At 41.6% G+C, this 111,319-nt stretch overlaps 2 protein-coding genes across 17 annotated transcripts; both read right to left on the bottom strand.

Annotated features, from left to right (window-relative positions):
• Positions 1-12,793: 12,793 nt before the first annotated feature.
• FGFBP2 (fibroblast growth factor binding protein 2) lies at positions 12,794-13,414 on the bottom strand. The gene has a single exon (XM_009934330.2). The coding sequence runs from the start codon at positions 13,412-13,414 to the stop codon at positions 12,794-12,796; it is 621 nt and encodes a 206-aa protein (XP_009932632.2).
• Positions 13,415-16,764: 3,350 nt separating this feature from the next.
• On the bottom strand, positions 16,765-82,081 carry PROM1 (prominin 1). 16 transcript variants are annotated; one of them, XM_075420584.1, is made up of 28 exons: positions 81,996-82,081; positions 73,777-74,190; positions 56,763-56,821; positions 53,664-53,690; positions 51,943-52,148; positions 45,317-45,437; positions 42,511-42,574; positions 40,139-40,228; positions 38,601-38,818; positions 38,114-38,188; positions 36,857-36,920; positions 34,848-35,007; positions 32,631-32,783; positions 31,684-31,807; positions 31,158-31,261; positions 30,661-30,745; positions 29,194-29,340; positions 28,812-28,883; positions 26,109-26,201; positions 25,340-25,357; positions 24,921-24,974; positions 23,544-23,624; positions 23,397-23,465; positions 22,811-22,864; positions 21,118-21,233; positions 19,964-20,032; positions 17,691-17,731; positions 16,765-17,473 (listed from the first exon to the last, which is right to left on the bottom strand). In XM_075420584.1, the coding sequence occupies exons 2-27, from the start codon at positions 73,994-73,996 to the stop codon at positions 17,713-17,715; spliced, it is 2,562 nt and encodes an 853-aa protein (XP_075276699.1). In that variant the 5' UTR covers positions 73,997-74,190; positions 81,996-82,081; the 3' UTR covers positions 16,765-17,473; positions 17,691-17,712. The 16 variants fall into 16 exon arrangements, 15 of the variants coding, with proteins under 15 accessions (XP_075276699.1, XP_075276691.1, XP_075276695.1 ...); XM_075420576.1 differs by having other exon boundaries at positions 22,772-22,864; XM_075420580.1 differs by lacking the exon at positions 81,996-82,081 and adding an exon at positions 81,902-81,990 and having other exon boundaries at positions 22,772-22,864.
• Positions 82,082-111,319: the final 29,238 nt, after the last annotated feature.

Raw genomic sequence — 111,319 nt, forward strand, 5'->3', positions numbered from 1 at the left:
TATTCCATACCATATGGCGCTACACGCAGCAGTAAAACTGGGGTAGACCTTCTAGAGTAGCCGTTGCTTGGAGACCAGCTGGGCATCAGCCTGCTTGTGACAGGTGTAGAATGAATGCCTTTGCATCACTTTGTGGTTCTTCTTGCCTCTTCTCTTCACTTATTATGCTGTCTTTACCTTGACCCACACTTTTTTCTCTCTTTTGCTCTTCCGATTCTCTCCTGCAGCCCACTGGGGAGGGGAGTGAGTGGCTGGTGGGTGCTTCATTGATGTCTGGGATCAGCCCACCACAGAGGCTTCAATCCTTCAAATAACTAATAGGATTTTTTTTTTTTTTTTCAGTGGATTCCAGCTGGAAGCAAACCACAGAGAATTCAGTCCATGTGCAGAGCTTCCCCTTTGCTAAAAATACTCATGGCCAAACTGCACTGATACCGCCTTGGCTCTGTGCCTCTAAACCACCAAGTTATCACAGCAAAGACAACAAGAAGCTGCAGCCACAGTTGCAACACCTCCTTTGCTGATTCAGATCACTACATTTGAAAAAACTATTTCAGCTACGTGGAAAAAGTGATCTTGGGCTAAGACAAGCTATGCCGCCACAAGTAATGTCACCACAGCCTGACCTATGCATGGACAGGATTAGCCATAAAGTTTAATCCTCTATAATCTTTGGGTTATCCTTGAAACATAGTATAAGAATCCTTTAAATGCACTTGGGCTGTAAGACTCCAGAGCTCAGATCTGGAAGGGGCTCTGAAAAATCCTGCTGAGAGCTCAGCAAGTCAGAAGAATGAATGTAAAGGTCTGAGTTTCACAGCTGCTGGGTGGGCTGGTAGCTCTCAGCATTTTCACATCTGACCTCTGAAGGCACAGAGAAAGGACCAAGGGAATGGACAAATCTTACTTGCAATTTTCATTTTACTGAGACCAACATGTTTGGGTACATAAAGCCATTAGCAAAGAAAAAGGTTTCTTGACCCAGCTTTCCAAGTTCTAGAGCAACTCATTATGGTTAGTAAAAGCTGAAAGCACACACATCCCTCAGCATTTAGGATAGATTTGGGGTTGGCTCAGTTGACCAAGAGAAGATGTGACGTCTCTGACTATACGGTTCTTTCAAAACTTAGTGGTTTTGCTTGGATAATTTCTAACTCTACAGCTCCTCCGTGTGGAGATCATTAACAAACGAGAAATTAATAATCCTAAACACTAAGTATTAATACTTTTTTATGGGCTTGCAGAGGACTAGCAGTATTCTAAATATTTAGGACATATTTCAGATGTATTCAACCTTTCTCAGCCAGAAACCCATTTTCTAAAACGAGTGAAAAGCTGTGCAGTAATTCCACACATCAGAACGCCACTGCTAATGCTGCAGCGTTACAATTCCAATTCTAGTTTAAATTACCCTTTTTCCTGTGTTATAACATGAATTACACGGGGGGGGGGAGGGGAGGACCACCTGATACTCCGCAGGAGTTTTGGAGAGTAGGCGCTGGCACTCACCATCCCCTCGCACCCCTCCGGGAGGAACAAAGGCGATAGGAAGAGAGACTGTATCTCCCCTGCCCGTTCTCTCGGCTGAACTGGAAACAGCCAGTGTTCCCAAAGGTTGTTCAGACAGCTTTCAGTCGTCACAGGGTATCTGATGTGTGCCTGTAACTTACAAAAATTCATCTTTTAACATTTTGATAGAAGGTTTGAGGTTGAATAGCAAATGGAAGAAAATATGGAAAAAACAGAGACTTTGGGTGCTGCTAGATTTGGCCTGCAAACCACCCTTTTAATGAGTGTCCAATAGTCTGAACTCACATCCACTACAGGTTAGTACAGGAGTGCATTTCACATATGGGAAACAGTCTTTCCTGATGCTTTTAGAAATTGTTTCCTAACACCAGGCCTCAGAATAGGTAGGGACACTGGTGGGATTCTTTTTGTTAGCTCTGGTCAGGTTTTACGCTCAGATTCTAAAATACATGGTGCTAACCAGTTCCCTCTGAGAAGAGTATTCCATAGGTTTTTGAAATATAGTTGAGCTCAGCAAAGAAACCTTAGTCCTTCCTCATTTCAGCGCCACTACAAATCCAAAGCTGCTCCAAACTAGGACAAGCTGCTGGCTGAAGTGTCGTCTGCAGCACTAAAGGGCTCCATGGGTGCCCCACTGCTATGGTAGGGAGTGAGACGGACTGCACCAGACAGGCTTCTCTCACTCCAGCACTAGGCTGAGATCAAGAAGAAAAATAATAACATTTGGACAGTTTCTGCACTGAAAGTATAAAAAGAGATTTTTGAAGATGAACAAAATTAATGAAATGACCTCATGAAGTCATTTCAAAAAAGTAATTTATTTTAAGGATGAAGTAAAATAGAATGACTACAAAGGGCAAAAACTACCTTTTTCATTGCTGTCTTCTTGCCATGTAGACAGTTTTAAACTTCTGTTTTGGAATGATCAGTGAAATCCTGGCATTCTCAAGGGCCTTTGCCTGTTAATCCATCAATATGTACTCTCTTCCTGCAGATATCCCAGACCAATGGCTTATTGTTTGTACAAAGCTTTTTTTAACATATAAACACAGACTAGGTTTGAAATACTATTTCTGTTCCTCTCCTTATCAGGAGAATCAATATATTTAAGGTAATGAACAGAAAGAACCAAAGAGTAATGTTTTTAATTAAGTACAAACATAACTAGAGAAACACTGTTGCATTCAGATGGGAGATTTACATTAAACTGTGTTCTGGCACACACAGCCAGGTCTGTATTCACCAGCCACACTATGTATATTAATCTGCGCTTTGCAGCATGACAGATTTATGGTTGGAAGAACTAATGAGGTGCGGAGAAACAGATACGCATGCAGATAAAATTCTAAGCAGCAAGATGTGAGAAAACAATGGAGTTCGCAGTGCAGAATTTCATCACTGTATCTATATGCATAACCTACTGATTAGAGCCACAGTAAAACCATGTAACAGGCTGGCTCTGTTGAAGAGGCTACACTGCATGTACAAGGTCCAAAGCTGGGGCATGTGAGGGATAGACTTTGTTCCCATGTGTGTACTCCTCCAGCAGAATTACAAGACACTGTGTTCAATTTTTGTTTCTGCCTAAATACACATCTAGTACTGTTTAACATACTAGCTTCTGTCAGAGGCCCCCTTACATGTCTCTCTTTCCTAACCTTTTAAAGGTGGATAACAATACTTGTCTATGGCAGAGAGATGCAGGAAAGCTACCTTTCTATTTCTTTTTTCCGTAAACATCCTGAAATGTACAAATAAAAGGCAATGTGGAAATAAAATGTGTTACAACTTTAAACATTTTCTACATCTGAGAAACTAACTTCTAGCTGAGTTCAGTATTCTGTTGTATTTATTTTTAATTTCTAGGTCTACAGGCTGACAAGTGACGCACCTACACAAAGCTGTTGTAGAAAGCACACTAGCAATTAAATTGTTACCCATCTCTTTAAATAGCAACAATTATTTTTGTTTTGAATAACTTTTAGATAACACAGGACAAAACACAGACACAATGATGATATGGAAATTAATTACATGAGGATTTCCTTTTCAGATGGATTTCTTCCTCTCTCTCAGATATCTACAGCGTGCCTTTCTTCTCACAGATGCTGAAGGCAGTCAGTTTTCTAGACTGCTTTCTAGTCCTTGACAGTATGTTTTCTTTGCTCACGTAAATTACGCTGTAGCTACAAAGCAGTCATATACTGCTCTTTGCTATTTGAGTTCAACCGATATGCAGATGTTTAAAAAGGGCCGTAATATACCCAGAAGAATAATCTATCTAATAGTAAGGATTTAAGGTAATATTTAGTTTTGGATCCTGGGCTCTCTCCAGGTCAGAGACACTTATGACACAATCCTCCACAAAAAAATGATTAATACTGAGGAAGACGAAAAAAAAAGTTTTCTCGTTCCATCAAATCACTGTCATTGATCTGGTGTACTTCAAATGAAGCACGACACTGCCAAAGGACAGTGCTGCTGCTGAGGTGAGATGTGTAGTGTTCCATAAAAAGCTTTATAGTTCCCTAAGCTGAAGAAAACAGTGCTTCTGATTTCTTTTGGTTGTTGACTTACCGTAAGACGAGAAGACGTCCAGACGTCATGCCATCAGTATGAAGCAAAACCAAAGGCTATTGAATTGATTCCAACTATGTGAAAGATTTCGGGCCTGAGAAAGTAGGGGAAGCAGATGGCCACAAATGATGTTCCCTGTTGGGGCTACTCAATAGCTCTTACCTCTTCTTGTCTGGCATCTTGTGAAAAATACCTCCTCTCATCCTGGCATAGCTTGCCTTCATGGCAGACACAGTGTGGATTTCTATGGACAAGTTTTAACAGCAGGTCTTGGAACATCTTTCTGGTGAGAGACAGTGGATGGGATGGGTCATGGGGGACAGCAGTGTTTCAGGCAGGCCTTGGGGAAAGATGGAAAGACAGAAAGAAATCGAGCAAAGGAGGCAGGAGACCTGCATGATTAAACAAGCAGCTTCTAGCGGAGATCAGGCAGAAGAGAAAGGTCCATGGAATGTGGAAAGAGGGACAGGCCACTTGGGAAGACTACAGAAACGTAGTGAGAGCATGCAGGGATGCGACGAGGAAGGCCAAGGCTCACCTGGAATTGAAGCTGGCAAGGGATGTCAAAAACAACAAGAAGGGCTTCTTCAACTACATCAGCAGCAAAAGGAAGGCTAGGGACAATGTGGGGCCGCTGCTGAATGAGGCGGGTGTCCTGGTGACGGAGGATGCGGAGAAGGCAGAGCTACTGAATGCCTTCTTTGCTTCAGTCTTCAGTGCCAAGACTGGCCCTCAGGAATCCCAGGCCCCGGAGGTAAGAGAAAAAGTCCACAGAGAGGATGACTTTCCCTTGGTCGAGGAGGACTGTGTGAGGGATCGCTTAAGTGATCTGGATGTCCACAAATCCATGGGCCCCGATGGAATGCACCCACGAGTGCTGAGGGAGCTGGCGGATGTCATTGCTGAGCCACTCTCCATCATCTTTGAGAGGTCCTGGAGGACAGGAGAGGTGCCCGAGGACTGGAGAAAGGCCAATGTCACTCCAATCTTCAAAAAGGGCAAGAAGGAGGACCCAGGGAACTGCAGGCCGGTCAGCCTCACCTCCATCCCAGGAAAGGTGATGGAGCAGCTTATCCTGGAGGCCATCATCAAGCAAGTGGAAGAAAAGAAGGTTATCAGGAGTAGTCAGCATGCATTCACCAAGGGGAAATCATGCCTGACCAATCTGATAGCTTTCTACGATGACATGACTGACTGGGTAGACGAAGGGAGAGCCGTGGATGTTGTCTACCTTGACTTCAGCAAGGCTTTCGACACAGTCTCCCATGATATCCTCCTAGGGAAGCTCAGGAAGTGTGGGCTGGATGAGTGGTCGGTGAAGTGGATAGAGAACTGGCTGAATGGCAGAACTCAGAGGGCTGTCATCAGCAGCGCTGAGTCTAGTTGGAGGCTGGTAACAAGTGGTGTCCCCCAGGGGTCAGTACTGGGCCCAGTCTTGTTTAACTTCTTCATCAACAACCTGGATGAAGAGTTAGAATGTACCCTCAGCAAGTTTGCTGATGACACCAAACTGGGAGGTGTGGTGGATACACCAGAAGGCTGTGCTGCCATTCAGCGTGACCTGGATAGGCTGGAAAGCTGGGCAGAGAGGAACCTGATGAGGTTCAACAAAGGCAAATGCAGGGTCCTGCACCTGGGGAGGAACAACCTCATGCACCAGTACAGGCTTGGGGTGGACCTGCTGGAGAGCAGCTCTGCAGAGAGGGACCTGGGTGTCCTGGTGGACGACAGGTTAACCATGAGCCAGCAGTGTGCCCTGGCTGCCAAGAAAGCCAATGGGATCCTGGGGTGCATCAAGAAGAGTGTGGCCAGCAGGACGAGGGAGGTTCTCCTTCCCCTCTACACTGCCCTAGTGAGGCCTCATCTGGAGTACTCTGTCCAGTTCTGGGCTCCCCAGTTCAAGAATGATGAGGAGCTACTGGAGAGAGTCCAGCGGAGGGCTACAAGGATGATGAGGGGACTGGAGCCATCTCCCCTACGAGGAGAGGTTGAGGGAACTGGGCTTGTTCAGCCTGAAGAAGAGAAGGCTGCGAGGGGACCTAATAAATGCTTATAAATATCTGAAGGGTGGGTGTCAGGAGGATGGGGCCAAGCTCTTTTCAGTGGTGCCCAGTGACAGGACAAGGGGCAATGGGCACAAACTGAGGCACAGGAAGTTCCGTCTGAACATGAGGAAGAACTTCTTCCCTCTGAGGGTGACAGAGCCCTGGAACAGGCTGCCCAGAGAGGTTGTGGAGTCTCCTTCTCTGGAGATACTCAAGACCCGCCTGGACAAGGTCCTGTGCAGCTTGCTGTAGGTGACCCTGCTTCGGCAGGCGGTTGGACTAGATGACCCACAGAGGTCCCTTCCAACCCCTACTATTCTGTGATTTTGTGATCTTGTCCTGACAAACCACATCTCCACAGCCTGCTCCGGCGTCCACCCTTAGGGCAAACCCACCACCGCACTGCCCAAGTTAACCAACACAACTTGAAAGACACCGATGCCTCTCCCGCTCTCTCAATGCCTCTCTGGCCCCAGAGCCACAGCCCAAGGCCAGCACCGCAGCATGGCCCCACAGTGCAGCAGCACACAGTCCCCAGGCCAGCTCCCTCAGGAGGTGACCCTCAGGGAGTCCATGCAGCTTTTTCCCTGCGCAAAAAACCAGGTGCTGCTCAAATGCTTGAGCTTCAGGTTAATTTGTGCCATCTGAGGCACCAAAGAGCCGTGACAGTCTCAGGTAACACTTTCTGCACACAGACAAGGAAACCCCACTCCACGCTCCCCTCCTGTCACCTTCCCACGCTGACCAGGCCTTCTTCGCTATTGTGAGGGCGTCAGGGAACCTTCCCCAGCCGCAAAGACAAATTCAGGGATTCCCACATTAAATTTCCGGAGGGCAGAAGCCAGGGGGTCATCTCAGTTCCTTGGGGACAGCACCCATGTGGCCTGTGCCTGCCCCAATGGGTGGGAGAGCGTGGACAACGGTGGGCAGCACTGCCGCCCCTGCAGAGGGAAGAGCGAGGCCCCTCTGCCAGAGCTCAGAGCCTGAATTCTGCTCACCATTTCTTTCAGCGGGAAGTTTCTAGCCCTGTTCGTTTCTTAGGCAGTTTCTGAATTTTCTTATAGCCGCGCCTGTGGGGAGGGACCCCTCAGACACCACACGATGCTGGTAATATAAATAAAGGGGCAACCAATTTCATCATTTGCACACGAATTTTTGCAGGCGGCAGCAGCAGGACAGCGTAACGCCGTTTCTCTCATCTGCAGCCAGCAGACCTAAAAGGACGCCGGTGTTTCCCCTCTTGACTGTGACCGTTGTAAGGCCGGAGGCAGCACGAGCGCAGCACGGGATGGATGCCGACGGCCAGCAGCCGCTTACGCAAACTGGTTTATAACCTGCTGAGGAGAGGCAAGCGGGGAGGGGAACACAAATTTCTGCTCCAAAGCAGACAGCGGCTTTGCTTTTTTCTTGCTTTGCACATATTATAATATAGCTACTCTGGAAATTCAGCACCCGGCCTCCTGCCTAATGTTTATGCAGTTAACTTTGCATACAAGATGTGAAAGTAAAATAAAGGGAGTCTCAGTATGGCTGACACGACATGTCCATAACACTCAACACTGATGTCTTGTCATCATACTGACTGCATCTCTTCTACTTTGTTTTCTTATTGCTCCTTTTGTATACGTATCACGTACTTTTTGTCATTGTAAAATGACCTGTGAAGCCTGATGAGAGCAAGTCTCTTGTTTGTAAGTGGAAAAGGGGAGAGAGCCCGAAGAAATCTCCCGCACTGCATCTGACTCCTTTTCAGAGAAGAAAGCAAGAGACTGGGAAAAGTAACAGCAAGAGAAACAAAAAAGAAATTCACGACCATGGATGTCCTAAAGAAGCAGGAATGGTAACAGGCAACTTTGGGAAATTTCAATTTTTCCTTTGTCTTCTTACTTTTGTGGAAGATCTCCACGCCTAAAATCCATGCCATATCAACTACGACACCTACTGAAAAATCAAGAATGCAAATCAGAAGACTACAAACCATGCAAAGATAACCAGACAACATACCTAAACAATTCCCTCAGAAAACACCAGAGTGCACTACTGCATAGTTGAGATGATTTACAGCGAGACTAAGCAACGTTATTACTGAGATGGGGATTTGGTCTACTTCTACACAAATAACCTACACACTGCAAATGGCGGTTTTCTTCGTTTTGGATATGTGATTTTAAGGCAAACAGACCTGATGATGAACTCCTAAGCTTTCTTCTGTGTTTCCATTGTAAACCATAGAATCATTCAGGCCAGAAGCCACCTTGGGAGGGTTGTAGTCCAACCTCCTGCTCAAAGCAGGGTCATAGTGAATGCAGACTACGTTGTTTAGAGTCTGTCCTGTTGGTCTTGAAAAGCTCCACAGATGGAGATTTAGAGCCACTCTGAGCAACCTGCTCCTGTGCTTGTCCTCCTTTGAGTGAGTGTTTTTCCTTACACCAAGTCAGAACTTCACCCGTATCAATTTGTGACTGTGATCTCTCTTTCTCCTACCACACAGGTCATCAAAGACCTTACCTCCCCATCCTCTATAGCCTACTTATACGTAGTGGGGGCAGCTATTAGGTCCCCCCTAAAGCCTTCTCCAGGCTGAAGAAGACCCACTCCCTCAGCCTTTCCTCACAGGAGTGTGCTCCAGTCCCAACCATCTTGGTGGCTCTCCATTAGACTTGTTCCCGTCTTTCTCGGATCTTAATGACGTGTGTTAATACAGATCCTTTTATACACAGGTTCTCCAAATGCATCATTTTGCTTTTCTTGGAGGCTTACCTTGTCAAAGCAGCAAATACTCACGATGCTTCTGTGGGAACCTAAACGTGAGGATCTTGAGGCAGGTAGACTACCTCCCACTGCACTGAGTGAGCAGCAGAAGCAGCGGACCTAGATGTCAGGGCTCTCCTGGGCTGCAGGAATCCAGACAAATATTTTTTGCCTGCTGCTCCTCTGTCAAGAAAATAAAGACAAATTCCATCTCCACTTCAGCAGATTTCCTGAGGTGCTTACGCACATGGGGACTAACAGGTTAACCTAAAATGAGTGAAACACCAGGTTCATTCATGAGGTACTTGAAGATTGCATTAAACTCACCACAAACGCTTCTCAATTCATCCTTTCATTAATGAATAGCACTTTTATACCAAGAAGGTAACTGAAATGTCACGACTGTGCGTTTCTAGTGCTGAACACAGTCACATGGTAATGTAGCTGATACAATCCCAGCGCTGTTACGCTAAGGTGGGGCATCTCAGTTATCACACGGTTTTTAACTATAAAGACCTTGCTTTCAAAACGGTTAACTGACTTGCTGAGGGTGCATAGTGTTACTTAATGAAAGGCAATCCAAGCCGTGCATCACCTTGGTACCAAAATCTTCACCTTTTTGCAAAATTCAGCGCTTAACTATGTATTTTGGATCCTGGGCATCTTTACTAAAAACACTGTTTGAAAGAGGGGCCTTCGGTGTAAGACTATTTGATTTCTAGTTTCCACTTCAATGGTGAAGCTTCAGATGGTCATTCCGGACAACGCGGTGCCAAGCACGGAGCCCTGCGCAGCAGAGCTCTGCTCCACTGCCAAGAGAGACGAGTTCCCAAGGAAACAACGCACTAGCAAGCACGCGTGACATTTGCCCGCTGCTAAGCAGAATCAGCGACAGCCACGTGTTTTGGACTGTATCATTCAAGAGTTCTGCAAAGTGTCAGACAACTTTGCTGCCTTCTGCGCTCAGTACAGATAGGTAGAAGAGGGCACAAAGGGGAAAATTATCTTTTGGTGAACTGATGAAATCTTCTCTTTTCTCCTGCTGTCAGTATGGCAGGTGACCGATTCTCCCAGACTTCTCTCAATGGAAGATACTGTCTCATTTCTGAGGTCATTACTGTTGTAGTGGACACTACTGCAAAATATTCACTCTGCAGTGTGGATTTTGCATCATACAAAAGAGGAGTTTTAAAATATTTTAAAAACACAGCTCAAGAAAACCCTCAATCTCCCCTTAACATTTCCAAATAGTTCCTGAATATCACTTTGATGCATTTTGCATGTTTGCAAATCAAGCAATTATATTGATTTCTATGACAGAAACAAGCAAACAGGTCTACTACTACATTATTTACTCACAGCACAAGAGCCTGTCAAGGGTAATTGAAGTTACAAATGAAGATTAAGAACATTAGATTCATGGCTGACAAAAATACAGACTTGCTTGAGCTTGCATTCCATCAGCATTCAAGCTATATTTCTGCCTTGTACATACAACCTTCTCCACTGATCCCATGTTCATTACTCGCTGCTCCTTTCCATGTATTTCAAGAGGTTTGGGGACAGAGAATTATTTCAAGTTTTTTGGGTACAAGGCACAAAGTTTAGTGATTGGACAGTCACGATCTGGAATTATGAAGCAAGAACTACAAACCTGTGAGTAAAGCTGGAGAAGTACTCAAGTGTAACAACACCTTGCAGAAACTGTTTTAACAGGAAATATAGCGCACTACTAATTTCTGTGGTACAAAGTTATTCCAGTTACATCCCTGCTGCAAAGCTCTCTTGGGAACAAAATTGTTAAAAAAAATCTGAATATACATGTGTTGTAATCCCTGCCAACAGGCTGTTAGGTCTCGCCTTGTGTTTTGACGAGATTTATGCAAGCGCCCAAGTGCACAGATATGAGGTACCTTTCAGATGTACTGAACCCAAACATTAATATTACCACTAACAGATCCTGATAACACTGATCTCCGCAGATGCATCACAGATGAACACTTCCAATCTGCTATGTTTAGAAATGTATTCTTACATTACTCTTATTTCTCCAATCTTTTTTCCCTGCTGGATGAAACTTATCGTTATATTATAAACGTAATAACATTGACAATATTAATGTTAATCAAAATACGCTCACAGTGAGAAAGTAATGACTCAGACCTGTAACTTCTCTTACACATTCTACCAACAATCTCTTAAGAAACAAGTATTAAATACGTGACTTTACACAAGTAGCACCATAGGCGACCCTGCTTCGGCAGGGGGGGTTGGACTAGAAGACCCACAGAGGTCCCTTCCAACCCCTACTATTCTGTGATTCTGTGATACTGTGATTTAAAATTTTAAGACAGCACACTGGGTAAGTTTTCAAAATCTTTTTTATTGTTTGCACTAACTGTAGCATCATTTACAGCTTTCATCTCTAACAAACTAAAGGGAATCAGCACACACAAAACGCAGCCAAGGTCAGCACTCAGCGTGGAGCCTTGGTCCCACCAACGCAGTACACCTCGGGCTGTAGCAGACCGAGCAAGTCACTGCATCCTCATGCTTCCAGTACAGCCACCCCAGCTTCATGCATTTCTCAGGGCTTTTAAGAAGTTTCATTTTAGGAGCGCAAAGGGAAAACAGCTACAAGATTTACAGAGATGAGCCATTTTTAAACCAAAATTCTTACGTCTAAATTATTAAACTACAACAAGGACACTTCTTCAGCTGTAAAAATTTTGCTCTGCAAAAGAAAGAAAAACAGTTAGTCACTTTGCTGTATTCAGCACAGGTAAGATCATTAGCAGCCTAAACACTCGCAGGCTCATGCTGCATATATTCCTATTTCTGTCAAAAGTTTCCCAGGATTAGTCACCAGCTCCTGGCTTTCTCCCTGAGCCAAAATGGAAGCCAGTGTAAAACCAATCACTTCTGTGAGGGCTTTGGCTCTTTAAGCCTGGCTGAAAACCTGGGACTTACCAGAGAAGAGCCTGCAGCAATCCCCAGCGCCTGTACAGAAACAGACCCGCAAACCAAGGTTGTCCATTTGGTTCTACTCGTTTCTGCAAGTAGTTTATGAACTAATTTTTAAAATTAAAATGGTTAATTATTATTATCAGTTTTGATGAACAAGCTTTATCCTCTCAATTTCTGAATGTACTTTTAATTTGTTGTAGCTGATGCATTTGTTATTGGATCTGATGTATTTCATAGAATCATAGAAAGTTTTGGGTCGGAAGGGACCCCTAGAGGTCATCGAGTCCAACCCCCCCGCAGCGAGCAGGGACACTACTAACTAGATCAGGTTGCTCAGAGCCCTGTCCAACCTGGTCTTAAATGTTTCCAGGGATGGGGCCTCCACTGCCTCTCTGGGCAACCCGTTCCAGTGTTTCACCACCCTCATTGTAAAGAATTTCTTCCTTATATCCAGCCTAAACCTACCCTGTTTTAGTTTAAAACCATTATCCCTCGTCCTGTCACTGCTGTCTCTACTAAAAAGATGTTATTTACCTTACTTCACTGGCTTAAATGCAGAAGTCAGCACAAGAGGGAAGGAATGACAGAAGGTGGAAAACATGCCCAGTTAAAACAGTAAGAACTGAAATACCCCAAGATTAATAACAGAGAGGACAAACATCTCCGTATGTACTGAAGACCTCCCAACAGGAGGCTGTCAGGGAGTCCTGAATTAGTAGCCATGACTGGGATTTAAGCTGTCCAGCCCCTCGAAAGCCACAGCACATGCTCTGCCACCTTAGATTTTAGCAAACAAGCCTAGAACCACACTGCCCACACCCCTGAGACACCCCCAAGATCAAAACAAAGCGAAACTACAACAGGATTATTCTAAGGTACATTCTGCCATGCTTCAAGACAGGAGTTTTACCTGAAGCAAATCCTTAACCTCTGAAGATGCCAATAATGTAGGAGCAGAAACCATGCAGGGACTCCCAGCAATGTTCCCGTGCCAGTTTCATTGCTTCTGTTTCATATTCAGACCCTTGACCATGGTGGGTTGGTTTTATAAGAGGTAGTATTGGAGGTTTCCCTATCTTCTTAACAGAGCTTTTCCCTGCTCCCGTCATGGAAGTTTTCTGGAGTGATTCATCCTGGTTTTCTAGATCTTCTGGCTCCATACCAGCAGCTATTTGCTTCATGAGAGCCTCTGTGGGAGCCTTCTGGCACATGGTGGTCTTCAACACTTGTGTGGATTCGCAAGCATGCGGGAGCTTTCTAAGTTCTGCAGCAATCTGGTTCCAGTAAATCTTTGGATTGTTTCTGAAAGCACGACAGGCTGATGGCTTGCCAGTGAATTTGCACCAGTAGGACATGCCTCGGCTTTTGCATTCAATTCTAAGTTTCACCTCCTCGTCCCCACTCATGCTCATTGTGCAAACATCTTTGGTTTTAGTCCGAAAATTGATTTCTTCACCATTGCTTCTTTTCTTTGGCTTCAGCTTGTGTCCCAATCCTCCCATGCCACAGATCAGTACGAGGAAGAGAAGAGCAAAACTCTTCATGGTGAGAGGAGCTGGCTGAGATCCTTGAGCAGCACGATCCGAAAAAGTGAAACCAGTAAGTAACTGGCTGCTCACAATTTAAAGGCTTGGTGCACAAAGAAGCCTCTTTCCAGCGAAATGTGGGATGCACATTCAAGGGTTTTTTTTATAAAAATAATAAATCACACTTCAGTAGGCATGTGCCCATAATTTATAGCCCAGGGGAGTGTCGAATAACCTGTGAGCTCCCAAGAAGGTAACAAGACAAATCTTGTAAATGCAGTTAAATACAGAACGATAGTTGTGTAACTGAGAAGCACATTCCTATCCAGGATGAACATGTCATATTTGATTTTTAACAGATATTTTCCATTCTCCAGCTGCTTTGTAGCTATCTTCATGCCAGAGCTTGTAAGACCATACTAAAGTAAAAAAAGATAAAAGTGCCAAAACAATCTACGCAGCTACATCTGGGTGATCACAAATGTGTCCTACTAATACAGGCTGATTTGTGGAACGGGTTTGCTGCGGATTTGTAGAGTCAGGATGCAGCTTCAGTACTTCACTTTGTCAGCACTCGACATGCAGTGCACACACACGGAAGAATCAACTCGACATTCTTTGAGCCATGAAAGATTTTTAGACTTGCAATATTTAAGCAAGATAAGGAATAAAGCTTTAGCAAAATTAAGTTATTATAGATCTAAACATAAACCAGATATTTGAAAGTTTTATCATCATTATCACACCATGGATTATTTTCTGCCAACAGAGCAAGACAACAGAACTAGCTTATCCTGGGTCTCCACAGCAGCAAACAGACCCCAGAGCACGTCAGACAGATATTTGTGCTTTATCACCTTTTCGTTTTTTTATTATATATTTTCCTGTTCATAATCAATGAGCTGTAAAAATGCCATAAAACAAAGGCAAGAGAACGGAAATATTTCAGTGTGGAATCCTGTGCTAGCAGTTCCTGCTGCAGCAACTAAAAGCAGAGCTAAGGAAAATCATGGCAAGTCCCTTGGCATTTAGGAGGTCATGAGGAAAAACCCCTGCAGCTGCATGCCACAGTACTTTTCTGGCTAGTAAGACCCCACTAGGCACTTCTTTTGCAGACACATATGCTATACACATCCTGACCCAAACAGCTTCTGGATGGGGTATCATATTATTTAGGTACACTTGAATAACTGTGGGGTGACAGAAACCCTGGGATTATGAACAGCCATACGTAATGGCACAGAATACCATTTTGTATATCTAGGCACTCAACAGGTATCGCTAAAGAAAATACCGAGGCAGAAACATTTGTTTAACACAGATGGTGAAGCAGAACAAAAAAAAAACAAAATTGCAAAAAATGCCTCTCTAATACTTGATGATAAACAGAGGCCCTAGCTGCTCTGGCACCCCAGCTAGTCTGAGAGCTGCCTGAAGATGAAGCCCCCCGGAACAGCCATTCTGGGTAGGCCAAACCTTGCTCTTCCAGTGAACGTGTCACGAAGTTCCTCATGACTAAACACCATCTGACCGACAGAACAACACTGTTTTCTTTTCATCCTCTCTGTAAGGCTATTTTAGTAACATTTTTAGTAGAGGCATCACTTCTAGGTTCTTGCCATTTGTTTCTCCTGATCGTCTCTTTCAAAGCACAGTGGTGTGGCTCTCCAGCGAAGTCTAAGGAGAAACGGTGATGGTACAAGCTTACTTAAGATTTACAATTCAATCTTCTGTTTTCTGGTGAATCTTCTCACCTGTCATCCAGGCAGACAGAAGTCTGCCATCCAACAGCAGACTTGTTGCCCGGCTCACACTTTGTTTCAAGGATGTCGAATCCCTACTACAAGCATTCAAAGACCTCCTATTATTTGTCAGACTAACTCATTATTTACTCATGGTTATGTACAACAGCACTGACAGTTCCTAGATTCGAAACTAAAGGCATTTGTCTCTCTTGTTAAATTGTTAGAGTTCAAAACCACTTAAAAATTGCTTTATACCAGTTTCAGACCTCTCTTTTAAAGCGTAATCATGCGAACAAATCAGACTACAAGGATAAGGACAAATACCAGAGCTTGGACTCAAGAGCTCTGGCATACTTATGTGTTACAGTTAATACATCACTGTCAACTGTTTGTCTCGCTCCCATCTGACATTTGTGTCTTCCGTCTGCCTGTGCTTCAGATGAAACAGCTCATGGACTGTTAAACCAGTGGAAAACAATTGTCCTTTTACAAGTCAAGCTGGGATGCCAGCAGTGAACTACAGGAGCTGAAGAACTGGCAAACGTTTAATTCCGCTGTCAGTGTGACAGAAACAACAGCGGCAAGTGGTAACACCTCGAGCCCTTGCAGGGTATGTGGATATCCTCCACAGCTCATTAGCTCAAATCTACCATCTCTGCATAAATCACATCCTTTGTGAAAGTCAGAAGCTCCCTCCCCGAGTCAATGTTCTTCCAGTCCTTCCTGCTCCAATTCGTGGCCTCTTATCTTGCTTAAGCTGAAGTCAACAATAAAAGCAAAACAAAGCAGAATTTTTAAATCAGGGTAAAAACATTCATTTTCATAAGATTTTAACTCTTCTGAGACAGGTCCACACAACAAAACAACTGAGAATAAAACATCAGGTAGTTAAGCAAGTTCTTTTTTATTTAAATGAACTGGGAACATTTTTCTCAAATTAAAAATAGAAACTTTTAAAAATCTGCAGTTCTGAACATTACATATACACATATGCTACATACTGTCAATAAGAAATATTTCCATTTACGACCTAAAAATGAAAAATTTAAGGTTATTCCAGATTAAAGACTGGTATCACTTTTCAGCATTTCTTTTTAATTATTTGAATGATTAACCCTACTTCAAGCCAATCAACCTTGTTGGAAGCAAAGTTAACAATACTGATATGTGAAGAGATCAGTATTTTAGATCAGTGTACCAAATTACTTCACCCGCTGTCATGTTTTACACTAGTAACAGATACTTTTGGCCTTGTTGATGAATTTCGCTGTTAACTAATTAAGCAACGCAACTGTATGCCTAAATTCAAGGCAATAACTCTAGTAGTACAAACATTAACTCCAATTGCTAAACACATTTGAATTTCAATATTGGAAACCGTATTTTGAAATTATTTAGCAAAAATAACATCACTGAAAGAGCCACAGCTTAACAGTGATTCTATTAAGGATATTACAGAAGTGAGTGTGAATGAGGAAAAGGGAGACAGAGAATGTAAAGCATTCTAAAAATCACCAATATGTGACATCTCTCATGCTCTTTTTGAGTACTACTGAACTCTAGAAAGCTTAGCTTTTTTGCTATATTATGCATTACGCACATTCCCAACCCTCCCACCCAAAGAGCTTCAAAACAAACTTCTCCAAAAAGTCCCTTTTATGTCTATACTACAAAAAACACTACATATTAAATATTAAATAATTAAAAAAATAGAGAGAAACCAAAACTGCAACTGAACTTTTCAGAGACACAAAGAGACACTGTGGATCCCATTACACTTCAAATTTAGTCCAAAGTCATCATTCAAGAGCACCGAACAGCAACACTGATCATGCTGGTAAATTCATTTGTGAAGAACATTATACAATCTTAAAATCTTAACTAAACACTTATAAGTTTAAGAAAAATGTATATACAAAAGTCTCTGTATACAAAATGTAGTTTTATGTAAACGTGTATGTACTGTATTTAACACAAATCAACAATTTAAAATAAGAACTTGACCAATTGTCAGAGGATTGCTAGGCAAAGGCTGTTAATCTAATTAATTTATATACTGTGATGTAAGGTATAAAGCCCAGTGTAAAAAAGTAAAAAACAAAACACATTTTAATTCAAGCCTTGAACAGTGGTATTTGAGAGGCAGTGCCCTGATGGCAAAATATTCTGTACAGTAGTTCATGGCATAACATTCAATAGTACATTTGGGATTTACAGTATGGGTGACACAAACCAAGTGGCTCAGGATTTGGAAGATGAACGCAAATGCCAATACACTTCGAAGAACAACGATATATTCCCGCAGAAGTATCTTGAGCCTCATTTATTTAGCCTGGAAATAATCACAAAAACAATTCAGGAAAATTTGATGAAGACAGATGTGTAAAGTAATCTCAGCAGAATGAAGGCATAGATTTTCATATGAACATCAATATGGTTCAATAATTTTTTTATTTTTAAACCTTACGGCACTCATGTTACAGAAAGCCTTCTTAAAAATAGTAAAGTAGTAATAGACCTAGAATTGACTTTAAAAACTTATTACTTACCCCTTCATGTTTCCAGTATGTGTTACCACTGTTCCACAGAGCTATACAGGAAAAAACACAAACCAAAACCATAATTTTTTTTTCCCACAAATGGAACAGAAATACTGTGTCTAACTAAAGGTGAGACAAGTTCAGTTGGTACAAACTGTTCTCAAACTTTTACCTATTTAATCAAAAACTTTTCAAACAAGAGGAAACAGATTAATGGTTTTCTTCATCAGCCTTTCTGGTTATCTTTGTTTTATGATAGAAATGCTTTGATTACCTATGCAACATCACTCCTTTGAGAACTTAATTCAGCCTCCAATTTTGCTCTCAAAAATGGTGGCTGCATTTGAGGTTCTTTGTATCTTCGACATTTATGTAAAAATACCTGTGTAAGATATCTACACAAATATAAAAATATACCTCATACAGATCTTACACTTGTATTTACATGTATTTATAAAGAAAGATATTTGCATCTCTTTGCAGCAAAATAATCCAGCTGATTTTGAAGGACAAAAAAACCCCTGTGGGATTCTTAACACCTGTAAAAGTACAGGTGTACAAAGATCTATATTCGAAGTCCTATCATTCAAAAATAAGAAAAAGCACGGATAGCATAAAAGGGAAGAGTTTGCTGAAATGCAAATGAAAACCAGGACTCTATTGCTATGGGAATCCCAGACTGAGAAATTCAAAGCATGTATCTCTCATAATTAGCAGTTTTTCAAATTATCTCAGCACATCAGAAGACAGCATTGCTTCAGACTGAATCCTTACATTTTATTATGGAAGGCCATTTTGAGTAACTTCACATTTAGGAAAAGGAAGTCAGGACTGAACTAGTGGGTGCTGTTTAAAAGATTATTTTATGTCAGTAATTTTTAGCATATTCAGGAACGCCGTATTAAACTATTCCTCAATCACTGAAACATCACAGAAGATAGGCTATGAATCTCAGAGCATTAACATTCGTATTAAAGATTCAAAAGGGACTTTTAAGACCTGAGCAATTATTAGTTTCCTCTTATGTAAAATATCTAAAGTCCTTAAAACTGAGCGTCCTTAGATACGCCAGTGGAGATTACTTTTGAACCAAACACCTCATAGGTTAATTTAGGGAGTGCCCTTCAGTTGCAGAACAGACCATGACAATCGTGATCACAAATACCACTAGGAAACATCATTATAAAGACCTCCCTCAGAAGGAAATGTGGAATCAAGATTTTGTCAGTAAATAATTATTGTAAAATACAGTTCTAACAAATAATAATATACAACTGATGCACCCATAAAATCTGGCAAGACTTCCGAACTTTGAGCTTTCTTGGATTTACCCATTACTGAAAGAATGGTGATATCTTACTTGTCTGCCAATACCTGTACTTTCAGTCATGAAGTTGCAAGTTAAAGCACAGTGAGCTACAGATTTCAATCATAAATTAGACCCTTCCTTTGGCAACTTGGATATTTTGCAAACTCAGATACTGAAGTTGTGGGACATCCTACGTTATCCCTATGGAAACTGAAAGCCTCACAACTAGCTAAGGTTTTTACAGCACAGAATTTGTAGAGACAGAAAAGAATTCAAATCTCCTTTTTAAATATAACTTGAATTTCTTGTTTTGTGATGTTACACTAGTTCTACCCATGCAGAAACACCCATTTTCACTGTTCATGTTTTCTGCATACCTTGGATCACCTGCCTTTTGCACAGGAAAAGCTCTTCTCCTCACCATCTAAAAAACTGTAACATAAGCACACCCTTTCTGGTGACAGCACAAATCAATGTGAACTGCTATGCTTATTTGTGGGGTCTCTACAGCTCCTCACTAGAATTTAGAAAGATCAGAAGAAAAAGCTGACTTTATAAAATTCAGATTTTGTGGTCCATGTGTTGGTCAGGGAAAAAAAAAATCTACAAGTTAATCAGAGTTTATAAAGATGCACCTGCTTCTGTCCTAGGTAATATATAGACACATTCATTACAGACCTCTGTATAAATGTAAAAATAAAATAACTCAGAAGTAAGAATGCATCCCAGCCTACCACTTTCAACTGCTATCACAGTATTTGTTAAGTTGCTGGAAATTACTACAATATCTGCTGTTATGTAAAGAATATTTGAGAACTATAGATCATACACCATTTGCTTTAATAAGCAGTCATGCAAAAACCCATAAATAATTAAGTGATCCACTTCAAAACACGCAGAAAATTGGACAGGTGATTAATACAGTAGATTAAATAAGGACACATGAAGGCATGCAGTTTCAGACTTGGTTTACCTTGTAAAAACAGGATTGTGTATACCATATAAATGCTCTTTATGATAACCATTATTACCATTTTCCGTACTGTAATAAAATAAATACACCAAGAAAGACCATGTTAACTATAAGATGCACTATGTACAGTATGGCTTCTAAGACATGTACATGGATGGTGGTATTATATGCAAAGATAAACTGTGTCTGTACAATAGAATATAACTTTTCCTTTGTAACATTCAGGAGTTATGGCATAATCATAATTTTACATTTTTACTATTTTTATATTATCCAAAAATTAATTAATTATTTTGCTATTCTCATTGAGTTGAATACTCTAATATAAAAGTCTGGTGAAACAAAACATGTTACCTCTTTTGCAGTAACCAGTTTCATTAAAAATATAAGACCTCCCACCTGAATAAAGTAATTTTAACAAATACCAACAAAAATGTCTAACATTTTCATGGGTATAGTTTCGACATTAAAAAACACAGGAGGAGTAATTAACTAGACACTAATAAGTGAGTAATTTTAGCTGTGCATGCCTGTAGCTGCTCTACTGACTTGTGAATGTGTAATGAAAAATGACCAGTGTGAAATTTGAGAAATGCAGTGCATAGGCCAACTGAACAATGAGCAAAACAAAGAGCAGAAAAGAAAACAGTAAAAACAACACTGATGGGAAAATACGTAAGAACAGTTATCATAAAGTAAAATGCCAAGTCCCTGAGACAGAGGAACTGCAATTGAAAAAGGAAAGACTGGTTAGGACAGTCTATGACAGTAAGAAAGCAGATAATTCATTCAAGGAGATTACAAAGCAGGCACACTTCACCTTAACAGGTTATTTAGCAAAGCTAATCACTTGCACATTTGGAAGATATTTATATAAATGCTATAGATGAAGCTCTGAAGACCTCATTCTGAAATAAGTTTCTCAAAGTCAGAGCTGGCAATATCTGCACAGAGTCATGGCAAGTCAAGGCAACCAGAGCCCACCTGCATGAAGCACTTTGCAGGCACCAACCCAAACCTGCAGTATTTCACAAGAACGTGCAGTTCTAATTGGACAGCACAGAAGGTTTAAGCATTATAGTGCCTTCATGTGAAACACTAGAAGAACATTTCAATCCACTTGCCGCTTAGCTTATTTAGGAGTATATACTTACTCATCATATACATCCTCTGTATCCATTCTCCGATAGTATTTGGAGAGTTTTACAGCAAAAATTATGGCAGGAATTAAAAATATTGAGGAGCCTCCCAAACCAAACCAGAAGGTATTCTAAAACAAAGTGAAATCCAGGAAAAAAAGATCAGAGAGAAAAATTACCAGAAAAGAACTGAATCCTTGCTTGATACTCTAAGCATTGTTCCTGGAACAACACAGTAGAAATCAGTGGCATTGGTCTTTTGGACTACCTGACCCTCCTTATGCTAATGTGGAACCGGGCATGTTAAGCATTCTCCACCATCAATGAGAACGTAAGTAAGAACACCACTGGCTTACAAATGTAACCAAACAGCAATACGTCCAAAGTTGCTCAAAGCTACACGGCCACAGCACTCTAAGAAGTTATTTCAACGTAGTCAGCCTTGGGCTAGAAAGGAATTTTGTGTCTTGGTACTGATTTACTAGCCACATTATTTCCTTTTCCTTTCTTGATATTTTGAAGTAGTTGTCTTTCTTGTGGTTCTTGTAAAAAATCCGAGTTTCCAACACTTTCTCGAGGTACTTTTTAACTTGCTAACTGCAGCCTGTTTGTGTAACTAATTTCATTATCACACAGCTGAACTGAGTTATCACCAGATGTTCAAATGATGATTTTTCAAATCTGATTTGTATTGGCTGGAGGCATTTTGACTTACAAGTGACTCAGCTAAGTTCTATCACCAGGAAAATTGTGGTCCATCTACCACCAGATGGTTAGTCGCTGCATAAACAAGAACAGAAGCTCTGCAACTCATAATCAATGAGTACAATATGATTCTGGCAGGTTAGGAAACTTCATGGTTAATCATTATCAGCCTTAGAGTGCTTTGGATTTGATTGATTATATGCATTTACCGTTGGTATGATTAGCATCTGGCTAAAAGTGACATAAAGCTAAATAATAGCTAGATGTTTTAGGTGATTTCCAAGCATATGGTTTCTTACTCTATTTTTAAGACGTGCTGTTCTCTTTCCAAACACTTTTGTAAGATGAAAAAGCCAATATAGCCCCTACCTTAATTCTACCATTCATGCTCAAAGTCTCCACTGTAGAGGAACAAATCAAAACCGTCTGCTACAAGTCAAGTGATAAAAAGTCCCTTTACCTCATTCAAGTTTTCTAAATTCCAGGAAGGATACTGGAGAAAGTTTTTCCCTGGTATTGCTCACTCGCTTCCTGCCACTAACTCCATCCCCTTAAGTTAGAAATGCTTACAGCTGGAACTTCAGATCCTTATGCTTTTCCACTTCAAGGTGGTTCAGAATCAAGCAATCAATCTGAAGTCCACCCTTTCCAGAATTTTTATTCCCAGCCAGTACTACTGTATTTACTTTGCAATTCAAGTTGGAAGAAATCTAGCAAAAACAGTTAATTTTACAGAATTCTTGCTAATAGGAGCCTAAGTTTAATGGAAACTTAAAAAAAATCCAGCACTGGTTTGGCTTTAGACTTGATTTAGATCAGAACATTTTTTCCTTGAATAACTTTGGATATAATACTTTATTAACGTACTTCAGAATAGTCTAGCCAGAATAATTAAATGCAGATTTATGTTCAAAGAATTTCCCACTTGATGCCCCAATTTTGAGTAACAGAAAACATTTCTTACCACAGAATCAGTTATATAGCTGCATAAAAAAATATCTACTGCTGTATCTATCACATTGGCAATAGGTTTGCATGCTGCTACCTCCATGGCAATCTGAAAGGCAGGTTAAAAAAAAATTGTTTGAAGTTATCTAACAGAATAAAATAAGAATCTCAAAACTTGCTTACAGTTACAGATATTGTTTACCAAATTGTTATCTCTCACTCTATCCAAATTCAAAATAAATTCCAGTGGGATATGCTATCAACTGAACATACACATCTTTAAAACATCAGCTTACTTTCTCAAAGGCTGCAGCTGAAAAAAAAATACACCAAGATGCTAATGACATCAATCTGAACTAAGCAAGGTCAGGCTCAGTGCAATATTTGCACAAATGGTAGACTTCAAGCTAGCCGTGGAAAAATGATACTATGCTAAATTTGCATTTTATTCCAGTCAACACAACTTATCATTTCTATTCTACTTCAAACACAACAAAACTATTTATAGATGTTTTCCTCTCCGTAATAAGTACAAATATCTTACACTCTGCAACTATAAAACATACTGTTCATGTAACATTTTTATTATCATTATTATTATTAATTAGCACTTTTTTTAAAAAAAAAATGTAGCACCTTACCGACTCTTTGACCCACTCAACGTATTGCTCAAAGTAGCCCACTATGGTATCCATGTACTTTTTTGTCTCCTACGAACAGACAAAAGTAAGTGAACCTCTATCTCCATGACATCATAAATGAACGTACGTTAAACAAATAAAGCTTACCTGGACAATAACTAGAGAAGCGTTGTTATTTATGAGAAGCTGAGCAGCATTAACAGCGCTAATGACATTTTTCACCTTAACCTGGAGAGGAAGAGACGGCGTTTAATATAAATAAATCCCTTTCAGGCTGTTACAATGGCTCTGCAGCCATTGTCAGTAACCTATTCTCTTGATAAACCAACATCACTGTCCTGTCAAAACCTGCAATTCCAGACAGAACAGGAGCCTGTCTCAGGATTCATGATCATCTGACAAAATTCTCCCACTATTGAAAAAGGAAGGTATCAGTGGTTACAAACAGTATCTTTTCCTGGAACCTATGTAATTTATACACCAGACCCGTTTTCTCTTCTATTCTCTTTCCTTTCCTTAAGTGTAGAGATACTTTCACCAGTGTTTGTATATACACTACAGACACACACAGTGCACAGGAAGAAAACAGTGGGCCATACATTATCACAGCTCCTGATTACCAGCTAGAATACGCTGCTAATCAATATCCAAAAGGATTGAAACACTTCTTCAGTACATGTACAGCTCAATCAAGTCTCTCAGAGAACACACACAAAGGATAATGTACACACAGCCTGAAACTGCAGATGTTTGACACTCAAGTGCTAGGGATTCTTGCTACCAGAGCCAAGGCAGGCTGGTGGTGACAGCAAGCTTCGCTGCCAGAAAAGTAACCGTCCTGTTGATCATTCTCCCGAGTCCGGCAGAGCATGAAGGCAGCTCTGGTCTCACTGTGGTGCAGGCACTAGCTGCTGCTCAGAGGGGAACGTGGGCTGCCCTGGGGAAGCCTCTGTACAGGTCCAGGCTCCCACAGCGGGGCTGATGCTGCAGGAGCAGGAAGGTAATGAGTGCAATGCTAAAGAAACAGGCCTCAGTGGGAGCTGGACATCACACAAGAGGTGGTTACGGATGTGAATCACAAAGCCTTCTTTTTCTCAGTTGTATTTTTATGTTTTGTTTCTTGGTTGTGCACCTCTCCAAGTTTTGCAATCAAGGATTCTAGAAAGAACAGCTACATTTTTAGGAACATGAATAACACAATATATGGAACTGTATTGAAGTCTTTTTTATCACGTGACAATTAAGTTTACAACTCATATTTCAGAAAATATCCCAAACATTTTTTCTTTGTTTTTTTTTTCTTTCTTTTTTTTTCCCCTCTATAAGGAAGGGAAAGCCAGGGTAGAAAAAGCTGTGCAGAAGAGATATCTAAATCCGTGTTACTACCTCAATGCATTACAATCTCTTTCAGTAACAGAACAGCTAGAAATAGAAAAAGCTGTACTGAAAATATATGCCCTACATATGTGGCAGATGGATTTAAAACACATTAAAATGTTCCTTTTGCCAGAAAGAAAAGCTTACCATAAGCTCAGATGATGTTCTCTTCAGTAACCTAATGCTCTGATTTAAAGTGCTCTATTAGAAAGGAGGTAAAAAAAAAATTCTAGTCATCACTACAGGTAAGAGAGCACCTTTTTAACATTCTGTGCATGCTTTGATCTTCTACTGATTATATTTTCCTAATACAACATGTCACATTATATATAGCAACAACAGTTGTATTAAAACTAACATACTGTGGTTTTAATCTTCGAATCAGTATTTCACTGACAGCACTAAGCAGTTACGAACTGTGTATTGGTAGTCTTCAGATATAACTAAAGTTAGTAGCAATAAACTATGTAAGATTTATTTGGAGGGAAGAGAGAACAGATAAAATCAGAACAAAGGGTTCAGATAATTCTGTAACTGTGCAATTTCAGAAGGGAAAAAGCACTTACCCTAGCTTTAACATATTTCTTGACAGTCAGTTTTGCAAAAGGAAAAAGAGATGAGAATAATTAGGAGTTAATTAGGGAAGAACAGCATAGAATCAGAGTGGAACAGAAGACCTAATGCTTTCCTAGAAGAGAGCTTTGATAGGGGCAGAAATACTGTATCTCACACTAAGACAAACTAAAAGTCTTCACATTATGCAGAGAAAAATCAACACCAAGCACATACAAGATTCACAGCTTGATACTGTACAAATCTTCTGCCTGGTTTTGCCAGGCACTGACGCCCTTTCACATCTTTCATAGCATCAATAAAAAGATTTTTTTCTTTGGCCCTAAATATTACTGTCAGGAGTTTCCAACTCCAATACTGTCAGGAGACTGCTAACTCCCAAGAAATAAAGTATGAAAGTGATAACTCCTATTGTTACTGAAGACAAATGGTAAGCAAAAAAGAAAATGAGAGATTCAGGGTTAGAATTTTGTAAAGCTCTCCCCGGCTTCCTCTTTTATTCACATATAATCATGAATAGATACAGAAAAAAATGCGGAAGAGAAAGGTCATGATTTTATACAGTACTATAAAGTAGTAGCATTATAGGTAGGAAAACTATTCATTAAAGACATACTTTAACCAGATTACTACTCAGTGACACTATGCAAATGCTATCTGTGCTTACATAACTGCAAAAGTCCAGGTTCCTAAACTGTATTTAAGAGATTTAGATATTTGTATTTTCCACAAATATGTTTTAATATTGCTTTAATATTTTACCATAGCTTGCTCTAGTGGAACAACTTGCTGGTTATGAATCATTCGAATGTTGTTTGCATGTCCTTTTAAGGCATTTTCCAGTGCTCCTTTTGGCTGCAAAAAATGCAATTATGCAGTATTGTTCAGTAGTCTCAAAGCATTCCAACAAAGCAAAAAACAATTGAAGTTGCACATTATACTCATCTGCTGCAGAAGAGCTGATGCTAACAACAGGATATGGCAAACTGAACTCCTCAAACAAGCAGGCGAAAAAATCTCCATATTAATAATTCAAACCTCAGCAACCAAACCAGATGTATCATACTGTTTTTCTGGCTATAGCAGTATCAGCACAGATTTAACTGAAGAGAATTTTCACATGGTGCACTAAGTCATTTTAAATGCAGAAGAGCGAGCACAACCCTCTCTCACTCGCAGCATGGCACCCTGGCTGGGACGAGCATTTCCCAATCATGGGTATTTGCGTTTGTTTTGGGCACTGTGGACATCACCCTGAGGCGCGCTCTGCTTTCTGAGGGACACAGAAGTTTAAATATTTTCAGCCAGTAACTTGGAAAGGTATCTGTGAAAGGTATTCTTCATTTTTGCAGCTCCCAACTTTCAGTCAGGAGATATGAGTTTGTGCCCTCATTTTCAGGTCTGAATGCCCGTCCAGAGCTCACGCGTGTTGTGAAACACTGTAAAATTTGATTTTACTTTCAGAAATACATTTCTTTTCCATTTCCTTTTGGTGACAAAATCACTAGGCTCCCTGCATACACACTGAACACACAGTGAATATACGCTGCTAACTCCGTTTTGGAAGGGTAATAACGGCAGATCTCAGTGCTCAGAGAGACGTTCGCTTCCTGTGAAGTGTAAGTGCTCACGTAAGCGGTCAGCTGTGGTCACTGAGCAGCTTCAGGATGCTTCCTCTGCTGTCCTGACAAGCTGAATCCACTTACCTAATAACAGTTGGGGGTGGTATTGCTCCCTCCTCCGTACCCTGACCCCTTGGTTTGATGCAAGTTTTACTCCATTTGCTCCTTCCAGTGTAAAAACATGTTCGATTTTGTGTAAGGTGCCAGAAAATGAAAACTATATGCCCAAAGTTAATTAATTCCCGAAGATTTAGTTTACTTTTCAATTGATTGTTCTTGTGAACTCAAGAGCCAATTTTGAAACAATCTCACTTTTCTAAGATGCTGTATTGTTGTGGGGTTTTTTTGGTTTGGTGGTGTGTTTTTTAAGACATTTCATAGCTTACACTAAATAGCATCACGAGGAAGAAATAAAAACGTACACTGTGACAGTGAATACATTTAACATTGTATTTTCCGTTGTCTTTTATATGAAGGAATTACTCTGCCTGATATATTCTCAATTCTAATGCTTCCTTTAGACTATCACAAAAAATAACGAAAAACAATTCTACCAGCACAATATATTTTCCTTTATGGAGCTTTGTAGAATATGCCTTTGAAGAGACATTTCAGAGGCAATTCTATGTAATATATAACGTTTGAAGAACCTCAGGTTTCACTTAGAAAATAGCCCCAAAACAACAGCAGAAACTCCCCTCCTGTATAACCTTCAAAACAGTACAGTAAAAACTGAAAATGGAAGCGAAGTGTGGCAAAAGCTACTGGTATCTGTCCAAGTTAGCAGACAACCTATATGAGTAAACAGGCAATGTGCGGCTCGCTCATGGTGCTTGGAGAGGATACTAACTGCAATACAAAAATAACCCACGAGCAGCCTAACCTTGACATGAAGTGTACATGTGGTAGGGAAAAGAAAAAGTGCAACAAATGTGATTAAATTATGCAAAAAGCTGGAGCAAACACACCAGGAGCCTCTACTGGTGCCCTCCTCTCCCTTGAGGAGGAATCAGTCTTTGATAAATTCCAAACAGCATGGTCTCAGTCTGCTGTCTGTGTCCCTTAGTGAGCCAAGCGATTGTAGCACGTGTGCAGCATAAGTCTTTCTCCCACATAGCAAAGCAGGAATCTGTCTTGGGCCACTGTCCAAACTACGGCTCTCATTTTGAAAAATAAATAGAAAGTGACCTTGACATGTATACAAACTTATCAACTGAATATTCACTATCTGTTAACACAGCTGTGTCACTCTGCAGATTCATAGCAATGTTGTAGCTATACCCTCTGACCATTGTCCATGTGTCTGCATTCGAAAAGCCCTTCAAGGCAGACAGGATCTCTTTTGTGCATTCTCCCACCACAATGGAGCCTCACTTCTCATTAGAGCCCGTATGAGCTGCCACAGTATTAACTTTATTGCTAATTGCAAAATCTTCTGCTCACTAACTGAAAGAAAATTAATTCAAATCTTTCCATCATGACTTAACCGATTATTCTCGCAACTGGAACCCTAAAATGTAGACAGTACCAGAGGAAATAGTCAAACAGAGTATTCCCCACATTTCTTAAGCAAACAGTGGAGTTTAAGAAGTTACACTTCCAAAGCAGAAATTGTGGAACAGTTAGCATACAAAAATCAATAATTAGCAATATTTAAAAAACAGCTTATATGCAACACTGTTCTTAAAGTTTTCCCCTACGTGGCAATGCATCATGTATATAATTGTCCGAAGTACAAGAATTCTCCCACAGGAAGTCTATAAATATTTGGCTATGTATTTATACTTGCATCGTGTACAAATGATACATTTTCTGTATTACTGTACTAGTGAATTAAACTTACCAGCTGGTCTGCTCTTGCTTCTAAGTCATTGGCAAATGACAGAAGATCAACCTTGGTAACACTTTTATTGATCTGAAACAAGATGTGAACATTAGGGAAAGAAAAAGGGTATGTTGTTCTTGCATATAAAGACTGTTTGCACTTAACCACACCAACTACTCTGTCTACCCTTTATTTCTTTAAATGTTTATTGACCTGAATTTCTGAAGTGCTTTTTCCCCAAGTTTTGTGATTCTTCAAAACACACCCTTTCACATAAAAGCAGATTTTTTTCTTTTAGCAATGGGCAGATTTTTTAACAATGGGCAGTTTTGCCCATTGCTAAAAAATATTTCATTTTATCCTTTGTCCCAGTTGTGTCTCTAGTTTACTACAGTCTCACCTCTGTCAAATATGCTGCAAAGTTTATCCCTTCTATTCCTGAAGAGCTGAAATTCAGAAGATTCTCCTTCCCAATTTCATCCAGCAGAATGATTTTGCTGAGGTTTATCTGAATATGTTCAATTTTAAGTGCTACATCTTCTGTATACTGAGAGGGAGACAAAATAGAACACAAAAGTAGTTTGCACCCAGTACATATTCCTCTATAGCCTGCCCCCCACCCTCAAAGCATCTTGCTTTTCCTGACTCATCACTTCCATGAAGAAGCATACATGGATATTTGCTTACACCAGTTTTATTCAGTTAACTGATAGAATCCACCAGGTAATGTTCTTCCCTTCCCTGCAGTATGCACACAGTCTAGCCATGCCATGTTCTAACCTACATATGCATCTTTCATAACAATAAATTACTTGCCTTCATTTTAAGCAAGCTTCTCTGCATAGTCAGTCCCTTCAAAGTGAAGATGGAGATAAACCAGAAATCTCTTTCCCCTCCAGCAAATGTCATCTTAAAAAATTTTAAGTTCTACCCTTGGCTTTGATCAAGGTAATCTCGAGAATTCAGTGTCTCAGCTGTGGCCAGCACAGACACCGTCTGCTGTCTTGACCACAGGACTGGATGAGACTCCTCGATGTCTAGCAGTGATTAAAGATGACTTGCTTATTGTTACCCGAAGTCTTCCTGCCCTGCACCCAAATCTAAAATGTTACCTGTCCTGCACAGACAGCAGAGCAATTGGAAACCTGACTTCCTCCCCAGCATCCACCATTAGTCTGTTGCAGAAACTCAAAATAATTTTCCCTCTTAGTGAACCTTCTCTGTTCATTTTAATTGTATATTTTTTGGGGCAGGGACTGTATCTATTAAGTGTGGGTACACTGCCTGGCAGAACAGAACATGGATCCCTAGGGTTTCTGTAATGAAGATCAGTATTACAGGCAATCCCAAAATTAGCAGAGTCATCTAGTATTACAGCTTAACTGAAAAGATTTCATTTTATCCAAACCCCTTCCCATCGAAATCAGAACCATCCTTAGGACCACAGCATGTCATATCCCGGACCAACATAAATCTGACTAGAATCAGAAGAGAACACACCAAGAAAGGCATTTATTTAAAGAACAAGACTCTCATTAAACACTGTAAGCAGCCTTTGGAAGATGCTAGACTTGAACCTTCTATGCAAGTTTCAAAATTAAAAACATTTTTATCACCACCCATAAAAAAAAAAAAACATATCAGAAAACCTTCCATAGCCCACTAAGACTGGTAAAGAACATCTTATTTGTAAATAGATTTCTTTTTTTCACATTAGCTTGGACAGTTCTTCCCTCCTTGCAGGATGAATTGTATATAAAAAAACCAAAATCCCATAAAACCCGGACAGGCTATACTGTGTTTAAGAGGAAACACCTTTCCAGCCTTCAAAAATAACCATAAACTCACTTAGATTTTCTTTACTTACCATGCTAATATTTAGAAATTCATTGATATTTAATAGGTGTTCTAGATGAAGGGAAGTATAAATTCCTTTATTTTCCTTGCAATCACTATAAAAATAAAAATACATAAGTTAGCCTAAAAACCACCTTGAGAATCAAGTGTTAAGAGAATGATTAATAATGTTTCCATACTCTAAGAAAATCAGCCCCTTAAAAAAAACGTTCTGACTATATTTTTTGAAGCTCAGTCTAAGATCAGCAGAAATTGTTAATCACTTGCTTTCTTATAAAGATGCAAAATATTTTTTCAAAGAGCTCAACTAGTATCGTTACACAATACTACTCTATCTCTAATGACTCATATATAGGAGAAAATTGCTTTTGCTAGTGATTCACTAGAATACCAGAATGTCTTCTGGAACACATGCAATTTCTGCATGTGCTTGAAATATGAAGCACGGAAGATATCACAAAAACAGTAAGTACAAATCGAATTAAGTCTTGACCATAACTTTAATACCTGTACACTTTTTCAAAAGTCAAGTTAATATTTGGATTTTTAAACAGGATTCCAGAAAGATAGTTTTTCCAGTGTTGATTTAGTAAGTAAGGAGTATCCAAAACCTAGAAGGCAAAATTCAGTAATGTTACTATAATTCCAAGTTTTCAATTAAAGAATTTATTCATAAGCAATTTTTTGACACATACCTACATTTAAGCTTATCACTCACTAATGGATATACAAGCAAAACAGTGAGTTCAACCTCTCTGGTGCAGAAAGTAAATATTTAAGCTCCACATCACCAAGAAATGCTGAATCACAGAAAAATTTATCTCCAAAGAAGACAGGCATGCAGTGTTTACATTGCAAAGCAAATTAAACCAAGAAAGGATGAATGCCTCTATTCAGTGTGGAAGTGGAAAGTAAAACCAGATCCAAACTCACTTGAAGTGTCCCGTAAAAAACATTATGCCTTACATAACTGACAAGACCATTGGGACTCATGGGGATTCTATTCATTGTTAAATAACTTGAATAACTTCACCTTGAATAAAGTTCTATCTTCAAAGGGCTCACAGACCAGTTTTTCTACATTTCCACCTGTGATAAAAGTGAGCACCACTACAATCATCAGCACCCAGGAGAAAAGAAAACTGAATCCAACACCACTGCAAAAGAAATAAGTCGAGTAAGTTTTTGCTTTTTAAGAACAAAGTACACATACTTGGCGCAACAGTGAAGTCAACAGTTAACAGCTATAACAGAGATATAAAAACTGGCAGATGGTTGAAATACTTCTGTTTTCCATAAATGTTCTTGCCCTCTGAAACATTTTATACGTCTTCAGCTAAGGTGCATCTAAAATGCTCACATTTGCACTGGGCATGAAAACTCTTTTAAAAGTTAAGTTTAAGAGCCACAAAGGCGTACAATTTTCTTTTTTAAATTCAACACTCTAGTGTTGTGCTCTAAAATGAGTTTTAGACAGATGCAGTCTTCCCTTGCACCCAACAGAAATGACATTAAACCGCTACTGGGAACTTCCAAAAGCAACCCCAAACCTCCTAAAGCGCTCTGAGAAAGTCAAGTGTTTCTTGTCTCCTTGCACGGCTTTTTTTTTCTTTGGAGTAAGTGCTCAAGCATACTAAAAAGCTACAAATTCCCTTTAAATTTTCAATTATCTGTTCCTAGTTTTTGCAGTTTCCATATGGGCTTACACAGAAACTCATTAGCTACAGCACTCACCTTAAAACAGTACATTCAGACATTTTGTCCTTCAGCTACGTTTCTCAATAAAAGAGCAACCCAAAATCCCCAAGTCCCTCAGTGGAAGCATGTGAGACTAGTATTGCTTTTCGTTCTATTTTTTTTTCCAGCACATATACAAATGTAACAAAACAAATTCATTTCATACATATGTCCTTCAAAATAAATGAAAACAACCTTCTACATGTCGCTTTCTTTTATTTTTCACCAATAAGTGAAACTTACGCCATAAGAAAGTTTCCTCCAGTGTTGGAGATGCAGCCTCTGGTTGTTGGAGAAGCATGTTTATCATAACCACAGGTACCACATAGCAACCCAAGATAGTAAAAGACCAGAATCAGGACCACCATGCAGCACAGAATGAGACAACCCAGCCACCTAAGGAATAACAGCCAAAGTGCTTGGTTATTAACATGCAAATAACACACTGGAGACCTGCAGAATACATCAGGCAATACCGTATTGCTAACTGGCCCATCTGTGGTTCTGGTTGAGCAACAAATGTTAGCAATGAAAAAATGCTTCTCCTACACCAGCATATGTTTTGGGCCAGAACATAATCTCTGTTGAATTACAGAGAGCTGGTACTGAAGAGCTGGGGAATAAACATCACAGGAACAAGGTGTTCCCAGCTCCATTTACTGGAGACGGACTGTACTGAAGTCCCTAAGGGCTCCAAGTGGAGCAAACAATGACTCACAGGACACAGACGCTCAAACAGTAATTTATTCAAGAAGCAACGGAAGAATTTATGAATGTGGACTGGCCACTGGTCATGAAGTACATAACTGGTCTTACTGTAAGGCTTGCTACTTTTTGCACACAGTGTGTTAGGCCTGTAATTGTAAATAACTGTATTTAAGGCTAGTAAAATCTGAAAGCATTCTAGCACAGACACACAAAGGCTGATGTATGGAGCAACTAACAGAACTTGATCAGGAGAAAGATCTTGGAGAGTAATTGAACTTTCATTTTAAATTAAATCACGTAACAGTTCCATCTGTCCACATGTTTGGAGCACTTCCATTTATTCACGCATTTTATATCTCATTCTAGCTTTTCACCCTCTCCCAATTCCCTCTGCTCTTCCATTTCCCTTTCGTCGTCACTTCTCCCAGCTTATATCTCTGAAGTTCCCTTTTCTCCTCCCTGTACCTTTGTAGAGAGAAAGCAGGACCAGAAAAATCAGAAAATGGAGTATCACAATGAATACGGACGGCCAATAAAGAAACCCATTAATTCTGACAGGTACATTCATAAAAGAGTACTTCTTAAGAACTACAAATAATGCACGTGTAATTAAGAAAAGGATGGATAGAAAATAATTTGGACAACTACAGGCTTGTTGGTTTCATTTGTACTTGAATTACTACTAGGTTAGGTTTGACAAGAACGGGTATGAAGTGCCAGGTAGATGAGATACAGTTCTCCATTTTTTTTTTTTCAGTCTTAATACAAGATTAACAGAGGCATACTGTAGCAGAATGGAGCAATATATTTATTTGGTTAAATGCAATCTGAGCTTCAAAGAAAATATTGATAAATTTGTCAAATTAAGGCTCACCACAAATACTGCCAGGAAAAGAATGGGCTAAAGTTAAGGTTGTAAGTAAGGTTCTTAAAGTTCAGCCTTCTGCTCACTTCTATTTAACATTGAATTAAAACCATTAGCACACTTCTTCTGTAGCAGTGAAACTGATCATGACACAAAGATAGAAGCAATTACTGATTTAGGATCAACTGAAGTGTCAAAAAGTGTGGAGAACTTGACAAGCTTGAGGACCAAAATGACGAAAAATGGACAAACTTAAATGGTATGAAATGAAAGGCTTTATGCTCCGAAATATGAGATTATTACTCAATTATAGGAGTCACATGAGTCTCAGACAGGAAGAATGTATTTTTTGCCAGGTATAATCGACCCATGCATTCACAAGGACACATGCTACACCAGCAGGAACAAGCATGTGTGCACAAAGATTTACAAGGTGTGAAGCAGAATCCCTGCTCTTCCTCCTCCATGGTAGAAATAGTGCAATAAAAAAGGACTGGCTTCAAGGTCTCTCTGGTCCTATGCTCTCACAATTTACCTACAACTCACCAAAAACAAGCCCTAAATAAGAAGTCGCCCTGGCATTGTGAAACAATCCATTCCTCTATGCATTACATCTTCGACATCTACCTACGTCTATCCTTTCTGAAGAACATCTGAAGGCCTACAGAGTAGAACCTACCTCTTGCTCTGTAGTGGAACAGCACCCAGTTGTTGAAGAGCTGCAGTTCTGGCTTTTACCAAAGTGCCAGTAACAAACAATTGCCTTATAGCATCTTTGTTTCATGAAGTTCATCATTAATAGTTTAATTGCCTTTACAGAACATTAAAACATTACAAAGTATTAACAATGGGTAGCACTTCACTCCCGTCTTATTTCTTGTACATACCTGTAGAAATCGTACTGCTCCACTACTGGAAAATAATCTTGAACGTATGCTTCACTCTGTGTAAGATATATCGTCAAATCTGCTAAAATCTTCTGAACAGGGAGCGTTTTTGTGAAGGTAGTGATATTTGAACCGATGGATTCCAGCACGTTTTTTATATCTAAAAGAATAAACACATTGCAGCATTACAGATTCACAGCAGAAATTTGCATTCCATGTATGAATTATAAAATGCTACTAAGCCATTTGCCACATGTAACAAGCAAGCCATGAAGACAAGCATGAGCAAGAGACAGGCAGGCAACAAAAACATTGAGCTTCAAAGTAACACAATGGTATTTTAAAATACACACTTTATTTTTAGCATTCAGTTTAATGATGAAAGATGTAGATGTCGAGCCAGAGTTCTCTCTTTCCTTTCATTATAATGGATGTGTCACTTTTTATCTAGCCAGCTTAAATCTTGCTTTTCATGCAATATTGCAAATGGTAACACTGGGCAAGACAATTAGCCACTAGGTTTATGGAGGAGAAGATCAACATCTATTTAAACTCCATCCCCTGGGAATGTAACACTGTGAAAGAAATTCGACTGCTTATATTGAGAATCTATACTAGTTATTCTCAATCTTATTAAAAAAGATTAGTTAAATAAGTTCATTCCAATTACTTAGCAACACTCATGAGATAATGATCAATTAAGCCAATTTCTTCCCCTATACTTACAGTTTAGACACGCTCTATTTAGATACACAAAGACATGATTAATTCACTTATTACATATATTGTGTATTTGTAAAATGCAGTTTCTGTTACTCTTCCCCTTCTTTCAACTTGGAACATACTTGAAACAGCAGGATGTACAACTATAGGTTGCTATTCTGTAGGTAGGCAACAGCTTCCCCTTTCTCCAGGAACAACTGGACAAGTTTTTGGTTGGTTGTTTTAACGTTTACTCTCCTAAATTCGACCAGGCACCAAAATGCTGCTCTTTTAAAAGTTTACAAATAAACCCCTTTTTTTTCCTAGTAAAACTTTTTTTTATTTGATTTGTAACTCAAACTCAGTTTTTATAAAAACTAAACCCCAACAATTTACAAATAGATAAATTAAGATGGCCTGTCTGCGTTCATGCACATCAGCAGATACCAAAAATGAGTAAATCTGCACTGGATTTCCTAATGAAAAGCATAACATCAGTTTTAGAAAACTGGCTCATTTTAGGCAAGTTCACACAGTATACTGTGCTTGTATACATACTGTGTTTGACTTTGCCCGGGGGGGGGGGGGGGGGGGGAGGTGTGTGTGTGTGTGGAGGAAAAAAACAAAAGGAAAAAATGAAAAAAAACTTACAAGGAACAGCTGTTTATATATGCAGAACAGGTCCACAACGCAAGGATAAAAGTTAAAACACATTAGTATACATACATTCTACTACATTTTAGTCAATGTCAAGTGTCCAGGTACTGTCAAAAACAACAGTTTAAAGCCCAAGTAACAAAACAAGTAAGACAGACATTTAAATTATCGTTAAGGCATATTTTTACCTCCCCTTCACCATCCACTACATTTTAATACCACAGCAGGCAGGTTCAGTTTTATTAACTTCACACTCCTAAATACATCATTAACACCTCGGTCAAGGAAAATTAGCTTTTCAACAAAATAAAGATAATGCATCAGTGTGCAGTTGGGATCCCAAGATTTCTCATTAGTTCAGTAGTAAAAAGCCTAACAAATAAAAGTCTTCCATCAAATACCATATGCTCTATTTTTAGATTTAATTTTGGCTCCTCATTAAAACACAGTTGCTTTCTTTGTTTGTTTTTTTTTTTTTGTTTGTTTTTTTTGTGGCACCAAATTTGGAAAAATGTTAAGTTTTACATTTCCATTTTTAACAATTCTTAGCACAGAAAATGCATTATCAGTAAAATAAAACAAAACCATCAGTAAGTGATTTAGAAACACTAACATTCAACGACCAAACTGAAAAGATAATTTGTCCTCACCTGATAAAATGTTCCTGGTTTGATTCACCACTAAGTCTGGAGTATCATTAAATGCTGCATAACCCTAAGAACAGAAGTTGGAAAAATTACAATAAGTTCCTCATTGCCAAATTATTTGCATTTTTTATTTCCTTTTATACAAGGAGTAAAAGTATGTACATGGTTATGCTACAAAAAATACATTTTTATCGTTGCACATTAGAAAAGCAAAATAGGAACTCAAGTATATTTCAGATTCAGTTTGGTCTCCAGGATATTACTTGTTAAAAGAAAAAAAAAAATAAATCTAAATTTACATACACACGCATCAGTCACAATAATATCAAACTTTATAGTACTGTTGCCTGTCAGATGTATCTCATACAAAACTGAGAACATGCATGAAGACTCACTCAGTGAGAGGAGTTAATGCGTACCAGTCAAACACGACCTCTCTGCAATTCAATGCCTGCCTTCTTAACACGAAACACATGTTACAATGAAATCCAGCTGCCTCTAAAGACACTGCTGATATGCCTTCTTTAGTGAGAAGGGGAAAGAAAGGGTCTAAACCACGGGGAACAAACTCAGTAGCTCATCTGGACAGAAAGCAGAAGCCACTGCAGTGGATGCTTGAAGTCCTCCTTCCTGCAGGCCTGATCACTTTGGAAGCAGGCAGGGGTCTGAGCCCCCTACACACAGCCTTCGGTTTCAGAAAATGCCTTCTATTCCTAGCAAACATTTTCAGATTGCTAGATTTTTAAATGGCTTAAACTAAGCCATTTTTTCTAGGTAAAAATCATGGTGTTTTGCAGATAGCCTTGCAAAAATACTAACAGTAATTACATTAGGTCCATTGCACCAGATTTAATATCAAATATGCATATAAAGAATTTGAAAGACATATTCTAAAATAGCTGGAATACAACACAACTAATTAGGAGATCGTGGATATTTTTTTCTTTAGTTTGAACCAAAAAATACAGAGGATGCTAGTAGATTCATGCTTCTGCCTTTTTGTTTTTTAAGGATTGTTCTTTCAAGCACACAATTAGCAATGCATTTTTGATCTGTAATATCCTGGGGATATAAAGCACTACATTCGTACTTTCACATATTAAATCTTGGTCAACAAATGGAATAAAAAGAGATATCCACCTTGAGGCAGGATGAGGTGGGAACAAGAGAATTCTGCTTGAGAAAGCCAAGGGAAAACAAGTGATATGTAAGCATCCCAGTTCATTAAGTAACAGTTTACAAGCCTGTCAAGAAACATACCTTCTGAACCAGACTAGAAAGGTCTATTTGAAGGACATCGTTGACCTTGGCAAGCTGCGAGCTCACTCCCGGCAACTAGGAAGCAAAACATTATTGAGTCACATCAGAGCAGTAGTCTTGCTAATTGACTAAGTATTTAAAAAACAGGAGAGATGGTAAAGAAACTAGAAAGACGATTTGCAGTAGAATCTTTCTAGCCCATTCCTGAAACCTCTGCTGTACAGAAGTAAAGCTCAACCTTGGTATTTTGGGGAGGGCAAATTATTTCACTGCCCAGAGCTGCACTTTAATGTAGCTGCTTGACATACACTTTATCCTCTTCTACACAGAAGATGAAAACAGTGACTGGAATTACCCAGACACACAGCATAAGGGAAGGTCACTTATCGCACAAGTGACAGCACACACCAAGCCACTGAGCCGCAGAGGTACTGCTGGGCTTATTCAAGGCAATAATACTGTAAGAGCCTGAAAAAAATTCTCTTACCCCACTAAAATTGGCGTTGATGTTCAATTGATTTAATGAGTTCCTGATGATATTGCAAGTTGAGGCAGCCTGAGCCGCAGAGCATGCAGAATCGTTGAGGGTGTTGCTTAGATGCATTTTAACATCTGTCAAGTTTGCATGAAGCCTCTCTGTTCCCTCCTGCAAAACCTCTACAGACACGCTCACATTTTCCAGTGCTTCCTTCGTTTCTCTGATGGCTGCAAGGATGTAAAGTTTTTTTTAAAAAAAACTTTAGTTAGAAACCGGTCTGTAGGTACAGATATGCAGAGGAAATGCACATGCGTAAAGGCTATGCTATTCTTAAGAATACTGATATAAATAACCCTGCTTCCCTCCCAGAAAAACCCTCTAGCACAGAATACATATCTATCACACATAAAAACACATTATTTATGTTTTCCTACAAACAAACGGATGTGCTCAGGCTACTTTTGAGATTCCATCCACCTCTCAGATTACTCTTTTCTACTCTTTCTCTACCTCTCCTTACCTAGTGGTTTCAGTAAAAAACTTTAACACTTGGTCATGAGAAATTAAAAGAAAGCCCATATTCACAAAACAGTATTGTCAGTGTTTTGGTTGTAATCCAACTCACAAATTACATAGCTGCAAGATGAAATGGAAAGAGATCATGTTGCACCAGCAAACATTTAATAAGTGTTCAACATTGTCTGGCTTTAGACTTCATCCCAATCACACCAAACCAAAGAAACCTACCACTAAACAGGTGTTTAGAAGACAAAAAAACCACACAGATACAACTAAAAATACACTACAAAAATTAAGTGCACTTCACACAACACAAGGGTTTTTTGTACTTTTTACCTTTGATAGCCCTTTCCACTTTGACTTCAAGACAAATAAGAGAAATAAAGCAAAAAAGGAGAATGATGACGAGCAAATGAGAAAGAGTTCATGGGTAAAAAAACTAAAGCAACTGAAGTTCACAGATGCCCTTCCCTTTATGCTATAAATATCTGTACCTCATTCCTGAAAAAACCCCTGAAATAATAGAAGAGTATTTTCTTTCAAGGAAGACAGAACTAGGCACGAGCAATGCTAAACTCAAAGTTACAATGAAGAAATGACGGTTAGCACTCTCATAATAGGCTTGGCCGTGTATAGTACGGGGCTATTGTATGTCCATTCCCTGACCTGTCAAAGACTAACCTGCAAAGACCCATGGACAGCTCTTAAAGCACAGTATTCCTAGTCTCCTTCATATTCAACAGGAAGGGACAACCACCTGGAGCAGCGAATTCAGATTTCATCTCTCTTCAGTGACTGCTGAAACTAGGTATCAACAATGGCACATAACCCTTGATTTAGTTTTTAAATGTATTTATAAACCTTAAAATAGCTGAAATCCTCAGTTTAAAAGAAACATCAAAGCATGTAGAAAAATGGTAAGTTGAATCACAGAACTGCATAAAGCCATCCCATGCTGTGCACTAGAAAGATGATGCCTGTCTTACCATGGCAACAGAACACTGATACAATAATATGTACAACTTTACCTCCCGCCATTGTCAGAGCTGCATCAAGTGCGGGACGCACTTCTTTTCCCAGCTGTTCTTGAACTCTATTTCCAAGCAAAGGTCCAACATCTGTAGTACGGAGAGATAAAAAACCCATCACACACTAGTCTGATTTAAACTACCTCTAGCATAGGTACTGTCAGATTCTTAATTAACAAAGTATACATATATTATTAAAATGGCTCTAAGGCCTGACAGTCAGAACCTAGTGACAGCAGATAACGCAGGAACACAGTTGTTCTTAGCTAAAGACCTGTAAACAGAAGCAGTAAATAAAAACAGAGCAAAGATTCACTAGCACTTGACCAGATACGTAAAGACATGTAACATTTCAAACTCCAAAATATGTATTTCACCGCAGTTAGTACTTTTTTGGAAACATTTTCTTTTTCAACAATCTATCTTAGAGGTCCAACTTCTAGACAGAATATTGTGGCATACTTTCTTTCACTACACACTATGTTTTCACAGTGCAAGAGAAAAAAGAAAATGAATTATTTTCCCTTCTCCTGTTCCTCATATATCCAGCAATGTCAAGGTCACCCACAACCCAGACTTGCCAGCCACCTCCACTGAAAATCCCTTAAGCGTGTTAAGCACGTGTCTCCAGTCCCTGCCCCCTCACACAGCACACTCCGTGCTGGTGCTCACAGCTGTGGCTCCATGCTCACCCCCTGCTATCCCCACCTCCAAACCCTCCTGTCTCACTGCCCACAAACAGAAGGGAAGCGCAGCTCAGCGTGAAAACAGAAAAACACTGAGCACAGTTTGGTGAAGCGTGTTAATGTAGCACATCCTTTAGGTAGTTGTTGGGTCCCCTCCATTTTCAGATCACGGCAAACAGATTTTTTCACTTTTGATGAGACGGGAACACAGCGTGGTACAGAAGCACCCATTACTGTCAGTACTGTCATGTCTGGCTTGGGATGAGAATTTTTATCAAGCAGAAAACACTTTTCAGCATTTCCTTAAGGTGGGCAAACTGAAGTCATCTACCTTTCTCACCAGGTTTATGCTACCGTTGATTCCCTTACAACGAAATCCTTTTGTCCCTGGGTGTCACACTCTTAATTCTTGTATTCCAAGAAAATAAAAGCTATCTTTATTTACTGATAAGCACTCTGATCACAGATCCAGCTAGGTTTCTGTTAACTAACATATTAAATTGGCATTGAGAACAACTAAATATTTAGTTTGAAATTTTGGGTTGGAGTGCCTGGGAATCTACAAGCTAGTATCTGAAATGCAGATGTCAATTCATTATTATAGATTTAAAGATGACACGCATTATCTTTAGATCAGAGTGTTCCTGCCTAGAATTAAGTAGGAAGACTACTCAACTACTGCTGCTACTACTTTTGCAAGCACATTCAATGTGCATTAGTAGCCTCACACAGAGAAGACACATTGACCTCCGGGTACGTCAAGCTGGCTGCATTGAAAACTACCTTTAAAGTACGTTTTAAACCTCAACAGAAGCATAGATTCTGGGCACGATAAGTCAATTTATGATAAGTGGCATGCGGCCACGGTTGCATAGCTTGATCTCAGCAACAATCCTGTTTAAAATTGGTTTTGGTATTTCTGTATTTAACTTCTGAAATGCAGACCTATACACATTTATTAACACCTGTTAACAATGCATCTTCAATTCTAATCTGCACAGAATATGGGCAGCCCTTTATTATCAGTTTTGGTAAGTGATGCTTACATTCTGAAAAAAAATAAGAGGTTTGGTTGTTTCTGTTTACTGAGAGGTTTAAAAGGTGATGCCTCGTATTGTAACTGTGCTGAAGGGGAAAGTACAGCAGTTGTATTTCAAGTTTTATCTCCTGGTCTTCATCTGCTCACTCTGAACTGGCAAATACGTTAAGCAGCTTTAGAAAGAAGATAAGCTTATACCTCAACTTCTAGCTGAGTAGAGGACAAAGGTATAACAACAAAAATAAACAAATACAGAGATCTCTCACTTACTGAAACCATCAAAACAACTAGTAGCTCTGTTCCTCGACATTTGGCTCCACAGTTAAAAACTGAGGAATAACATTCTGAAAAAGCATTAAGTATTAGTAGTTACTGAACTATAAAAAGGAAAATAAAATATTAGCTTGACTTACTGTATAAGCAATTTAATAAAAGACTTTTATTTCAGGAAATGATATGCATTACACCAGCTCCGAGACATTCTATCTGAAAAGAATTTAAGGTTTTAGTCTCATTTACCACTAAGAACAGCACTTCTGCTTGAAAACCATATTCTCATAAATAAAATTTCACTTTGCATTATTTACATCATCTTATTGAAGTCTTTAAATACACATCGCTAACACCCTATAAATCAAAGTACTTACTATTTAGGTCAGAGAGTGCTTTATCCTTAGTTGTGTTGTACTGGCTCACCAAGTAGTCAATTTGCTGAAAAGAAGATTATAAAAAAACTATTAAAATAACTGGAAAAAAAATAGTGCTTTTAAATAATTTGAAACAATTAAAATACTTCTACAAACCCCAAAAATCCCGTCTCTCTACTGTTTTCAGTTAACTAAGTGTTTTAAAACCTTGCTTGGCAGAACTGCACATAATAAGAGATGTGTTTAACTGGGAAATCTACTTAACTGGAACATCTCTAGGGTAAACGATACCGCTTAAAAGTGTTAAGTAGCAGGAACTGTGGCCTTCAGAAGGCTTTGAGTCAGTCAGGACAATCAGGTTTTGCACGTCTCCATCTCTGTTATTTGATTTTCTAGTGGCATTAGTTCCTCCTTCACAGACAGACGTGCGGCAAGTTGATGGGGTGGTAGTTTTGCAGCAATTCACCCACCAGACTGGCTTGTATCTGGGCCGCCTCTCAGAGCTTCTCTGTGCGAAGGAGCTGGCTGTTCTGTCCTAATGCAAATGGGTTTCCTTACCCCCAGGGGCACTTGGTCCTGTCACAATTTGAGCTCTACCAAGACATCTTAACAATAAAAACCAGCAACTTAGTTATCATCAGATCCTAGGTTTGGACAAAAGGCTATCAAAGAACCATTCCCCAAGTGGAAATCTTACTATACTAATTTTGAAAAGACATTAAGCAACCTTAATTGATTTCTGCATGTTTAAAATAACGCATTATGAATCCTGCCCCAATTGAGTTAAAGTAATGTAAAAGTTAACACACTTGACAAATGGGTTTTCAATTTTAAACGTGACTCGTGTACCAAAGTGTATCTGGCTTGAAGTCTCAAACTTTTCGTGTAGTAAAGAAAAAAATAACAGACAAAAAACCCACCCTCAAACCAACCTATTCATCATACAGCAGTGGATGTAATTAAATGACAAAGTATGAGGCAGAACTTTTTCTACAAAAGGAGAAAAAAAATGAGAGTTTCTTACTAAAAAGGCTGTAGGTGTATTTTTGTTTGGTTGTTTGTTTTGTCTTCCTAAGGTAACCTAAGGACTAACATTTTGCAAGGCTACAGGTTTTGCATTGTCTCCAGCAATGTCACAGACAAAAGGCGATTCTGTATAGCTAATAGCGTTATCGCTCAATACTCACAGTCTGCAAATCTTCTACACCACAAACTCTTAACACGTGACTTTTTTTTTTTTTAACAAATCCTCTTATATGCTGTACACCTTATACTGATGAGTCAAGGACATCAGTTAGGATTTCAGATATTTATAGCCAATTAGTTGGATCCTATAACTTTTTCAAGGAGATGAAGTCCCTCTCCTATCTCTAAGAAACTCTTACAAATGTGTGTGTATACATGATACTCGCATACCTTGTCTGACAAAATGACTTAGAAGATATATCTGATGACTGCATCATTAAGTGTCATCAAGTCTAAAAAAGAAAAATTAATAATCCGGCATAGAAACCGACTACCTAAGTGAGACTTTGAGGAACCCCTGGCACTAGCGTTCAAGCCCTGACACTTATAAATTCAATAATTCAGGTGGTTTTATTAATTTGTTAGCTAGCGTCTTTTTTTCTCCCCTCTATTAAGCTAGTTACTTCTATGTAACTGATTTCCAGCTCTGATGTTTCCCGTTGTCAACATTCAAGTGTGGTGCGAAGGGGAGTCCAGTGGTTTCTGATGCAACTGTGTTTATTACACCTTTCTGTGCCCTGAGCCAGCTCCGGACTGACAACAGGCGTGCTGTTTCAAGACAGACTGCTGGCGTGAGTTCCACTTCCTGCCCTACACCTCCATCACCGGACTGTCAAACGCCATATCCAAATGAGTAATTGCACAGAGAACAATTCCAGATATGGCAGCATCTAATGGCATCCCTCAGATGTCTCCTGTTGTCATAGTCCTGTCAGCAGAAAAACAGCCCAGAGTTCCTGTGACCGGAATTCTACCGCACTCATGGATCCCATATAATTGTGTCAATTCCACCTATTTCTAATTTATCAGTCACATGGAACTAAAGTAGATTAAATTAAATTTAATTAGTACTAATGAAAACCAAGGTAGTAGGACTGCTGGACTTCTTTTCCTTCTAATCCATAAAGGATTGAAATTTGTACATGGGAAAGTTTACAAGTCTTCCTCACTAGCATTTCTTTTTTAATTTCAATGCAAAAAAGATATGCAGAGGATCGCTTTTGGGATTCTATGGAAAGTTTCAAAGCAGAAAGGAGAGAATCCTTCCTGTATGACGCTGGTTTAAAGAAGAAAAATTTGAAAATACTTCTGGATCAGAAGTTATTGTCGCTCAGTCCCAAAGCACATACAAATAATTTCAAAATACAAGGAAACGGAAAAGAGCAACAAGGAATCCAAGTTTTCATATAATATCTTTTTTTAATATGTATTCCTTTTAAAACCATATTTTTCCAAATGATTCACCTTCTGCTAGTGATCTACACTAGCTCAGTAGGAGGAAAAGGGCTACAAGCATCATCGCAGCATACCCCAGCAGGACAGCTCAAAAGTTGCTCAAAGAATGCTGATCCTCTAGGATAACTCCCGAACATTTACTGCCTGTGAAAATATCTTACCTTGCACCACTTATTCTACTTTGTGAGACTGACATATAAAGAATAAGTAAAATACTGCAGGTGTGATTTATACCAAATAGAAAGAAACAATTATTTTCTGCAATACTTCTTTCTTACATCTCGTCCCTCCCACCCCCATTCCTCATAAAGAAAAAAATCTTTACCGCTGGAGTGTCGTTAAGGAAAATTTTCAGATCTTTAAAATTACTGTTAACCAGTTTCTTTGCTCCTCGGACTTGGTTAGTTAAATGCTGGTTGGCAGCATATGCACAGAGCACTCCAACACTACAAAAAATGCAGATAATAGGTATTTATTACCATAAATGCCCATTCTGACATAAAAGAGAACTGAAAAATTACAGCCCCCAAAAAACCTCAACATTATAAAAATAAAGGTCTCCATAAATTTACACATTCTCTTTTTCTTGCTACAAGTTCTCACGTGCAGGCAGAGGAATAAGCTGTAAGGGTCAACGTTGTACTAGTAATTCAAAAAAAAAGAAAGGAGAAAGCAATGTTAACTCAAAGTATTCTCAAGTTATTAACGAATTGCTGCTTATCCATTTGCACTGATAGTGGCAGAAGATGTGTATAGCCTAAGTAAACTGCACAAGACTTTGAAATGTTAGGCTCTTACAGGTATCATTAACCTCGATACAGCTACAAGCAAATGCTCAAAAGTTAACTGTGAAAAGGAATATTCTACATTCGAAGACTTCAACAACATTTACTTATAACGGCCCAATTTATTTACATAATTGCATAGATCTTTTTGAAACACACAAATAGTCCCTATTGATGCTAAAATAATATATAAGCACTTCCTGATACTAAAACAAAAGGTGGAAAGTGATCTAGACTTCTAGTCAGCACTGCTGCTGATTATTTTCTATTTGACCATTCCCCACTGTAAAATTCTAATTACAGCATGGCAGATCTGCATGAACAGTAAGTAAAAAGGAAATTAGAAGTCCCATTAGCATACATGATCCTTAGTTGTTTGTTTAGTTTAGGTGTAAAATAGACTTAAACAGAAAGATGACTTTTTGTTTTTAAACACCTCACATTCACAACAGCTAACCTTTCATACAAGCACCAGAAAAATCAAGAGAAACCACCAGAGTGGTGGTAATAGCCTCAAAAGCAGGTTAGCTACAAATCCACTTGATGGGTTAAGTGCTAACTTTCCTCAGATTTAACTGGTAGCCAGCACAGATGCACTCACCACGGGCATGACGCATCCGCACAGGGCAAACACTGGCTAGAGGCTGCAGGCAGGCGCGTGACCGGCAGCTCCTGGGCAGCCGTTCAGTCTCTCACTGCGCGCTGCAGTACAACTGCTCAGTACCAGAGAGGCAGCGCCCTGAAAGATCATTACTGACTCCCAAACGATGGGAGAAAGGAGTCACTAACACAAATGGTACCGTACTCCTCCCCGACTGTCAAACTTCCAGAGCTGGGGTGTCAAGACTAAATACTAATACTAAATACTAATACTTTTAAATAAGACTTAGAGAAAACCCATACCGGGCTCCCTATGGGACAAAATATTTAAGAGTAATTCCTGCTCTGAAGAACGTATGTTCAAAGAAAGCCATAATACCGCCACACAAATGAAAAATGAGATGGTGGAGAGCAAATAGGTGTCTAAAATAACATGATTTGTGTATCCTAGCAAGACAGGAGCAAACACCCTGATGACGTTTGTCTCCTCTTATCAGTGACAGGAAACCAAATTTTCACCTTTGTTTTGCTTTTCCCATTTTAGCTTTCTGAAACAATGCAAAGGCTTGTTCTCCCAGTAAAACTAGTCTCAAGTACAAGAAATTTTGCTGCTCTGACAAATACTCTCAAGTAGGAAAATTCTGATTGCAGAGCATGATACAGGGAGAGATGGCAAGACTACAATGCTACAGGTGCTGGTCTCTTCGGATTGCTTTACTAACATTTTTCTCAGTGGCCAAAAATACTCAGAACAGGACAACAGAATCTGGCATAAAGAGGTTGCTTCTCTAGTCAAAATTTCACAGCTATGTCTTCAAAACTGGCTGTTAATTACCTTCCCAGAAGTTACTAATGAATGAAGGGACATCAGCATTTATCTTACTATTTCTTTAACTAACAGCAAACGGCATAGTTTTATTTCCACCAACACTCGAGCAGCCACTATCATCAGCTGCCACCCATGGAATGAGAACTCAGAATGCATAAAACACCAGGAAACAAAGTAACTTTCAACAGAAGCAGAACTAGGCAGTTTCATTGTGGACACATGAAATATATTAGTTCTTTTTACTCTATGGTGATGGTAATTTTTTTTTTTTTTTTTTTTTTTTTAAATCAGAAGACAAACTATCTCAAGCTATCAGAAAAAGTAAACATTTGTATACCACTTTTGAGGTTCAGAGTTTATAACAACATCCTTGTTCTTTGGACAGCCAGCATTTTCATATCCTTTCAATGTTATGCTCACAGAGCAGAAAGGTCAATTGGAAGCTAACAAAACAGTACTTTGTAAGACTTGAGCACTATCATTTTCCTCTTCAGTCTCCTAAATGGAAGGAGTGGGAGGAAACAAGACAGTGGAGATGCTTTAAGCAGACAAGGCACTCAGAACAATTGTGACTACATTCTCAATGTAACTAAACAAATATACAACGGGAGAAAGGAAAAAATCTATTTATTATATAACTGAGCCTTGAGTCAACATTCAATAAGCAGCTACAAGGAGAAAGTCATAAAGCAGGCATAAAAAGGACATGCCTTTTCTGTAATGGATTAGAGAACTGTTTAAACAGTCTCTTCAGGAGTCAGATATTCCACACTCAATTTCTCCTCACGTTTCACAGACTGATATAAATGTTACTAATTCCAGTTGCAGCGGGGGACCCAAGCTTTTCCTTTAGCTGTGCTTGCAAAAAGTTTCAAGGCACAGAATAGAAACCCTGAACAGATACACATATTGGAAGAATGTCACCTTCCTCACTACTAGCTAATGAATTTAAGAAAATGATGGGCTAGAGATTTCTGTACCAACTTTTCCCCCTAATTCTTTCAGATAATGTTGATTCCTAGGTTCTGAACAACATGCGTTACCAGTCTTGCAAAGCCAAGAGGACTTCTACGAAGTGTGCATGAGGTACTTGTCAAAATAGTAAGTACCATTCCCTTCCTTCAGACTTGGCTTTCCATAGCTTCATACATAACACCATCCACGACTTCAAGAAAGAACTTAGAACACAAACTCTCTTGGAAGGACAGAAAAGTATGTGTTTTTCTATCCAATTGCCAGGACACTTTCTATCACCAGTATTAAATTTGGTATTGCAATGTACGCTTTCTTAAAAATCAAATGTCCCTTCCTGGCCTTTGCAATGTAGAGGAGTTAATGAAATTACATTTCTTTCCCAGAGAAAACATGCATTTGCCTAAGCTTGCAGTTTACTAGGAAGTAAGATGTAATTGCAGGTTTCTGTCCGTAAACTCTCAGTTAACCTTTGAAGAAAAGCACATAATTGTTTCAATGATAAATCTGGAATATCAAACCTATGCAGTTATCTATTTGATAGATTATTTCTACATCCTGTGCTCTTTAGCAATAGAATCCTACTTGGTAGGACAACATTCATGCATAAAAACTGTGAATTACTAAAACACTGCATGCATTTTTGACTCAATCTACCAAAAGAAATGTTTCAAACACAACGTGCATGTACTGGAAAATGACACACCTAAGGCGTATTGACTTTAAGATAGACAACTGTGTACGTAATCACAAGTCTTCTGACTTATTTCATATACCTCTCCTTGAGGAAAGCACACTTCCCATGTATGCCCCACCTTCAGAGAGCGGATCTAGGTAGAGTTTTTTTTAAAAAAATAAAAAAAAAAGTCTGTCATCTTTGTATTTCCTTTACACATCATTCCAGTAAACTTAGTATGAAAACCTCATCGTAATTACCAGAGCACCGCTATCAGTGGAAAAGCAAGAAGAAATAATGCTCCTCGTGATTAGAATCTACTAGCCGAAGTCTTCTGAAATCTACGTTAACAGCATATGCATGTCAGTGTGAACTTGCATGCTAACACACAGAAAAGCCATCCTCATGTTACTAGAGTTTTCAAGACTTGTTGCCTATATACACAACCTATTGCAAGCTCCGCATTCAGAGCCTTTCCCCTACTAATACTCTCTGCCATGCATTTGACCTGTCTTTCCCAGCCAAGGAAAGACAGTTTGGACCCATCGTTCCATACCAAGGACTGAAAAAATAAAAAGCTTAAAAAAAATTAAAAAGGCTTATTTATGCTTCCTGCTCTTCAAAGCTCTGATCCTTTGACTGAGAGAATCTCAGAATGGCTGGCACTGCAAGAGAGGGAGAGGAAGATGCAGAACATACACTTAGATGGTAATTACCACAATACGGTAATCCTGAAGAAGTCCCTGCCCTAGAAATCCTTCTTGTTCCCCCCAGCAGCTGTCTGCACGTACGTTCCACTGGAGGGCCTTTAAAAGGCAAAGCTCCACTGGAAGAGGTGTCGGTTCAGGGTACTCTGATGGATGCCTGTCTTTCTAAATGCATCTTCTGAAGCAGCAGAGCAGCTGGTGAGGGAGTTTCTGGCGTTGCAGTCACCTGGCAGGGCTTTGGGAGGCATATTCCCAGAGGAGACCCCCATTGATACCTAAACAATGCAAGGACCCACCCCAGTGATTTCACGGCACATCTTGATGTAACCCTGTATTAGCAGAGGTCATTCACGTTTTTGTTCTTTCGGCTCTGTCTGCAAGTAGCCATAAGCATTTTACTTGCACAGGACTACACTCTTTTGATTACTGCCACAGCTTATGTATTCAGCTGTGGCCTTGAGAATTGTGATTTTTGGGAAGAACAGCTACAGGTATATTGTCCACCTAAGCTAAAATCGTATGGTATCTTGGAGAAAAAGTAGAGAATAAATCTACAAGACAACCTAGTCTGAGTACACTGTAAGAAAAGAAGAAACAGTTTTAAGTAAATCTCAGGCTTTCTCCATTTTTTTTATTGGGGCAACAGCTATCAACAAGACTGTCCTTTTGTGTTTCAGCATAACCGCAAGTGAGCTGACACGGGTTTAAATAGCACGGCATCTTCTCTCCCCTTGTGAAAGAAGATCCAGGAAGGGCAGCAGAATGCTGCTTTGTACAGAGGCGCGTACTGGAGACCTGAGCACTCAGTCAGGCTGGGGTCAGTAATATTAGCTTTGTAAAGGCCTGTCTTGTCTTGCACAGCACTCGCAGCATTAGGGACTTAGCCAGGGAGTCATACGAGATTATCTTCACCTGTGGAAACCTGCAGGGAGAGCTCAGGCCAACACCTCCCTTAGGGTAAGCGTCTGATACTCAGATGTCTAATACAAAAGGAAGAAAAAGGATGACTTAAAGAGGCAGTTTCCCCAGTCCTGGAAAGTATGTTAGTAGGGATCTGCCAGTCATGACCTGGGAACAAGCATTTGCCAGTGCTGGGTATGCTTCACACCACAAGAACAGCTGGCAGCAAATGCACAAGACAGAGATCAACAACAGCGACGATTTCTTAATTTCTCTGCCAACACACAACGCTCCTCAGCCATTATAACCAGAATGTAGCATCCTGCAACACAGTGTCCTGCAACGTGGTGTAAAGATAGCTGCCAAGCTCTGTGAGCTACCTTCAGTTTCAGCACGCTGAGAGGTAATTTAATAACTTACTTTCTTCAAGGCACCATTGTACTAAGAAGAACTTCTCTCCTGTCATCATGGCAGGGATGCACCTGTCACCTAGAGTACCATTCAGCTTTTTGGTCTTCAGAATACTGAAGTGTCACGTAAGTGATGCCTGGTAGAAGAGAGCATGTTCCCACACCTGAAATCAGCACGGCCTACATTTGAGCACAGGCAAGGTCTCAATTTGTCATGACAAACAGTATTAAAAAGAATAAAATTTCTAGATTATAGTGAAGTGACAAATTAAGTCCCACCTGACTGAACAGTCACACAGTATAGATCAAAAGACTTGCTTTTTTTTTTAGTACAGTCACAAAATAAAGATGGTAAGCAGGTGAAAACATGAAGAAGTTGAAGGACAATAAAAAGCCTGAAAGCAAACAATGTCTTTTGAAAGTATCTACAAGGAAAAGGAAAGTCTTGACTGTAGTCCCTCATCACCCATTATACACCCAGCCCAGAGCAGGTGAATAATGGATGCTCCTAACACCAATAGCACAAAAACATCTCCAAACTCCAGGATTTTACAGTGAGAGCAAGCACACTTTAAATAACTCAGTGCCCAAAAGACAACCCATTATTTTGAACTCATAACAAAATCTGGAGGACAGCACATACCGGAGGTGGTTACACAACTGCTTTTCTCACCACAGCTGCGCTACCAAGAGCAAAGCAGCATGTTGTACCTCAAGTTCTCTACGGGATGGTAATTGAACATAGGCCACAGTATCTTATGTTCGTAAGTTTAATGTAACACTCTGCAATTGCCATTTTGAGACTGGCAAAAACTTTATTTGCCAAATTCAAACAATTTTTTTTTTGTTTCACACCTACATTTCTCTCAAGTGAGTACAGAATGACCTGTGGACAGCAATGGTAGCAGTGTTTTTATAATGCGGTCACATTTTCTTTAATAAGCAATAATATTACTTAGTCTAATGAAATAATTTCTGCACCTGTAGGCTAAAACAGTAACATTATTTGTCATACAACACTGCAAAATTCGTGCTACACCAAGCTTCACATTGTTCTCTTTATTACACTTGCCTTATTATTAAAGAAGCAACAAAAAGAAATGTTGCAAAACAGCTCCTCTGACAGTCAGCATTCTTCTTCTGTCTTTGATGCATTTCCCCACCACAGTTGTCACAGCAACGACACATACAGAAGCAAAGTCCCACAAGAGGCAGTAACAAAATAAATAGCAATCCCAAGGCTGCGGAGAGTATAAAACCAATTTCATAGTAGATGGCCTGTAATTCAGACAAAAATAGTGGTAACAGCAGATATCACACAGTAACTGCAAGCAAAATAGAGCAAATAATTAAAAATCAAACTACAGACTAAACCATCTACTAAGTTACCAAAGTTATGGACTTGGTGCATTTTGTCAATAATTGACAACTTTTCTAACAAAAAGATACATACCATGTAGATATTGATAGCTAATAATTATTTAGCTAGAATATTAGCTAGGTAAATTACAGGAGTGACTACTAAGAGAGAAATATGCTCACAAGAAACAAATGTGCATCAATGCAATTGAAATAGGTTAAAAATTTTATTTCCTGGACCACAAATTTACTGTTTCTCACATCTGTCTCCAAAAAGGCTCCACAAATGTCAGCAAGGCTGCCTAAATCAACACTTCATTTGGGAAGCGGGAGGGAGGCTCGGCTTGTTCTCCTTTTTAATCAGTTCTGAGTAGAAAGATTCGTATGAACTGCAAAGGGAAGTACTGCACTGGATGAGCGATTCCAATGGCAGAGGTTTCTCCAGATGGCTGGAGTTAAAACTGCTTAGGGACTGGAAAACATGAAGGAGGGGATTTTAAGCTTTCTCAGGTAAAGACATTTATTCTGCTGCCAGACAACAAAGCACTAGCAACTAAATGGACGCTTCCAAAAGCTGGAAGGAGTGAGAAGGAACGATGAGATGCAATACCCTAACAAGCTTTTACACTGGAAGCAGTGCAAGCATCCCAGGGTCAAGCAGCTGGGCCCAGCCCTGCGCAAGGCGACGTGGGCTCCCAGGGGTCGCTCCCAGGGGACAAGCTGCAAGCTGGCCGTGCTGCTTCCCTCTGCTGCAAACGCAAGCCAACCCATCCCAGGTGTCTGCGCCCACAGCTACACAGCACAGCGTGGGTATGGCCCAGGGGTCCTTCTTCCCTTATAAATCTCTGTTCTCGTTTCCTTTTCCTATTTCAGGAGAACTGATCGTCACACTAAGACTTTGAGTCCTCTTCCATTTTACAAATCCACCAGCACAATGGCAACTTGGCAATAAAAGGATCAAATCCAGGCTGCGTACTGTCCTGCAAAATAAGTTACAATTTCTCACAAGCTATCAATTATGCTCCAGTTCCAGCTTTGCTGATGCCCTTCATCATAATCCCTAATTACCAGCTGATCCAAATACAGCAACCATCACAATTAGCAGAGTTGCAAATTTCTGACCTAATTACCAATTCTAGGATGAAACCTATTTTTTTTATTATTATTATTAACTGCTGGTTAAAAGCTATTATCCCTTCTGAAGAAAACAAACTAGATGCTTGGAAGAAGAATTTGGCTAAATTTTGCAAAAGAATTACTGTTTGTTTTCTAGTTAGCTGTACACTTCAGAAATTATTTGACAACATAAATTATTTTAAAATAAATCACTATTTAAAATAACATTAAAAATCGCTATGGAAGTTTTAATAGAAGTAGTGCATACAGACACGGTTAGTTTCTTTTCAAAGCTGTACATCTACCATAAGACATTACCTGAAGAGTCAGGACAACATTTTCTGGCTGTGGAAGTCAAAACAAATGGAGAATGTGTATAATACACAGGCAGCATGCACAAAAACAGATCACGTGAATAATGAACAATTAAGCATGAGCAAAACAATTAACAACACAGAAACAACAACAAAAAGCCACTAAAGTAAAATAATACACAGAAGCATCATTAAATAATCATGAAAAAATATTTGCAATAAAATACATAGCAGATAGTTTCTGGTTTCCTTGATAAGTCAAAGGAATCTAGGATTTGTCCAACAAACATATCCATCTTAAAACAACAACAGATGAGTTATTTCCGCACTGAGCATCTGTTTCATATAATTCCCAACACATCTCACAGAAAAGAAGGCCAGAGATTGCATTACTTTGTGGCTTAGTGATTTCTTCACAAATTCCACCTGCCATAACTGATATGGTATTCCTGACTAACTTTTGCTTTTCAATGCTTATTTTATTTTGGCAGCTTGAACAGCAGTTTGGGGATCTTAACATACCACGCACAAAATTCACCCTCACTTTTAACTAATTATGTAGGGGGTTATTTTAAATTATTCAAAATTAAAAAAGAAAAGGCATTCAAGAAAGACTGAAGAAGTCTATTTGAGAGGTTCTTAACTGTTTTCTTATCTGTAATTTCAGAAAAACATGGCAAACAAATATTCAACGTCAGGAATTTCAGAACCACCCAATTTCCCATTTGTTTCCACAATGGACATAAAATTTCTTGTATTTTTCCCCTTCATCTCTGTATGACAAGTTCACAGCAAATAACACTTCCCCCTTTCTCATAAGTGGAAGAAAAAAAGGAAGCGGACAAGATAAAGATGGCAATACCCAAAGTCTGATGTGTGAGAATCAGGAATGTTCTCAAGCTGTAAGACATTTTTTTCCAGCATCACACGCATCTTTATGAAACCTCTACTGTACAACATACTTAAAATGTTCAAAATCATATTTGGAACTATATTTTTAATGAGAGGAAAACAAATCCTTACCCTCCCTTATAAATCTGGTACCAAGTATCATTTTGAACATTTTAAGCAAGCACATCTCCCAGTAGCAGTAAAGCAATGGCAGCAGCAGCGAGCTGGCTCCCCCTGCGCGGGCATGGCATCTGCGCTCTGCTGCTGGGCTGTCCTGGCAGATTGCTGCCCCTGACAAGGGCCGGTGAGACATCGATGGTAAGAGTCCAACTGGGAACACTGGGACACACAGCAGAGAAGCGGGAAGAGCCTCCTGGGTCACTAACACATTCTACAAACACGTTAAAAAAAAAAAATATATAGAGAGGAATGACAGCATAAATTCAACAGGATAAATAAGAGAAGTAGGTTTCCTGTTCTTGCTACTGAAGGGCTGTTCACAGCGCTTGGTGAGCGAGTCTTCTCACACGGATTTACACGTGGCCCATTTCTGCCCCTTCGCTTCTGTGATAGCACCACCTTTTGCCCAAATAGCAGTATTTTCTTCCTGGTGTTTAAAACAGTAATCGCACCCCTTATCAATTATTTTCCTAAGCAAACTCTTTCAGTCTCCTCTGAAGACCTGCATGTTTCCCTGACCACCCTAAAAGACACCTTCTGAACTCACCCTAGTCCAAGTTCATTCTCCCTGAAACTGAGTGATCAAAACCACAGACAACATTTCAACTACTTACCCGCACCCTTCAGTGACGTTCATGCTTCCCTGTCCCCACTGGAAATTCCTCCAGGGCCACATCTACAGCCATGCTGGCCTCTTCACAGCTACCTCTCACTGATGCATCTGTCTTCTGAGTGACTCTACACTTGTCCTGATATATTTTCCTTCTCCAAATTTGTTTAAAATTTTTGCATTAAATTCAGTCAGAACTAGGACCTATATCTGTTTTGCTTCTTAAGCACACCTAATACTGTGTTTGCCACCTTACAATCACACAGTATCTTAACAAGGGCCTCCCCTACACAGGATTACAGCTGTCACTAGTGTCAAATTTCTCATGATTTATGTACTAGTTACTAAATATCATACTTGTGCTCATGCATGCCACCTACAGTCTAACAGTTTTGTCCAAAGACTCTGCCAACCAAGTTGACCCTACATTTCTCCCTGTGCAGGCACAGTCACCACTGTCAGAGCCCCACCAAAAAAGCACACGGGGTCGGCAAGAGTCACTTGATGCAACACAACAACAACATCCACAGACTTGGGTGTCACGTAGAGGTTATCAAGCTACTGGAACAATAGGTTCGCTGCTGGGAAGACATGGAAGCACAAGGCTTTCCCCCTTCAAATCCCAAGATCATTCAGGTCATCCTGATTCAAGGCGATAGCTCAGTACCCGTGTGCCAAGTGCCATGCTCATCTTCCTGACAGGTACACCGTACTGCAGGAACTACAAGCAAGTAGCTCGTACAAAGTCACCTGTCTATTGCATGGTCATGGTTAAGTTTCCTACTGCAAGAACTCAACCAGTGATACTGCTTCAAAAATGGGCTACTGGCCTTGGGAACAGCCTAAAATCAGATGCACGATACATTCTATCTTCTCTTGCTAAGAATTTCAACTGTTACAGGATAATCACAAACCTAAAGAGAGAATGGAAAATACCCTTTGTGTGATTAGCATGGTACATAAACTAAAATGTACTTTATAAGTAAGCTATTGGAAACTTAGTTTTACAAAGGCACCAGAACCAGCATATAAATTCAGCTTTTTGAGGACAACAGCTGAAGCTAACATGAGAGCTGAGCTGGAATAGTTCTCTCTAAGTGTTTTCAAATAAAAGCAGTATTTTTCAATACAAAGAGCCTTCAATCTTTGTGCAACAGACACAACAATCACATTACAGCTGGAACTTAAAAGTGAGCCTTAACTATGTGCAGCTTCTTTACAGTGGCTTATGAAATTTTCTTTGTAATATTTCTTGAAAGGTTTTGGTCCCACATTTTGTATGAAACCACCAGACTTGTTATTCACAAATATCATTCTCACATCATGTTTTTATAGCTTTAAAATACCATTTCCTGTTTTAGAAAAAAAAATTGAATTTCAAAGTTTTTCATTATTTTGTGCAGATACACATAGACAATTTACCTTTTGATAATCGCCCTGTGTATTTCCAAACTTGTGCTGTGCTAGTTTTCTGATGAGATCTGAAAATAAGCAAGAATATTCCAGAGTTTTAAACAATATAAATTATAAAAATGAGGGGAAGAGGATGGTGTGAATCGTACTGTTCAGTAGCCAAGATGAAATTAAGAACAGACATCAACAGGATAGACAAGCACATAAGTGTTTCCATAAACCTGTCTAGTAACAACATTTTTAATCAACTGTGTATTTTACGAGCTCACAGGAAGACAACCAGGTTATCTATCAATTAATCAGTTCCCACTGAAATACAGTGAAGGTTTTTCTGAGGTCATCCTCTGTAGCATAAAATCATTATCAAAAGTTAATCACAAAACTATCAATTACTTGGACTATGTTCTGGATATCAACTTTCCTTCATGTATACACCAAGTACATACAGGCATACATATATACACACACACACACGCAGCATTAGATACATAATGTGCAAAACAAGCATGTTGATGACGACTTCTTGACTGAATGGTACAAGAAAGCAGGCCCTTACCTTACCAACATTATCCCAACCTTTTTTTCTTTTTTTTTTGGTCTTTGGACCAATAGACTTTGCATGAGAGTATGAAACACCACCAAAACAAATCCGAAAGCCTAACACGTGCCAACTTACTGTGCATGCAGCTCCAACACACTCATTTCTACACTTTTTCACAATATAGACAAAATACAGCCACGACCAAAAAAAGAAAGTGGGAATTTAACACAAATCGTGCCACTTCACATTATAAATATCACTTAATCACACCAGTTTCTTGCAGTAAACCCCAGCAGCTGCAATGAACAGATGCCCTTTTCGGGACATCACCAGCCTACCCTTACCAAGGTTTTGACAACCCTATGGGAACAATGCTGGGAACTGTGGGTCCCAGTCATTTCTGTGACACCCCGCACTGAGAGCCATCAGCACTTCCCAGCACTATTGCCCCACCGTTAGTCTCCCCACACACAAACAAATATACTCAATAAAAACCTCCAGTAAGTTACCTATCCTTGGGATCAATAAAGGACCTGAAGGTTCAAAACTGCCTGTTCACCTCCCAAAAATCCAAGCCCTCTCTGAATTTGTTGCAGCACTCACGAAGTACGTTCAGTCAGCTCACAGGGGCTGTGATCTCGCTCCTCCCTAATCCTCGACATGGCTCAGGAAAACAAACCCCTGAGCAAACAGCACCCGTAGTACTCTCTCCCCAGCACCCTGCAGAGGGGATGTGGACTCAACTGATCTGCAAGTTGAAGAGATCCTGAACAGTTCCCCATAAAAAACTGTGTCCAAGGAAAGAAAACACACAGCAGCGAGGCGACAACTGCTGTTTTAAGGAAGGTGCTCCCCTGCAACGAAGCTGCAGCCAGCAAGACTACCATTAAAAAAAAAAATAGAATCTGTTGACTTATCACAGGAGTGTCACGCCACAAATCATCCACACACAGGAAGCATATTCGGTAACACAGAGAGTGCTAGCAGTAGGTGACAAGGACACTCTGTGGTGAGGCAACGTCATTTTGGAAAGACCATACATAAGGTAGAACATAAGGCTGAATCCTGCAACAACAGAAGTAAACCCAAACCAGATGTAGCATAAGTGCTTGGGAAGAACAAATGAGTTGCGATCCCTGAAAACCCTTTCAAGCTCTATCTTGAGAGTCAGGAGACTGCTGAAGCAAGGGGCACGCACCACCGCATGGGCAACACACAGCTGACCCACCACTGCAGCTCTGAGACATCTCGCCCACTGGGACCAGCAGAGCCCTCCCTATATCAAGACCATCCCAGGCAGCATCCGGGTTTCTCTGGGAGTTTCAGCGGCAAGGAGGTATACGGCCAAGTGAGGCAGAACTGCATAAACCCAAAGATGTAATTCACACTGGTTATTAGACAATTTTTTCTTCTTCAGCAGAGGTAACATTTCTTTCTTCTTGTTCATATCTATACACCTACCAAGTAAATAAATTTAAGAAATAATGGAAGAAATGTTGGTGCATAAAATATAAATGCAATGAATTTTTTTTACTTCTAGATGCCTTTTAGCAACCAGGAAAAGGGGTACAACAGCCTCTTGTTTACCTATTTATTCAACCATTTAGCATTTTGTGACAACACACTGCAGAATAGCCACTAAAGAGAAACCTTAAATGAGAATGTGATGGGGAGAAAGAAAAAGGAATAGCTTCTGGGATCCTCAGTGGCACAAATCATAGAATGGTTTGGGTTGGAAGGGACCTTAAAGATCACCTAGTTCCAGCCCCCCCTGCCCTAGGCAGGGACAGCTTCCACTAGACCAGGTTGCTCAATGCCCCATCCAACCTGGCCTTCAACACTGCCAAGCAGGGGGCATCCACAGCTTCTGCTTCTCTGGGCAGCCTGTTCCAGTGCCTCAAAACCCTCATAGTAAAGAGTTTCTTTCTTCTATCTAATCTAAATCTACCTTCTTTTCGTTTAAACCCATTACCCTTTGTCTTATCACTGCTTGCCCTTGTAAACCGTCCCTCTCCAGCTCTCTGAAGCAGTGCAGACTGTGCACGGGCCAGCATGCTGTGGCATCACCCTCCTTGGTGCAACTCCAAAGCTAACTGGGAGAACCCCAAGCAACCAGACCTCACTTCCAGGCTACTCCTAACTCAGAGGTTCACCCTGCTCTGGAAAAGGGTTGGACCTGATGATCTCCAGAGGTCCCCTCTGATCTGAATTATTCCAAAGTTATCCTACAATTGTCATGACATTTTACTATAAATTATTTAATGGAGGACTGACAGCACTGCCAGAAAGCATGTAAGAAAGCTGAATTTTATTACTGACAAAAACTTCCTTCAATACATTTCCTATTGTTGGGAATTAGTACAAGATAAAATTTTAAAAGCATTAGCCTTTTCTGTTAAAAGTTGAAAGTTTTTACCCACTCTTATAGTTCAGTGTCTATCCCCATTAAATTAAATTTTTTAAAAACCCCATTTTACATATATCTATACACACATATATATTTAAGGACATCTGTATGCATATGCGTATGCATATGTCAAACTACTCAAGAGAAATGGAACAGCTGAGGATGGAAGCAAGCCCTCCAGATCGCCCAGTCCAACCCCCCAGCTCAGCGCAGTCATCCACCACAGGTTACCCAGGGCCATGTCCAGTCAGGTTCTGAGTATCTCCAAGGAGAACAACCAATATTTCAAAAATAAAACAAAACAAAACAACACCCCAAAACTGCTCTGAATACTTGTGATATGCTTAAATTGCTCAGAATGTTCCCGATTCACAGTTTTTTAATTATACCGCTTCCATAATTTATAGCCTGACAGTCAAAAAAATGACAGAAATAATCCTGAATACACTATGACAAACTGATGCAGAAAACAGCATTTTCAATGTGTTTTTGAAATTTAGAGACTGTAAAGCCTTTTCATCAGAAACTAAAACATCTTTAGGTATATTATAAAAAAGAAAGCCTGAAAATAGGTAGGAGAACTTCCCACAGGGAATAAATTAAACAGTGAGAACAATACAGGTTTCATACATAGCACAATGGTCACTTATTACATAGCCCATTTTTTCCCCTTAACTTTCCAGAATATGAGATTTCCCTGCTGAATGAAGATATACTACTTATATTACTTTGCAATGATTTTTCATAAGTAACATGATGCTTCAGGGTGTTCTTCTCACCAGGCAGGACACAGCGATTGACCAGTCTTTGCCATGAATTTACTATTTCAATATGTCTTCCTTATCAACTGTATCAGACATATTCCCAGTTAATTAATTTCAAATGAAATGTGGAAGTCATACATATTCCCACAAGAAAATAATTTTGGCTATAACTGAATGTGAGATAACCTGCAGTTTCTCGCTCACACATCTGTAAGCACAAACATGCCTTAGTGGTTTTGCAGCATCAAGAATCTCCCTGCTCACTGCAGGGGGGTTGGGCCAGATGATCAGTAAAGGTGCCTTCCAACCCAAACCACTCTATGGTTTTATTAGGTTTTACACACATTGACAGTAACCACAGTCACTACTGCAGCGCTTAAGGGTTAGGCAGGGGAACATCCCGTGCCAGGTACTGCGAAAGCACAAGCATCATGTTTTCACGTATGGTTATGCTGCTCTCACTGTAGCACAGTGAAGAGACACCTCAGCTCACATTCAATTCAGCCTGTCATTTTGGTTTGCTTCTATGAAGCATCTTTCCTCCCTAGCTAGAACAACTCATCTCCAGCATTCAAGAAAGTTTTCATTAAAAACTGAACTAAGGTAACTCCACAGGACTCTCTTTGCATTACTGGTAGAGTACCACCTTGAGGCTGATAAAAGTGCTAGGAAGGTGTGATAAAAAGGGGTGTCCTCTATTTTCAAATTAACAGGATTACTTCTGAAATCTCGGCTTGACCAGCTGCAGACATTGTTTCACAGGACCAGTAATCCAAGGCTTTAGCACAGAACACATTTTATCACTGGGGTTAAAGAGATTTACCTTGTGAGGCTCATTTACATGGCTAATTACATTACTGCTTTGCTCTGTCTCCTTCCTGCTCTCATCACACATGCGAAATGCCATCTGCCCTCGTAAATCTAACTAGCCAGATGAACTGTTAATTTACCAATGCAATATGTGATGAAATATTAAGCACCTCTGAGGAGCCCCGGTTAAGAAAACATAATCACCAGCTCCTGCATTGCACACGTTTTGTGTACATACATTCAGGATCTCATTACCCAGACAAGAAAATGAGGTTACCACTAGGCTTGCTTCGTAGAATGGCTCTACAGAAAAGGACAGAAGAAATAACAAAGATTTAAAAATAAGCTGTCTGCTTGTTAAGTACCAATATAAATTAGTCACAAATTCTTCTGTCAAGAAAGCTTTTCAAATCTAGGTGACAGGAAAACAGTTGGAGTAAAACCTTTGGCAACGCTATGCTTCATCTTCACTCAAACAATTCCATTGAGCCCATTCAGTTATAGTGCAACTCCAGCATTAATCAAATTATGCTAGAAATTAATTTATCTTTTTATGCATAATATAACATATTAGGCTTCTATTCTGAAAAGGACGTCAAGCAAACCAATAAGAACCATGACTGAAGCATTCATGTTGCACTGAATGGAGATTTTTCAGAGGAACAGGGAATAATTACACAGATAATATACATGATAAATTAATAACTGCTTTAATGCTATCTCATTCTAATACATCTTATAGTATTTCATCCCATTCCCCTTCATCTATAATGGATAGAGTCAATGGACTACACCCACACTGAACGGTACAGCATGTCTCTGAATACGGGTCAGTTTGACCACAGTGTCATAAATAAGTAGCAATAATTAGTCTGAAAATAATTAATTAAAATTACTTCAAGCTTGTTTTTTCCCCTCTCTAATTAAGATTCAGACTAATGAATAACTCCTGCAAGTCCAAGAAAACCAGGAAAGCTCCATTAGCGTTTCAGACATCAGAGATAAAAATGTTTCAGGTATCTTACAGCAAGTTTTACTGCGAGGTCAGTTTGTTGCCATTTTAAAATACTTGCTTTGACCTGGGTGGGGGCTTTGGTTGCTTCCCCAAAGTTAGAAAGCCTCTAGCCATTAGCCTTTACTACGGTCAGATTTAGCTCCCACTGAAAAGGTCTCCTTCAGCCGGTAACCCAGGGTCCTCACCTTTACTGCCACGTAACTACCTAACAGCTCTGCTCACTCTTACTGTCCCGAATGGCACAGCGATTGCTCGGCTCTGGTTCCACTGAAGAGCAAGGCGGGAGCTCTGTAACGCTGATGGCCAAAGAATCCACCATGTACGCTGGTACAGAGACTGCAGAGAAGGTCCTGCCACATTACTCACCCTGTGTGGTCTGTACTGTTTCTGCAGAGCAAGAAGAAAACTCACTGTGTCGGCCAGGTAGGAAGTCTCAGAGGTAAAGAGATCTTCCCACTTCCCACACAATAAAAGACCACTTTATTCCACAGCTGAGGAGTCTAATCCATGCATTCACCAGAACGTTCCTTTCCAACCCCAGATTCAAAAGGTTCACTCCCTTCTTCACATCTCCCTCAGACTTGGGCCATAACCCTTGTCCTGAAAGAAAAAAAACCCCAGCCTTCTCAGATACATTCTCCCCACAACTTTAAGGCAAGCTACCTCTCTGTGCAATTCCCAGGTTTTTTCCTCGAGTTACTAGGAACATTAGGCTGGTTTGACCTCCACCCTCCTGCTCCTCGCAAGAGGCCATTCTGGCCCATTTCCTTTCGAGAACAACTCCTGAGTGACACCTACCTTCCCTCGCTTCTGAAGCCCCCACACGAGGCCACCTACTTACACTACAGAGATCGTGAAAGGAAATCCTCTGTTCAATCACATGCTTATTCACCTGCATTAAAGAAACAATGTGCAAAAACTATAACCTTAAACCATCAGCCATGCTTTGGACAAGAAAAAAAGGCAAGTAAGAAAGGAACCTTGCTGCTTCACCTCACCACTGACGCAAAATAAAGCCCTAGAACATGTTATTCAACAACGGCTGGAAGAACTTATTTGAATGGAAGTAAAAAATAACAAATACATGCTAAATTGCTTAAGTATTTTAACTTCTCATCTCATTTGCTACTGCAACCTGTCATTTCACCCTCTTCTGCCTTCAGTATACTGTTTCCTCTCAACACAACCATCGTCCATTCCCATTCTCTGACTCTGCATTCTTTAATTACATGCTGATCCAAAGCAAGAAAAATACAGTTATCCTACAGTACTCTGGCTCGGTCTCAGAATCCAGCAACACACAATATAACACCAGCAAAAATATAGTAAATGCATTTTTAAGGTCTCAGCAAACTTGTAAAGCACATACTGCTTCATTCATAGTTGAAAGGACAAGCTACTAGACTAGCTAGAAATGAGTCCTAGCTTACACTGGACGCAGTGAGGGGGCAGAGCTGCAATACGTAGGTAAGAAAGAGAACAGCTATGAGCAGGATTGAAACTGTAGGAGTGGTCTAAACAGAGTGAGCTTTAACCACAGCGCAGGTAGGACTAAGCATGGTGCAGCTGCTGAAGATGAGGAATTGCAGGGCAGCAACAGCTGCTGAAAGAACCAGCACATGAAAATAAGCAGATCCGCCCTGCACCCTTTCTGACGGAAAATACCATTGATCCACTGAAGAAATTACACAGCAATGGATCAGATAATAGTAACAGTCAATGAACTTCATTCGTGCACACAAGAAGTTCCCCAATTTCCAAAAAATATGGATGAAACAATGGAAATTTTATACAGTTAGCTTCCTCAAGGTTGTTATTAGTCAAGAAGTCTTCCACAGAAAATCCTCACACCTTACAGCTGCCCCAAAGCTGAGTTTATTCCTTTAGTGCAGTCACATTTTCTGTTTAGGCACATTCCGCTTTCCATCAACATGCTCAACTTTCAAGAGCCTAGCCAGGAAAAGGTTTACAGAAAAAAAGAAACAGCTACAATATTGACTGTTACAGGACACCCAGAATGAAAGATTTCTCCTTTGAAAATAACCTTTGCAGAGACTTTCTAGTTGTTCTTTGCTACAAAGAAAGTTCTGTTCTTGCTGAAGTTTTGGAAAAGGAACAAAAAGAGAGAAGCTTTTAGAAAAATCTTTGCTTAGGAGGCTGTAACAAATTTGCATGTATCACGCAGACACAAAGTCAAATAGAAAGCTTTGAAGATTTATTCCACACAGAAACTACATTCTCTCATTTTCTGAAGGCAGCAAAACTTCTGTAGCACATTGTTTGTGTCACGGCAGCTATTTTTTACCACTTACTTTGTCTGCAGTAGCTACCTAAAGTTCACCCTAGGCCACCATCTGGTAAGGATTTACAACAGATTACGGGCAAAGATTTAACTTGGTGCTCTGTATATGCTCGTCTGTTTTAGCAGACCGCAGAGACAGAGCAACTTCTTGATAGTGTGGGTTGTGCAGGCATACTGGACTTGTAACTTTGATCAAAGTAGTAAGTACTCAGCACAACAGAATTTTTCCTACTCCTTTCTCTCCTTGGAAGCTGCTGTAAACTGTGGAAAGCACAGATAATCTGCTGTTATATTGCATACCTCGAATTATTGGAAACATGAACACAGATAATTGGGAACGACATGCTGGAGCCTGGAGCCCTGCTGGAACCAGCTTTTAATTACCTCAGTGACTGGTGTTCTGGCAGCTTCACAGCGATCCCTCTGAATTCCCTCTCTCTGTTTTCCCACTTCTACAAGGGCCACAATTTTCCACATGTTTGAGAACTCTAGCATGCATATTGGTTCAAAGTACTAGAGAGATCACTACTTCACTCAAAAATCAAAGCAAAAGTAAAGGTTGCTACTCTGACGAGAGTTAATTTGGCCTCAAGTTTGTATTTGTTCTGTACAGGTACACCCGGGCATCTTTCAGCTGAGGTAAACAGCCAAAGCAATACTTAGTGGCAGTAACTCACATTCACAACTGTAATCTCTGTTTAAGGTTCACAAAAATAAAATAATTTGGCATCTTTTCAGGGAAGAGAGAGATATTATGATGCAATAAAGGTCATAATTTAATCACAGAACTGCTTTTAGATGAGAAGAAATATGTCTGCATATTGCAAAAAAGTGTCAAAGCAAGTTTGTGGGGTTTTTTGTAACTGGTAGGCTTATACTAAGATGTATCTACTGATAGATTAGTGAGCTTAAACTACAATAGCTGATATTCATAGCAGCTGGTTTCCCTTCTAACAAGAAGATAACTCACTTGTGGAAAAGGAAGAAGTATATTCAAAGGCTTTAATACCAATACGGAAAGATTTAATACTGCTAAAAGGATGACAAAACCCAGTAATATTTATACATTTATTTTGCTCCAGCAACTTTGGAATAGTGCATATTCACTTAGAAAAAAAGCATCACACTTGTTAAGATCTAAAAGCTACACAAAGCATCTTGAGAAGCAAAAATATAGTGAGAAAAAGGGAGAGGAAAGAATTCTAATTCTCATAATTTTCAATGTAATTAAACATTCAATATGAGAACTGTAGAAAGAAGATTTGTTGCAAAGATCTGTTGAATTCTTACTACCTTGGCTGACATCATTCAAGAACAAGCCATCATTGAACAAGACCTAGGAATTTGTTGCTCTGTAAACAATCTAAGCAAATTGTGAGACAAAAAAATGAGAGGGCTAGGCTGCTGTTATCTAATTCTGATGGTCTATAACAAAGAAAAGAGAAAGTCAAATGACTACTTTTCCAGTAATAGGCAGTATCCGTATGGTTTCCCACATGATTAACTCAAGCTGCTCCGTAACAGTCAAGACGACGAAGGAACTGAGAGGTCCCTTTGGGGCTTGTGAAAACATTGTTCCTCCAGTGAGTTCAATGACACCTCCCGCCATCAGTTCCACAAACTGCAAGTTAGAAATGCAAATGCGGCTCAACGCTATGCAGGTAGATAAAACTTGTAAAAATTAAATGAAGGGGGAGGATGAACAGCAGCGTAGCTACCATTGTTAAGCCAGGAAAATCACAAAGCCTCAGCAGAGTGGCCTGAAAACCTGTAAGACGTCTGCAGTCACCCCTAAGTTTCAAAGGAGTTCACACATGATGCATGTTACCAGAAAACCTATTCCATCCCAATTCTCACCATACAAGATGCTACAAGTACGCTCTGAAGTTTTAAATGAGCTTTCATGCTTTTAGTGGTTTAGATTTCCTGACTAGTTTTGTTAACAGAGGGATGGACACATAGAACTGCCTTCTTCACATGGGGTACTCTGACTGATTGTGCACTGGCATCTGAAAGGCAAAACTTAGGCTTTGACCAAGTTGATGCCCAAGCTGCTTATCTCTTTGCTATGAGATACTAAATAGGATGGCCAGTCTTTTAGAGAAGAAAAATGAATGCACATGGAGCTTATTTCTGTGTTGCAATTGTTAGTACACAGACACCACGCTACATTCAACACACCTAACGTTACCCCCACCCCCAATAAACACACCACACAGTAGTACTAATTATCTAGATACATGCATTTTTAGGACATGGTACTTCTGCTTTAAAAAAAAAAAAAATACACAAACCCTATCAACGAGGCTTCTTTACTTAGACTGACAAACAAACAAGGCCACTTTGTCACAATACCATCCCGTAACTCTTAACCCACCACTTCCTTGTAGTTGGCACCCCTGGGTTTAGCTGTGCCCAGAGCACATCTCCTGCGCATCATGGCAGGGAACGCTGCTGATCAGCTCTTTGGTTATACCTTGGGTCTCCCGTCAAAGTCTACAGACAAACAGAACACAGTCAGGACAGTTTCAAGCACTGGTCTGGCACTGCCCATGCTCAGGTTTCCTGAGCCAGCTCAGTACCTCACCCAGAAAATGCCCAACCCACTTGCCAGGAAACATTCCCAATGGGCAGAAAGGACATAGATGTCTAATTTGCAAGGGGTGGAAGGCAGTTTAGGTTTGGGAAACATGAGCTGAGTCTCAATACCACACAACCGTAGGCTCATTTTATTTCTTGTTATATTCTAGCCTCCAAGAACCACTACTGCTTAAGTTGCCCTCCAGCCTATTACCACAGCCAGCTGTGGTACTGCCACTTCTGAACATCCTCCCCACAGAATGTAACCCAACTCCCTCAAACTTTGCTTGAGGTTCATTTTCATTAGTTTCTCCCTTCTCTCCTAATAGTGTTGAAATTGTGAAGCTGGACTGTAATTTTCCAATTGCTATCAAGGCATGTTTTTTGACCCAGGCACAGCTGGCAGGCCATATTAAACGAGATCAGGGCAAGCATTGAGGATACTGGAGAGAAAGGACTACAGATCCGTGTACAGTGCAAGATTTTCAGATGATCAGCTATGCTACACTGATTAAAAAGTAACTTGCATATTTTCCACATAATACCTGTCTGCAAATGAGATTCCGTGTTTATGTAATCGAAAAAAAGTGTGCAGGAACACATCAGAGAAGTGTTAATGTCTGCAACTGTAGTTTTCTGCGGTCGTCTCTAGTAGATAATCTGTACAAGCCTCCCCTCCCTAAAACCTCTGTCTCCTCCCTGCCCACAAACAATCCTTTTGATTATCAAACTGTTAGATAGTTTCCAGTCTGGAATAGTTCAGGGGAAAACGAATTACTCTTCTGACACCTAAGAAAACAAAAAAGCAGGCCTTAAATCTGCTTCAGAAACATTCTCAGTGTTCCTTGTTTACATGGGCACGTCATCAAGTAGAGCATCTCCTAACTTCCCAGCATGAAAACAGCAATGACTTTTTAAACAATATTTCCTTAAATGTATACGAGTGGGCAGAAAAAAGAAGAGGCTAATTTATCTTGTATCTTCCTGCTGCTCGATCTTCCCCCATATTTCCAACGTTACACACCAGATATCTTTCAATGTATACACCATATCAGCAAATAAAGGAGCACTGTAAGTCCCTCTTCTTATCCCAGTTCTACCCCGATGACACCACCGCTACTTGTTATATACAACCTCTGCCAGTGAAACCTGCATTTTTGATAAACACACTTCAGCTAGTACTATAAATTCACATGATAGCTCTAGCCACAGCACTGGAGAAAAAACAGTTACAGTGATGTGGTGAAGGCACTGACTTTACAGCTTACTGAAACTGTCATTTCATAATACAGCTTAGCCAATCTAACAGCTAACTTACCAAAGCACAGGTCTTGCTCTTCCTCCCTTCTTCTCAGTTCCTGCACCAGCAATTGCATCTGTGCTCCCAACCCAGCTCCTAGACATAAGCTTTAAGAAAACCAACCCACATGCACAGGGGAGTAGCTGTGAAAAACTAGCTCAAAAAAGCAGTTTACCACATCAGTGCAATTCCATGCCCAGACTAAACCTGAGATTTCACAAAATTGGAAAAAGGATGTTGTAATTTAAGTTTATAAAAAGGCCATAATTGCTTTGGGAACCTGAGCAGCATCTTACATTGCTGAACTGCAGCATCTGCACCTAAGTCAGAGCTCAAGCGAGAGCCAGAGTGCAGTCCTTTCACTGCACGCTGTGCTGGTTTTGGCTGGGATAGAGCTAATTTTCTTCATAGTAGCTGGTATGGGGCTATGTTCTGGACTTGTGCTGGAAACAGCATTGATAACACAGGGATGTTTTAGTTATCGCTGAGCAGTGCTTACACAGCGTCAAGGCCTTTTCTGCTTCTCACACCGCCCCACCAGCGAGTAGGCTGGGGGTACACAAGAAGCTGGGAGGGGACACAGCTGGGACAGCTGACCCCAGCTGACCAAAGGGATATTCCACACCGGATGACATCATGCTCAGCACGAAAGCTGAGGGAAGAATGAGGAAGGGGGGGACATTCGGAGAGACAGCATTTGCCTTCCCAAGTAGCCATTACACACGATGGAGCCCTGCTTTCCTGCAGACGACTGAACACCTGCCTGCCAGCAGGAAGTAGTGAATGAATTCCTTGTTTGGTCGTGCTTGCGTGTGCAGCTTTACTTTCTTATTAAACCACCTTTATGTCAACCCACAAGCTTTCTCACTTTTAGTCTTCTGAGTCTCTCCCCCATCCCACCAAGGGATGAGTGAGCAAGCGGCTGTCCGGTGCTTAGTTGCCAGCTGGGGTTAAACCATGACACATGCCCCAGGTACCTGGGAAAGTCTCAAGTTTGAAAGCAAAGGGGCATTACCAGCAATGCGTAAGTGAGTTTAGCTCCAGTGCTGCAACATCCAGACACGTGCATTTTTTTTTTTGTAGCAGAGTTGTGGAAGATTTATTACTAACAGGAAGCAAAACTAAAGCAGAAACAGACAACCAAGAACTAAACAGTTACAAAAGGCAAAGAAGTTACTGTTACACACACAAAAATTTCTGAGTTACTGAGTTTTTAACTGGGGCGGTCATACAGTGTTGCGATTCTTTGCTTTAGAACCTCATGTCCAACATGGCTAAGGTATGAAAAAAACCAAAACAAAATCCTAGGAGCTCATGAAATCTACCCACAACAACAGCATTTTGCACATGCATTTTCTGTTACAGCTATACTCGCAACAGTACACTGTTTATTTTTACATCAAGTTACATGACTATTTCTAAAGGTTAAAATATTTTAATCACTGAATACACTCATCTGAGATATTAACTGCAGAGACAGGGAACACAAGACTAACTTGCTGAACTCCACAATTTGCAGCTGCTTTAGAGGCTGACCAGGTGAGGCAAAAACAGAGACCAAAAGGGGTCAGAGACAGGACTTTGCATTAAGATTGTCAAGTTCTGATCCTGAGTCTTAGACTCAAACTGTTCAACAAGTAAGACTCCACAAACAGAAAGAATCGAGAGCTGTAGTCCATATCTAAAAAACCAACTTGTTCTTGTTCCCGACAGGCAAACAGCACATTTAACTCTTCATACTATGTTTTGCCCAGGAAGTACCTGCATTCAACAGTTGATTTTTATGTTAAAGTTCTATTCGTGCTTCAGCGGAAACAGGGTTATCCAGAATAAAACGCAGAAGCTGAAACAAAGCAGCTGGAACTTAACATAACTGGAACAGTTGTCCTGCAATATGTCCAGGTACACTAGAGTAAGGTAAACAGGCCTGTAAGTTTTTGTCTTCTTTCACCTAAAAACAGGAACCAGAGCTTTACTCTCAGCTTGTTTCCTTTGTGAACTCTTCACATTTTCGTTATAAGACACAAGCTGTGTAGTCAAAGATTTGTTGTGCACATCCTGCTGGCAGGCGGAATCTCAGATTAACATTGTCTTACTGCAACTAACAACCGGTTTCCATGGGAACAAAGACAAAGCCATGATAAGACACTCACAGCAGCCAGAGGATCATACTGACCGTGCCCTGTCTACACCAAGTTCACATCTGAATGTCTCCAACACAACAGCTGACATGCACCATGTCACAACCATGAACTGACTTCACTAATAAATTCACACTCCAGTTTATGACAAGTTCCAAGTAAGAGAAAAACTGACAATATGTTTTGTTAGATGCCCTCTAAGCTGAGTAATAGAAGCAACTTGTATTTTTTTCTATTATCTATTTATTGTAAATGGTGGTATTAACCGGAAAGAATAATGATGCTCTATCCTACACAGTCCTCAACAAAAGGAGTAGTAGCACTGTTATGTCCAATTTACAAATGGAGAAACCAAGACACAGAAAAATTAAAGTGACCTACTGAGCCGCAGGTGGCAAACCAGTGACCAAACACAGCCTTTTCCACTCCAGTGGATCATTAACTCAAAGTGGAGGCTGCTTCCCTGCATAACAGTTTATGCATGGGAATAAATTCACTCCCATTTACACCAGTACATCATCTAGTGAGGACAACAGCATTTGACTGGTGGAGTTGAAGGCAGAATCTATTCACATTCACTGAATCATTGCAATAAGATATTCTAGTTCACTTTTCTAAACTAGTTTCTTGCCATACCCTAAAAGCACAGTCCTGGTCTTAAAAGATTCAACAATTAAAAAAAAATTTAAGCAGTTACAGTTCCTTTCCCCAGTTCTGTTACTGTGCTTTACACGAGCACTATATTTAATCCCATTAATAACTTAATTGAAGTTCAGATTGAATAGGTAAGCTGTATGTCCACAAACCTGACAGCATGAACAAATTTAGAAGTGAATAAATAATTACTCATTTAGATTTAACTAAAAAAAAAAAAAAATCACCTTACAAAATATTTCTTGAGTCATTTTTCTTCAAATTGAGTGATCCCTTTCAACTTTAAAATAATATATAAGAACATTTAAATAAATGTTAAGGCCTAGCAGCATGCAAATACTTTAAGAACAACATTTCCCAAAGACTCTGACGTACTTCATATTTTGCTTTACCACACCAGCTTTCTTCCCAAAAGGTATACTTGGGACTGACAGAGTATGAACGTTATACAGCAACATATTCAGCTCCATCAGAGCACTACTGCAAGCACAAAGTTGACTTGCAAGGGCAGGAATATCTACACGCAATTAGACAACCCCGTCACTCTTTTTCCTCCGAGCTAAGAGTACTAACAGTAGACTGGAAAAACCAAGTATTAGGAAAAAAATATAACACTACTAAGATCAAAGGTCTAAGTGATTGATGTCAAATCCTGCACACGAATCACACTTCTCCTCTACGTCATGGTTATATGCAATACACTGGGGCATCAACCTGGCACTAACTCTTCTGAAGCACCAGCCCAATCGGAATGACGAAGTTTTGAGTTAGAAACATCAAAAGGCTTTCTTTCTATGCTCATTTCTGATTATGTTTATTTTCATCTCTGAATCAGAATTAACTCTATTTCAAGTTGGCAATTTAAAAAAAAAAGGCATTTCAAATATGTTACTACACCATTAATACACTGAATGTGAAAATAGAACAGCATATGGCAAAAGAGATTATGGGGATTAACCAATTAAACGGTATGACTTAAACCGACACGATCCGTCAAATCTGTCTTTTGCAGTGAAGTATGTGGGGGCATAGGAAAACGAATTCACCTAATGCAAAAAAATGAAAGCCAAACTTCTAAAAATAACTGTTTTGGCAAAAAGCGTCTGCGAGGAAAGGGGGGGCATGAGGTGTTCAAAGCTTACAAACTGAAAACAGGCGATTTACTTCTGGATGTCTCCTTTCTCTTTAATGTTGATTTCACAACGCCTACTTGGTGCAGAACTTACTACAATCAGTCCCAGAGGGCTATAATCTTGATTATAAATTCCATACTCAATAATTATTTACATGCTTAGGATACAGAATATTAAATTTGATATACAAGGTTACAGATTAAATTCCTGTTAATACAAAGACACAGTAAACATCTCACTGAAATCAAATTTCCACAATTGTCAGAGAATAAAATATTCAAGCGGGTCTTTAGGCAGAATGAAGGCCTGTTTCTAAGGGCTGAACGAAGATGACAATCCTAACACACCAGGTCTCACAGAGAGGCAAATAGTTCAGCTGCATATTTAATGGAAGGAAAGCAGCCACAAAAGCACAGGTATCTGGAAATGGTTCCTCCAAAAGGTGACACTACTGTCAGCTTCATGCAACTGCCCTCATTACACCTTGTGTAAGACCTGCTCAGAAGATAGATCCTGCAGGGCACAGGCCAGGATTTTGTTCTCCTGGTTAACACCTGGGACTCCAGACACTTGTCTAAACAGAATTCATTCATTCAAGTTTTAATATATAAATTGAATGAGCATGTTGGAAAGTTGATGCAACTACCACATCCGCAAACACAGAGTTCCCCAAAGCACCTTTTCATCAATACAGTCTTCATAAGCATACACTTCTCTGATATCTTAACTTTCCCTTTAGGATAAGCGACAACTTAGTAGGAAAGGAATGGAAAAAAAAATCTCAATAAAACAAATACAGTTTCAAGTCTTCACTTGACAGCTTACAAAGAAAGAAGAAGTTACACATGGCTGTGTAATGGAACTGCCGTTATACAAAACCTGACTGTGGATGCACAGATAGGGAAACAAATTTATTTCAAGTTGCCAAGTTTCCAATTCCTAGCCTAAATATCATAATATTATAACCACCTGACTGTTTATCATAATATGCAAATCTCAGAGAGCTGTCTCTTATGGATTTAATATTAAATACAAAGCAGTTTATGCTTTACTCCTATCTCATGCTTCTGATCTATATACATAAGCAAAAGTTTCAGTTAAGAAAAAAAAGCCTCAAATGCGTCAGTGGCAGCTTTGAGATATGTAAGCAAAGTTCTGTGAATTTTCATCAACACGACATTTTAACAAGCTACCTCCACTATGCTTAGCAGAAAAATGTTATTTTATATGAAACTGTACATATTTCCAGGCCATAATACATGCTACTAACAAAGCCCTTCATATCATTTACATCCAGATTATGGTCTTGGCATCTACAATAGGATGAACACGTCAGCAACAAATCTTTATTTAAAAAAAGTAGTTTATCTGCTTACCTTGAGGAAAAGAATTTGGCTGCACTACGTACAGGAATGCATGTACTATTTTAAATAAAATTCCTATTGGCCCAGGTTCATGGTATGCACCTGTATCATACGTCTTGGCTGGTACAAATCCAAAATCCAAAGTCCCAGGAGGAGGTTTGTATATAGGCTGTACCTCTGAAATAGTACTTCCACAAAACAGCAGCAGCAGCAAACAGAGTTCCACAGCCATAGCTAGCAGTATTCATAAAATTGGAGGTAGAGATATCTGTCCCACCAAGCCTAGAAGTCTTCAACACATTCAGCTGGGGGTTAGCTTTCTAGCCAGGAAAACGCTGGTGCACCCTCACACCTTTTTTTCTTTAATATGTTCTTGCTTCAGAGTCATGCAGTAGCCTCTCATGGAAACAACTCAGCGCACCATCTCTGGCAAAAAAAGAGAAAGCTGATTAAGGTGTGTGCCATCACATTGGAAAGTGCAAGATAACCTGCAATCTTCTGTGGAAACTGAACATATCAATAGTTGTAAAAGCAAGTCAGATAGGATAGAAAAGAAAAAAGAGATTGAGGTTTGTGAATAATATGGTCTACTACATACACTGTACTTGAAAGATGGGGAAAAAACAATTATGCATAGTTCCAGGTCAGTGAGTTTTCACAAACAAACAAAGCAGAGGACTGGGACAGCTCCAAGGGAAACAAAACCAAAGGAACAATCTATGAATTGCACTTCTGACTCTGTGCAATATGTCATGTCACAACAGTTATACAACGCATTTAATCAGTCACCTGATGTTACTGTAGTTGATGACAATTATTACAAGTCATATCCTGTAGCTTCTTTAATCTCAACCTTTCAGTAAAACCCTCCCGATGGCAGCTACTCCTAATCGTCCTCCAAGACTGAGGAAAGAAATTCTTCATCACTGAAAAGTTAACAAAAAAAAAAAAAAAGAAAAACAAAACTTCACCCTCCTGACAGGTGACAATGGGGGTCAGTAATTACTTTCTATTAACTCAAACTATCTCAAGGCTCTCCTTAGGAACCAGAAACTCAACTCAACAATTTTTATTCATAGCTTGCTAAAGCAGACTGTCATTAAGTTGACTTTGGATGCTTCCACCTTCCAAACCCACAAAATCACAGCAGTCTAATCAACCACCACTTCAGAACTGTAAACAGAAACCTCCCAACATTTCCAGCAAAACAGTTGACCACATCTTCATCTAGCTGGAGCTAGGTAAGACCCCTTCACTTCAGCACGGGCCAAGGTGGCCTCCAAGGCAACAGACCTAAAAAAAAACCCAACCAAACAAAAGGCAACAGAAAAACTTCTGTCCCTTTCTGACTTTGGAAGATGCAGGTACTTGATGAACGTGCCAGCAATCACCACACTGGCTTCCCCACCCATCAGACTGGCTTGTCTTTGAAACATCTTTGGTGATCTACCAGAGTGCAACTGGTGGGGATGCCCACTTCAACTGGTGAGCACCCAGCACAAACTGCCTTTGCTTAGCATAGTTGTGCCTCAGTTGCCTTTTTCAGCAGCACTACCCAACAGAAATGTTTTTTAATCTCCACCTTGCTGTTCACAGCATTCACTTGCAAGAATGACAGCAAAATAACGCAAACGCCTCATCGCCTCAGTCCTACACCAATACCTTGACTTCCAAGGTGCTTCCAGGTCAAAGAGATGCTGAAGACAAGAGACTTAAGAATCTCTATTAAGGTGAACCGTAAGTCTTTCCCATGCGTTACAATCTCTGGTAAAACCCAGGCTACCTTTCTGAAAACCAGTACTGACTTGCAAGAAACCATGTTGCTGGCTTGTTCAGTAGTCCATGCTGCATTCTAAGAGTCAAGATCAAGAAAAATATAGAACAAAGGAATACAAGACCACATCAAAGAACTAGAGACACTTTTGTTTCCCTGAAGTGCAATCACCTTAAGAGGAAAAACCCAAATCTATCTTTTCCCCTTCACAGCTGGTGAAAACCACAAAGAATGAACAGTAATAATGCTATGAACAGCAGAATTATCCAAGCCTTATTCAAAAAGGTGATGTTGGCAACCACTCTGAAATACAATGCTAAGCACAGGAACAGAACTTAGAAGACAAACCATGAGTATTTTCCTATCTGGAAAAGAATGTTTTGTTAAAGAATAATGAAAGAAAAACAAAAAAAGTCCAGCTCCAAAATATTATTTTTCCTCCTTTAATTTTTTCTGGAGACTAGTTTTCTTCAGCCTAAATTATATTTTCCAGTGGAATTTTCTTTAACTCATCTACTACTCTTAGGGCTGAATGTAGAAATGGTCAGAAACTGAAAACTGCTTAGGCTGCAGTTCATTATCAAATTTACAGAAACTCTATGGGATAAAATATCGCAAGATCAGAACTAAGTGAAGAAAAAAAAAATTTGCCTTAATAACAGAACAGTGAAGACTGTGCAAGTTTCATACAGTACAGTTCAACCTGGTTTTCTTAAAAAAAGGTTTGAACACTTTTTGTAAGTACAGTTTAGTTTTCTAGATATTTCTCAAGTACGGTTGCAACCCTTCAATGAGCTAGGAGGAGCAGCTCACACATGGTGACTGAGCCTTGATTCCAAGCATTAAGGAAACAGATACAAAAGCGTACAATACAGCAAAATGTTAAGTGTGTTTGTGAAAGATGAAATTGAGAAGAAGATGGCCTCCCTACCCGGTGTCTTAAGGCAAAGCTAAAAGACAGTGCATGTTCTCTGTAGTGTGTTCTGATATACCAGAGAGATGGCAGAAGAAGAGAAAGTACATACAACTTTTTTTCGTTGTTAGATTTTAGGTTAACAACAATTTAAAGTGTACCTAATTGTACAAACAGGCAAATAAAGCACTATTAAAATGTCCTTCCAATATAGGAAAATATTCAGTACACCTGCTAGAAATGTGAAGGCATATATTAACCAAGACAGAAAGTTGGCAATTTTAAGACAAGGATACCACTGAAATTGCAAGGACACTACCTGTACTGCAGATACAAACAATATCCCGTTAAGTGCAGACATATAACCAGCTTTCAATTACAAAGACACTACTGAAGTCTCCAACTCTACATAATTTTCAGTTAAACTTTTATAAAGCTCAGAATTTTTCAGTAAAGTCAGTGAGTTTCTTGCAAATCAAAGAACCTGCAGAATTCTTACCATAATCTCTTCTTCTCTCTTTGTTGGCAAATACATCATGATAAACATGGTATATATGACCTTACTAGGCAACTCCTCCAGAGTGACACCAGATCTTCTCTATACTACATAAAACACTAATATGTTTTCAAGGTTACATTAATAATGACCAGGAACTTGCAGAAAGACTATTAAACCTGTAACTCAGGATACCTCTGAGCATTCAGTATGTATTCAACCTACTCAAAAATAACTCCGATGTAAAAAGCTCCCAGCAGTTATCCGTATACTAATATCGAAAAGAAACTTAGCTGGGAGTATATTAGTAGTTGTAGTATTCTAAGTCAGTATTACATATTAGTAGTATAGGGACACTGCCCAGTTGTGTAAGGATGGCATCAGGAAGGCCAATGCGCAGCTGGAGCTGAACTTGGCAAGGGACGCAGAGAGTAATAAGAAGGGCTTCTACAGGTATGTCAGCCAGAAAAGGCAGGCCAAAGAAAACATAACCTCCCTGATGAGCAAGACTGGCAAACCGGTAACAACAGAGGAGGAGAAGGCTGAGGTACTCAACAACATTTTTGCCTCAGTCTTCAATGGCGGCCTCTCTTCCCACACCTCTAGAGTGGAAGGACCGCAAGACAGGGAGTCGGGGAGCAAAGTCCCTCCCACTGTAAGAGAAGACCAGGTTCTTGACCACCTGGGGAACCTGAATATACATAAGCCTATGGGACCTGATGAGAAGCAGCCCAGAGTCCTGAGGGAACTGGCTGATGTAGTTGCCAGGCCATTCTCCATGATATTTGAAAAGTCATGGCAGTCAGGTGAAGTCCTCAATGACTGGAAGAAGGGAAACATTGCATCCATTTTTAAAAAGGACAGAAAGGACCCTGGGAACAACCAACCTGTCAGCCTTACCTCTGTGACTGGAAAAATCATGGAACAGATCCTCCTAGAAGCTCTGCTATGGTGCATGGAGGACAAGGAGGTGATTCAACACAGCCACCATGGATTCACCAAGGGCAAGTCCAACTACATCAGTGGACAAGGGAAGAGCTTCTATCTGGACTTCTGTGAGGTCTTTGACATGGTCCCACACAACATCCTTCTCTCTAAATTGGAGATTGGATTTGATGAGTGGACTGTTTGGTAGATGAGGAATTGGTTGGATGGTCACATCCAGAGGGTAGTGGTCAACGGCTCAATGTCCAAATGGAGATCGGTGACAAGTGGGGTCCATACTGGGTCCAGTACTGTTTAATATCTTCATCAATGACACAGATCAGCAAGTCTGCAGATGACACCAAGCTCAGTGGTGCGGTCGACACGCCTGAGGGACGAGATGCCATCCAAAGAGAACTAGACAAGCTTGAGAAGCAGTCACATGTGAACCTCACGAGGTTCAATAAGGCCAAGTGCAGGGTCCTGCACCTGGGTTGGGGCAACCCCTGGTATCAATACAGGCTGACTTGAATACAGGGGGACTGAGAGTAGCTCTGACGAGAAGGACTTGGGGGTACTGGCGGATGAAAAGCTGGATGTGAGCCAACGATGTGCACTCACAACCCAGAAAGCCAACCGTATCCTGGGCTGCATCAAAAGCAGCGTGGTCAGCAGGTCGACGGAGGGGATTCCGTCACTCTACTCCGCTCTGGTGAGAGCCCACCTGGAGTCCTGCATCCAGCTCTGGAGCCCTCAGCACAGGACAGACATTGACCTGTCAGACTGGGTCCGGAGGAGGGCCACCAAAAGGATCATAGAACTGGAGCACCTCTCCTGTGAGGAAAGTTCAAGAGAGTTGGGGCTGTTCAGCCTGGAGAAGAGAAGCCTGCAGGGAGACCTTATTTTAAACTGAAAGAGAAGGTAGATTTAGACTAGATAGCAGGAAGATTTTTTTTCAGTGAGGGTGATGAAACACTGGCACAGGTTGCCCAGAGAGATGACAGATGCCTCATCCCTGGAAACACTCAAGGTCAGCTCGAACGGGGCTCTGAGCAACCTGATCGACTTGAAGATGAAGACGCACTATGTTGTTCATTGCACATGGGTTGGGCTAGATGACCTTTAAAGGTCTCTTCCAACCCTAACTATTCTGTGATTCTAGTTAAATATGAATATGCTAGATAAAGAGCATTAAAGAGGAAAAAATCTACCCATAAAATTTGTAACTCTGAGAACTGCAAGAACAGAATACACACGAGTGACACATATACAGAGAACTACATAGGAGTTTAGGGTACTCGTCATTGCAATATGTGGCCATCTCATTTCCTCAGAAACAGTGTGGCATCACTGTAGTCAGTGAGCTACAGTAACTGCCAGGACACACCTCCCCAGGTTCAAGTAAACTGTCAATGAAAAGAAGCCATGTGAAGCTTTGAAGCACTTACATTAATTATCAAATAAGACATACATTTCATTACCATATTTTGATTTAAAAAAAACCACAGAACACAAACCCTGTTAAGTACTTTATAAATTAAATGCTTTCATTACTATATATCTTATTTTCTGTGTGGTTTGCAAGTGTCCAAGGACTAGAGCTTTTGCTTTTTATTTTACAGTTGTCATTAATATTCTACACATACAAGTCACTAAACATAATTCCTGGGGCTTTAACCACTATCTGCGGAGAACAACATCACTCTTTTACCAAGTATGAGTACTATCTTATCTCCAATATATCTTATTTTTTATTAAAAATACTGTAATATTTTCCAAAATCAACAAAGCTTCAGCAACTCCACTGTAAGTTTAAGCGGGGAAGAGGAGACAGAGCAAGAGATGCAGAAGTTCAGCAACTGCTTCCATGATACATCAACTCTAAATAACAGAGCTCAGAAACAGCATGATGTCCAGCTCTTTGTTTCAACAGGACTGGCCTCCTCCTGTTTAACACTGCAATCCATGCAAATACAACCCTGCAGTGCAGTGATGCAGCAATGATCAACCCTGTGAACTGAAATTCAATCAGCCAGAGGCTAGATTGCTAAAGCCCAGTGTGGAAGTCTGCTGGCAACGAACCGCTATGGGATGGTGGAAGATGCAGTTGTCCATAGAAAGCCAAACAAAGGATCTGACTACTTTTGTTACAATTTTTCATTAGTCATTTGAAAATGCAAGTCCATAATCCTCTTCAGTGAGGTTGCTCCAATGACAGCAACCACCAGAAGAGTGAAATGCATTAAAACAGCCACAAAACAGATAGTTACAAGTACATTACAACTCCTAAGTATGTGTAAAGAAAACCAACCCACCAACACCACTTTCCCATTCAAGAAGGTAAAACAGCAAGCCAAGCTAGATGATGGCAAGTTAAAAACATACAGTTTTCTATTGCAAGGTCTGTCTTAAACCTACCAACAATTACAACCTGTTGCCATAGGAGGAGTAGGAAGCAAATAAACCTAGCAAGTACCAGGGACTGCAGAATAGAGTCTGGCAGCACCGACAAAAACCAAATAGTCTTCCACACAAGGCAGCCTCAGTATGCATCTGACACGCTTGTTATGGGCTCAAAATCACTACGTGCTCAAGCCACGGAAAACTGGATATTCAGAACCCAGTTTGCTTTGACCAGCTACTTAATAATTTGCAAATAAATAAATAAAAAAACAAATAGCAACACCAAAAAGTCCCGCTGTTTCACAAGTCACAGCCGTTTGCAAACAACAGAAGCAGACCTGTAAAAATTCCCAGCTATCTTCCCCAGAAGATCAGCAGGGCCGATTTTTAGCTGACTGCCTAAATGTTTAAAGCATATTTCCACTAACTGAAAAAAAAAAAATGATATATTTAACTTGATTTTCCGTGGTGCATTTACCCTAGTACTCACAGAGCACTCCTTGCGAGAGCCCTTTCCGGCACCGCACAGCAGATTTTGAAGCACAGCACGGCCAGCCCGCACACAGGCGGCTGTCCGTGACCTGCTGCGGGCTGAGTACGTGCTCCAGCAACGCCCAGGTGCTGCGGCGGCAGCGCCCACCGACACCCACCGGCAGCCGAGACCAAGCCTTCCCTCGCCGTCCTTCCAGTCACCAAACCCGCGGAGACCTCCTCCTCTCCCCGCCGCTCCGCGGGCTGCGCGGGGGCACGGCCACCGCAGCTTTGCCCGGCGGGAACACCGGCCGCTGGGCAGCTCCTCCGGCCGCTGCCCCCCGCCCGGCTGCGCGGAGGCAGCCGCGGCCCCTGCCCACCCCCGCCGCGGCCCCTTCCCCGCGCTCCCGGACCAGGTCCCAGGCTCACGGAGAATCTCGCCCCTGCCAAGACGGGTCTGACCGCCCGGGGGTGCCGGCGCGGTCAGCCCGGGGACCCGCCGGGCAGCAGGCCTCCCGCCCGCACCGCCCCAGCCAACTCCTCCGGGGCGGCCGCCGCCGCAGCGCGCTGCCCCTCGCCCCGCTCACCTCCACGGCCTCCCCGCAGCGCCAAGGCGGGCGGCTGCCGCCCTACCGTCCCCGCCCGGCGCGGCGTCCCCGGCCCCTCCCGCCTCCCCGGCGCCGCTCGGGCCCCGCCGCCCGCTCCCCCCGCCCCGCCCCGGGCAGGTGTCCTCGGCGGGCGCCCTTCCCTCTGCCCGCAGATCCCCGGGGCTCTCCGCGCACTGCTCCCGCCGCTCCCCTCTCTTCAGCGGCCAGAGACTCACAGCCGGCCCCCGACCGCTCCTCAGCCGGCTCCGCCACGCATGGCCCTCCGGGGCGGAAACCCGCTCCGCTGGCAGCGGCCGCGCCCGTCGCCCCGCTCTCCTCAGCAGGCGGAGCCGCCCTCGCCCCCCGCGGGCCAGCACACGCCGCGCCGCAGCACCTTCCCCGCGGCCGAACCCGTCCCTCCCGCAGAGCCCTGCCCGCCAGCCCGCTCCCCCGGCTCCCCTCCGCACAGACCTGCCCGCCGGCCGCCCCCTGCTCCCGCCTCACCCCCCCTCAGCTCCCACCGGTCGCTCTCCCAGCCCCGACCGAGGCCCCCCGGGATCCTCACAGACCCGGTCCCCGCAGGCAGCCCCGCTCCCTCGGGCGCCCGGCGGAGGGGGTGGGAGCGCTGCCCCGGGACCGCTCCTCCCGCCCGGCAGCACTCACCGGCCAAGCGGGGAAAGCGAGCCGGCGGCGGCCGGGCACGGCTCGGCCCGCTCCGCTCCGCCCGCCTCAGAGCGCGGTGCCGGCGGTGCCGCCCCGCAGGGATTACGGAGGGCGGGCTCTGCCCCGGGCCGGGGCTGCGGGACCACCCCGGCGGCTGGGGGGGGGAGGAAGAGGAGGAGCGTGAGGGGCTTCACCCCGCAGGAACGCGCAGGGGGAGGGGGGGGTGAAGGTGGCTTGGTGCCGCGGCCGTTGGGAGGCGGCCGGGCGGGCGGGAGCGTGGAGAGGTGGGCGACCTGTTGCTCCCCGGGTCGGGAAGGAGCCCCGGGACCGAGGGCCGGCCTCCTTCCTTTGGGCCCCGCGGTGCGGCCGTGCCGTCCCCCCGGGGGACTGGTTTGGGTTGGGGCGGGTTTGCTGTTCCCGTCAGGGTGACTTACCCCGGCAGCTGGTGGGAGAACAGCGGGTTTTACCCGTCCCGGGGGGTGTCCTTGTTTCCTGGTGGGTTTGTCATTGGTTTTGGGACTGGTATCCGTGTTCCTGCGTGGTTTCTGTTTCCGAGGGCCTGGGATTTATTGGTAAGACAAGAGGCACTTTTCCTGCAGGTCATCTTACTCCTGTAGTAACATACACTTTCAAAGGCTCCTGCACTTTTCTCCTGCCCTCTGTGATTTTTTCATTTGCACCTGTGGTATTTTAATATGGTTCCCCCATTGCAATATTAAAACATAAACACGGTTCTTACCTCTACTACGAGACGTTCTGTTGTTCGGCATCACAGACCAAGGCAAAGCAAGAACTTGGCGCTGGAGATCCAAGGTCATGCTAGTTCCTTGGAAGTCCTGAAAACACCGATGGAGAAGGTGGTTAGTCTCCCTTTTCGCAGGCAGCAAGAAATCAAGCCTACGGCTACGGCAGCGGCCTGCTTTGCCAGTGCGAGTTTGGCCGAACATCGAACAGTTTGCCCACGAGCGGTGTTTGGTGTCGCTGGCCTTTACCTGTGTTTCAGCTCAGGGCATTCGCTGGCAGCGCACGTCGAAGAGCGACTTGCCACCTTGGCTGCACGCAGAAGCAACAACTGTTCTGACGGCAGCTGGTCCTGCGCGTGTTCGGCAGGAGGATAGGTAGTGGTACGAGCTGAAATGGAGCAGCACAGAGCAAAGCTCTTGACCTAGTTCTTGTTGTAGTTCTCATATGCGTCCTAAGCCAAAGAGGGGCAATGTTGTAGTCTTGGGGAAAACACAGAACATCTTGACCGAAGGACAAGCATGTTAAATTGGCCAGATAGTCCTCAAATTCAGAAATACAGCTCCTGTCCAGCTTTGGCTGAAAATCGTTCTAAAGACAAGAGGCTATTCCTTCCAAGTAATGGGCCATGAGTCCCCAACGCTATTAATGAGATGATCTGGTGGATTTGATTCCCTTGCTTCCATACAGTGTTAAAGCAGAAAGGCCTGATCTCGCTGGTCTCGCTGACTGAGTTTTCAACTGCAGAGCGAAGCCATACGGCTGCAATGATAAATAAGTGCAAGGGTGGAATAGCATGTAGGAACTTCAAGAGAATGTGGAAATGTGGAGAAGAGCATGGAATGAAATTTCAGGAAATCTTGCCCTGCTGGAGCCAGACACTAAGATTTTCTTTTGGATTACTGATTTATACAAGTAATAGGTTTACTGCCATTTATGGTAGGCTGCCACTGGACTTCTAGGTGAGACACGTCTGTCGTTTGCATAAAAAAGGATGTGCAACTAGAGTGACAGGAAAAAGATATTAGCTTTCAGAGAATAAACTGAATCAAGACCAACACTACTAATGGAGGCAGTTCTTCAGTAGCAGACCTATTTTCTGGTTAGTATTACCCATGTGTAGCAGCTTTCCTGCTTTTTTATGGATGATGCCATCGATATAAGAAAGATTTCCAGTCACATCTGAGTTTCTTTCTACTCTTGGTATCTAGCCTGATACAAAGAGTTTGCCTAAGGTCGCTGGAAGTGACTGAGTTAAGATAATTTATATTGTGTTAGATACTGAAAATGTGTTCTCCGAGTAGCACCTAGTTAAAATGTCAGAGCTTGTCACTGTGAGACGGTAAATGGAAGCATGGCCTCTTCAGCTGCCTCTCATTACACTGCTGGCCACCCCAAGTATATGTCTGACCTGAAAGTGCTCTGAGCAGCTGTTGACCTTTCCTTGAGGTTTCTTCTCTGCTAACTGCATGTTTGGTAGAGGCAGACGACTGTGAAGTGGGAAATACTGCACCGGTTTGCAGCCCTTTCCTTCGCTCCCTGCCTCCCTGCCATCCATATCACAACTGTGTCCGGGCTTCCTCAGCTGCACGCTCACTGGCTTGATGTCTGGCTGTGGGCGCTGCAAACGATGTGCTGGTGCGTGGTTTGCATGCACGGCATCATGCAGTCGCGTTAGAGACGCAGAATGTGTAAATACAGTGTGGAGTCATGGCAGGCTCAGAGACCATCAAGAAAACTTGTCCTCCAGGGACTGCACCATCTTTAATCTGTGGTCCTGTATGCCTTAGGGCGGTTGGGCTAAAATTCATCAAGATGGCTTCTAGCTTTGTTCTTTGCGGCCAAAACCTGTAAATGATCTCAGCACTCAGAGCTGCGGTCAAGTTCCCGAGGCAGCTAAACCCCTAATTGCTCACAGGAATGAGGAAACGGTATTTCAAACCACGGTGTAGTAGGTGCTAAGGCCTCTTAAAACCTGCTTTATAAGCATCTAAAACAGGAACAGCTGGATGAGAAAGCCTGGCCCGTACTCTGTGGTGAGCGTTTGTAAATCTGGCTGTGTATCAACCATCTCCGTTATCTCAGAGGAAAATCCTCAGATAACAGGAAGATACATGAGATTTAGAGCTAAACTATAATGGTTGCATCATGTAATTGATTTTTAAATAGAGCTCGTGATTAGAGGCCTATTAGATAAATAGCCCTTTTCATTAGTTGTAGTTAAACTAGGTATAATGTCTCCTGAAGAGATTTAAAATCACAAGTCCAACCTTTCCACCTCCCAAAATGAAAAAGGTAGAGGTTAAAAAATCTCTTATACTGTGTTTAGTCTTTCTCTGGCTGTTCCCGGAGAGTGTTTTCAGGGAGCAGCTGCATGCCTTCCCTGCACCAGGGCTATGGAGAAGAGGGATTTACACCCTTCGCCAAAAACATGCCTACAAGTGAATTTTGCCAACAACACCCCAAAATCAAACCTGTCTACCTACCCCTGTTGTCAGGTCTACCCCTTAGCCCGACGCCTGCACACTTTGCCCAGCTTTCTGTGGGTTATGATCTCCAAGTCCTTCCCTGCCCTCTGCCACTGTGCCCTCTGCCTGGTTCTGCCCTCCCTCCAGCTGCCCGATGCCAGCCTTCCCTTCAGGTCTGGCTTAGCCCTCCCAGCTAGCTAATGGTGCCCAGCAGCACCCACCAGCTACCCGCATACCCCATGCCCTCCTTCTGCTCAGCTCCCCGCCGGCACTGTTTCTCCCCTCTCTGACATCCACAGCTGCGTCCCTCCTTGTCCTTAATTCTCCTGTGGGATGCGAGGCTCAAGGGATTACGGGCTGTGCGAGTTCGCAGCCCTAACTGCGAGATGGGAACAATTCCAGGCTGGAGCCAGGCCAGCCCAGGCTCTGGGGGAGCAGGGAACTGGGGTTATGGCAGGCAGGAGGAACGTGTGGCTGTATTAGACACAAAACACACACGTTTTGGAAGAATGGTTAGGATCCTTAAAAATGGTGGGAAACAGCACAATTGCTGTGTGCTATAGCCTGCCATGTGTTTGCTTAATTTCTTACACCCAAGGGAAAATAGGAAAAGGAAATGGGCAGTCTTGCTCGCATTCGTTCTCAAACTTAGCAAACAACATGACATTTCATTGTGGACCTTTGATTCATGCCAGTTTAGGATATGATTTCAGTGAGGATTGCCTTCATTTGAACAGAAGATTTATCCTGCTGTATATCACTTTGGGGTGTCTTCAGAACGTTGATGTTTTGTCAGCTACACGTGTCTTGCCATTACACTCTGCTGTGCCCCCTTCTCGCGACTGTGATAGATCTGCATGACAACTCGTCAAGGAACTTAAAAATTATATTCATCGCTTTTCGTCTGAGGAAACCACTGGTAGTTGCTATAACAGATTTCTCAGCTAAACAAAGATACAAAATGACAGGGATTACATGATGTATGTACTTGGAGCTTGTAGATTCTTTTATGAGCTACCCCCCCACCCTGTTTTTCCATCATCTCTGTGTTTTATTTCTGCTCGCAAGCTTTGACGCTTGACATCCTGATAAATTACCATGTCAGAAATGCTTTAAATTAAAGTGGGAAAGACACATCTCTTTTTGACACTGGAACAAAATGAGCACAACTTTGTTCATTGGCTGTTTGATATCAGACTGGGGAGTAGTGGCCAGCTACCACCCCATATTTTCGTTCCAGTTCCAGCACCTTGCACGTCTCTGGTGACATAAAGGGACTGAACAGCAGCTCCCGTGTTCTCCCTGTGTGGGAACTGTACGTAAAGAGCTGCCCGATAGAGGATGTGGCCATGTCAACAAGGGCATTCCAGTTTGTTAGAAAGCAACTTATGGCCTTAAATAAATGCTTTCAAATGAAGTCCTGAAAAACCTTCTGCACAAGAGTAATTTCATTTTATAGAAAAAAAAGATTTTAAATAACGATGCTTCTGTTTACCAAACTTGCACACACAGTTTGGTAATTTTCCCTTCAGAAACGAGGGTATGGCCAAGGGGCACCTCTGCTCTCAGCTGCTGGTAATTTCTTAGTGCTGACCAGTTAATTGCTGACTACCACTACGGCTGCTTCTCTTGGTATACCGATATCTAGTAGACGTGTACCGGCTTCGACCAGGCTGGGTCCCACAGGCAGTCACAGAGTCGAGTCCTGGCGATCCAAGTCACCTACGCACATGAGGCGAGCGGCCAGCGGCTGCCTGTGGCACAGCACCCAGCCTAGCCGGCTGCCTCACCTCGGGCTGCAGTGGACACCTGGAGACTGAGACTGATAGATTCTTCGTCCTCTCTTGTGGCTGATTTATTTGATTTGATTTTGTTTTAATCAATGCATTTATTCACCTTTTCTGAGAGATAGGACCTGAGCTGGACTGCTTGGACAGAGGCAAGAGAGGCTGTAATATAGGGTTTAAACAAGCTGTTCATCTAATAAGAGTATCTGTATGTCAGTAAGAACAAAGCACTGCAGAAATACTTAATCAGCCAAACCAAGTATATTAATGAAAGCTAGCACAGAAGCAAAGTTATTGATCTCGGTAGTCAGTTGTCAGGCAAAAAAAGGTCAGTTTTCATCTCTGTTTGTGACCCTACGATAAGCAGAAGTCCCCTCAGCGCAGGGTAACTATCCCGTGCTTCCCACAAAACGTAATCCTACCTTAGGAGCTTAGCTGCTGCAGTGACCTTCTTTTGTCTGCTTGCTCTGGAGTAAAATCTGTCTGATGGGAGTAAAGAAGATTGGAAGAAGGTTATTTTTAATATCAGTATAAAATAATTTATGGCACAACAAAATACAAGAAGGGAAGGCATCCATTCATTGTGTTTTCAGGGAGAATGACACCACCACCTACAAGATCTTGCAGGAAGCGCATAAACAACACTCATTGCAGGATTAACCTGACAGGGCCCTTCGCTCTAGTTTCTATTATTAACTTTACACCTAGTGCAAGTCTCCTCAAATGAACTATATGAGATATAACGATTTATCTTACACAGACTGTACCTTGGCTGAAAATTTATTAACAGGATAGTGAGAGGCTGGGGTTTTATATGCCCTTCACAGAGGCGTGCTGAGTACCTGATCCCTAAGTTTCTTAGAGCGTGTAGAGAACAGTTTTTATTGTTACCTAGTCCAGGCTTCTGGTCTAGGTGGTGAACTTTTCTCTCCCTCTCCCCATGCTAAACTGCACACTTTAAAGAAAAAAGTACCCTTTCTACCCCTCCCTATCCCAAGCCCCAGCTTCCCACTGAGTGGTTGGGATGGCAGACTACTATTCACCAGCTCTTGCCATGCAGAACAGGAGTGCGGCTTCTCCACTTTGCCACCTCACAGCTCCATCTCCCTCCTTGGTCTTCTCAGGTTTGGCACAAAAATGTTCATTAGGGCTAAACAGAAGACTGCAGCCCTGATGATAACATGATCCAAGCAAAATACCATTTTCCTCTCTATAAAATAATGTTTTGGATTTTTTTTTTAATCAAGGAATATGTTTTCAGAATTTTATGCCTTTTTTCCCCTAATTGACACCTTTTTTCCCCCTAATTTATAATTTCCTGTATTCCACCTCCCTGCTGATTAAAGTAGGAGAGATCAAGAAGGGGAGAAGTATTTCCAGTGTTGAAGCGTGCCAGGCATAAAAAAGAGACGCTGACCTTTAACTCCGCTCCTTTGCCTTTCTGCATGTCAGAATGTCAAATGATTTGCCATATTATCAGTGTTTCATGGCAACACTAGGCAGCTGAGAACAAGGAACGTTTATACTGTCAGAGGACACCTGAGGTTTGTTGCTTTAAAGTTAAGCTGTAGTCTTAAGCTCCAGGGTAAGTACAAGGTAGCACATGGCCGTATTTGTGCAGGCAGCCGAGCAAGAATCAGCCTCATGCTCCGAGAGCTGCAGCGTGCCGCTCGGTTCTGCCCTGCTGCAGGCTGCAGCTCCCCTCCCTCTGTGCCTGAGTTCACAGCCACGCTGGCGGGTGCAGCAGGGGTGCACCCGCGCTGTCGTGCTGGTTTGCCCTGTGCTCGGGTTGCCGGTCTCTGGCTGCGTAAGTATTAGCTCATGTGTGGACTCCAGGCTGGCACAGCTCAAGGGACAGTGAAGCCTGGGGTGCAGGTCATTCTCTTGAGCCCATCCCGCAGTCTGCACCCTCTGGCCTGGGGATGGAGGCCCACACAGGCACAGAAAACAGAGACGTTGGACACATAATCTGGGCAAAACAAAGCCTGACTGTCATCATCATACATACTCATCACCTGCTTTCACAACAGGGACTGCAGCAAGTCATGCACTCTTTGGTCTGCTCTGCGTCTGGTGAAGAAATTAATGATCAAGTGCTGTTTCATAATATCTTTGGTTCTTAGGGTTTTTTTTAAGTCAGAGAGGACTGCTCTGATCACCTTGCACCTGATTCATATGCACAACATACATGAAGCCATGAAGACTCACATGCTAGTTTCAACATCAAGCTTATCAGGTATGGCAGACTTCTGGAGAGAGGTGACAGCAGATCTTTACTGGATTGTGAACTCTCTGAATGGCCGTCTTCTCTCATTGTTAAAGACGAAAATTTTAGCCTTCGCCTGAGTTGTCTAGTTTCATCTTCCAATTTATTTTCTACTCTTTTGAACAGCCTTCTAATAGTGATGAACAATGTAGCAGCTCCACGGCACCGAGCAACACCAAAGCGTTAGGTGTTGTACCATTCAGGGGTGATACTTGTCTTCAAGTCTACCCTTCACACCTTAGTCCAGCTCTGCTAGGTGCCACAAACTAAAGCTGTTATGATAGTGTAGCACCGTTCTTGACAAGAAGCTTGCTAAGTACAACTTCTGTGCTTTTCTCTCCTTTTCTGAACTACATATTAGAAAGAACAATGTTACAGAACGTGTTTTAACACCCACCAGCACTGGTGTTGCCTGGCCACTTGATTATAATAGTGTCAGTGATTGAATATTGTTGGCTTTCCATGCCATTGAGTATGGTACAAGCTGCACAGTGCCGTAAAGGAGGGTCTGTGCTTGGAAGAGGCAGTGGTCTGAAGTGGACATGACAGATAAAAGATGGGGATTTTGGTGCCAAATCTAACTAGAAAGCAGCAGTATTCTCTTCAGCGTATAAAGCCTGCAAATCCTACACAGCGGCTAAGGTAGAAAAGGTCTTTTGACAAATCTGGAAGCCATTGTTTGTTACTTCAATGCTTCATCTATAAATCTGAACCTAACTCATAGTGTAGCAGTCTTTCTGCATTTTAGTTCCCTGAACACTGAATTACAGACGTTTGGAGAGCTGGAGGTCTAACAGACTGCGCTTTGATTGCAAGCTCCTGTTCCCACTGCTCTCGCTAAATGGACACTTCATTTAACTCCTCTGCGTTTCATCCTGCCGATTTGAAGAGGCAGTCACCAAAAGACCTTACAGGACAACCAAGGGCAGCTACCTGACAGGCAGATTATTCCCACAAACTTAAGGGCTTTGTGTTTTTGTGTTGTATGTAACTTTATGAGTCCAAACAATAGTAATTTTCACCATACTTTGGTAAAGCTTTCTCCAGGCTAGCAGATCTCGGTTTCTGTTGCACCTTGCTCATCCTAGCATTTGCCTCTGTACAGGCTGAAATATTTGCTTTTGAGGATTTGTGCTATTTGCTCTCTGCTATTTGTAGTAAGGAAAAGAAATAAATTCCCAAATCATGCTTCAGTTGTAGAAGAAACTATCATATAAAAAGTAATCCACAATACACTGCAGTAAAACATATTAGTTTATGTATTCTATATGAGCTATCTGAGAGCTGATACAGTACAAGCATGCAATTAAAAATTGCACATTAGATGTATTTTAACTGTTCTTAACAGCTGTTTCATATTACCAAACATGCACATTGCAGTGTTTTTTTAATTGGATTAAAGTAGCTTGCAGAATATCTCAATGCACAGAGCAAACCCCAGCAAAACATTATAAAAAAGCAGGCATAGTAATTCTGCCCAGGAGCTGCCAAAGCAAGAGCAGAGAGATCACATGAAAAACATTTCCTGCCTACGTGAAATCTGTGAAAATTCCCAGGAAGACTAGGAAACAAAGTCTGCTTTTGGATGGGAGTACAGTTTACATTGAACCCAACAAGAGGAGACAGAGGTGTGTGTAGCTGTCAGCCAAATCTGGTATACATCAAATGTTGTTAGTTTGTACTTAGTGACACAGCATAGCACATACACTCGAAAAATCCTTCCAGTTGAATTTCCAGCCTAAGTTTGTGTATATTAAAACCATTCCAATATTTATTTTCTGCAGTCACTTCACAACATCTGAAAGACAGTAAATTAAATATCTTGTCTTTTGATTTTGACTGAGAAACCCAATTTCTTTTTTAATGTTGAAGTTCTTCTGTGGTGGAGGAGGGGGGATAGTATTTTTATAATTGGATTCTTAAAGATTTTAAGTGTACATTTTCTCACTGATTTTAGCGAGGGAAAAAAAACTTCTAAGACGTTTTTGCTGCTAAAGCAGGATTTGCAATACTACCAGGGGCTGCTGTTCTATTTGTGAGCTAAGATTACTCTCAGTGAAATGGCTCAGCTCCCCGAGGTTCTCAAAATTCCCGTTATGCCTTTGCCAGATTCACAATAGTCTCGTGTTTGTTATTTCACTAAAAAGGGAAAGAAAAAAAAAAAAGGAAAAGCATGCGCAGGTCTGAAGGGCTTCAGCAGCATCTCCGTAGAGCACCTATGTGCTGAAGAGCATTGAGGATCATTTACTGCGTAACTAGGAGCTGTGTATCCCAAGGCTTGGAACAACAGACTAGGGGATGGACACTGGGAAGCTAAAACCCCTCTCTGCGAATCTGTCGGTCGCCCTCTCTCTCACCTTGAGAAAAACATCGTGCTTGCTGCAGTTCACTTTGCCAGCTGGCAAAATGGTTACAATACAACTTGCCTTTTTTCGCAGCTTTCTGTCAGCATGTGTTTCGGAAGTGCCTCTGGAGCCCTGTTTGAAGAGCACTGTATGGTACAGCACGGTGTCTTGGGAAATCAGACAGATGTATGACATGTTTAGAAATGATTTGTCTGTTAAATGAGATCATAATTGGTTAAATTACTGGGTAATTAAGGAATTTTTGCTCTTCTTATTAGATAAACAGACTTTTTATTGCAAACAGTTCTCATCTTTCCAAATCAGTTCCAGGAAACCCTTTAATGTCAGTCACTATTAGCATTTGGAATAGCATTAAGAGCTTTATACGAGCTCATATTAATCTGTCTAGGTTAACCTTTGCATCCAGGCTGCCTTAGTTGCTGTATTTCAAATCTGCAGAATGCCAGTTCCTCTCGGTGGGCAGGGAGATGTTTAACACAGATTCAGCAGTATGAAGTCATTTTGAACTTATTTATGACCAAAAAAATTGCTCTGTGCACTTTCATTCAGTCATATCAATTAAGTTGCTTAATCAGTTGGAGCACACTTCTAGCCTCTCTCTTGTGCTCCAGAAGGTGCTACGAAGACCAGGTAAATGTTAAAACGGGTAGTAGTATCAGGAATATTACATTTCACTTGGGCACTGGATCTCAGAACTTGAGAAATACCATGCAGGCATAGAAACAGAGTAGGAAGGGTCCCCAGTTCCCTCTCCCAGCTGCAAAGTCTGCCCAGAACATCCTGAGGCACTTCCCCAACCTGCATTCCCACACCTCCCGTGAAGGGAGGTTCCACTGCATCCCTCAGGCAGTCTGTCCGACAATCAATTATGCTCATAATTAGAAAGGTTTCCTAATATCTATCCTAAATATTCTTTGCTGCATATTAGGTTCATTTCTGCTCATCCTTCCCTCAGTGGACGTGGTGAGTGATTGATTGTCATTGTTTTTATAACAGTGTTTGGAATACTGGAACATGCACTGGAACATGTTACCATGTCCTTCCCCAGTCTTCTGTTTTCTGGATCAAAGCCCAGTTCTTCAAACCTGTCTTAAGAGTTGTGTTTTCCTGTCTGTCTTGTGACCTCTCTCCAATTTGCATATGTCCTTTAAAACATACAGTTCCCCTGTGTGAACATGCAGTTCCAGCTGCGGGTTCCCTTCCCGAGGAAAGCAACCTCATGATGTCCTGTGCCACACATAAGCCTCTGCTTCATGCACCCCTGAATCTGCCCTCTTGGTAAGAGCATCCCATCCTTGGTGCATCCTCCGTATGTGTGATGGTCCTTGCCATATCCAGAAACTCTTACAGAGTACAGCTGCCCAGGCAAGCGTTTCCTGGGGGGGGGGTTGTGTGTCTGATGTTTTTTCCTCTTTTCACTTTGCTTTCTTTAATTTCATATATTTGATTTAGGACTCTCCCAGTTTATAAAGATTATTTTGAATAATCCTGTCTCCAAAATGCTTGCTGTGTCTCTCAAATCAACATCAGTGGCATATTTTATAAGGACGCCCTCCACTCTCCTATCTGTGTCACAGAGGAAAGTATTGGAAGGCACAGAACTGGGTCCCAAAAGACCCCGCTTGAAATGCCTTCAGAGGCTGTCACGGAACCATTGATACGTAACCGCCCTGAAAAGATTGACACGCCATCAAGTTTCTCGGTTGCACGTGGAGTGGGGTTAAGAATGGTTTTGTGGTAATAGCACAAAACTAGGAGTCAGAGAGGTTTGATTTCTTTTGTTTGTTTTGTCCCAAACTTTTAATACGTATGGTAGGAAGTTATTATAACCTCTCTTTTCATTGATTTCCTTCTCTGTGAAAGGGAAACGAAGACGCTTGTGAAGCACACAGCTCCTCAGGGGGAAGATGCTATTGAAGTGCAGAATATAAATGGCCCTGTCATCACTCATGCTCGTTGAAACTAACGTTGCTGAAGGCAGTGAATCTGTAGCATTTGCACTCCTGGCGTCAGAACCCAGGTCTGTAGAGGGCGTTTGCCTTGTCAGGTCTCTTTGCTTCGATTTTGTCTTCTAGTGTTCAGCAGCAGGACGTGTGCTTGTGCATGCCTGGCACCAGTGCTGTGTGAAATGTGGCTGGAAACAAATTCTAATTACATTTCTCTGCATGCTCCTGGCACAAACTTTATCACCATTAAAATGTACCATAGTCACCAGTGGAAATGGGGTGTGGGACAGGTCTATGTTAATGGTTGTTGCTATGTGTCTGTAATTCATATTAAAATAATTTACTTCTTTCCTTTCTGCTTTTAAGCTTCCTGGCAATGATGCAAGCCATTTTTTTAAAGCTTATTTGCAGCAAAAGGTAATAATAACACAATAACCTGAAGCCACAGTGAGATTTGGAATTGCATGAGTAAACAAAACTTGTTCCAAATAAAAATGCGCCGCAATGCCTGCTCCGTGCCGCGGACAGCCCCAGGTAACCGATGGAGGCAGCTGAGCCGAGGGCCAGCCCTGCGGCCCCACAGAAGGGGACCCGCTGCTTGCTTCCCCTCTACACTGCCCTGGTGAGGCCTCATCTGGAGTACTGTGTCCAGTTCTGGGCTCCCCAGTTCAAGAAGGATGAAGAGCTACTGGAGAGAGTCCAGCGGAGGGCTACAAGGATGGTGAGGGGACTGGAGCATCTCCACTACGAGGAGAGGTTGAGGGAACTGGGCTTGTTCAGCCTGAAGAAGAGAAGGCTGCGAGGGGACCTTATAAATGCTTACAAATATCTGAAGGGTGGGTGTCAGGAGGATGGGGCCAAGCTCTTTTCAGTGGTGCCCAGTGACAGGACAAGGGGCAATGGGCACAAACTGAGGCACAGGAAGTTCCGTCTGAACATGAGGAAGAACTTCTTCCCTCTGAGGGTGACGGAGCACTGGAACAGGCTGCCCAGGGAGGTTGTGGAGTCTTCTTCTCTGGAGATATTCAAGACCCGCCTGGACAAGATCCTGTGCAGCCTACTGTAGGTGACCCTGCTTCGGCAGGGGGGTTGGACTAGATGACCCACAGAGGTCCCTTCCAACCCCTACTATTCTGTGATTCTGTGATTCTGTGATTCTGTTTCGGCCCCGTGGGGGTTCCCGGGCTCCATCTCAGCCTCCTGGACCGCTCCCGTGCAGCCTGCTGGACCCTGCCCGGCTTCTCCCCACTCGGTGGCACCGGGGTGACCGTGATGCTGAGCCTTTGAGGGGAAAAGAAGAAACGCAGATGATACTGGAAGGACGGTAAAAAAAAATGTTGATGTTTATGACTGGCTGCCTGCTTGCTATTTAAACACGCAGGGAGACGCCTGATAAATATTTAAGTAGCACCAATTTATTTAGTGCTGTACATGTTTAACAAGATGAATACTAAAGAGGCTAAATAGATTAGGATCTCTAAAATGATTGTGCCAAATGTGTCTTTTTACTTCAGGCCTCTGTGTAGCAAGGATGTTTCCACCAGTCTAACTATCTCGTAATATATTAATAGCTCTTGTGCTTTGAAACCCCAGCGAACATACCCTGCGCCAAGGTAGGCACACTGAAGGAAGCAGGATTTTGTGCCACTGCAATGCATCCATGGTGTATCTGTACCAACAAAACATCTTCAGGTCAGACCAGGCTGGGGATTCTGTGCCTCTGCTCTGGCTGTCACCTTGAAAGGCTTCGCTTCTGCGTTAATGTTTAATATTGCTCTTGCACACATGCACACCAGTCTCACCAAACACAAAAGTAAATGTATGTGTATATACACAAAAAGGTGACCCCCATGTATTTCTGCCTCGGTCACGTGTGGTGGGGAGTAAGTTTGAGTGTGGAAGATTAGCTAGAGTGCTTTGTATGACATATAAAGCCTCAGTGAATCTCACTTGATTAGTTCTCCTGTCCTGGCCCTAATACGGAGGTAAAAATATTTAATGGCTTGTACTAAATTAAGTAACACCAGACTGTGACTCAAGTATGCATGACTAAATCTAGTTTAGTGATTCTTATGCTTGAAGTGTGTCACCAAGCTACCCCCAGAAGAGAATGGCTTAGGTAAATGCACCATAGGATCAGCTTGCAAAGGAAGAATCCCCATTGAATATTTGTTTATGTTAGTCATAACCATGCAAAAGCCCTCTGGCAGTGCTGAGCTTTTGTTTCAAATAGCAGAATGAAATTACCACATCAGCATCACTGAGAGATTTTTCCATTTGTCACATTTTGATTGAGAGAAATCCTGCCCTCAGCATGACACCATGCAGCTATCATGGCCATTGACATCAGGGCAGAATACTCCATATATATATTAGACACCATTTCATGTTTTTATTTGCTCCCCCCGCCACACCGGAGAAGCTCAGCTGAGAACAGAATTTCATGGTTACAAACACAGGCTTGCATCCTGCACAGAGGTTCAACTTCACACAGGTCAGGATGGGACAAGGCCAACGCAAGTTGTCTTAGCGGCATAGACAAAGCTGAACTTCTGTTTCTTAGCTGTGAACTTCTCCCTGATACAGCTCGCACTGAAGAATGGGGGCAGCCCTGCCCCACAGAGCCGAAACCCTCACCAACAGCAGCGATTCCCCTTCTTGTAGGAAAAGGAGGCACTGGCTGCCTCTTGTACGGTTTTTGCTGTCCCTGTCAGGCTTCTGTCTTCAGCAACTGCCTGTTTTGCACATGTATGAAGCCTCTTAAGGGAGGGGGAGAGTTCGCACACAGTATGGTGAATCCTGTTTTGAGCAGAACTGGAGCTGTAAAAACCTTAAAAATGCTTTAGAAATTATGCTATCACGTCTGAGAAATACAGCCTATGCGTCCATATAAAAAACAGGATTTCATATTAAATGCATTTATCCTCATTCTGTCACCCACGCAAAGTTATTTTCACCATTAAAATTATGTGTGACAACTTGTTTATCCATTCTGAATGCACTGGACGGGAGCTAGTTTTCTGTATTCAGAGCAGAACATACATCACGTCCAAACACGGATATCACATCTATTTGAGATGTTTGCTGGAAGATTTAATTCCTTTATCAATTTTGTGTAGAGATCATTTCAGACAGGGACAGAGCTCTGGGTTCTGTACTGTGGAAAGATCTTCCATTGGTCTTACTAACATGCAGTGAGAGAAAGGCTGTTGAAGCTCTCTCATCAAAGAGCAAGGAAGGGACATTTGGCCAGTGAGGCAAGACAAAGCCTAATGGGAGGCTACTGAAGCCACAGCATTATTTTATCTGGGAATGGTTTGCCAGGATGGCAGGAGTCCTGGTGCCTGGGAGGCTGGAGGCTGAAATAAAGACCGGAACACTTCTGTCAACTGGAGGAAGACCCAGGCCTTCAGCCAAGTCCCCCCAGTTAATCTGTGGAGATCAAAGACAAGGCAAATGGGGTTTTCTTGTCCTCTGTAATTGGAGAAATATGCAGAGGAGTTATTTTCTCTGGATTTCACAAGACTTGGTTACTTTTACTCACCAAAACATTATGGGAGAGTCTGAAGAAAGACTGCCCAGTGCATGGCCCCACTTTGAGAAGGCACAGTTCTTCATGCTCCCACTGGGCAGGGTTAGCTGGGGCTTCCTCCACCACCAAGACCACTGCAATTACCAGAGCAGAAAGACAGTAGAAAAGATATTGGGATATAGAAAAACTAGTTGCCTACCACCTTCTGCAATTATGAATGGGTTGCCCCAAATACAAACACTGTGATCTATTGCAAAGAGTCATTTAGGGATGCAGAAGCAGACGAAGAGCTCAGGGTAAATTTGTGCTGCTTTTGACTGAAGGTTTCAGTAGCATACAAACACTCGTGATGCTTGGTATCTTTCTGTGAATATCTTTTTTTTCCCTAGTCCTGGGGTGAATTGCAGTATGAGATATAGCCTTTAGAAAAACATTAATTAATATTTCCAATCCGCAGCATCTAGCTTGAGCCAGCTGTTCTTTCAGTCATCTACAGCACATGTCCGTCTCTGAGATTTTATAAACAAATTAGACCGTGTACGTACTTGTTTCCAGTAACACACAAAGAGCACATGTGTTTTGTGTGAGTTTACCCTCTAGCAACTGAAAAGTTCAGTATGTGAACAAGTCATGCACTGGAAGCCCCCATCCATATAGTCGCAAAACTCCCCTTGTGATGAGTGAGGGCAGGAGCGAAGAAGGAAAGATTAAAATACAATTTCCAAACTATCATTCTGCCTTTGTAATGGCTGCTGGGAGCTCATGTGGCTTAGAGACTTATTTTGAGCATTATTGTCTGGCTCTTCCCGGTACATTCCCTTCTGTTTCAGAAGCAGTGGGTCAGAGTTACGAAGTGTATGTGCATTATATACACATCAGTGCTGCGCAATTTCCATCATCCACCTACAGAAAATATCCAAATTCAACAGCACACTTACCTATTCATTATGTGTAAGTTCCCAAGTCTCAGAAACACACTTCAGGCCGTGCTTTCCCACACAAAATTCTTTTTTTTTTTCCTATTTACTAATTTACTCCTCCTTTGCCCTACAAATACATACAATTCATTTTGAATATTTTATGTAAAATGCAATACTAATGGGATTTGAGTCTTGCTGATAAGGATTCAGGTTCTATAACTGGTATTCATACAAAACTGAGTCTCTAGGTTTCAAAATAGATGAGATTCACAGTGCTAAGCTGCTTAAAGGCACAGAAATAATAATGTTTAAAAGGAAGAAAAAAAGAGAAGGGAATAAGTGTCACTCATGCAATTCCCTAAGAATTCTTCCTGAGCAGGAAGAACTTCTTTTTCCCCAAGAATATAAAAATGCTGAAACCTCTCCCATTATCTGTTTGGAGGAATGTGAAAAATGAAAATGTCCCTCCTGAAGCTGGCAGCTGGATCTTGCTGCAATAGTCTTGTTTTCAGCGTTCGCGGTGTTCACACTGCAGTCTGTAGCCAGCCTGAGGGGTGAAGATGACATTCTCCCTCCTGTGGTTTGGAGCAACGCGCACCCTGAAGTCACATTAAAAAAAGCAGTTCTTTTAGTTTCTAGTTGTAGACAAATAGAGATATTTGTGTTCAACCTGGAGCATTCTCTCAGTGTTTTCTGGGTGCAGCCAGTTATACTTATGCCATGAGAAAAAAACAAAAGATTTTAACTATTTGGCATCTAATCATCTATAGCTGCTTCTTTCTCTCTACTTGCAATTTGGTTGACTGGATAAATTTCATTTTTATTTGCACTCGTGTGATACTTCCACTCAATGGGATAGTCCATATCATGTCATGCCCTCAAGACTCGGCCTCCCTCTATTGCTCATAAAGGGTGAATATTGCCTTCCTTATGGCAGTCAGTGGTCAGGGAGTGCTCCTTCATGCTCTCAGAACCAAAGGATCCCTTTCTTTTTATACAATTGTGTTCTACACAACATTTTTCCATACAGTGGGACCAGGCCCTCCAAGGCTAGTCATGCTAATAGCCAAAGCAAAAGCAAGGACGGGTTTAAGCAACATTGCTGAATGAAGCAGTGTCAACACCACTGCTACACCACTGCGCCAGGGCACACTTTGTTCACCAGCAGTCACCGTAAAGAAAATCCACACGAAGGGATATCGAACATCCGAAAGTCATCAGCCTGGTTCTCCATTTGTACCTGTGTCAAGCATTGCATCTAAGAGACAGCCAGAGCTTGTGCAGCCCTTGGCAGAGCAGGGCTACAGTCCCTGTTGCTTGCAGGAGGCCAAGACTCTCAGTCAGATGGTTGCGGCTGCACAGAGTTATGCTGAAATCACCTGTAGGGCAGCTGTAGCTCGAAAACAGAGAAGTTACCTGGCAGAAAATTATGCATCCCAGATGCAAAGAGTCAAAAATTTTCAGGACAGAATGTGTACAAAAATATTGCGAATTGACTGGACTTCTTGTCAAAATAACACACAAGAGGTTTACTTTGTTTTCTGAATAACTTGCTTTTTTTTTTTTTTATTTTTAACAGAAACCGTAAAGGACAGAGTGAACCTGCTAGACCTAGCTCTCAGATATTCATCAAAAGAATTTCTAGGGACAATAGTGTTTTATATTTCTGAGTTGGACATCAAACAAAACTGGACAGAGCAGCACATAAACCTGGAAAATATCTCCCTGGAGCCCTTCACAGATATCAGATTCCAGCTCAGTCTCTCCATTGTTGAATATGTAGGAGGATTAGATGAACTACCTCTTGCTTATGTGTGTGTGCAAGTGTCTTCCCTGATCGTTAGAGCTACCAGGAATATTACAGGGTCTGGGAAACAGACAGGGACAAATCCAGCAGGATGGGTCCAGAGCAACCTCCCCTGGCAGTACTCCAGCAGCTCCGTCCAAACAGCACAACAGCTTGTGCAGCGCTGACCGAGGCTCCCTGCAGAGTTCAGGTTTCCAACATATGGTGGCCATAAAAGGGCTCAAACAACTTGCACTAATCGTGCGAGAGAGAATTAAGCAGGAAAAATAACAGGAAGATCAAAACCGGAGAGATTATTAGTATCAACACCAGATGTTCTGGAGAAAGCAGTCCTAAGTGACTGGAAATGAGAAATTCTTGATGACTCTGAGCACTAATTCACAGATGCATTTATCTCCATCTCTTCACTATTGCCAGTGAAACACGGTTTTCTTTGGAAAGACAACTGCTGTTTGGTATCCTTTTCTCTGATGATCATTGTTCTCTGCCATGGTTGGTTCTCATGTAAACCCACAGTGGGAACCACTGGGTTAAATAAGACACCATTAGGTAAAATGTGATTATTCAAGTGTTAGAAGGAGCTTGTAACACACTGAGATGAGGGGCCAGATGCAAAAAAAATGAGGGTCACAGTTTCACAAGGAAAGTGTGTGTGAAGCCCACAGCAAGCCTTGGCAGTCTAATTTAAATTAATTTTTTTCCATCAGTTACCAGGATTTACCCCATTTAAACCATATCCAACAAGGGAGAGTACTGCTATAGTAAAGCTGATGCATTTTGAGAAGTGGTATCTGTTTAAAGAGAAAATCTTCTATGAATCTTATTAAGGCCAAGGTTAAGCCAGAAATCTCACTTGGGTATTGCTTAAGTAGGCATAGATATGAGCGCAACAGAAGGGAAAACAACTCAGAGAAAGTCAGTGGGGACTGCCATGGGTACAGCTGGGAAAGCACGTGTAGCAGAACCCGAAGAGAAAGTCCCCGAAGACAGGGCTCTGGGCCAGGGCGCTGGCTGTAAGGCTGATGAGATGTTAGAAAGGAAACACTGTCCCGTCTGATCTTGCTCTTTAGTGCAGCGAAACAACGCAGGAGTCTTTGTCAACAGGCAGGATTACATTAAAGATGCATCCACGTTGTCTCCTCCTGCATTTAAAACGGTTTGAAAGACCTTCCTGATCTTTCACTGCTTCAGTTCTGTTGTGCAGCCATCCCAAGTGAAACCTGTGAAAATGTTAAGCCATTCCCACAGGAAACTTGCAGAATAACCTTTGTTGCTCTAGGCCTTGTCGTTGCGTTGTCATGAACAAGACAACGAAGATGAGCATTACTCTGCTTTCAGACTCTCTTAAGAAAGCCTCCTAATAAAGCCCTCTGAAATTAATGGGAGCGTTTGGTGCGTTTGCCTTGGGGAACACTTGAGAAACAGCATTTGTTTCAAGCAATGTTACTAAACCTTAGGTCAGTCTATATGCTAGAACCATGCAGTTGTATTATGACTGGATTTTGAAACAGAAGTGTTTGATTTATATATCGTGATTTTTCTTGAAAGCAAATAAATTCAGACTACAACTTGCTCAAAGAGTTTGCTGAAGAGAATTGGACTATCAAAACTCCAACCTAAAACTGAGTTAGTTTTCACTTATTTTTCAACAGAGTAATGAACAGATGAAAACTGCCCGGTTTAGCACAAAAGACGTTTCTGTGTTGTTTTATTTTTGTGCTCCCAGTCAACTTCTGCAGGTAAATGCTGCTAGAAGCAAATGGTGCTCACTCAGCACAAGCTTCCAGATCATCAGTCACTACCCTCAACTGTCCGCTCAGTGATGGTCATTCCCAACACGTGTTTCTAGCTCCCCTAGCACAACGTGACCTGAACTGTAGCCCAGTGGTTGGCCTTGACTCAGCACAGTCGTAGTTATCAAATAACAAATACTCCTGCTAGTGAGGGAAACACATTCAGAGCACATCCTCCATGCACGTGACCAGTGCTGAATTTCATTACATTTTCAAGAACAGTTTCTAGGCCAGGGCTGGGCAACAGAGATACAGATTGATGTCTTTTGGAAGATGTTGCTCGAATGGAATGCAAATAAAAGAAAGATGGGTTTTCAGTACTTGCCCAATCTGAATGCTACTGTTAGCTTTCCACTACAGCCAGCGACACTTCTGCCAGATGAACCGAGGCGCTCCAGTAGAGTATTGCTGCCACATCAGAACTTAACTGGTAGATGGGATTAATGTATACTTTACCTCATCAAAGCTGTACAACGTTTTTTAGCCTGCCATACTAAATTTGGTCCAGTGGTACATCAGATCTGGAGCAGACCTGCCTTCTCACCTCTAACCGTACCCTTTGAGAGTACTGTAGAAATCATGAGGTTCGAGAAAGAAGAAGATATATTCTTTCATGAAAAAGGCTTAGATTTAAGAATTCCTGGATATACATTGAAGGAGGAAAGAGAAGTAGTGTTCCCTGCATTATCAGATTATTATTAGCTATAGAAAGCTGTACACAACTGTAAATTGAACCACTTGTGACAACTTTTCAATCACAGTAAATTGTTCTGCAAGCCAAGTATCAACTAAACCTGTTCATAATAGGGTCTGCTCTAATTGCTGCCTTGAAACGAAGCTGCATGTGCAGTGAGGCAACCCTCGCTACTGTGCTCATGACAGAGACGGGAATGAGGAGTTGTTCGGTTCTTACTATGATTGCTCTTAATAAGCCCATATAATTATACGGTAACACTATGTGAAAGTTATTCTGCAGGTTCTCTGCAATAGAGAAGCATTTCACCCTGGGAGAAAACGTTTAGTTAAGGTAGCAAGCTTCATTTTTGCACTGCAGTGCTGCCAGTCTCTCAATACTTGCACTTGCTGTGTTTCCTAAGGCTGGAACTCCTGGAGTCTTCTGATTGTATGACAGTCTGCAATTTATGCATTTATTTTAGAGAAAAACCTCCAGCTGACAGGATTACAGACAAAAGCTTCCATAATAATAAATACTGCTACTACTACTACTACTACTACTACTAGGTGTCTGGCAGGCCCCAAAAAAGAAAGTGATGTCCAAACCTTTTTGTTTTTTGAATTTCATGGTGTGTATCAATCATGGTGCTTCACTGAACCTGCTCAGAATTTTATCCATGGAGAATAGATAATCATGAAGCCTAGGCTTTTAACGCCCTTGCACATTCCCTTGATCAAGCCTAACACAACGACAGTAAAACAAAGTCTTCTTCGCTTTGGGGAAGTGCCGTTCTTTCGGATGGACCAGCACTATAGGTCCTTCTGGCCTTGTTCCTTACTGCGAGACAGATTTTGGGTCAGCGAGCTAGATCCCGTGTACTTTGTTTCATGAATTTCTGAAGCAGAAATATTCTTTTATGTCCCTCTGTGGGAGAAAGCGCTGCTGTGAAGCTTAATTGAGATTTATTGTTTCTGAGACGATTGGCTGCAATGTGAAAGCACAGTATTATATTTGCACAGGGATTTATTGCACGTTTCAAAAAGCAGAAAGGAACGTGCCTTAAGAGAAAGCTATTATAGAATTTGGGGTATATGTTTTAATATGTATATCACTTTCAAGCAGGCACAAGCTTTTAAGTAGTGCCAGTTGTTTGCTAGAGAAGTTGCCTAGGGGGAACTGTAGTATATTTCCTAATTAATTACTTTAGATTAAAGGTATCTTTAAATGTTACTGCATTGAAGGGCAAGCTATATTGGTGCTTTCAACTTACAACCTACGAATTACTAATTGAATTTATTTTAATTAGGAAAAGTCAGCTAGAACCAAAGAGCTGCCCCACATAATGTTGAAGATTTTCGTAAATTGCAATTGCCATCGTTTTCCTTAACAAGACAGCATGGGGTGGGTTTTGTGAGGTTTTGGTTTGGGTTTTTGCTTGGGTTTTTTTTGTTTTGTTTTTTTTTCAACAGGTATTTGACTTTAGGTTGTTTTCATTAGATGTTACAGACAAGAGCGGGGTCTTTACACTAAATTAGCACTGTATAAAATACATTCATCGCAGAGGAAACCTGTCAGGGTGAAGTATGTCTCTGATTCTTTGTGGGCTGCTGGTATTCCGCTGAGAGTATAGGCTCAGAGACTTAACTTCTTGCCTGAAGTATTTTATTTCAATTCTCATCCAAAAATATAACATCCAAATCTCTGACACCTCACTGGAAGTGTAAATGTAAAGATTATTGAAGTGCAAAGGAAATCAGGCAAAGCTTGCATCTTTCATCTCTCCTTCACAGCGCTGCATCTCGGATTTCATGTCAAGGTAGTGACATTGTAAGTGGAGCCGATGTTGCATCTTAATTGCCTGCTTCAGGTGTTGGAAAAAAGTGACTTTTGATTATCTGTAATCAAGGTATTGGGGCCCCAAAGCAAAACCAGTAATTAATATTTATGGCTATTACACCTTAATAAAGAGAAGTGACAATCTCAACAGAATATGCAAGTGATCAGTTTTCTAAAGGTATTCAGGTGCCTAAATAAAGTTCATTGGCACCTAAATCCTTTTAAAGTCTAGCCCAGACTTGGTGCAGTTGTCCATGCTGCTACATGGGAAATGTCCAAAGTTTATGCTGACAGAGACAACTTTAATAAAGATTTGCTTTATCAACTATAAAATACATTAATAGGAGCATAACATGGAAGGGAAATAATTATTCTGTTGGTTTTGTTCCCAGTGAAGCCTTGACAAGAGGACTGCCTCCACTCTTGGGGATGACACTTCAAAGATGCAGATAAATTATGAAGAGTCTAGAGGAAAGAACATTAAGCTACTTTAGAAAAAAAGGCGATCAAGAAGAGGTATGATAACAGTCTTCCACTAAAAATGTTGTTATGAAGAAAGTGATTCCTTGCTCGCTCTCTATCTGCTAGGGTAAGGAGAAAGGAGATGAACATATCGCAGGCTTCCTGTGCTTCCTCTCTTAACAGGTAACCACTGCATTAAAGATGGTTTAAATTGCTGCTCTAATACCCTGCCTGCAAGTAAGGATTCGCTCTTTGTTGTGGAAAATAACAAATGCCTCGCCAAAAAAATCATTTCACTGTCATCACTGCAAGGAAAAGGCAGCAGGAACTGGTGGACTTTCAGTTGGGCACGACAGAAGGGCCCCTGCCCAGGAGATGGGGTTTCTGTCAGCACCCAAGCCTCCAAGGCACTGGAGAGGCACAAAGACCACCATGAGTCATGCACCAAGTGACCCTGGCTGCTCAGCTGAGGTAGTTTCAAGAAAAGCTTGCGCAGGAGAGAAAGTAGTGGTGATGTCGCTGTAGACTTGTGAATCCTAATCCTTCTGCTCAGGAATCAGGTGGAGCCAAATGCTTCCCAGAGACGAGCGTGCGGATGATGTTTCCAGGATGGCTTTGTCACCCTCAGCCCCAGGGTGAAGTTGCAGGAGCTGTTGAGGAAGATGGGAATCCTCTTGATGAGGAAAGCCTCTTTGCCTGCCAGCTTTCCAGGATGGGGAGGCTTGAAGTAAGATTTGGGAGCAAAAGAGTAACAGGAGACCATTGGTAAGCAACAACAGCTCAATCTGGACTGAAGTCTATGGACGAGAACAAATCAGATTGCTATTGTAACTCCAGGAGAAGGGTAGGAAGGAATATCGGGGAGTCCCTACACCGAACGTTTCAGATGCCTGAATACTGCCCTAGCTGCACACTGCTCCCCCTCACCGAGCCAGCAAAGGACAGGGACGGAGGGAGAGTTGCAGCCCTCACCCTGTGCCCGAGGGTCATGGTGGGACACTGCCTCGCCCGGCTTTGACAGGACTGTGCTCTCTTGTTTCTCATCACTGGACATCGGGACATCACAAGACACATCAGAGGTTTATCTCATTTATTCCATATTCCTCCTTAATAAACATTGATTCTGGTAATAGGTTAGCACCTTCCTCCTTTTATCCCTGTAGGTGCTTGACGGCACATTAGTAAGGCTTTGCATGCCATACTACGAGTGCTTACTAGATTCGTATCAACCTTCTTTGTAGGAGCACAACACGAAGACAAAACAGAGCAGTACAAGACCACCATTCTCCCTACCAAATACCCACTGGCAGTTTCACGGGGATCGTCGGGATCCTGGCACATCAGAACTGAGGTATGTGTGGTTCTTCACTCAGCCTAGGTTTTATCCTGAGCATCAAAACAAAAAGCTCCAAAAAGCGATTAACTGAATTGTTAGTGGCTTTCGTGTGATTTAAAAGAGCAATCTTTAGAAGAGGGACAAAGGAAACGATAGCTCAAACCAACTACAGTCTTCCAGAGTCTTTCTGGGCAAGTAACCAGATTTGGGTTTTATTCTTTTTAGTGCTCAAAGACTAGAATGATGATGAATGAAAGCCAACCGAAATTTGTCAAATCATTTCAAACCAGTGCCTTTCCCTTCAACAGTGTAATACACCATAAGATAAGAAGCAGCAGACATCACATATGTTGATTTTCATGAGGCTTTTGATATTCTCTCAAGTGATACCCTCAAACTGAGGGAACATAGTACAGATTGAAACTGCTTGGAGCGGCTGACAAAGCTCGTTGGGAAATCCTGCCTGGGGACTATTTATCGTTGGTTCATCATCACCCAGCAGTAAGATTCTGCAGAGGTTTCTTCACGCTACTTTGCCATTCAGTGTTTTTAATCAGTAGCATTGGGCTGGTGCCAGCGAAAGGTAAAGGAAAGGCTGTGAATACGCGACATGACAGGAGTTCAGAACAAACTTGACTAACCACAGAAACAGATGGTAAAAAAATTGAACCGAAGCTGCACTAATACAGGATTTTACATTCTGGCAGCACTACACCACAGCAGAAGTGCAGGCTTGGGAACAATTAGGCAGTTCCATAGAAAGTATAAAGATCTCGCAGTGCATTCAAACTCTCCGGGGTCAGAGGCGGCATCCTGTTTTTTGGAGGTAAATCCTATACCAGGATATGGCAACTGAAAGCTGGCTGGTGTAATCCTCAGGCTTAGCTCAGCTGGGTAGGACGGCGTCAGCTGGAGTCCTGTGCCTAGGAGAAGCATGGGACCAGCTGTCCGCACAAAGAGAAGCTGAACAACTCGGGGCGGGTTTAGCAAAGGAGCCTGAAGAGAAACACAAGCGGTCTCAGCTGCCAAGGGTGTAAGAGAAAAAGAGAGAGAGAGGGAGGAAGGTGTGAAATTTATTCTCCATGCCCAGGACGGACCAAAAGTAGGGGGGTTAAATTTCAGTAAAGAAGAATTAAAACAGACAGGAGGAAGCTTTCTACAGGTAATGAGAGCATTTGCAGTGTACGTATTTACCGCTCAAGAAGGTTGGGGAATGTCTGTCACTTAAGATTGAGGAAGATGTTAAGCAAATATCTATCAGGAGATACATGAATTGGATGCTGCATTGGACAGGACCTGAGATAAATGAGTAGCTCTATCCAGCTGCTGGTACCATGAAACAGGCTTGATTAACAAGGTTAAAAAGAGTAGACAAGTAAAACAAGCAAGTAGAACAGCAAGCACTGGAACAAAACAGAAACCAGCTGAGGAGCTCAGAGGACAAACCTCAGCCCTGGCATCAAGCTGGTCTCAGCTGTTCTCACGGCAGGGAACCCAGCCACCAGTGCTGGACTACATGATGAGCACCAGCACAGAGGAATGAGGAGGCAACGACCGCAGAATAAAACCAGAAAGATCCAAATTATGACACTGGCCTCCCAAAATTCTCTAGCTGCTCCAGCCTAGTGTACTGGACTGTCTTTCCTGATTCTTTAAAAGCTGTGACTGTTGGGTGTGTGTATGGCCTACCAAGGCAAGTAGATTAAAAAGGTCCAGTAGTGGAAGGGCTGGAGCTGCTGTACTTGTAGGATAACTCTTACAAACGTCTCCTTTGCCTTCTGCGAGGCACTGGCTGGAGCTCAGATATTCCTACCCCCATCTCCCACAGTGTACTCAAGGCTGCTACATGCCCACACACAAACCCGCCCCGTTTCACATGGGCCAAGTGGAACAAAGCCCATCTGCCTTCTTCCTGTGCGAGTCAAACCACACCATCACCACCATCCTCACCACCACAGCACCAACCCTCACCCCTCCCCTGGGCGCTCAGCTGCCAGCTTTGAGATGCAAGAGAAGCCTCTCTTTTAGAGACACTGTTAGATCCTCTCTGGATGCAAGTGTAGCATTTACTTTTTACAACACGAGGTCAAGTAGGATCCTTCTGTACCGTGATACAAAGGTGCATTATTTACAGTTACAGAGGGGCCTTTGACAAAGGCCTCCATTTTCTGCTCCGTTCGCTATGTGCAATCTACATCCAGGAGAGCCTGTCAGAGTTCACATCAGGCCACAGCCTCACCTTGGCACCCATCAGCAGAGGGAAACCGTACCTGGCCAAATTCCTGAGCAGTGTAACAAGGGAAAGGAAATACCTGCTCTTCTAAAGTGCCCAAAGCCAGGTCCCCCCTGCCCCCCAGCTCAGCAAGTCAAGGATTACACCGATCCACGAACAAGGGGGTTTGTTCTCATCTACATACTCAGATCTTGCTCCAAGAGGACGTCTGGTATCTCACAAAATGCAGCTCAAAGGGAGACCTTCCCTAGCCCTGAGCACGTACCTTTGCAGAGGCAGCTGCGCACTTTGAAGATGCGGTGTCCAGGCAGGGGAAGAAAAGCACCCTGTAACTGGTGTTACAGCTGAATTGCCCTCAGGGACCATTCAGCTGATTTGAAGGGACTGTGCTGACAGTTAAAGTGACAAACCAGCACGGCTTTGGAGTGTGGAATGACAACAGAAGACGACTTTACCCTACGCTTTGTCCCTGCCCTGTGAACATACACAAACACATCTCTGGCAACGTGCACTCCAGTGCATGTCATTCCTGCCCTTACACTTCATGCATGAAGTTCTGCATTTGCAGAGGCTATTTTCAAACATTTCTTTTTTTTTTTTTTCTCCACTGGTTGAAGTTATTTATCAGTCCTCTCCTTCCTTTTTTTCTTTTTTTTTATAATCATATATATAATCTTTGTAGATCATTAGCAACCGTACAAATGACACGGGCTTTCAAAGCCCCAGTCTGCTGAGCATTACCTCATGGTGGGCAGAAGGAAAAAAATCACTGATTATTTTTAATGTGAGAAACATTATCCTGAATAATTTCTCTTCAAGACACTACGAAAGACTTTCCACTGCTTCACAATATGCTAAACAGAATTAACAGCTTTCATGTGGCTTTTAGGCCACGGTTTCTCATTAATTAGGGAGCTCTGGCTTATAGCTGTTGCAGGATTGTATTTGAAGGTTACCAGGTGTCCTCGTACTCGTATTACCCACTAGCGAAATCATAACGCTGGTAATTTCATACCCATCTCGCTATTCACCACAGGCTGCCGACAGCTACTTGGAACATTATGGCAAACCCAAAGCCAGCAATTGTCTTTAGAGGAAGAAAAGGTAATTTTATTACTATAAATTGCTATTTATTTATTACTATAAATGTTATTACTATAAAAGGTAATGATTATTATAAAAGTAGGACAACCAATGCTTTTTAATAGCCCAAGAGCCCTTCCTTTCTCAAGTTAAATTCTAGTGACAATATTTTCCTCTACAGACAAGATTTATTCAATCTTTTGTCTTAAAAAAAGCGCTACAGACTATGGCCTGGATGAACACTAAAATAAGTGATGAAAATTTGACATACCCAAAATGACAGCAAGGAGAACAGATTTAAGACCTAGCTCATTTCCTCGGTGCTCAAACTGTAAGGAGAACTCGCAGGTAAACTTCAGCCCTGCAGACCAAGTATGCTGTGCCTTGTCTCTTACAGTGTGTCTCCTGCTCTCAGGGACTGCTCACACCAGAGCAAAACCAGGGATCATCTCGCTCCCTACAGCAGTTATGTGGAACTAGGGAGCTTGTATTTTTGTTTCTTAGGGTTTGTGGTTTGGTTAGAATTTCAAGAGCTCAGCACACCTACTGCCCTCAGGCCCCTTGGGACAAAAATCCACTGTACTGAAAATTGGACTCCTGGAATTTTAATGGTTTGGAGACTAAACTTGTCAAATCAACTAAATAAACAGCAATAAAAGAGAAGACCCATGTATCCAGACCAGAAGCTGAAACGTACCTCACGCAATTTGCCATTTTGAACAGAAGCTGTACAAAGCAGGTAAATCAATTCCACAAAATTGCTCCGGTGCCATTAGCAGAACATCTACTGTAAAGAATCACTTATTAAATATACACTGGGACTTCGGTCCTTGCTTTTAAGAAATGAAGGTCTAGCACAAAAACTAGCTAGAGCATTTACTCCTGCCGGCATGGAGGCAAAATAGCTTGCGGTCACCGAATGGCAGAATAAGCACCATGAGCCATTACCTCAGACAGAGCAGAATTTGCTCTCCCTCCCCAATGCCACAGCCATTTTAAAGACAACACAAATTTTCAGATCAGCCTAATGGGTGCGTTCTCTGCTGCTGTATTAAGGACATCGCCTCAAATCAGCAGCTAGTGCCAAGCCTCAATGCAAGATTCATTTTCATTGCAGCTACATCTCGTGGGAGTCCGAAGGGCACAAAGCATGAACGGACCTGGAAACAAGGTCCTGTCACTTCGAGGTTAGACACATGCACACCCCATACTACCAGAGATGAGGTTAGCACAGCCCCTGCTGCCTTGGCTATAGAAAGAAGTTGGCCGATGGCTATATTGCTGCCTTCACAAGAATGTCAAGTTCAAATCCAATCAGCCCGTAGATTTTGGACTGACAGTCAGCCCTGTCACCTGGCTTGCATCCTTGGTAGCATCCACTCAAACCGCTTCCCGTTTTCATTCAGAGTACCAAGCCTAACAGTGTTAGTACTCTGCCCAGTGCTGGACTCCACGTTTCACTGCCACACTGCCCAGTACATTAGAGGCATCACTTCCCCTGACTCCACAATTCCACTGCTCTGAATCACCTATTTTAAACCGTCAGTCTGAAGCAATGATTCCTGAGCTACCTTGATACTTCATTTATTTTCAACAGTAATAGAGGATACAAGCATCTGTCAGGACTGGGAATCACAGGAACGTACTCCTGATATTCAAAGTAGTCAATATACATAGGGATTTATTACTCCTTTTGTCCAACAAACCGAGTATGGATGGGAAGAGGCAACACCCACATAAAACCCGAGCCTTCCTTGAACACCAGAAATTCGTCTATTAGAAACATATTTATGTTGCAACATTGCTCTCATACCACCAATTAATAAGTCATTTCTGATATACAAACGTGGAAGTAGTAAATGCAATATAATGTCAAACACATGCAATGTGTTTGCCTATTCAATACAGGATTTACTTAGCAAAGCTTACAACAGAACTGCACCAAAGTCCCCCTAAAAAAACCTAGAACCCAAGGTAGTGCTGCTGCAAACCACATCTTTGTACTCAGAGGATGACTCTCTCTCCCTCTCCCCCTGACGATCAACACTTTTGGCAGTTTGGCTGTAAGACCC

This window comes from Opisthocomus hoazin, chromosome 5, assembly GCF_030867145.1.
Source record: "Opisthocomus hoazin isolate bOpiHoa1 chromosome 5, bOpiHoa1.hap1, whole genome shotgun sequence".
Lineage (NCBI taxonomy): Eukaryota > Metazoa > Chordata > Aves > Opisthocomiformes > Opisthocomidae > Opisthocomus > Opisthocomus hoazin.

What these genes read in the sequence shown, in the direction of transcription:
- FGFBP2 (XM_009934330.2), bottom strand. Translation starts at nt 13,414, where the DNA reads ATGAAGAGTTTTGCTCTTCTCTTCCTCGTACTGATCTGTGGCATGGGA.
- PROM1 (XM_075420576.1), bottom strand. Translation starts at nt 73,996, where the DNA reads ATGGCTGTGGAACTCTGTTTGCTGCTGCTGCTGTTTTGTGGAAGTACT. An exon ending in TCCTTAACGACACTCCAGCG is followed by an intron (nt 42,575 to 45,316) that starts GTAAAGATTTTT and finishes TCTTCTTTTCAG; the next exon opens with CAAATTGACTACTTGGTGAG. An exon ending in ACTTTTGAAAAAGTGTACAG is followed by an intron (nt 30,746 to 31,157) that starts GTATTAAAGTTA and finishes TTATTTTTATAG; the next exon opens with TGATTGCAAGGAAAATAAAG.